The 144,179-nt window shown below is 40.3% G+C and overlaps 1 protein-coding gene and 1 pseudogene across 1 annotated transcript; both read right to left on the reverse strand.

Moving 5' to 3' along the window:
- Positions 1–32,886: 32,886 nt before the first annotated feature.
- Positions 32,887–38,245, reverse strand: LOC138884604 (uncharacterized). The gene is made up of 8 exons (XM_070165632.1): positions 38,084–38,245; positions 37,639–38,033; positions 37,195–37,519; positions 36,593–37,023; positions 35,400–35,588; positions 35,277–35,342; positions 34,224–34,262; positions 32,887–32,977 (listed from the first exon to the last, which is right to left on the reverse strand). The coding sequence occupies exons 1-8, from the start codon at positions 38,243–38,245 to the stop codon at positions 32,887–32,889; spliced, it is 1,698 nt and encodes a 565-aa protein (XP_070021733.1).
- Positions 38,246–53,224: 14,979 nt separating this feature from the next.
- Positions 53,225–106,260, reverse strand: LOC138884605 (uncharacterized; annotated as a pseudogene).
- Between the last annotated feature and the right edge of the window lie 37,919 nt (positions 106,261–144,179).

The following is a 144,179-nucleotide window of genomic DNA, read 5'->3' on the forward strand; positions in this document are numbered from 1 at the left end:
TTAGGACATTCCCGATTTATTGGTGCCGAAATATTGGTGCCTTATGAACGTTATTACTCGCTTAGAGATCCTGCCTATGGGATGTTTTTCTGATTGTTTGTGACTCTGCATGTTCACATTTTTTGGCATACTAGAACACTGTCTATTGGTCTTTTGTTAATTCTACATTAGAAATCCATGTTCATAGGATCTACACATATTTCCAATCTCCATGTGCATTAGTGATCATGTATATCAGATCCTGTTTGCGTGAACTAATAAACCTCTAGCAATTTGCTTAAAATTCTGCCCATATGTGATTAATAGATATCATGCCTATAGGAAATAAAAATCAATTCCAATTTAGATACCATGCCTGTAGGAATAAAAGAAATCAGTTTCAAAACCTATAAATCATTTATCTAGGATTTAAACTAATAGATATCATGTAATTAAGTCAACACCTAGAAATTATGTCTATATGGGATTAAGTCAAGTCAACACATAGAAATCATATCTATAGTGGTTAAATCAATTCTGCATATTAGAAAGCAAGCCTATAAGATCTAAAGCGATACAAATATGGCTGTTAATATCAGTAACTCGCTTAGAAACCATATTATTGGTTTGTAAATAATAAACTCATAGAAACTATGCCTATAAGGTTCTGTTAATCAGTTCTGAGTTCGACCAATTCCAGCTATCACTTAGGTAAAATCTGCAGGGGTTACTAACGATTCTGAGCCTAAAACCTGTGATATCTTACTGCTTGAAAATGCCCAGATTCAAATCTTCATAAAACTAGTAGGCAAACTAATAGGTCCCGATGCTCACCTTAATAAACTACTCCTTTATATTATGTTTTGCTCATCTAGATATCCTGCCTATAGGATCCTAAATTAATAATGTTTGATGATTTAATTGCATGCATTTTTTGTCTACTAGTGGAGGTCAATGTGAGACCCCTTATTCATTCTTAACATGAAGTCCTATATGAATTTTTTTTGTCGCCTAACCGTTTCTCATTTTTAAGCAATATAGGTCAGTCTAGAACCACCTTAAATAGAGGTCCTAACTACTAAATACCTCTAGTATATTTAAGCAATATACGTTTCTCTTCTATTTGTTGTTTTATTACTCTTTATTATAGAATTTGACTTGTCTTTTGTTTTCTTTATTAAACGCCTTATCAATTACTAAATACCGTATTTACCATTTTTTTGACATGCAAATACGTGGCAACGTGCTATTTTTTGTTGCATAAGTCATGCTTAACATCATATTCCACTCGTGCGTAATCAATACCATAGCAACACTTGTTGAGTGTTTGCGCTCTTCCTATATATCACCCTTTGAATTCGGAAAATCTTATTTGCGATAATACTAGTCGATCAGCGGTGCAGTCGACAGTTCTGTGCCTTTCCCCCTCATGTTATCTGTTTGAGGGTACCAGTCTAGACTTCTATCGCAACCTTACTCTAGTTATAACTATACATGCATCATGGTCAAACTTAGCCCGAGTTAATATGTTGTCCACATAATTATATGAAAAGCCTTGTCCAAAGAAATGTCCACCGGGGTTTCCATAATCCCAATGGACGTAGTCACGATTTCTGCATTAATTTGTAGAAATAAATGCCAATATGCTAATACCTAATGTATAAATAGTCGAATATGGAAGGGGAAAGGGACTAACCATATTAGTTTTGCAGAAAATGTGGCACGAAGTCCCTAGGTTCAGCATGGTCAATAACATACCACTATTGTTGCTAGATTGGTGGGGGATCTTCCATCAAGTGACAAAAAGCATGTGAAAAGGGTCTTAGGAATTTTCCTTCTTAATTGGACATCCAACCGAACAATATGTTGATTAAAGCTACCACAATGTTCTGGGATTGAGAAAGATCCGTGTTTCGCTTTGGAAGCATAAAAATGACCCCTCTCTTGGATGAAATAGGGGATTCGCTAGACTTCCTTAGGACATTCCTAGTTTATTGGTGCCGAAAAATTTGCACTCCCAAAGGGTTTTTGAAAATGATGGGATTAAGGAAGAAAGACGACTTGGTGTGTCTAAAAAAGTCATATATACCCTTTGACAAACTCTATGAATGATACGGTCACAACAGATCTTATCGTATCTTTCATGACCAATTCTCCATCAGTTCCTTGGGTTGGATTCACCGCAGGGTTTTGTGTTTATCGTCTGCTTTTTGAGTATGAAATGTTTCTAATCCATGTGGACGGAATCCACACCACACTAGCCATGGTAACCAAAACTTTAATCGAGGGAATCGAGGGGAAAACATATACCACTGTCCCTATGATCATAACAGACATATATTGGGCCTTGGATCGCTATTAGAAGGGGTTCAAACACTTCGATGATTGCAATCTGTCATTACAGGTTTGTTTGTTAGAGCATCTCCAAAGGGGTCAATACCGTCAAAAGCTTCCACGAAGGCCGTAGAATTATCACATAGCTTTCCATCACCCTAAGAGAATGACCCATATCCGAGACAGGTTTGCGCAACCCTAGAATGCTACAGAATGGGTGCAGTTTTTCAACAATTTGACTGGGGATCAGGTTCAATGGATGGTTGAATGGTTCCCTCCTAACGAGTTCATCATTCGATCTAGGGATGTTCTGCACCTGGTTTTGATCGGGTTAAGAGGAATACACCCTTATGTTCCCATCAGGGTTATAAGACAAGTAGGCAGAAAGCAAGTCATACTGCGAGTTTCTAAAATGACTCACTTAAGGCAGATTTTTAGGATGACGACATCACATAAAAATGTGAAGCTCAATACATGTGGCACTTAAAGATCATTGTAGGAACGGTCATCATCAAACTAGACCGGTATCATGCAGGCATGTGCGTTTCTAGCCATCATGGTTAGAAGATAGCATAGCAGAGATAGTTGACCCAGGGATTGGTCGAGGGAACAGAGTCATGGATGAAGATGCTGAAGCACAAGTGAAATGTAACAGACTGTGCAAAAGAGTTCATAAGTCCAAGGCCGAGCACCTGAAGCAACACAAGACTGATGTGGAACTAGTTAATGAATGGATGGAAATGTCTACTAGATCAAATAGAAATGGCTACTCAATTAATCTCATGTACACCACAGTCCGCCAAAAAGGACTTGCTCATCAAGAACATGGCCGAGGAGCTCAAGAAACTAACAAGCCGAGTTCAAGGTGTTGAAGGAGGTAAAGAGATAGAAGGTCTAAATTACAAAGATTTGTGCATACATCTAGATGTGGAACTGTTAGAGGGTTACAAACCTTTTAAGTACAAAATGTTTGATGGAACGGGTGACCCCAAGGTTCATCGGAGGACTTACCGTGACAAGATCTTAGGGGTCGGAAAAGATGAAAGGATTCACATGAAGTTGTTCATGAGAAGCCTTATAGGAGATGCCTTGTCTTGGTACATAAGCCAAAACCCTAAGAAATGGGCTAATTGGGAGAGCATGGTGTTAGATTTCATTAGCAGGTTCAAATTCAACATGGAGAACACACCAGATGTTTTGTATATCCAAAACCTTAAGAAGAAGAAAACTGAGACTTTCCGCGAGTATGCTAGTCGGTGGAGGTCAGAAGCAGCAAAGGTTAGGCCGACATTATATGAGGAACAGATGAACAAGTTCTTTGTCAGAGAACATGATTTGCAATACTACGAAAGGCTAATGGTTATTGATAATAATAAGTTCCCTAATATCATCAAGATCGGAGAAAGAATCGATAAAGGTATTAAAATTGGAATGGTGATGATTCTTGAGCCGCTGCAGGCCACGATTAAAGTATTACAATCAGGTGGTATATCAAAAAGGAAATTACTGGGAATAGTAATGGGTGCCCGAGGTCTAAAAACTCCATTTGTATACCAAACACCTCCACCCACATACCAACCTTCACCCCTAGATATTCCCAACCTGCTACCGCCTACCACACCTATAATACCCAACCATCCTATTATCAGTCACCTCTAACTCATCCAAACTACTAAAAACCCAAGCCTAATTTTGACTGCAAACAACCTAGTCAGTACACCGCCATTGCTATACCCATCGACCAATTGTACGAAAGTTTGAAAGCTACTGGATATATCACCCTTATTCCCACTATGGCAATGGAAAATTCATCTCAATGGGTCAATCCAAACAAGACTTGTGTGTACCATTCTGGTATGAAGGGACACACTATTGATGAGTGTCACACCTTGAAAGACAAGATCCAAACATTTATTGATACTAAGGTTATACAGGCAAGGGAAATTGCACCTAATGTCCACAACAATCCCCTCCCAGATCATAGGTGCGAAGGTGTCAATGTGATAGAAACTGATGAAGAGTAGGATCCCGAAGGATCAATCGGGCTTATTAGAGAAGGTGATAATCCTATCAAACTTGCAGTCACGCCCAATCCCATTGCGGTGCAGGTATAGCCGCCAATTGAAGGTAGCCATATCGGTTGATTTTGAAGTAGAAGTAACACCATCTGTGGCAACACCCGCTCCATTTGAGGTGAAAGTGGCCACATCTTTCACTATAACGGCGGCAGCCACATCATCTTTCTGTTCTAATGTTGTACCTTGGGATTATGTGGTTGAGGCTATAAGAAAGGAAAAAGCGAAGATGTAAGAGTCTGGCATTTCAAAGGGAATGACCAAAACAGGAAAAGTTTATACACCTAAATATTTGGAATAAACCGGTAAACAAACATCCAACAAACCGCCCATTCTTGAGACTGGTCCAGATGACCTCTGGAGAAAGGTACAAGCAAGGGAGTAGTTTATCGTTGATCATCTAAACAAGACTCCCGTCCTATTATGGATCCTATCATTGCTGTAAAATTCTGAGGCACACAAGAATACTTTGATAAAGGTGTTGAACTAAGCATACATGCCAAACAATATCACTAGCGGAGAAATGGCCAACATCGTAGGGAAAGTGGTAGAAAGCGACAAGATCACTTTCCATGAGGACGAGCTGCCACCTAAAGGGTTAAGTCACAACAAGGCATTGCACATCACAGTGCAATGTGAAGATAAATTCATCAATAGAGTTTTGATAAACGGAGGACACAACATCAATATTTTCCCATTAACCTTGAAGAGGCTGGTCAAGGGTTTACATGAGATACGAGCAGGGACTATGAATGTGAAAGCGTTCGATGGGTCTCAAAGGTATACCATTGGAGAAACTAATCTTTGCTTGTGGATGGGTCCCACTTAGTTTGATGTTGAGTTTCATGTGTTAGACATATCCTCCACTTATAATATGCTGCTGGGACGACCTTGGATACATACCACTGGGGCTGTCGCGTCAACTTTGTACCAAGACGTAGCGTTTGAATGCCATCAAGAAGTGATCATCCATGGGGATGGGGGCAACCCTATTTAAACCAGTCAGACTGTACAGGTGGTAGAAAATAGAAGGAAGTTAGGTGGAGAAACCTACCATCGCATTGAGCGTGTTAACATGATCGATAAGGATAAGTGGTGGAGTAGCAAGATAGAAAACATACTAGCATGGTCAGGGGATGGATATGGAAAAGGGCTCGGTAAAAATCTTCAAGGTATCTCCAAGACGATATAGCTGAAATGCCATGGTACAACCTTCGGGCTTAGATATATGTATAAATGATTGGTTGCCACCATGGCATGGACCATATTATCCTCTTAAGCAACCTGTCTCACACTTAAGTCAGACCTTTCATTAGGCCAATATCATATGGGGATCAGAGGAAGAAGAAGCATTGACAGCAATGAGGAATTTGTTATTGGAAGACGATGATATGTACTGTTGTGTGATTTTCGAGGAGAAGGAGGAGGAAGGCCCTGCTCTCCAGACTGTGGAGAGAGGAGCATTCCTTAAGAGCTGGATTGTTAGAGCATCAAGGGCCTGATGAGACCCGGGGTAGCAAGGCTGATAGCATTGTTTACTTTTTGAAAAATTATTTCCTCTTTTATATTTTGTTTTAAATAATATTTTCAATGTTCCAAAAAAGTCATTTTAGTTATTGAAAATCATTTTCTTTGATGCTTTAAATGGCTTGATGTTTTATTATTACTATTTTTCATTCATGCTTTTATCCATACAATATTACTATTTCCTATCTTGATGAACCAACAACTAGGACATGTAACGCGACAACGCGAAAAAAGGATAGTGATTCAGAAGAACAAGATGTAATACCTGAGGAGATTATCAGAGAAGTAGAAGATTTTGGGAACAAGCCCAAGTCCAACCCAGACAAGAATGAGATAGTCAACCTGGAAGATTCTGAAACCATCAAGGAAACCCACAAAAGCATCCATTGTTAGAGAAAGAGGAATACACTCAGTTCTTGAAGGAGTATAAGGATATCTTTGCATGGTCGTATGAAGATATGACTGGATTGAGCACATCCATAGTGGCTTGCAAGTTAACCACAAATCTAATGCGCCCGCCAGTAAAGCAAAAACTTAGGAAATTCCAGCCACACATGAGCTTAAAAATAAAAGAGAAAATTATTAATAAGATCAAAACCAATGTCCTAAGGGTGATGGAATACCCCTACCAGGTTAGCCAACATTGTACCAGTGCCAAAAAAGAATCAGAAAGACAAAGTTTGTGTCGATTCTTGGGATCTCAACAGAGCAAGCCCAAAGGACGGGTTCTTGCTGCCAAATATACACATTCTGATTGAAAATTGTGCCAAGCATGAACTCCGATCCTTTGTGGATAGCTTCATAGGTTATCATCAGATCTGGATGGATGAAGAAGACGCCGAGAAAACAACCTTCATTATACCATAGGGGTGTACTGCTACAAAATGATGTCATTCGGTCTAAAGAATGCTGGGGCCACCTACATGAGGGCCATAACGACCATTTTCCATGACACGATACATAAAAGGATCGAGGTATATATAGATGATGTCATATTTATATCCAAGAAAGCCACAGATCACATCGCAGACTTGAGAAAATTCATTGACCGGTTGCGGAAGTATAACCTGAAGCCAAATCCCGTAAAGTGTGCATTCGGGGTTTCTGCTGGAAAATTGTTGGGATTCATTGCAGTCACCGAGGAATAGAGTTAGACCTGTAAAAGGTCAAAGCCATCCAAGAATTACCACCACCAAAAAGCAAGAAAGATGTGATGAGTTTACTGAGATACCTCAACTATATCAGCCGCTTCATAGAATAATCCAGAGTAATATGAGTTTCAGAGAGTTTTGGGACACTTAGTCCCTAAATAACAGTTCAAGTTTTAGAATTTGGATCGTAGTTGGAAAAATGCAAAGACGGCCTCACAATGGAATTCCGTTTATTTCGCTATCTCCTTGGGGTGATTTCGGGATTAGGGGCGTGTTCGGATTGTGTTTTGGAGGGCTGTAGCTAATTTAGGATTGAAATGAAGAACGTTTAATTTTTGAAGTTTTCGGTTCGATACAATGATTTTGATATCGGGGTCGAAACGGAATTCCAGAAGTTGGAGTAGCTCTGTAGTGTTGAATGTGATATGTGTGCCAAATTTCAGATCATTCATACGAAGTTTGATAGACTTTTTGATCGAAAGCATAAATTGAGAGTTTTTGGCATTCTTTTGCTTGAATTCATGGTCAATTCGATGTTTCAATGTTGTTTTAGGTATTTTAAGGATTGGTATAAGTTGCATAGTGATATATGACTTCTTCGTGCTTTTGGTTGAAGTCCTGGGGGCATCGAGTTGATTTTAGATGGTTAATGGGAAGTTTGCAGTCGAGAGTTTGTAGTTGATGCTACTGAGTCTGCTATCATAATTACACCTGCTGCTTGGGGACCGCAAGTGTGAGCCCGCAAAAGTAGTTGAAGCACCACAGATGCGGTCAAGGCACCACAAAAGCGACACCGCATCTGCGGAAAGGTAGTCGCAGGTGCGGAAAATTCCTGTTAAATGAAATGTCACAGATGCGACCTGGTCTTCATAGAAGCGGGGCCGCAAGTGTAGTCCTAGAGCCGCAGATGCAATTTCACTGGGTAGAAAAGGGGCAGAATGAAGGGTTTAGTTTCAAAACTTGGAAAATTTATTTGGGAGTTCGAGACGGGCAATTTTGAGAGAGATTTTCACATGGGTGTTTCGGGTAAGTAATTCTTACTCGGATTTGATTAATTTCCATGAATCTATGCTTAAATTCATCCTTTAAATTCGAATTTAGAGTGGAAAACTTGAAAAAAGGTGAAAACGTTATTTGGATCACGATTTTGACGTTGGATTGGAGTAATTTCTATATATATGGACTCGTGAGAGTATGAGGATTCTAAATTTGTAAATTTTACCCAATTCCGAGATGTGGGCCCAAGGTGCATTTTGGTCATTTTACCTAATATCGCGTATTAGCTTAGAATTTATTTGTAGAATTAGTTACATGAAGTGTTATTTAAATTATGCAATTGAATTGAATAGATTTGGGCCATTTGGAGTCGAGTACTCGTGGCAAGAACGTGGTTTCAGATTGATTTTTGAGCTGGTTCGAGGTAAGTGGCTTGCCTAACCTTGTGTGGGGGAACTCCCCTTTAGATTTGGTATTGTTGATATTTGAAATGCCTTGTACGTGAGGTGACGAGTGTGTACTTGTGATAATTGATGAAAATCTTGTTTTCATTAAATAACTTTAATTGTGTTTTCCCTTCCTATTTATCTACTTGCAATTTAAGCTTGTTGTTAGCTTTGGGAATCATGTCTAATTGCCTTAATTGTTTTAGTTACTCAAACTGCCTTGTTTGTAATATGTGAAGCATGTTAGGTTAGAAATACCTATTTTACCTTGGTGTGAAATTGGATTTAATTGAGTATTCTTTGTATTGTTGATGCATTTTTATTTTGAGACTACGGGACGGTATCCCAGGAGATCCCCTGCACATATATATCGATTTGGACTGTAGTGCGGGATACCAAGAGATCCCCAACACGTATTGAGGATACTAAGAGATCCTGGGAACATTGAGAGATTCCCAACATATATATTGAGGATACTAAGACCTTGTGATACTAAGAGATCCCCGACACACATATTAAGGATACTAAGAGAGCCTCGGGATACTGAGAGATCCCCAGATTTTATCTCCGTGTTGAGCTGTCCTTCTTTCCATGATTATTTGGTCTCTGTCATAATTGTTGTTATTCTTTCTATTCAATGTTATTTTCTTACTATTGCCCTAAATTTTACTACCTGATTCTATATTTTCATACCTTATATTTCATTTAATCTTAGTAGGGCCCTGGATTTCCTCCTCACTACCCGACCGAGGTTAGTCTTGGCACTTACTGAGTATCGCTGTGGTGCACTCATGCCCTTTCTGCATATGTATTTTCATGTGCAGATCCAGGTACTTCGACTCAGTCCTTATACCCGTGAGGCGAGGCGATTTTTCCCAGAGACTTCGAGGTATATCTGCTGCGTCCGTAGACCGAGGAGTCCTTTTCCATTCTCTCTTTAAGTATTAACCCTTCTGTATTTCTTTTATTAGATATTCTGGAGTTAGATACTTGTATATATTCAAAAACATATGATTTCATGAGATTCCGGGTTTTGGGAAATGTAGTTCTAGTTGAGAGTTGTATAGTATATGTTGAGCGACATCTTAAATGTTTCATTTTGATATCTTTCTACAGTTTTGGCTAGTTTTATTATGTTATTTTCTGTCTTTTTGCAATTTGTTAGGCTTACCTAGTCATAAAGACTAGATGCCATCACGACAGTTCATAGAGGGCAAACCTGGGTTGTGACAAGTCGGTATCAGAGCTCTAGGTTTATAGGAGTCATGAATCACAAGCTGGTTTATTAGAGTATTGCAGATTGGTACGGAGACGTCTGTACTAATCTACAAGAGGCTATATAGGTGTTAGGAATATTCCACTTCATTTGATTTCCTTTTCATACGAGATTTGATAATACAATTCTAAACTTCTGTCTTCTATTATCTCACAAATGGTGAGGATATGTGCTACTAGGGATGATCAGACACCCGCGCCCCCTACTGGAGCCGTCAGAGGTCGGAGCCGAGGTAGAGGCCAAGGACGCGCACGTGGTATAGCTAGAGCACCCGTGCGAGCTGCCACCGAGTTACCACCAGTAGTTCCAGCCGGAGTCCAGGCACTTGATACGCCTACTGCTACTACTACTCCAGCGCTTCAGGAAACTCTTGCATAGTTCATGAGCATGTACACTACTGTGGCTTAGGCAAGGTTGCTTCCCCTTGCTGCAGCCACATCAAAGGTTAGGGGAGGAGCACAGACTCCCACTGCCTGCACTCCTGAGTAGCGAGTGCATGTTGATCAGGTCCCAGACATTATCCCTGTACTGCCTGCAGTCCCTGGTCAGCCCGAGGGCAGGGCAGCTATTTCAGAGGATGAGCAGCGGACACTTGATAGGTTCAAGAAGTATGATCCTCTTATACTCAGTGGGCTAGCATCAGACGATGCCTTGGGATTTCTGGAGGAGTGTCCCTGTATCCTCCACACTATGGGTATATCAGGATCGAGAAGGGTTTCTTTCGTTGCCTTCCAGCTTTGAGGAGCCGCCTATGAGTGGTGATGTACCTATGAGTTAGACAGTCCGGATGAGGCAGCTTCACTGACTTGGACTTGGTTTTAAGATATATTCTTGAGAGATTTTGTTCCTCAGAGCCTTAGGGACACATGGTGTGTAGAGTTTGAGCATTTGTGCTAGGATACTATGACTGTCTTGGAGTATGTTGTCCGTTACACTAGCTTGGCTAGACATACCCCAACCTTGGATTCTACTATTCGCGAGAGGGTAATTCGGTTCATTGAGGGGCTTATTCCCAGCATCAATCTAACTTGGCTCGCGAGTTGGAGATGGATATTACTTATCAGTAGGTGGTGAGCATTGCTAGGAGGATAGAGGGTATGCATGCTAGGGAGAAAGAGGAGAGAGGCCAAGAGGTCTCGAGAGTCGGGCCATTATTCTAGTGACCATGACCCAGCTGCAGGTCATCATGGTAGGGGTTATATCAGTCGTCCCGTTCTAGTCACCCCGTTCGTTCAGCACTTCCAGCAGCCAGTAGTATTCCAACTCCTTCTAGGTCTCAGGAGCCTTATTATGCACCGGTAGTATCAATTGTGCCTCCTGCGCGGGGTGCTTTCAGAGGTCAGTGTAGCAGAGCGGGCCTGAGCCAATCACAACTACCACGTCCTCCCAGAGCTTTTTTTGAGTGTGGTGACACACGCCATGTGGTGAGGGATTGCCCTAGACTTTGGAGGCGTGCACCTCCGCAGGCTTCTCAGCCACAGCGTGCCCCGTAGAGTTTTTAGGCTATGGTTACAGCTCCAGTTGCTACCCCACATGCTCAGCCAGCTAGAGGTGGAGGTCGGAGAGGTAGAGGTCGCCCTAATGGGGGAGGCCAGTCAAGATATTATGCTCTTCCTGCCCTATAGACGTTGTCGCCTCTGATTCTGTCATCACAGGTATTGTCGTTGTTTGTCATAGAGATGCATCGATTTTATGTGATATAGGCTCCACCTATTATTATGTATCTTCTTATTTTGCTTCATATTTGGGTGTATCTTGGGATTCTTTGAGTTCCCCTATTTATGTTTCTACTCCTGTGGGATATTCTCTTATTGTGGACTGCATTTATTAGTCGTGTGTGATTGCTCTTAGTGGTTTTGAGACCAGAGCCAATTTATTATTGCTCAACATGGTAGATTTTGATGTTATCTTGGGCATGGATTGATTGTCGCCCCATTATGCTATTCTTGATTGTCATGCCAAAACCGTGATGTTGGCTATGCCAGGTGTACTGTGAGTAGAGTGGAGGGGTACCTTAGATGAAAATTCCAGTGGGGTTATTTCTTTCCGTAAGGCTTAATGTATGGTTGAGAAGGGGTGTGACGTGTATCAAGCTTATATGAGAGATGTCAATATTAATACCCCTACAGTTGATTCAGTCATAAAAGTACGAGACTTTCCTGATGTGTTTCTAGTTGATCTTTCGGGCATGTTGACCTATAGAGATATTGATTTTGGCATTGATCTGTTGCAGGGCACTCAGCCCATTTCTATTCCTTTGTATCGTATGGCCCCTCCTGAGTTGAAGGAGTTGAAGGATCAGTTACAGGAATTGCTTGATAAAGGTTTCATTCAGCCCAGTGTATCACCTTGGGGTGCTCCTATCTTGTTCGTGAAGAAAAAAGATGGTTCTATGCGCATGCGTATTGATTATCATCAGTTGAACAAAGTTACAGTGAAGAACCATTATCCTATTCCTCGTATTAATGATCTGCTTGACCAACTTCAGGGCGCATAGGTGTTTTCTAAGATTGACATGTGCTCAGGTTACCATCAATTGAAGATTCGGGAGCCAGATATCCCGAAGACTGCCTTCAGGACTTGGTATGGTCATTATGAGTTCCATGTTATGTCATTTGGGCTGACCAATGACCTAGCCGCCTTTATGCAGTTTATGCATAGTGTGTTCCGGCCATATCTTCACCGTTCTTCATTGCTTTTATTGATGATATTCTGTTATACTCCCGGAGTCGGGAAGATCATGAGGAGCACCTAAGGACAGTGCTTCAAACATTGAGGGAAAAGAAGTTATACGCAAAGTACTCAAAATATGAGTTTTAGTTGGATTCTGTGGCTTTCTTGGGTCACGTGGTATCGAGTGAGGGTATACGGGTGGATCCAAAGAAAGTGGAGGTAATGCAGAGTTGGCCCAGACCATCATCAGCTATAGAGATCTGTAGTTTTCTTGGCTTGGCAGGTTATTACCGTCGATTTATTAAGGGGTTTTCATCTATTGCAGTACCTATGACCAGGCTGACCCAGAAGGGTGCTCCGTTCCAGTGGACAGAAGAGTGTGAGGTGATCTTTCAGAAGCTCAAGGCAGCTTTGACTACAACTCTAGTTTTGATATTACCTACAGGTTCGGGGTTTTATACTGTCTTTTGTGATGCCTCGAGGATTAGCCTTAGAGCGGTATTGATGCAGGATGGTAGGGTAATTGCCTATGCGTCCACACATTTGAAGGTACATGAGAAGAATTATCATTTTCATGATCTCAAGTTAGCTGCTATTGTTCAAATCTTGTAGATCTGGCGTCATTATTTGTACGGTGTCCCCTGTGAGATTTATACTTACCACTGGATCTTGCAGCACTTGTTCAAGCAAAAGGATCTCAATTTGCGCTAGAGGAGGTGGTTAGAGCTGCTAAAGGACTATAATATCACTATTTTGTATCAGCCGGGCAAGGCCAATATGGTAGCCGATGACTTGAGTCACCGGGCGGAGAGTTTGGGGAGTTTGGCTTATTTACCACCATTGGAGAGGCACATGGCAATGGATGTTTAGGCCTTAGCCAACTAGTTTGTGAGATTGGAATTTTTGGAGCCTAGTCAGGTTCTAGCTTGCGTGGTTTCTCGGTCTTCCTTATTTGATCGTATCAGGGAGCGTCAGTATGATGACCCTCATTTGCTTGTCCTCAAGGACAAGGTTCTGCATGGTGATGCCAGAGATGTGTCTATTGGTGACGACGGGGTATTGAGGATGCAGGGTCGGGTATGTGTACCTAATGTTGATGGTCTTCGAGTGTTGAATCTAGATGAGACCCATAGTTTACGATATTCCATCCATCCGGGTTCTGCGAAGATATATCATTATTTCAGAGAGCACTATTGGTGTAGGTGGATGAAGAAAGATATAGTTGACTTTATAGCTCGGTGCCTCAATTGTTAGCAGGTGAAGTATGAGCACCAAAGACCTGGTGTGTTATTGTACCGGATAGAGATTCCGGAGTGATAGTGGGAGAGGATCATCTTGGACTTCGTAGTTGGATACCCACAGACTTTGAAGAAGTTCTATGCCATTTGGGTGATTGTGGATCGTCTAACCAAGTCTCTGCACTTCATTCCTATGTGTACCACTTATTCTTCGGAGACCTTGGTAGAGATTTATATTCGGGAGATTGTTAGCCTGTATTGTAATCCAGTTTCCATCATTTCAGACAGAGGTACTCAGTTCACATTGCGATTTTGGAGGACCGTACAACATGAGTTGGGTACTCAGGTGGAGTTGAGTACAATATTTCACCCTTAGATGGACGGACAGTCTGAGCGCACTATTCAGATTCTTGAAGATATGTTTCGTGCGTGTGTGATTGAGTTCGTAGCATCTTGAGATCAGTTTTTTCCATTGGCAGAGTTTTCTTACAACAACAGTTGTTAGTCCATCATTCAGATGGCAGCCTGTGAGGCTTTATATGGTAGGTAGTGTAGATCCCCGGTGGGTTGGTTTGAGTCGGGTGAGGCTAGATTATTGGGCACAGACTTGGTTCAGGACGCTTTGGAAAAGGTTAAGGTGATTCAGGATATACTCCATATAGCCCAGTCTAGACAAAAGAGTTACGTGGACCGGAAAGTTCTTGATGTTTCCTATATGGTTAGAGAGCGGGTTCTGCTTCGAGTTTCGCCTATGAAGGGCGTTATGTTATTTGGGAAGAAAGGGAAGTTGAGTTCGAGGTTTATTGGTCCTTTTGAGATATTGTCGTGTGTTGGGAAGGTTGCTTATGAGCTTGCCTTACCTCCCAGCTTGGCAAGAGTTCATCTGGTATTTCATGTTTCGATGCTCCAGAGTATCATGGTGACCCATCGCATGTTTTGGATTTCAGTTTAGTCCAGTTGGATAAGGATCTATCTTATGTTTAGGAGACAGTGGCGATATTGGAAAGACATGTTCGAAAGTTGAGGTCAAAGAACATTCCATCACTAAAGGTTTAGTGGCGGGGTCAGCCGGTCGATGAGGCGACCTGGGAGATCGAGCAGGATATGCGCAGCCGTTACCCCATTTTTTCACTACTTTAGCTATGTCTCTATGCTCTTTCGAGGACAAACATATATTTAAGTGTGGGAGGATGCAACGACCCGACCGGTCGTTTTAAGAATTATCTCCCTGATCCCCTATTAACTGCTTTCCCCATGTTAGTTTCTGCTATTTTAATTTGTCAAGATATTTGGTATTGAGTTTCGGAGAGTATTGGGACACTTAGTCCCTAAATGAGAGTTCATGTTTTAGAATTTGGACCGTAGTTGGAACAATGTGAATACGGCCTCAGAATGGAATTCTGTTGGTTCTATTAGCTCCATGAGGTGATTTCAGGCTTAGGGGCGTGTTCGGATTATGTTTTGGAGGTCCGTAGCTAATTTAGGATTGAAATGCTGAAAGTTGAATTTTTGAAGTTTCTGGTTCGATAGTGAGATTTTAATATCGGGGTCAGAGCAGAATTACGTAAATTGGAGTGGCTCCATAGTGTTGAATGTCCACAATTTCAAGTCATTCAGATGAGGTTTGATAGACTTTTTGATCGAAAGAATAAAGTGAGAGTTTTTGAAGTTCTTAGGCTTGAATCCGTGGTCAATTCGATGTTTCGCTATTGTTTTAGGTAATTTAAGCATTGGTATAAGTTTGGATAGTGATATATGACTTGTTCGTGCTTTTGGTTGAGGTCCCGGGGACCTCGGGATGATTTTGGATGGTTAACAGGAAGTTTGGAGTTGAGAGTTTGCTGCTGAAGCTGCAAAGTGTGCTGTCATAATCGCACTTGCGGCTTGGGGACCGTAGGTGCGAGTCCGGAGAAGTGGTTGAAGCACCGTAGATGCGATTTGAGGTGAAATGGGGTTCAACTGTAGATGCGGTCAAGGCACCACAGAAGCGGCACTGCATATGCGGAAAGGCAGTTGCAGGTGCGGAAAATCCCTATTTAATGAAATGTCGCAGATGCGACTTGATCTTCGCAGAAGCGGGACCACAGGTGCGGTCCCAGAGCCACAGATGCGGTTTCACTAGGCAGAAAAGGGGTAGAATCAAGGGTTTAGTTTCAAAACACGGAAAATTGATTTGGGAGCTTAGGATTGGCGATTTTGAGAGAGATTTTCACATGGGTGTTTTGGTTAAGTAATTCTTACTCGGTTTTATTAATTTCCATAAATCTATGCTTAAATTCATCCTTTAAATTCGAATTTGGGGTAGAAAAATTGGAGAAAAGTTGGAAAAGTTCCTAGACCTAATATTTGAGTTTGGATCACGATTTTGATGTTGGATTGGAGTAATTTCTATATATATGGAATAGTGAGAGTATGAAGATTCTAAATTTATAAATTTTAACCGATTCCGAGACGTTGGCCTGAGGGGCATTTTGGTCATTTAACCTAATTTTGCGTATGAGCGTAGAATGTATTTGTAGAATCAGTTAGTTGAAGTGTTATTTACATTATGCAATTGAATTGAATAGATTTGGTCCATTTGGAGTCGAGTACTCATGGCAAGAACGTGGTTTCGAGTTGATTTTTTAGCTGGTTAGAGGTAAGTGGCATGCCTAACCTTGTGTGGGGGAACTCCACTTAGGATTTGGTAATGTTGATATATTAAATGTCTTGTACGTTAGGTGACGAGTGCGTACTTGTGCTAATTGATGAAAATCCTATTTCCATTAAATAACTTTAATTGTATTTTCCCTTCCTGTTTATTATACTTGCAATTTAAGCCTGCTGTTAGCTTAGGGAATCATGTCTAATTGCCTTAATTGTTTTAGTTGCTCAAATTGCCTTGTTTGGAATATGTGAAGCATGTTAGGTTAGAAATACCTATTTTACCTTGGTGTGAAATTGGATTTAATTGAGTATTCTTCGTGTTGTTGCTGCGTGTTTACTTTGGGACTACGGGATGGTCTCCCGAGAGATCCCCTGCACATATATATCGATTTGGATTGTAGCGCGGGATACCAAGAGATCTCCAGAACATATTGAGGATACTAAGAGATCTTTGGGATACCGAGAGATCCCGAGCATACATATTGAGGATACTAAGAGATCCTTAGGATACTGAGAGATCCCCGACACACATATTGAGGATACTAAGAGAGCCTCAGTATACTGAGAGATCCCCGAATGTTATCTCCGTGTTGAGCTGTACTCCATTTCAAGATTATTTGGTCTCTTTGTAATGACCCGGCCAGTAGTTTTAAGAATTAACGCCCCGATTCCCTATTAACTACTTTTCCCGTGTTTATTTCTACTATTTTATTTTGTCTGCATGTTCGATTTTGAGTTTTGGGACACTCAGTCCCTAAATGAGAGTTTAAGTGTTAGAAAGTTGATCGTAGTCGGAGCAATGTGAAGACAACCTCAGAATGGAAATCTGATGGTTCCGTTAGCTACGTTGGGTGATTTCGGGCTTAGGGGCGTTATCAGATTGTGTTTTAGAGGTCGGTAGCTAATTTAGGCTTGGAATGCCGAAAGTCCAATTTTGGAGGTTTTCTGTCCTATATTGAGATTTTGATCTTAGGGTCGGGATGAAATTCCAAAAGTTGGAGTAGCTCCGTAGTGTTAAATGTGACGTGCTTGCAAAGTTTCAGGTCATTCAAACGAGGTTTGATAGGCTTTTTGATCGAAAGTATAATTTAAGAGTTGTTGGAGTTATTAGGCTTGAATCCTATGTTAAATTGGTGATTTGATGTTGTTGTGAGCGTTTGAAGTTTTGAACATGTTTGAATGATGTCATGGGATGTGTTGGAACATTTGGTTTGAAGTCCCGGGGGTTCGGGCGAGTTCGGGGATGTTTTAGGCCTAAAATCATAGTTGTTGCAGGTTTAGAGGAGTTGCAAACCTCTGAACTCACCAGTGCGGTCCACACAGGATTTTGTGCTACGGCGGTGGGGGCTTTGTAACCGCACAAAATCCAATGCGGTCCGCGGTGAGGAAAGTTTTACTAGTCTGACTTCGGAAGCTTATATCTTTTGATCTACAAGGAATTGTGAGATAATTCAAATATGTAAGTTGTAGCCCTTCGTGTCTAGTTTCCAGAAAGGTAAATAATTCACAATTTGGATATTTATGGAGAAAGTTATGGCTAAAACACTAAATCATGTCACTGCAGTAAAATCCACCGCTGACAGCACTGGTTTTTGTGCGGTTAGCGGTGCTCCACCACGGTCAGCAGTGGTGGAAATCTGGGAGGTGCACTATAAATATGAGGTTTAGGGTTTTATTTCATATTTTGACCTAGAGAGCTCGGAATTTTGCAATTTTTCGAAGGTTTTTCAAGAAATTCATCGAGGTAAATGATTCTAACTCGGATTTGGCTAGAGTACATGAATCTATTATTGAATTCGTCATTTAATTTTTGATTTGGGATGGAATTTGAGAAGAAAATTGTGAAATCTGTCAAAAATGTAAAATGATGATTTGAAGTGCCAAATGATATCGGAATTGGATAATTTTGGTATGGTTTGACTCGTGAGAGTATGCGGATTCTTAAAATGTAAATTTTACATGATTCTGAGATGTGGGCCCGAGGAGCGTTTTGGTCATTTTACCTAATTTCGCGTATTAGCTTAAAATTTAATTGTAGAATCAGTTACTTGAAGTGTGATTTACATTATGAAATTTAATTGAGTAGATTTGGGCCATTTGGAGTCGAATACTCATGGCAAGAACGTGGTCTTGGGTTAAATGAGCATGTTCGAGGTAAGTGGCTTGCCTAACCTTGTGTGTGGGACTTTCCACTTAGGATTTGGTATCGTGATGATTGAAATGCCTTGTATGTGAGGTAACAAGTGCGTACTTGTACTAATTATTGAAAACCAATTTTCACTAAGTAATTTTAATTGTGTTTCCCTTTCTACTTACACTTTTAAACCTGTTGTTAGTTTAGAGAAGCATGTCTAATTGACTTAATTGTTTTATTTGCTTTAACTGTCTTATTTGAATTACGTGAAGCATGCTAGGTTAGAATTGTTTGTGTAACCTTGTTATGAAGTTGAGTTTATTTGAGTATTGCTTGTAGCATTGTTGTGTGTTTTACTTTGGGACAGCATCCCTGGAGATCCCCTGTAGCATTTAGATTTGAGCTGAAGTGGAGGATACAAAGAGATCCTCGCGATACCAAGAGATCTCTGCCATATATTGAGGGTACTAAGAGATCTTCGGGATACCAAGAGATCCCTAGCATACATTGCGGATACTGAGAGATCCTCGGGATACCAAGAGATTCCTAGCATATATTGAGGATACCAAGAGATCCTCGAGATACCAAGAGATCCCTATTATATATTAAGGATACCAAGAGATCCTTGGGATACAAAGAGATCCCTAGCATATATTGAGGATACCGAGAAATCCTTGGGATACTAAGAGATCCCTATCATACAATGAGGATACCAAGAGATCTTCGGGATACCAAGAGATCCCTGGCATATAGTAAGGGTACAAAGAGATCCTCGGGATACCAAGAGATCCCTGGCATATAGTGAGGGTACAAAGAGATCCTCGGGATACCAAGAGTTTCCTGACATATAGTGAGGGTACTAAGAGATCGCCGGGATATCAAGAGATCTCTCAGTTATCATCCTTGTTATGAGTGGTATTTCCCTGTGATGGACTTTATATCTGTTTCTGTTATTGTATTCCTTATTATCCTGTATTAAATTCTTACTGTAGATTCTCAATTGTACTGCTTATCTTATTCTGTCATCTCTATATTTATTTAATCTCTGTAGGGCCATGACCTTTCTGGTCACTACCTAACCGAGGTTAGACTTGGCTCTTACTGAGTACCACTGTGGTGTACTCATGCCCTTTCTGCACATGTTTTTTATGTGAAGATCCAGGTACTTCGACTCACACTCACCATCCTTGAGGCGAGGCGATCCTTCGGAGACTTCGAGGTATATCTGTTGCTTCTGAAGACCAAGGAGTCTCTCCCCATTCTATTTTGTAGTGATAGCCCTTCTATCTTTACTGTTGATGTAGACATTCCGGAGTTAGAGTATTTTACTATATTTCGTAGCTTATGATTCATGGGTTTTTGGGTTTTGGGAAAACTGTATTAGTTTCGAGAATTTATGTTTTGTATGCCGAGCGTCACTTTTAAACGTTTTTATAATCACTCTATTTCTATTTTAAGTTGTTTTTATTCCGCACTTTAGTTTATTTTCCACAATTTAGCCTTACCTAGTCATAGAGACTAGGTGCCGTCACAATGGTTCACGGAGGGCGAACCGGGGTCGTGACAAGTTGGTATCAGAGCTCTAGGTTCATAAGAGGCATGAATAACAAGCCGATTTATTAGAGTCTCTCTGATCAATAAGGAGACGTCTATACATATCAATGAGAGGCTATGTAACCGTTAGGAAAATTCCACTTCATTTGATTTCCCTGTCGTGCGAGATTATTGAAATCACAATCCTAAACCTTTGTCTTCCATTCTCTCACAAATGGTGAGAACACGTGCTACCAGAGATGATCAGACACTCGCGCCTCCTGCGAGAGCCGTCAGAGGTCGGGGCCGTGGTAGAGGCCAAGGATGCACATGCGGTGCAGTCAAAGCACCCATGCGAGCTGCCACCAAGGAGCCACCAGCAGTTCCAGCCAGAGCCCAAGCACCGGATACGCCGACTACAACTACTATTCCGACACTTTAGGAGACATTAACATAGTTCCTGAGCATGTTTGGTAGATTAATTCAGGCATGTTTATTTAAGTTGTACCTACTACTTTATAGATTGGGGAAGGGACCCATACTTCTACCACCCCCACCCCAAAATAGTGAGCTCTCATTGTTCAGGTTCCAGGTGTCATGGAGGCATAGCCTGTTGTCCTAGTTCAGCGGGTTGTAAGGACCTCTCGCCGAGTAGAGGATAGGTGGGTTCATGAGAGAGAGGAAAGACGAGGTCAGGAGAGAGAGAATAGGGAAGAGAGGAGACCTTGTAGACTGGAGAGACCCACTGGTCCTTATTTTAGAGAAAGAGTGTGGCATGGTAGAGGTTTTGTGGGTCAGCCAGCACAGTTTGCATCTCATGTTTCACACAGTGTTTTAGGAGTTTAGGGGTCTAAGAGTACCCGTACAGCACAATTCCCACTGCCACGTCCTCCCAAAGCTTGTTTTGAGTGTGGTGTCACATGCCATGTTGTAAGGGAATGCCCTAGACTTGGGAGGAGTGAACCTCCATAGACTTCTCAGCCACGACACACTCCATTGAGTTCTCAGGCTATGATCACCGCACCAGTTGCTACCCCACCTGCTCAGCCAGCTAGAGGGAAGGCCAGGCCAGATACTATGCCCTTCCTTCCTATAACGAGTATCTAGCCTCCGATTCTGTTATCACATGTATTGTCATGGTTTGTCATAGAGATGCATCGATTTTATTCGATCCAGGCTCCACTTATTCTCATGTGTCTTCTTATTTTGCCCCGCATTTGGGCGTATCTCGGGATTATTTGAGTTCCCCTGCTTATGTTCCTACTCTTGTGGGAGATTCTCTTGTTGTGGACCACGTTTATCGGTCCTGTTTGGTTGTTCTTAGTGGTTTTGAGACTAGAGCCGACTTACTATTACTCAGCATGGTAGATTTTGATATTATCTTGGGTATGGACTGGCTGTCGCCCCATTATGCTATTCTTGATTGTCACGCCAAAACCATGATGTTGGCTATGCCAGGTGTACCACATGTTGAGCGGAGGGTTGCTTTAGATCACACTCGTAATAGAGTCAATTCTTTTCTTAAAGCTCAGCGTATGGTTGAGAAGGGTGTGACATGTATTTAGCTTATGTGAGAGACGTCAGTATTGATACCCCTTCTATTGATTTAGTCCCTATAGTACGGGAATTTTGTGATGTGTTTCTAGCTAATCTTCCGGGTATGCCACCCGATAGAGATATTGATTTTGGTATTAATTTGTTGCCGGGTACTCAGCCCATTTCTATTCCTCCTTATCGTATGACCCCTCCTGTGTTGAATAAGTTGAAGGAGAAGTTGCAGGAATTGCTTGATAAAGGTTTAATTCGGCCTAGTGTATGACCTTGGGGGTGCTCCTACCTTATTTTTGAAAAAACAGATGGTTCTGTGTGCATGTGTATTGATTATCGTCAGTTGAAAGAAGTTATAGTGAAGAACCGTTATCCTTTGCCTCGTATTGATGATCTGTTTGACCAGCTTCAGGGTGCACAAGTGTTTTCTAAGATTGACTTGCGCTCAAGTTACCATCAGTTGAAGATTTGGGAGCCAGATATCCTGAAGACTGCCTTCAGGACTGGGTATGGTCATTATGAGTTCCATGATATGTCATTTGGGCTGACCAATGCCCCAGTAGCCTTTATGCATTTGATGCACAGTGTGGTCCGGCCATATCTTGACTCGTTCGTTATTGTTTTTATTGATGATATTCTTGTATACTTCCTGAGTCGGGAAGATCATAAGAAGCACCTGAGGACAGTGCTTTAGACTTTAAGGGAAAAGAAGTTATATGCAAAGTTTTCGAAATGTGAGTTTTGGTTGGATTCTGTGGCTTTCTTGGGTCATGTGGTGTCGAGTGAGGGTATACGGGTGGATCCGAAGAAAGTGGAGGCAGTGTAGAGTTGGCCCAGACCATCCTCAGCTACAATGATCCGCAGTTTGCTTGGATTGGCGGGTTATTACAGTTGACTTGTTGAGTGGTTTTGATCTATTGTATCGCCTATGACCAGGCAGACCTAGAAGGGTGCTCCGTTCCAGTGGATGGAAGAGTGTGAGGCGAGCTTTCAGAAGCTCACGACAGCTTTGACTACAGCCCCAGTTCTGATATTGCCTACGGGTTCGGGTACTTATACTATCTATTGTGATGCCTCGAGGATTGACCTTGGCACGGTTTTGAAGCAGGATAGTAGGGTGACTGCCTACGCATCCAGACAGTTGAAGGTACATGAGAAGAATTATCTTGTCCATGATCTTAAGCTAGCTGTTACTGTTCATGCCTTGAAGATCGGGCATCATCATTTGTACGATGTGCCTTGGGAGATTTATATGGATCATTGGTGCTTGCAACACCTGTTCAGGCAAACGGATCTAAATTTGCGCCAGAGGAGATGGCTAGAGTTGCTGAAGGACTATGATATCACTATTTTATATCACTCAGGCAAGGCTAATGTGGTGGCCTGATGCTTTGAGTCGTCGGGCAGAGGTTTTGGGGAGTTTGGATTATTTACCATCATTGGAGAGGCCTATGGCGATGGATGTTCAGGCTTTAGCAAGCCAGTTTGTGAGGTTGGATCTTTCTAAGCCCAGTTGGGTTCTATCTTGCGTGGTTTCTCGGTCTTCCTAATTTGATCGTATCAGGGAGCGTTAGTATGATGGCCTTTATTTGCTTGTCCTCAAGGAGAAGGTTCAGCATGGTGCTGCCATAGATGTGACTATTGGTGATGACGGGGTATTGAGGATGCAGGGTCGGGTGTGTGTACCCAATGTTGATGGGCTTCAGGAGTTGATTTTAGAGGAGGCCCATAGTTCGCGACACTCTATTCATCTGGGTGCCGTGAAGATATATTAGGATTTGAGATAGCACTATTGGTGGAGGTGAATGAAGAAAGACATAGTAGAATTTGTATCACGGTGCCTCAATTGTCAGCAGGTAAAGTGGGAGCACCAGAGACCGGGTGGATTGCTTCAGCAGATAGAGATTCCAGAGTGGATGTGGGAGAGGATCACCATGGACTTCGTAGTTCGACTCCCATGGACTTTGAAGAAGTTCGATGCCATTTGGGTGATTGTGGATTGGCTGACCATGTCCGCGCTCTTCATTCCTATGCGTACTGCTTATGCTTCGGAGCAGTTAGCGGAGATTTATATTTGGGAGATTGTTCGTCTGCATGGTATTCCAGTTTCCATCATTTCGGATAGAGGTACTTAGTTCACATCACGGTTCTAGAGGGCTCTTCAGTATGAGTTGGGTACTCGGGTGGAGTTGAGTACAACATTTCACCCTCAGACGGACGGACAGTCCAAGCGCACTATTCAGATTCTTGAGGATATGCTCTGTGCGTGTGTGATTGAGTTTGGAGGGTCTTGGGATAAGTTCTTGCCATTGGCGGAGTTTGCCTGCAACAATAGTTATCAGTCCAGAATTCAGATGGCACTATATGAGGCTTTATATGGTAGGCGGTGTAGATCCCCGGTTGGTTGGTTTGAGCTGGGTGAGGCTAGATTATTGGGTACAGACTTGGTTTAGGATGATTTGGAAAAGGTTAAGGTGATTCAGGATAGACTCCGTACAACCCAGTCCAGACAGAAAAGCTATGTGTACCGGAAGGTTCGTGATGTTTCCTATATGGTTAGAGAACGGTTTCTGCTTCGATTTTCACTTATGAAGGGCGTTATGAGATTTGGAAAGAAGGGAAAGTTGAGTCCGAGGTTTATTGGCCCTTTTTAGATATTACGGCGCGTTGGGGTGGTTGCTTATGAGCTTTCCCTACCTCCCAGTCTGGCAAGAGTTCATCTAGTATTTCATGTTTCTATGCTCCGGAGGTATCATGGTGATCCATCGAACGTGTTGGATTTCATTTCAGTCTAGTTGGACAAGGATCTATTGTATGTTGAGGAGCCAGTGTCAATATTGGAAAGACAGGTTAGAAAGTTAAGGTCAAAGAACATTGCATCAGTGAAGGTTCAGTGGCGGGGCCAGCCGGTCGAGGAGGCGGCCTGGGAGACCAAGCAGGATATGTGCAGCCGTTACCCTCATATTTTCACAACTTCTGGTATGTCGTTGTGCTCATTAAAGGACGAACGAATGTTTATGTGTGGGAGGATGTAACGACTCGGCCGGTCGTTTTAAGAATTAATGCCCCGATCCCCTATTAACTGCTTTTCCCATATTTATATCTGCTATTTTGTTTTGCCAAGATGTTCTGTTTTGATTTTTGTAGATTTTTGGGACACAGTCCCTAAATGAGAGCTTAAGTATTAGAAAGTTGACCGTAGTCGAAGCAATGTGAAGACGGCCTCGAAATGGAAATCTGATGGTTCTGTTAGCTCAGTTGGGTTATTTCGGGCTTAGGGGTGTGATCAAATTGTGTTTTGAAGGTCTGTAGCTAATTTAGGCTTGGAGTGTCGAAAGTCGAATTTTGGAGGTTTTCCGTCTGATAGTGATATTTTTATCTAAGGGTCGGAATTGAATTCCAAAAGGTGAAGTAGCTCCGTAGTGTTGAATGTGATGTGCTTGCAAACTTTCAGGTCATTCAGACGAGGTTTGATAGACTTTTTGATCGAAAGTATAATTTAAGAGTTATTGGAGTTGTTAGGCTTGAATCCTATGTTAAATTGGTGATTTGATGTTGTTGTGAGCGTTCGAAGTTTTGAACACGTTTGAATGATGTCATGGGATGTGTTGGAACATTTGGTTTGAAGTCCAGGGGGCTTGGGTGAGTTCCGAGATATTTTAGGCCTAAAATCATAGCTGTTGCAGGTCCAGAGGATTTGCAGACCTCTGAACCCACCAGTGCAGTTCGTACAAGATTTTGTGCTGCAACGGTGGGGCCTTGGTGGCCGCACAAAATCCAGTGCGGTCCGCGGCGAGGAAAGTTTCATTGGTCTAACATCATAAGCTTATATCTTTTGATCTACAAGGAATTTTGAGATGATTTAAAAACGAAAGTTGTAGCCCTTCGTTTCTAGTTTTATGGCAAAAATACTAAATCCTGTCACTGCAGTCAAATCCATCATGGATAGCACTAGTTTTTGTGCAGTCAGCGGTGCTCCACCGTGGTCAGCGGTGGTTTTTGTGCGGTCAGCAGTGGTGGAAATCCGGGAGGTGCACTATAAATACAAGGTTTAGGGTTTTATCTTATATTTTGACATAGAGAGCTCGGATTTTGGCAATTGTTTGAAGGTTTTTCAAGAAATTCATTGGGGTAAGTGATTAAAACTCGGATTTGGCTAGAGTACATGAATCTATCATTTAATTCGTGATTTATGATGGAATTTGGGAAGAAGATTGTGAAATCTTTCAAAAATGTAAAATGATTATTTGAAGGACCAAATGGTATCAGAATTGGATAATTTTGGTATGGTTAAACTCGTAAGAGTGAGGATTCTGAAAATGTAAATTTTACCCGATTCTGAGACGTGGGCCCCAGGGGCATTTTGGTCATTTTACCTAATTTTACGTATTAGCTTAGAATTTAAATGTAGAATCAGTTACTTGAAGTGTTATTTACATTATGAAATTGAATTGAATAGATTTGGGCCATTTGGTGTCAAATACTTGTGGCAAGAACGTGGTTTCGGGTTGATTTTGAGTCGGTTCGAGGTAAGTGGCTTGCCTAACCTTGTGTGGGGGACTTTCCCCTTAGGATTTGGTATTGTGATGATTGAAATGCCTAGTATGTGAGGTGACGAGTGCGTACTTGTGCTAATTGTTGAAAATTCGGTTTTTATTAAGTAACTTTAATTGTGTTTCCCTTTCTACTTATTCTACAAACACTTTTAAAATTGTTGTAAGTTTAGAGAAGCATGACTAATTTGGTTAATTGCTTTATTTACTTTAACTGTCTTATTTGTATAACGTGAAGCATGCTAGGTTAGAATTCTCTGTGTTACCTTGTTATGAAGTTGAGTTTATTTGAGTATTCCTTGTACCATTGTTGTGTGTTTTACTTTGGGACTACGGGACAACATCCCGAGAGATGCCCTGTACGCATTTACGATTTGAGCTAAAGTGCAAGATACCAATAGATCCTTAGAATATATTGAGGGTACCAAGAGATCTCTAGCATATAGTGAGGGTACTAAGCGATCCTCGGGATACCACGAGATCCCTAGCATACATTAAGGATACCGAGAGATCCTCGGGATACCAAAAGATCCCTAGCATATATTGAGGATACCGAGAGATTCTCGTGATACCAAGAGATCCCTTTCATACATTGAGGATACCAAGAGTTCCTCGGGATACCAATAGATCCCTAGCATACATGGAGGATACCAAGAGATCCCTGGCATATAGTGAGGGTACTAAGAGATCCTCGGGATACCAAGAGATCCCTGGCATATAGTGAGGGTACCAAGAGATCCCTAGCATATATTGAGGATACCGAGAGATCCTGGGGTTACCAAAAGATCCCTATCATACATTGAGAATACCATGAGATCGTCGTGATACCAAGAGATACCTAGCATACATTAAGGATACCAAGAGATCCTCGGGATACCAAGAGATCCCTGGCATATAGTGAGGGTACTAAGTGATCCTCAGGATATCAAGATATCTCTATCATATAGTGAGGGTACTAAGAGATCCTCGGGATACAAAGAGATCTCTAGCATATAGTGAGGGTGCGAAGAGATCCCTAGCATATGTTGAGGATACCGAGAGATCCTAGGGATACCAAGAGATCCATATCATACATTGAGGATACCAAGAGATCCTCGCGATACCAAGAGATCCCTAGCATACATTGAGGATACCAAGAGATCCTCGGGATACCAAGAGATCCCTGACATATAGTGAGGGTACTAAGAGATCCTCGGGATACCAAGAGATCTCTGGCCTATAGTGAGCGTACTAAGAGATCCTCGGGATACCAAGAGACCCCTGCCATATAGTGAGGGTACTAAGAGATCCTTAGGTTACTGAGAGATCCCTCGGTTATCATCCTTATTATGAGTGGTATTTCCTTGTGATGGACTTTATCGCTGTTTCAGTTATTGTATTCCTTATTATCCTATATTAAATTCTTACTGTAGATTCTCAATTGCATTGCTTATCTTATTCTGTCATCTCTATATTTATTTAATCTCAGTAGGGCCCTGACCTTCCTCGTCACTACCCGACCGAGGATAGGCTTGGCACATACTGAGTCCCGCTGTGGTGTACTCATGCCTTTTCTACGCATGTTATTCATTTGCAGATCTAGGTACTTCGACTCAGACCCACCATCCTTGAGGCGAGGCGATCCTTCGGAGACTTCGAAGTATATTTGCAGCGTCGGTAGACCGAGAAGTCTCTCTCCATTCTATCTTGTAGTGATAAACCTTCTATCTTTATTGTTGATGTAGACATTCCGGAGTTAGAGCATTTTACTATATTTCGTTGCTTGTGATTTGTGGGTTTTCGGGTATTGGGGAAACTATATTTGTTTGGAGAATTTATGTTCTGTATGCCGAGCGACACTTTTAAACACTGTTATATCACTCTATTTCTGTTTTACGTTGATTTTATTCCGTACTTTGGTTTATTTTCCGCAATTTAGGCTTACCTGGTCGCACGGACTAGGTTCCATCACGATGGTTCACGGAGGGCGAACCGGGGTTGTGACACTCTGTCATAGTTGTTGTTGTTCTTTCTATTATATGTTATTTTCTTACTATTTCCCTCAATTTTACTACCTTATTCTATATTGTCATATCTTATATTTTATTTAATCTAAGTAGGGCTTTGGCTTTCCTCGTCACTACGCGGCCGAGTTTAGGCTTGGAACGTACTGAGTACCGTTGTGGTGTACTTATGTCCTTTTTGCTCATGTCTTTTCATGTGCAGATCAAGGTACTTCGACTCAGTCCTTCTACCCTTAAGGCGAGGCAATTTTTCCCAGAGACTCCGAGGTATATCTGTCGCATCCGCAGACCAAGGAGTCCCTTTCCATTTTGTCTTTAAGTATTAGACCTTCTGTATTTTCTTTGGTTAGACATTCCGGAGTTAGATACTTGTAGACATTCAAAAGCTTGTGATTTCATGTGATTCCGGGTTTTGAAAAATGTTGATCCAGTTGAGAGTTGTATTGTATATGCCGAGCAACATCTTAAATATTTCATTTTGATATCTAATACACTGAAATTACACTTTAATTAAATAGTGTAAGGCGGTCGGTGTCAAATATAATAACCCAACAAGGTTTCGAATCCCAAAGGGAATAGGCGTGAAAAGGTTACTCGAGTAGTATGTTACTTGACTTAAGTCGTAATTCTATTCGGTTAATTGTAACCAGAATATGATATAATTGTGATTTGAAGAAATAACTAAATGTAACGTTGAGAATGTAAATAGTTTGATTAAGGAAACCAAGGTTGTATCCCCTTCAATGAAGTGTAATGCTATCGGTGTTAATATGATATATTTCTAATGGAAGGTTCTTTAGATATGCAAATGATTTCTGAATGACTACCCAATATTTTCCAATATGTGGGTAGTATTTCCTCTTTATGATTTTTCCAAATATAGAAGAGTTGCAATTAAGAACAATCAATAGATGCCAAATAAAACCCACTTATTCCTAAGCGATTCTATTAAATAAGGTTTAAAGCCTTGAGTCTTTGATATTTACTTCTACCAAATTCTAACTCACTTTTCCAAGTAAAGAAAGAATTTAATGGCACTTGTTAATGTTTGCAACCACCAACAATAAATGAAGATTGATAAATAAATATATATCAACCAACCATTATACATATATTCAATATTAAACACCCATTAACATAACATTCATTTAGGGTCCACAACCTTAGTATTTAAAGTTATCTACACATGCTAAAATAAAAAAGGATGAGAATATTTAATTCTATAAAGTTTACAAAGTGCAAGATTCTTCCTTCAAAAGCTTCCAAAAGAGAAGAATAATAAAGACTTGGAATGTAGCTCAAAAACAAGACAAGAATCCCCCACAAAACCCCAATAAATCTATTTATAGTGGGTCAAAACATGGGACCAAAATCGGACAAAAATACCGTTCCAGGTCAATTATGCGACCGCATATCTGTCACATAACAGACATGCGGTCCGCATTCTCTTCATGTCCATCGCATCTTCAAGCCTTAGTTTCCAGGCTTTCATCGCATTCAAGTTATACGGTCCGCATTGTAGATATGCGATCGCATTTTTCACAATCAGCAGTTCTCACAACGCGTTTACGGTCCATTATGCGGCCCGCAAACCTGTTATGCGATCACATATTGGACCATATTTCTTGCACTAGACTTTGGCCAACAAACTGTTGGGGTTTGCGATTCATTTGAGTATTATGCGGTCTGCATGTTGGATTTGCGGTCCGCATTTCCACATTCGCGATCGCATTTTTCTCTTTTCTTGTCCTTTTGTGCCTTTTTGATTTCATTTCCATGCTCTTAGGTCCTTAAACCCCATACACTGCAAAAGTACTAAAATTACATAAGCATAAAAATATTATTGCATTTAAAAAGAGCTAAAATCTAAGTAATTTGTATTAAATGTGGCGAAATTCTCCGGCACATCAACACCCCCAACTTAAACTCTTTCTTGTCCTGAAGCAACTAAAACGGCTCTATGCAATTCTATACTCCATCTAAACGATATGAAACAATAGTGACCATGGACGATGTTAGTTGTTAGTACTACAAGCATGCACTTTCGTTTATTTACCCTTCATGAACCATAATTATTTACAAAGAAACTAATCAACTTGTGAAACTTTGAGCCTCGACCAATTTGACAAAATGTTACCCTCAGCTGAGTGCACTTGCATTTGACTTAAAAACTCAACTTTTGTCCAACCACACAATTCATGTTCCCTCACTAGAAAGAAATTCCCAAACTCACAATATTTACAATTACAACAAAAGGGATGAATTCACAAATACACTCACTCTCAAAAAGAGTTTCAAGTGTTACAACATACCATACCATAGGCTTGCCCTTATTTTAATTTGTCGCTTTATTCTAAGAACGTTCGGTTGGAGATCCCACAAGGAATTTTTAAGCTTGTAATATAGGTTTAGGGAAAGGTCAAATATGAATTTAGGTACAAGTCACTACACCATCCTTGAACACTACTTACATTTTTCTTTCTTGTTGCTATTTGCTTCTTTTCAAACCCAAAAACCCTCCTTAGCTCATAATTTCCCACATTGAATCACCTTTTATACCTCTCTAATTTTCTTCAAGACTCCATATTTATATATATACATACATCTCTTTATTGTTTTTCTTCTTTTTCTCTTTTTTTTTTACTTTGCTTTTGGAGCTTGAATAGTTTCCTATCTCGAGGTATACTTTCCCACACTCACAGTACAACCTTGCTAATTTCCGGCTTCAAACCACACCGCCAACTTAGTCTTTTAGCCTCAGTCTCAATGTTCAAGGAGGGACAGGTTCAAAAGAGGGAATTATTTTAAAAAAAGGGAAATGTTTGTAGCGATGTGGCCAAATAAAAGGTTAAAGGCTCAAATGGCGTAACTAGTGATAAAATCTATACAATGGGTAGCTTGAAAGGCTAACTGGTTATCCAAAATCACAAATAATGCCTAAGGTCATTTATCCAACCAAATGTAATTATCATTAGCATCGAAAGACCAACCGATCAAGTTCTACATGGTAGAAGTAAACACCAGAATTATTTATACGAAGACTCACACACATGGCACATGAACTGTTTGGCTCAAAATAGTTTTATCCCTCGAGTCAACACTTCGCAACTCGAAGCTTCCATCATATTTACATGTATAACTCTAGGTAAGCATAGAGTCAAAGAGCGAACCTCAAGTTCACACAATTGATATCATTTTTTATATTAATGGAAGGGTATAGGCTATTTACAGGAATACATGCTTGAAATTAGACAATTACACCAAACCGGTCAAAATGTTTCATTCTACTACCCTGGTTCTACTATTACACCCTTGGAAAAGAACCCGACGAAGAAAAACCAAGGGGAATTCATTGTTAATTACTAAAGATGAACATACAACTATCTACTTGTTTTTGGTTTTGGTTTTTTATATACAAAGATAACCTATGTACTAAAACGATAGAACATAAATATATACAGAATCACAACACAAGTCTATACAGAAGTTTTCTTATATAACATAAAAACATGTACAATAGTTGGATTCAAAAAACTTTATACAAGGATATCCCACCCCAACTAAAAATCATGCATTGTCCCCAATGCATAAGAATGTAAAACAGAGTTTAGGGGCTCCCTGAGGTGGACTAAGCGTGATGGGAGCCGGAAACCGACTAAATGATGATGGGGTCACCCTCTGATGCTGAAGCTGGGACAAATGAGATCTCGGCCTAATGAGTGGCCTCCACTGATGGAGGAGGGATCTCTGGCTGGACCAACACTGGATCTGGGGCCTGTGAGCTACTAGCCTCGTCCGCTGATGGCTGAGTGGTCGGTGGATCTACTGGGGCAACCATGTCTGCTCGCGAATGTGCTATAGCCTTCTAAATTGTTGCTTGTTCTTCATCCCCAACTATAGGGACAACAATCAGCTTACCCTTCTCTTGAGGGACTTCATCCTCCTTGAACCATAAATCTTCCTTAGTTTCTCCATCATATGCCTCCCCATTTTTGGACTCTGCAGAGTGTTCGGAATCCTCCTCAGAAGGAATGTCAACACGTGTAGGGGAAGCTAGAGGCTTGGAAGCCCCAATAGTCTGAGGTGAAGTGTGTGTCATCAGTGTGGAGAATTCAAGATCCAATCCAACCACTACTGTGTCTGCTCCCTTCTCACCATCCTTGGGCAGGAAAGATGATAGATCAAACTCCAGAGTTTGCATTTTGTGGAGTTTAGTCTTCTTGGTGGAAACATCCTCCAGGAGCTTTGGCAAGTCACCAACCTCACCCCGCTCTATCTTCTCAACTCGCACCTCAAGCTGAGTCAGGTGATCCCCATAAGATGTTTGTTGCTATTGTAGGGTCGTCACTGAGGACTGGATAGGCGTCAATGCTTGCTTGATTAGGGCGGGGATGTTTTTCAGAAGCTGGTCTACCTTAGCATTGGCATGTTGATCTAAGAGACCAAGCCTCGAAACCGCTGACAGTGTGGCAGAAGGCTAAGCAATGGTGGATTGAGAGGTGGGCTATGAAGTGGAAGTGGATGCAACTATAGCCTGAAGAGACACAGGGGTCTAGGAATCTATGGGCTCTACATCAACAAGAATCTGAGTCTGAACCTCTGGGGAAGCAAAATCTATTGCATCACTAATGCACGTGATATCAATATCCTTTAGCGACTTCCCTGTCTTGTCAGTGCGTGGAATGGTAGGGACTTTCACAGCCTTATAGAGGGCTATGATCAAGCATGGGAATGGAAGTGACATGGCTATCTATTTTGATCGGATACCTATCGCTCAGAATATAAAACCACCCACATCAATTTTGATTCCCGCCATAATGCATGCAATGAGAAGAGCTTTCTCAATGCTTATGTCAGTCTCATTTCTGGATGGTATCAATTGAAAGGTGACAAAGCTAAGCCAGAATATACCCTCTCATGTAAGATCCTCCTAGAATATATTGTGCAAAGGGTTAATCCAAGCAGGGGTTCCCTTGGCTATCACTAATGCTATCCAACTACGCTCATTATCCTGGTTTGCCCATTTGGCGACATACTCAGCTGTGCCTACGCTCCAGTCAGAGAAGTAGAATTCATTGATGGTCTCACTATTTCAGAACACTTACTTCCCCCGAACCAATATAATGTCATAGAAAACCTTTTTGCACTTGTGGTGAGCACTCCTGGAGGCTCCATACAAGGCATAAAACTCATGGACGAGTGTTTCATTGTAGTCATCCAGTAGCTCAGTGAAGCACTCCTATTTTCTTGCTTTGATGTTCTCCCATATGTGGGGGTACTGCTCCTGTAGCCCATTTAGACTTATTTACTTTTCAGCCAGGATTTTACGTTTTGTTAGCCCTTCTTTGTATAGATCCCTGGACCCTTCAACCCCAAACCTGAGCTGGAAGTCATCTCCTCGTTTCCTTCTTGCCTCAACTTGTAGGTCAACTGAGGGAAAGGTCTCCGCCTCATCAGACTGGGAGGGAAGTGTAACAGTAGGGTATGGTCGTGAACGTTTTGCTTGTTGTGCTTGACGACTGGTGGAGGCCCTTTTTATAGGCAGAATATGTATGTTTCTTGGGAGCTATATCTGTACAGAAATGAAATGTAAGCAACATAGTATGAAACAATAGAAAAAGTACAAAAAGACTTCAGGTATGAGATAGGTTATGTGGTCGCATAACCACTATGCGGACCGCAAACTTGTCGCAAACTCTCTGCCTATTGAAATGATCTACGTATGCGATGTGTTATGCGATTGCATATCCATTATGCGGTTCGCATAACCATCAAATACCTAAATGCTTGGAAAATATAAACACATTATGTGATCGCAAAGTCCACTACAAAGATGGATCTGCCATCGCAAAACTGCCGCAAACAACATGCTTCAAAACAATTGAAACTGTGTCAGTATGTGGTGATGTTCCGGTCCGCATATCAATTATGCGATCGCAAAGTTGCCGCATTTGTTCATCTTCTTCGGACTACTAGGGTTCATTTTTGTGGCAACAATGCGGACCGCAATTCGATTATGCTGTCCGCAAAAGTCTTCATTCTCAACCAACGAATTCAACCCTCAACAATGGCGGAACTAGTTTCACTACCCAACACCCCAAACCTAATTACCTATCAAAGAAACCCCTCACATTATGAATAGATACCCAACTACAAAGAGGAAAAATGAACAAAATTAAAGGAAACAAAAATAGGAATACACAATATAATTTAAACTAAAAATTTACATGGAACAAAATGGGAACGGAAGAATATACCAGTGATGGATGAACGAGCACACTTGGGAGATGGATTCTGAGGTGTTTCTTTTACTTTCTTAGATTCAACTAGCTGTTTTTCCCTTCTCTTTATTTTTTGTTTTGTTTCATTTTCTTTCTGATAAAATTAATTTCTTTTCTTTTGTTTTGAAAGTGGTTTGAATGCTGAAGATATGCGAGGGTACTTACCTGGGAGGTTTGCGATGGGTAAGTCACCGCATAACACATTATGCGACCACATAAGTGTTATGCGGTGGATTCAACTTGAGTTGCTTGAGGGCCAAAATGCGGTTCACTATGCGATCACATAATTGAAATGCGGTCCGCAAAGTACACCACTTCTCCACATTCTCACCACCAAATTTGCCAAACACATTGTCTGGGTCTGCGACCACAATGCGGTCCGCATAGTTAAAATGCGACCGCATATGTGTAGCAAACTTCCCATAGTGACTTTTCTTCCTTTTCACATGTAATTACACAGTGTTATGATCTTTTGAATTGCCTGCACTCTAACACACACTTTAAATTGCTCAATTAAATCTATCTGACAATTTTTTTTTATTTAAAGGACAAAAAGTGTGTATTACACATGTGTTGCCTCCCATGAAGCGCTTGATTTAACGTCGCAGCACGATGAAGTTAGCCTTTCTTCGATTTCACTCATTGGTCGGGCATGGACCATCTTTGAGAGACAATAGTTCCACCAAATGTTTTTCTCCATCTGTGCCCAAGTAGTGCTTGACTAACTGGCCATTTAGTTTGAAGGTCCGGAGCCCATCCTCCGATTCTAATTCCACAGCTCCAAAAGGGGATACATTGACCACTTTGAACGGACCGGACCATTTCGATTTAAGCTAGCCCGGAAACAATTTGTACCTTGAGTTGAAGAGCAAAACCAAGTCACCTGACTTGAACTCTCTTTTCAAGATCTTTTTGTCGTGGACGAACTTCATCCTTTCTTTTTACACAACTGCACTTTCATATGCATGGAAAAGGAAACTACTCCATTTCATTGAGTTGTGTTAACCTCAAATTTGCAGCTTCCGTCCCGTCCAAGTTCAACCTTTTTAAAGCCCACATGGATTTGTGTTCCAGTTCTACGGGCAGATGACAAGCTTTGCTGAAGACTAACCGATAAGGAAAAGGGCCAATAGGGGTTTTGTACACCGTGCGGTATGCCCACAATGTGTCATCTAGCTTCCTTGACCAATCAGTCCTGTTTACATTGACAGTCTTTGCTAGAATGTTCTTTATCTCCTAGTTGGAAACTTCAACTTGGCCACTTGATTGGGGATGATAAGGTGTGGTCACCGTATGCTTGAAGCCATATTTCTCTAGTAGCCCGGTGAAAGCCTTGTTATAGAAATGAGACCCACCATCACTAAGAATGCCTCAAGGAGTGCCAAGCCGTGTGAATATGTTTTTCTTTAAGAATGTGGTCACACTCCTTGCCTCGTTATTTGGTAAGGCAATTGCTTCAACCCATTTGGAAACATAGTCCATAACCACCAAGATATACTTCATACCACAAGAGCTTACAAAGGGACCCATAAAATCAATTCCCCACACATCAAAGATCTCTATCTATATCACAAAGTGCATTGGCATTTCATGCCTCTTGGATATTGATCCTTTCCATTGCCATTAGTCGCAAGCCTTGCCCATTTGATTGGTATCACGATAAATCGACAACCAATAATAACCACATTCAAGAACCTTAACCGCTGTTCGATTTCCCCCATGGTGACCCCCAACCGGTGATTCGTGACATGCCTTTAGAATTGGCATAATATCCTTTTCTGGAACACATCTTCTGATGATGTTATCAGCACGAACACGGAACCTATGCCATGTTTTGAAATTTTATGCCCCAATACAATGCCTTCATCCACCATAAAATGGCATTTCTCCTTGTTGAGCACAAGGTTGGTCTCCTCACATCTCTTAAGCATTTATCTAAGATTGTTGAGCCAATTCTCAAAAGAGTCACCTACCACCAAAAAGTCATCCATGAAAACATCTAGAAAATCCTCCACCATGTCGGAGAAGATGGACATCATGCACCTTTGAAAAGTAGCCAGAGCGTTGCACAAACCAAACAACATCCGGCTAAAGGCAAACGTTCCATAAGGGCAAGTGAGTGTTGTCTTCTCTTGATCCTCCAATGCTATGTTGATTTGGTTCTAACCGGAATATCCATCAAGAAAGCAATAGAATGACCTTCTTGCTAGACGATCAAGCATTTGATCAATAAAAGGCATAGGGAAATGGTCCTTGCATATGTCGCTGTCGAGCTTCCAATAATCTATACACACCCTCCATCCAGTCACCGTTCTTGTTGGGATGAGATCATTTTTATCGTTTTCAATTACGGTCATGCCTCCTTTTTTCGGCACACATTGCACCGGGATCACCCAAGATTTATCGACAATGGGGTAGACTACCTCGGCATCTAACCGCTTGATGATTTCTTTCTTTACCACCTTTTGCATAGATGGGTTCAACCATTGTTGATATTCCACACTTGGTTTCATCTCACTCTCCAATTGGATCTTGTGTTCACAAATTCCGGCAGGAATCCCTCGGATGTTCGTAATTGTCCATCCAATAGCTTGCCTATGCTCCTTCAAGACATCCAACAATTTTTCTACCTGCACATCATTCAACAAGGAAGAAACGATTACCGGTAAAGTATAATTTGAGCCAAGATATTTATACCTCAAGTGTGGTGGAAGTGGTTTGAGCTCTAGTTACGGTGGCTCAATAATAAGAGGTTTTGTGGGAGGAGTGGCTCTATTCTCCAAGTCGTGAGAGAGCTTTGCCGGAGCATAAGTGTAGGACCCAAGCCCCTCCAATGCATTGACCGATTCCATATACCCTTCCATATCTTCACCATCAAAGTTCACCAAAATAGCCGCCAATGCCTCACCGAGGCATTGTTCTTCCATTTTCATTTCAAACGCATCTTCCACTTCATCAACAACATCAATCACCGAGATGTTTTCATATTCGTGTGGTAGTTTCATACCCTTGCTTGCTTGGAATGTGACCTCTTCACCATTCACACGGAATTTGATCTCATTCCATTCTGAATCCATTAGTGCTCTTCCTGTGGCTAGAATTGTCTCCCCAAAATGATAGGGATATCTTTTTCAACCGCACAATTAAGAATTAAAAAGTCAGCGGGTAAATGAAACTTTCCCACTTTAACAAGCACATCATCGACAATTCCCACCGGTCTCTTTATGGAACGATCGGCCATTTACAATCTGATACTTGTGGTCCTTGGCATACCTAACCCTGTTTGCTTGTAAATGGAAAGACGCATTAAGTTGATGCTATCCCCATTATGACAAAGGGATCTTGCAAAATCATGTGCCTCAATAGTACAAGGAATGGTAAAAGCTCCTAGGTCTTCTTTCTTTTGAACGGTGGATGTTGCAATGATGGAACTAACCCGGTGAGTTACATTCACCACTTCATTCTTGGTGGTTCTCTTCTTGGTAATCAAGTCTTTCAAATATTTAGCAAAACCCGGCATCTCTTGAAATGTTTCCACAAATGGAATATTCACCGATAATTTCTTGAGAATATCATAGAACTTTTCGAGTTTGCTATCATCAACCTTCCTAGCAAGTCTTAAGGTAATGGAGGAGGAGGTCTAGGAATAGGTTGTAGAGTTTTTGATGTCTCTTTTACCTTTTCCTTTACCTCTTCCCACTTTTCTTCTTGCACTTTCAACTCTTCCAGGACCTTTTTAACTTCAACAACACTTGGCTCTTCAACCTCAATTTCATGTTCGGACTCTTCCACTTCAACCACTTGTTCGCTCCCTCCTTGTAGTACCTTCCCACTCCGAGTAGTAATTGCCATGTGTCACACCTCCTTTTTGCGCGCCCCGCCCCGAAGGGTTAGATGCGCGGGCGGAGTTTTTCCAATTTAAGTGACAATATTCGAAATGGGATTATTTATTTAATTCAGAGTCGCCACTTGGGAAAGGTTTGGCTTTTGGTGTCCCAAGTCACCGGTTTATCTTGAATCCCAAATCGAGGAAATTTTCGACTTTTCCAAATGAAGTCTGCGAACCAGAAATTCTAAGTAAGGAATTCTGTTGACCCGAGGGAAGGTGTTAGGCACCCTCGAATCCCGTGGTTCTAGCACGGTCGCTTAAATTGTTATAATGGCTAAATATCTGATTTAAATACATGTTGTGACTTACGTGCTTTTATTAAGTTTAAACCGCTTTTATTATTATCATTTATTTTTATAGAATTGCAACGTCATGAAAATGCATCTCGAACCACGTCACAATCAATGCACCCGTAGTTGTTAACACATTTCGACTCCGTTGAGACTTGGATTTGGGTCACATCAATGTGCACCCAATTTTTAAGAATATAATTTACTTAAAGTCGTGCCTAAAGAATCTAAACGCGTTATTATCTTTGGGGAAGGCAGTGAAATTCACTAAACAGTCCGTCCCAAATTCTAAGTATTTATCATGATCAATTACTGAGGGCCCCGCAATTTGCATTTTTTATTTGGCGAGGCTCGTCTCATTATTTTAGAAGGGTACCCTACAGTGGCTACATTTCTATTATTTTGTTTCCAGAGATAGGAGAACGAAAAATATATGCTAATTGAAGTATATGTCTTGGCCTAAATCGGACTCCTATCAATTTCTGATTAATTACTTATAAAGTAAGAAAGCATCATGCCTTACGAAAATACTTTGGTCGAACAAAAGATTACATATGAGATTGATGAAATGCAATACTTAATCCGAACATCACATACGAAAAGATTTCTTGTTGAACTTAACTGAACTTATTTGGGCTAGATTAAAGGATAACTGGCAAAGTAAAATGTTTTAATTTTACAAAGAATCATGTGCTAGTTAATGAAATACAACACTTAATCCGAACACTTCTTGAGTTGAACTTAACTAAACTTACGTGGACTAATCTTGACTAAAAAATAACTGAATGAAACAGGAACAGTATCGTATAAGGTCGAAACATACATGCCCATATCAACAAACAAACTACCGAGCTAAAACAAAATAGGATAAACTTAGTCGAATATCAGTACATGCTTTCGAACTGCTGAATTATAAACTAATCAATTTTCACAGGCCTGTTAATGTACTATGAATATTACAGCAAATGCTTGAACTTCTTCAACCTTTTTCATTTCATGCTTTCAAACTGTTTCAATTACATCAATATGGGACTTGAAATGTGTACCTGAAAATGCTGAAAGTGCAAAGGAGAAGAAGAAGAAGATGGGAATCAGCAGCAGCAAAAAGGCAGAATTAACAGTAGCAGCAGGACAAAAATGCAGCAGCAATAGTGAAGCAAGATAGCAGCAGCAATCAGAACAGCACAACAGAAAGGATTCTGTTGCGAGATGGAACTAGAGTTGAAGGAGAAACAACCAGATGAAACAGCACAAAGTGTGATACTCCAGACAGTCCAATTTCGGAATATACCAAATGCAACAGAACACTAACAATAATCTCGATTGAAATTTAGAAGAAAGAACACTGCCTAACGTATTGACAATAAATGAACTTCAGACAAACAAGACCAAGTTTTTGATTTCTTAATCTGTTTTTATCTCTTTCTTGCTCTCTTTCTATTCCTGCCAACTCTTTCTCTTTCTTTCCTATCCTCACTATTCTGTATCTCCCAATTCTGTCTCTCCCCCTCAATTCTGTCTATCTTTTATCTCCCAAGTCCTCCTCCTTTTATAAGCCTCAACACCATCTCTTTTAACAGCCTGTTTTTTCGAGTATCCCAGTACCCTCCCATGTGCCTTTAACCTTTTTCAGTTCCACTTTAGTTAATTAGGTATTAAACCCCATTCACATTCCCTGGCAGATTCAACTTTTCCATTTTATTAACTAAAAGCAAGTATGGGCAGTAGAATATATCTGACAGCATATGCTGTCAAACCATTTGAAATTGAAAACCCTTTTATGCAGGAAAACAGGCTGTGCACAAGTGCACATGCCACCAACTCAGATTTCAGTTACAGACCAAGCCTTAGGTTTCTGAAATCATATTCACGACTATAAGTAACAGGACTTGGTTCTTAATTGATTCAGGCAAATGTTCAACAGAAGCAAGTTGATTTGTTATTGTTCGGACAGTTGAAACTAATTGACGACACATGTCGACTCGATTATATTAGCATTAACATACACAATCGTAGCCAAAAATCAAACATTTAAACAGTATCGATACATGCTTTGAATTATACTGACTAAGCAAAAATGCACTCGAGGAGTTAACTAGTCAGTCCAAACTCGAAACACAACCAATACATATGCCTTATCAGAATAGGAGGGGGGGATTTAGACAAACACAGAGGTTTAAGTAAAGTGGACAAACAAAAGTTGATAAAATCAAAACAAATATGAATAGACTTTTAAACAATCACACGGACTAAAACAAATAAAGGAAAGAAAGCAGACTTACCTTAAAACTTGAAAAGTTAACAGTTTGAACTCGGATTTGGACAAACTTTTCTTAAGGCTGAATGGACTTTAATCAAAGTGTTTCTCAAATGAGAAACACTTTGATTAAAGTCCATCAGACCTTAACCTCTTCGGTTTAAACCGGTTTGAACCAGTGACGAGGGACCTTGTGGTTTCAAAACTCAGATCTAATATTCGTGCTTCCCTGGTTATATTCGGACCAAACCAAGTATGGTTTGGTCACGAGGGGGGTCTGGGGGGTGTCTGGTATGAGTTTAAGGCAGATCGGTATAGATTAGGTTCCGACTCGAATCTTCAAATGAAGATTCGAGAAGGTGGGATAGGATTCGAAGTGTGTGGTTGGTAGATTTGGGTTCAGGATGGCATGGGAGTTCTATGGTGTTAGGGGCGAGGTCACCGGCGTCCGTGCCGCCGGTTTTCATGGTGAGGGGTACAGGGGCGGCTCTAGGGTTTGGGGATTATGGTGAAGATGATGAAGGCTGGGGTTTGGATAGGGGGGCAGGGTAGTGTTAAGAGTTTATATAGTTAGTGAGCAAATGGATCCTGGCCGTTGGATGAGATGAGATGAAGGGGCAAGGATCCTTTGGCTAAACAGGGACGATGTCGTTTCAAGGATAAAGGTTTTGGGGTCGGTCCGGGTGAGACGGGTCGGGTTTGTTGGTGGGTTACGGGGGATTGATCTTGGCCGTTGATCAATCTGAGATCAACGGCCCAGATCACACTGGGCTAAAACGTCGTCGTTTGGATGTCCTGGGTATCAGGTGGTGTTGGACCGGGCAGGCCTGGGTTTTGGGCTGTTTGTTTGGGCCAATTTTGTTAAAATTGGCCCAAGTCCGGAAGGGAAGGGGTCCTTTCTTTATATTTTTTTTTATTTATTTCCTTTTTATTTTAAAACAAAACAAAACCAAAAATCAAATTAAAATTAAATACACACTCAATACAATTATTTGCACACTAAAATATTTCAAAACAGGTAAAGTTAAACAAAAATAAAATCACGGACGAAGTTGCCTATTCATGATTTTCTATTTAACGACCGGATTACGGTTCGAATTATGCAGGACACATATATTTTTTGAATTTTGTTTTAATAAAGTAAATAAATAAAAATGGGCCGAAGTCACAAATAAATCAACAAGGTGCCGCACAGAAATCCAAAATTTGTACAGCAGGGCCAATTATTATTTTTTATTTCCTTTTGGAGCGATTGTCGTGCGAAACAAAAATCACGTGCTCACAGCTGCCCCTCTTTGTTCGGAAACACGAAGGGTTTTCGTGCAAAGATAAAGTGAGCGTGTATGAGCGATTTTTGCCTATAGACCACTCCGTATGAAGCATGTTTTTTTTTTGAAAGATCTGACCGAATCTTGCTTCAAAGATTTCCTACATATCCTGGGCTAAACAGGAATCAGGTCAATGTAGTTCGGGAAGTTTTGGTAGCTGGGACTACCATGGGATTGCAATGCTTGCTGCTACTGCTGCTGCTGTTGTCACTGCTACGTTACTGACCGCCTTATTACAACCAAATGGAAATTGGAAACTGAGCTAACTACTTATGTGTATGTCAACTGCTAGTTACAAGATTCCTATCTATGATTCTTTTACGACTTGATCTTGGGTCTTAGCTGATTCTGCTTGTAGACTCCGATCTGAATCTTGATGCTTGCGAGTTGTGGTGACCTGTTCAATCTCTGGGATACTGAGTGAGACGCGATTGGTAGGGTTCAGGGCCTTAATTAAATGCTGGAGTCAATCCGCCTTCCATTTACTCCGAATCTTGGGACATCTCTTTTTTCTTCTTTTTCTTTGTTGATTCCGAGCTGGGACTCAACTCGTAGGGTCATTTCGATCCATGTGGGTCGAGGTTAGACCTACGGGAGAAAACAAACGAACGAAATTTTCTGCCCCAGTTTCACTAGGAAAATTTCGTTAATTATTCGCCAGGAAGTTCATAAAATTGATGAAAGAGGATATGCATGCTCAGTTCAGGGTTGGAGCCCTAATACCGACTAGCTGGGGAAAGGTTCAGTTTAGGGTTAAAAACCCTAATGCTGACTAAAAGGAAAATTCAGTTTAGGGTTTAAAACCCTAATGCTGATTGCAGGAAAAAGCTCAGTTTAGAGTTTAAAACTCTAATGCTGGCTGAAAGGAAAATTCAGTTTAGGGTTTAAAACCCTAATGCTGATTGCATGGAAAAGCTCAGTTTAGAGTTTAAAACTCTAATGCTGGCTGGAAGGAAAATTCAGTTTAGGGTTTAAAACCCTAATGCTGATTGCATGAAAAAGCTCAGTTTAGAGTTTAAAACTCTAATGCTGGCTGAAAGGAAAATTCAGTTTAGGGTTTAAAACCCTAATGCTGATTGCATGGAAAAGCTCAGTTTAGAGTTTAAAACTCTAATGCTGGCTGAAAGGAAAATTCAGTTTAGGGTTTAAAACCCTAATGCTGATTGCATGAAAAAGCTCAGTTTAGAGTTTAAAACTCTAATGCTGGCTGAAAGGAAAATTCAGTTTAGGGTTTAAAACCCTAATGCTGATTGCATGGAAAAGCTCAGTTTAGAGTTTAAAACTCTAATGCTGGCTGAAAGGAAAATTCAGTTTAGGGTTTAAAACCCTAATGCTGATTGCATGGAAAAGCTCAGTTTAGAGTTTAAAACTCTAATGCTGGCTGAAAGGAAAATTCAGTTTAGGGTTTAAAACCCTAATGCTGATTGCATGAAAAAGCTCAGTTTAGAGTTTAAAACTCTAATGCTGGCTGAAAGGAAAATTCAGTTTAGGGTTTAAAACCCTAATGCTGATTGCATGGAAGAGCTCAGTTTAGAGGTTAAAACTCTAATGCTGGCTGAAAGGGAAAAGTTCAGTTTAGGGTTTAAAACCCTAATGCTGACTAAAAGGAAAATTCAGTTTAGGGTTTAAAACCCTAATGCTGATTGCATGGAAGAGCTCAGTTTAGAGTTTAAAACTCTAATGCTGGCTGAAAGGGAAAAGTTCAGTTTAGGGTTTAAAACCCTAATGCTGACTAAAAGGAAAATTCAGTTTAGGGTTTAAAACCCTAATGCTGATTGCATGGAAGAGCTCAGTTTAGAGTTTAAAACTCTAATGCTGGCTGAAAGGGAAAAGTTCAGTTTAGGGTTTAAAACCCTAATGCTGACTAAAAGGAAAATTCAGTTTAGGGTTTAAAACCGTAATGCTGATTGCATGGAAGAGCTCAGTTTAGAGTTTAAAACTCTAATGCTGGCTGAAAGGGAAAAGTTCAGTTTAGGGTTTAAAACCCTAATGCTGACTAAAAGGAAAATTCAGTTTAGGGTTTAAAACCCTAATGCTGATTGCATAGAAGAGCTCAGTTTAGAGTTTAAAACTCTAATGCTGGCTGAAAGGGAAAAGTTCAGTTTAGGGTTTAAAACCCTAATGCTGACTAAAAGGAAAATTCAGTTTAGGGTTTAAAACCCTAATGCTGATTGCATGGAAGAGCTCAGTTTAGAGTTTAAAACTCTAATGCTGGCTGAAAGGGAAAAGTTCAGTTTAGGGTTTAAAACCCTAATGCTGACTAAAAGGAAAATTCAGTTTAGGGTTTAAAACCCTAATGCTGATTGCATGGAAGAGCTCAGTTTAGAGTTTAAAACTCTAATGCTGGCTGAAAGGGAAAAGTTCAGTTTAGGGTTTAAAACCCTAATGCTGACTAAAAGGAAAATTCAGTTTAGGGTTTAAAACCCTAATGCTGATTAAAAGGAAAATTCAGTTTAGGGTTTAAAACCCTAATGCTGATTGCATGGAAAAGCTCAGTTTAGAGTTTAAAACTCTAATGCTGGCTGGAAGGAAAATTCAGTTTAGGGTTTAAAACCCTAATGCTGATTGCATGGAAGAGCTCAGTTTAGAGTTTAAAACTCTAATGCTGGCTGAAAGGGAAAAGTTCAGTTTAGGGTTTAAAACCCTAATGCTGACTAAAAGGAAAATTCAGTTTAGGGTTTAAAACCCTAATGCTGATTAAAAGGAAAATTCAGTTTAGGGTTTAAAACCCTAATGCTGATTGCATGGAAAAGCTCAGTTTAGAGTTTAAAACTCTAATGCTGGCTGGAAGGAAAATTCAGTTTAGGGTTTAAAACCCTAATGCTGATTGCATGGAAGAGCTCAGTTTAGAGTTTAAAACTCTAATGCTGGCTGAAAGGGAAAAGTTCAGTTTAGAGTTTAAAACCCTAATGCTGACTAAAGGAAAATTTAGGTTAGGGTTTAAAACCCTAATGCTGATTGCATGGAAGAGCTCAGTTTAGAGTTTAAAACTCTAATGCTGGCTGAAAGGAAAATTCAGTTTAGGGTTTAAAACCCTAATGCTGATTGCATGGAAGAGCTCAGTTTAGAGTTTAAAACTCTAATGCTGGCTGAAAGGGAAAAGTTCAGTTTAGGGTTTAAAACCCTAATGCTGACTAAAAGGAAAATTCAGTTTAGGGTTTAAAACCCTAATGCTGATTGCATGGAAAAGCTCAGTTTAGAGTTTAAAACTCTAATGCTGGCTGAAAGGAAAAAGTTCAGTTTAGGGTTTAAAACCCTAATGCTAACTAAAAGGAAAATTCAGTTTAGGGTTTAAAACCCTAATGCTGATTGGCTGGGGATAAAGCTCGAGAATACTACACGATCTATTTTTGAGTTTTCTTGTTTTAATAGAAGGTAAAAGGGAGTTTTACGGGAACTTACCTTTTCAGTGAATTCCTTATTGCCAACATGTTTCTTGTACCCGTGTACCTTTTTCTTTGGGCGACACCTGCTTCTTGCACGGCTGTCTTGGATTAATACCTGTTTCAACTTCTCAGACAAAGAACAATTGTTAGTTCGGAAATGACGGTCGGTTCGGTGGCCTTGATCGTTCCCAATTGCTTCGTTGCGTCTTTACTTCTGTTGCGAAGCCCCGCCATTAATTGATTCGAATGGCGAAACCTTTAGACTGCACAGGCTTGTATTTCCGGATTCTGTGATGACTTGCTTCATAAGGCTTTTTTTTTTTTTTTTTATTTCTGTGTCCCTTTTTGCTTGGAGGTTCTTAACGGGGATTTTATTGGAAGTATTTTGTGGGAATTTGTACAACAAAAGAAGCTCTGTGGGGAATATTTTCAAAGTGGATTCTTTGTGTGGATTTTTGTACAATGGGGCTGGGGATTTATTTCAAAATGAGTTTCCCAGGGTTTGTTGGGGTAAGCTTGTTGGGAATATTTACAAAAGGATTCGCTGGGGATGTGCTGATGAAATTCCAACGGGGATTTTTTTTTTTTTTACTGGGGAGACTTTGTGGGAGATTGTACAAAAGAGAAACTCTGTGGGGTTTTGTACAGGGGAAGACTCTGTGGGGATTTGTCCGAAGGTGGACTTGCTGGGGAAGATTTCAAGATTTCTCTCTTTTTTCTTTACTCCGGAACACCATCAAACATCATGATTCATCATACTTGGGTAATCATATCAACGAGATGAGGTGCTTTCCTTCATAAGACGGGATTCCGTGCAAACAAACCTGCCACCTGTCCTTTCCGGTGTGTCCTGAACTCGGGGTTAAAATGCGAAAGGGATTCGAAAAGAAACAAAGAAAGGGGAAAATAAAATCAGAAAAGGAACACCCTTTTCGGGACGAGAAAAACTTATCTGAGGAAGATAACGCTGGCTTTAAATGACATGACATGCTCTTTGGACTGGACGTCTGACCTTCTAAGAGCTTGCGTTTTCCTGAACCAGAACGGATCTGTGATTCCAAACTGATGGCATTCTGCCGAAACTTTCTTGGGATGGAGTCATTCTTTTCGGCCAACAGCGCCCTTTTTCGGGTTTTCGCTGGCTGACCTCTCTCATTTCTCTTCCTGTCATCGCTTGATAGAACTCTTTGCGAGTATTTACTAAACAAGCTCTCTCATTTTGGTTTCTCTACTCCCGTCGCCTCGTGGTGCCCGAAGGTTTTCACCGCCGAGACTCTCTCATTTTATCTCTCTCAATTCAGAGTGTGATGGTCTTCGTTTGTGACGCTTATTGATTCCCCACCATATTTGGTAATTGATTTGAAGGCTTGTGCTTGGTAAAGAGAGGTAGTGATACTAACTTCTCAACTGCTCGACGTGCCCCGGTTTTCAATTTCAGGGTGAATGGGATTTTATTGTTGGTGTGACTGAACCTCAGGGAGAGGCTGCCTACGTATCCTTTCGGAATCAAGTCAAACGTAGTTCAGGCCTCAATCAAATTTTGTTTTTGTTTTCTTTCTTTGTTTTTTTTTTCTTTTTGTAGAGAGGATTGGGTAGTGTTTGGGGAGTAGTGGGGAATAAAACCTTCGCCATTTTCAAATGTGTCAGGACCACTGGAGTATGATTTAGACGTAGTACCTCTTGACTGCATCTGCATTTACTGCTGTGTCGGGGTCATTTCCTTCGATATCACCTAAATACAATGCTCCTCGCGGCAGTATCTTCCTTACAATGTATGGGCCTTTCCAATTTGGGGCAAACTTTCCTTTTGCTTCTTCATGATGCGGCAGAATACGCCTCAGTACTAGCTGACCTACTTCGAAATTCCGGGGTCGGACTTTCTTGTTGTAAGCACGGGCCATCCTTCGTTGGTATAACTGTCCGTGACAAACTGCGGCCATTCGCTTTTCATCAATCAACGTCAATTGCTCCAATCGAGCCTTGACCCACTCGCTGTCTTCGATTTCTGCTTCGACAATAATTCGAAGTGAAGGAATCTCTACCTCTTCCGGTATTACAGCCTCGGTCCCATAAACCAAAAGATAAGGAGTCGCTCCCACCGATGTGCGTACCGTAGTGTGGTACCCCAATAATGCAAAAGGTAACTGCTCATGCCACTGTCGGGAACTTTGGATAGTCTTCCTCAAAATCTTCTTGATGTTTTTGTTTGCTGCTTCCACGGCACCATTGGCTTTCGGCCGATAGGGAGTGGAATTCCTGTGTGTTATCTTGAATTGCTCACACACATCTCCCATCAAGTGACTGTTCAAGTTTGCTGCGTTATCTGTAATGATAGTCGCAGGAATACCGAAGCGACAGATAAGATTTGAGTGTACAAAATCCACCACAGCTTTCTTGGTGACCGACTTGAGAGTGACAGCTTCTACCCATTTTGTGAAGTAATCAATGGCTACCAGTATAAACCTGTGTCCGTTTGAGGCCTTTGGTTCAATTGGTCCAATGACGTCCATGCCCCAGGCGACAAATGGCCATGGTGCGGACATGGGATGCAGTTCCGTGGGAGGTGCATGAATCAAATCACCGTGCACCTGACACTGATGACACTTCCGAACGAAACTAAAGCAATCCTTTTCCATGGTCATCCAGTAATAACCTGCTCGAAGGATTTTCTTCGCCAAGACATACCCGTTCATGTGAGGTCCACACACACCTGCGTGTACTTCGTGCATGATCTTTCTTGCCTCCTCGATATCGACGCATCGTAAGAGATTGAGGTCCGGGGTCCTCTTATATAACAATTCACCGCTTAGAAAGAAACCACTTGCATGTCGCCTAATGGTCCTCTTCTGATCTCCAGTAGCATGCTCTGGGTATTCTTGCGTCTTCAGGAACCTCTTGATGTCATGGTACCAAGGCTGCGTATTTGATCCCGCCTCGATTACACTGCAGTAACCGTGTCTTTCCTTGATTTGGATTTCCAAAGGATCGACGTGGGCGTTGCCCGGGTAGGGTAGCATAGAAGCCAGAGTAGCAAGTGCATCTGCCAGTTCATTGTGACACCTCGGAATATACCTGAACTCTATTGAGGTAAAGCGCTTGCTGAGGTCCTCCACATGTTGTCGGTATGGGATAAGTTTGACATCCCGAGTTTCCCACTCGCCTTGAACTTGCCGGATGATCAGGTCAGAATCTCCCATAATCAGTAAGTCTTTGACATCCTGATCGATTGCCATATGTATGCCCATAATGCAGGCTTCATATTCAGCTGTATTATTTGTGCAGAAGAAACGAAGTCTAGCTGTGGCGGGATAATGCTGACCGGCAGGTGAGATCAAAATTGCCCCAATCCCTATACCCTTGGCGTTCACGGCTCCGTCAAAGAACATCTTCCAAACATGAGCTTCCTCCGAGATCACTTCTACGGTGTTTACCTCTTCATCTGGAAAGTAGGTATCCAATGGCTGGTATTCCTCATCGACCGGGTTTTCGGCCAAATGATCTGCTAACGCCTGGGCTTTCATTGCCGTGCGAGTGACATAAACTATGTCGAATTCCGTAAGCAAGATTTGCCATTTAGCCAGTCTCCCAGTAGGCATTGGTTTCTGAAATATATACTTCAAGGGATCCAACCTGCTTATGAGGAATGTAGTGTGGGCTTGGAGATAATGTCTCAGCTTTTGAGCAACCCATGTGAGAGCGCAGCATGTCCTTTCCAGCAGAGTGTATTTGGCCTCGTAGCTGGTGAATTTCTTGCTCAAGTAGTAGATTGCTTGTTCCTTCTTTCCGGTTATGTCGTGTTGCCCGAGGACGCAACCGAAAGAGTTCTCCAAGACTGTCAGATACAAGAAAAGTGGCCTCTCTGGTTCTGGAGGGACCAAGACTGGGGGATTCGAAAGGTATTCTTTGACTTTATCAAAGGCTTCTTGACACTCCGTTGTCCACTTAATCGCCGCATCTTTCCTTAACAGCTTGAATATGGGCTCACACGTGCTTGTCAGCTGGGCAATAAACCGACTGATGTAGTTCAACCTGCCCAAAAGACTCATCACGTCTTTCTTTGTTCTTGGAGGAGGCAAATCTCTGATGGATTTTATCTTAGTTGGATCTAGCTCGATACCTCTCCTGCTTACGATGAAACCCAAAAGTTTGCCCGACGGAACTCCGAAAGCGCATTTGGCTGGATTTAGCTTCAAGTCATACTTCCTTAGCCTCTCGAAGAATTTCCTCAAGTCTTGGATGTGATTATCCTGGCGTCCTGGACTTGACTATTACATCGTCCACGTACACCTCTATTTCCTGATGCATCATGTCATGGAAAATGGCGGTCATGGCCCTCATGTAAGTAGCCCCAGCATTCTTTAGACCAAATGGCATGACCCGATAACAGTAGGTGCCCCAAGGCGTGGTGAAAGCAGTTTTCTCGGCGTCCTCTTCATCCATCAGCACCTGATGATATCCAGCGTAACAATCTACGAAAGACTGTATCTCGTGTTTGGCGCAATTATCAACGAGGATGTGGATGTTAGGCAGCGGGAAATTATCTTTAGGACTTGCTCTGTTCAGATCTCGGTAATCTACACATACCCGAGTTTTCCCGTCCTTTTTCGGTACTGGAACCACATTCGCCAGCCATGTTGTATATTGGACTACCCGGATCACTCCCGTTTTCAGCTGCTTGGTGATCTCCTCTTTAATCTTGTCACTGACCTCAGTTTTGAACTTTCGTTGCTTTTGTTGAACTGGAGGACAATCAGGATGAATCGGCAATTTGTGAACCACTAGATCAACACCTAGTCCCGGCATGTCATCATATGACCAAGCAAACACGTCTTTGAATTCAAAAAGAAGTTGAATTATCGCCTCTCGCGTTTTCTTGTCCGTGTGAATGCTTATTTTGGTCTCCCGGATTTCTTCCGGGGTTCCTAAATTTACCGGTTCAGTGTCATTCAGATTCGGCTTAGGTTTATTCTCGAAATATTCCAACTCTCGGTTTATTTCCCTAAAAGCCTCTTCTGCATCATATTCTGGTTCTGGGTTCATTAATTCGTAGTTAAATAACTCATTGTGATCTGGGCGTGAAGTCAGCAAGCATGTCATATTTAAAGCCGCATTATTAGGACTGAAAAGGAAGATAAGAGGAAAGTAATAAAAATCAGAACAAAAGAAAGAATAGGAAAGCAATGATTGATTTTGTTTTGTATTTTTGTATATTTTCTTTGGAAAGTTGGAAGACAACAATGTTTACAACTAGGAATTCAAAACAACAAACGAAAAGAAGAAAACGTTCAAGTTATGTCCCGGAGATAACTTGTGATACAGGAAAGGTGGCAGGGCAGGTCTACCCGGACTTCCGTCTAGTCGGGAATGGCGTGGCCTCCCAGTTTTGAAGTTGGGTGTTCGGTCCCATGTACAGCATCTCAGCAGTGCTTGTTCCTTCACCTGGTTGAACCATGTGGACCTCGTAGAGCATTTCTCTCATAGCCCCACATATTTCCTCGATTTCCTCAGCTGCGAAGACCTCATCATCTTCTTTTTCAGCGTACCTTGGCCTGACGAAAGTCACATATAAATCCGGCAGTGGTTGAGGCAACTTCCAGCCCTCATTTCTCCTTTTCTTTGCCCATTTTTTGTCTGCTGGAGTAGGTTTGAAACCTAGTCCAAAAGGTTTTTTGATGACTGGTAGAGTAATGGGTTCTGTTATTCCCTGAAGGGTTCGTCCAAGTCCCTTCCCTGGCCTAAATCCGTGCCGGATCATCTCTTTGGCCACCATGACCGAAGCGTTAGACAAGAAAGGCTGGGGGCAAGGTACTCCCTCTTCGTGCTGCTCTGCCAGTACCACCTCGAAAGCTTGATAGACCGTATGTTCGCTCCCTTCTCTTGGTTCAAGATACGGGACGGATGGATCCCGATAAATGGCATGCTCATCTTCCCCGTGGACCACGATCTCTCGGTCTTCGTACTCGAACTTCACCATCTGGTGAAGAGTGGAAGGAACGGCTCCTGCCGCATGGATCCAAGGTCTGCCAAGGAGAAAATTGTAGGATGTGTCCATGTCGATCACCTGGAAGGTTACTCGAAATTCGACTGGTCCTATGACCAACATCAGGTCTATTTCTCCCATGGTATCTCTTTTGATGCCGTCGAAAGCTCTTATGCAGACATTGTTGGGTCGGATTCTTCCGGTCCCAATTTCCATCCTTTGTAGCGTGGAGAGAGGGCAAATGTCAACGCCTGAGCCTCCATCCAACATTACCCGCTTGACATAGTAGTCCTCGCATTTAACTGTTAAATGCAAGGCCTTGTTGTGTGCCGCTCCTTCCGGGGGTAAATCATTCTTGCTGAAAGAGATTTGGTTGACGGCGAAGAATCTTTCTGTCATCCGCTCTAGTTGCTCCACCGAGGTTTCAACCGGTACATATGCTTCATTCAGGGTTTTTAGTAGGATCTTTTGATGCTCGGTTGACCTCATTAATAATGACAGCATGGATACTTGCTCAGGGTGTTTGCGCAGCTGATCTATCACTTCGTAATCCGGCATCTTCATTTGTTGGAAAAACACTTCCGCTTCTTCAACACTTACGGGCTTCTTTGGCGGGAAGCGCCTTTGTGTGGCGTTGTTCAGTTCTTGGGTATTTGAATACCTTCCAATGAAAGTATTTTCTGGAAGTTCTCCCATGACCTCTTTACCTTTGTACATTACCAAAGTCTTTTGATAATTCCACGGCACTGTGGACGGGTTGGTCATTGGCTTTTGTGGCACGCGTCCGATAACCACTGGCTCATTCAGCCGAGGTGGTTGAATCGTCCCCCGGACCACATAGGCCCCTTTTGGCACGTACATAGGTTTTGTCTTTTTGATCCCGAAGTTCTGCGTCTTCTTGGCTTGACCTCGTGGTATGTAAAGAACTCCACCCTTTGCTGGTACCACTATCTTCTCCACCTTCTTTTCAGGCTTGCTTTCTGCAACCTTGGCCTCCTCCCCCTTTTCTGATTTTTGGTCTATTTCAGGCCTCTTCCCCGTGTCGACAATGGCAATTATGGCTTTCAAAGCAGGGTCGAACTCTTTGTCTTCACAAATCATGCCGATCAGCGGCCCATTATTGTGAGCGGGCAATGGATTGTTAGTCACATTTGGGATCTCTTCGTCCCTTAGCACTATTTTCCCCTGCTCTATCAAATTTTCGACCACTCTTTTCAATGACCAGCAGTCGTTTGTATCATGTCCCTCGGCTCCTGAATGATAGGCGCATCTGACTCCGGCTTTGTAAGAAGGCGATGTTGGGTTTTGCCTCGTTTGGGGAATTGGTTGCAAGAAACCCAACTGGACTAGCTTAGGGAACAAAGTAGAGTATTGTTCACCGATGGGCGTGAAAGTCCGCCGTCGGGGTGGCTCCTGGGGGCGGTAATTATTCTGCGGGGGTTGTGGGTTATAGTGGTTGCGGTAAGGAGGCTGATTTCTGGGAGGTGGAGCTGGGCCTCGGTTGGCTTGTTGTGGTGGATGGTTATAAGGTTGGGCATTCATGACCATATAAGGCTGATGAGCATATGCCAAATTTGAGTGGGGGTAATAGTGTTGTGGGGCTCTTTCCGGAAAATGGGGCCTGGGATGACGATACTCCCTTGCTTCAGAGGCTGCCATAGTTGCTTCTTCTTTCTTCTTCCCCCTTGTCGTTCCTCCAGATCCACTTTGGACGGCCTGAGAGGTTGCCCTTATGGCTGCTTGACTCAAAATCCTTCCCGTTTTCAACCCATTTTCCACCATCTCTCCAATCTTGATCGCTTCCGCGAATGGCTTACCCATAGCCGACATCATGTTTTGGAAATAGTCTGACTCTTGAGCCTGGAGAAAGGTAGTGACCATTTCCACTTCATCCATGGGAGGCTTCACTCTCGACGCCTGTTCACGCCACTTAATAGCATACTCTCTAAAGCTTTCTGAAGGCTTCTTCTTCAAATTCGACAGAGAGTTTCGGTCTGGCGCAATGTCGATGTTATACTGGAATTGTTTTACAAAATCTCTGGCGAGATCATCCCATATATGCCATCGGGACATTTCCTGATCCATATACCATTCCGAAGCTATCCCTACTAGACTTTCCCCAAAGTATGCCATTAGCAGTTCTTCTTTTCTGCCGGCTCCCGCAATTGGTTGCAGTATTTCTTAAGGTGTGCAATGGGGTCACCGTGCCCATCGTATTTCTCAAACTTGGGGGTTTTGAAACCCGTTGACAGGTGCACGTGAGGAAACATGTACAGGTCGGCGTAAGAGACGCTCTTTTGGCCGCTCAATCCTTGCATATTCTTCAGACTTTGTTCAAGGCTTCTCATCCTTTTGGCAATCTCATTTTCTTCTGCAAATCTGGAGTTCTGATCCTGCCCGGGTGCAAGCTCGCACTGAGGCGGTAGAGGATTAGTATTGGTAGCGAACCTAGTTGGTTCCATCGAGAACGATGGGGCTTGGAATGTAAAAGATGATGAGTCAAAGCTTGGCTTATATGTGGCAGGTTGGGCCGTAGCTGGGCAAGGCGATGCAGTAAAGATGTTCATGCTTGCATCAGTGGCCGACATTCGGAGATGAGGCTCTGAAGGTGATCCTGCAGAGAAGGCGGAGGTGGCTGGGTACCCAAATGGGGTAGCAGGGTAATTTATGGGGACATTAGAAGTCCCACTTGACCTGGAGAATAATTCAGGGAATCCGGGGACGACACTTGGCGGCTCTTTCCCATTGTTCCAGTCATCCAGCATTTCCAACATGCGGAGCCGTAGGATTCTATTTTCCTCCGCAGTTGCGGATTCAGGTGTGAGGACGGCTGAGATTGAGCTCTCCTCAGAGACGGGGACTGTTTGCAATGGAATTTCCGAAGACATTTCCACACTTCCTTTTGACCTGGTGAAGTAAGTGTGAGTACTGCTTCTGGTCCTAACAACAGGTAGTTGAACACCTCTCCTTGACCTCGTGAAGTATGAGTGCGAGGCCAGACTTTCACCAAACCAACCGTCTTTTCAAAAACCCTGGGAAAAATGCTCAATGACAAACGCACGGTTAATTTGTAGCAAATAACAGATAGTTAATCTCACGTTGGGCATGATGCACCTATACAGTTAAGTGGATTACTATATGTTTGCTACGAGAGCATGCGTCATTCCGGCATCTTTCTCTTATTAGTTTTTCCCTTTTTTCTTTTCTTTTCTTTTCTCTTTTGTTTTCCTTTTATTTTATTTACTATATATATATATATATTTTTTATTTTTGTAGTAAAAGAAATGCGACCGGATCCGATGAGGATTGCCTACGTATCACGATGCCTACGTGAATCAGATCATTACGTAGTTCGAAAAACACAAATGGGCGTAAAAGAAACAACCTCTTTATTGTTGAAACGTTCTATTACAAGCTACATTTTGCAAAAGAAAGAGCAAACTTTGAAAATAAACCTAGACTCAAAATAGACTGAAAATCACCTTGATGAAAAAAAACAGGCAGAAGATACAGATTTGACCTATGAATGCATTATGGTTTTAAAAATTGGTTTCCGCGGGGCATCGTTCGGCCTCGCCGCGGTCCTAGGCGTGAGATCCCTCTCAAGTTGCTCCAGCTCGTGCATAGTCTGCTTGACATAACCCATTACTGCCGAGAGGACGGTAGCGCTGGACATGTTCTCACATCGTAGACATCGTCTGGTGATGGCATGGGCAATGGCCTTGATCCTATCTCTGGTTTGCTTCTTCTCTATGAGTAGGTGCCTTATCTGATCACTGCACGTCTTGAATACCTGTGAGTCCTGTATGTGCTGATCCCTCAGCTGCCGCACTTCTTCCTTCATTTGGGCCAACAAGTCGTAACAGTATCTACTCTCCATTTGGAAATCCCTGGCCTGCTTAACTGCTTTAAACTCAAGTGTAGCCATCTCCCTCTTTATTTTGGAAACAGCCTTCTCGTGGTCACGTTTCAATTGGTTCAAACATCGGCGATGCTTATCTACTCTTGTTTCCCACCGTGCCTTGAACCCTGTCATGACCTTTTCGGATTCTTCTAACCTGTCTCGCCATTCCGTGATCTCTCTTTTCAAACCCTTTATCAACCGCTGGTCTGATTGACTTCTGGGTTGCTCATCAAGAGACAATCTCAATTTTTGGACTTGGGCCTTAAGTTCTTCATTCTCTTGGATCAACCTATTCTTTTCGCTTCGATCCGCCGCGATTTGTACGCTGTTATCGAATTTCAAACTATCTATTTGTAGCTTCAAATCGCCAATCTCTGCTCGATAACCCTTCTCTTTTGCTAACCAGTTCCATTGCCCTTGGGATGATTCTACGAAATCTTTGAGATGCGGCCTCTTAGCCGGTCTTTCGTAAGACAGGCTACCTCTAAACCAAGCGTGATATCCTGGGGCGACTTCCCCTTTTGCCGTATCGATCACACAAGTGTTTGCTGTCAGATGTTGGCATTCACTCCAGATTTGGCGAACTTCTTCTTCAGGGAAATGACCGTTCGGACTGATTTCAATCACTTGGGTACTCAAATCTTCATCTTTCGGTACCACTTGGTACCTCCCAAGTTGCCTCAAAACCCGATACGGTGCATAGGGTTGGATACTTTTCAGTCCCATCAACAGAAAGTGAGGCCGGGTTGCCGGCATGTATATGATTTCCTCGATAGGTGACCATCCGAGCGTCCATTGGATTTGGCTGGCGGTGAGAGTTCGGAGAAATGAGGTCCATGATGTGACTCCCTCAGGTAAATTGAGCCCTTTGATTCTCGTGTAGAATTCTCCAATACAAGTTTTCTCTGGCGAACCATAACCCAAAAGTGAGGAGCGATGGCATAAATGATCGGTCATCCACATTTGCAACAGTAGGTTACATCCTTCGAAGAAGTCACCCCTGGCTCGACAAACAGTGAGAGCCCGGAAAATGTCAGCCATAATCATAGGCGCCAGAGTACTTTTATCTTGGGTAAGCAAAGTACTGACAACCCCAGTCATTCTTAGATCGATGTGGCCGTCCTTCCTTGGGAACACTATAAGACCTAAGAAGGCCGTCATGAAAGCCAACTGCCTGTGTTCGTCCCATTTTTGTCGGTTGCCTTTACTACATAGTTTGAAATCCGGCTTATTGAACCCGCCCTCATGACCGTATCTAGCATACATGAGATGGAGACTGCAGAAACCTTTGGCAAGATCTGGATGGTGAAATGTTCGGGGTATTTTCAGAAAATCCAAAAATCGGTGTACCGTGACGGCCCTAGGTGCAATCAAGTACTTGAACCTTAACGGAGCTTCATCACCCCCAATGTATCCCGCTATTTCCTCCAGCGTCGGGGTGAGTTCGAAGTCTGAAAAATGGAATACATTGTGCGCCGAGTCCCAGTAAGTGACCAATGATCTGATAATATCACCCCGAGGCTGAATGTCTAGTAAATCCGGGAGATTTTTCAGATATTTCCTCACTTTGCCTTGCCCCTCTTTGCCTAAGTCGTTCCACCATAATCGCAACTCAAAAGGGATCTTGGTCATTATTGAAAACGATTCATTTTGTATCGTGCTCATCCTGCACATTTATTTAGGGTGATAACTTTATTAGATTCAAAAATTAAAATTATCTAGATTTTTTGCAAAAACGGGAGGTTGGACCCGCCGAGGGTTGCCTACGTATCTCACTCCGTGCGAGAATCAAACCGGCGTAGTTCGGTCGTATCGTGAATAGAGAAAATCAAATAAACCTAGCAATCAAGAATAAGTATTATTTTTGGAGAAAGATAAATACTAAAAAAATATATATTTTTTTTTTGCAATATTTGGACTATTAGTCCGAATTTATAAAAGGGTACTACAAAAGAAACAACACATTTTTTGAATTATGAGTTTTCCATTTTTTTTTTATTTTATTTTTTTAAAAATAAATACCCTTTTTTCCTTAAAAAGAAAAGAACAATTTTTATATGTTTTTTTAATGAATCAAACTAAAAGACAACTTTTGGTTTTATATTTTTTTAGAAAAATTCCGACGAGGTTTCGACACTACTTGGACATGGGTTTTATTTTTCCAAAATAAGTAATTATCTCCCTACGCTGCTATTTTTCTTTTTCTTTTTTTATTTTTTTTTAGAAACCGATCAGCATGCGGAACCGAAGAAAATAAATGCGCAAAACAAATAGGATGCAGCAAGGTGGTCTTTTCATTTCAGGTTGCTTGTCCTAGACGGACCCAACCCCTGTGTTGAGCCCCCTAAGTCAAATGCAACATGATGCAAATAAGCGTTCCTACTAGGGATCCGGCATGAAGTCGAGTTATACTAGGTTTAAACCTTGGTATTTGTTCTAGACTGTGTACCCGAGCGGACAACTCGAGTCGAGGAGGGGCAACTTACCGGGAACCAAAAGGCCGTCCGGCTTCGTAACTTATCCGTCCTCTTTCTTATTTCGGGCATTGACACTAACAGAATAGGGAGTCTCGACCAGCGAGCTTCTCCCCGGAGGTGAAGAGAGAAGGGTTTCGGCACAGTTTATATACAGTTCAGATAATATCAAAGCGGTAAAAGACAACATTTAGCACGTTATGCAAAAAACATGTAATAAAGATCAGATAATAAAGCCAAATATAACAATTATTCTAAGCTCGAATTCTTGAACCCTGAACCAGAGATTCTGGGTTCGAAATCCCCAGCAGAGTCGCCAGAGCTGTCACACCTCCTTTTTGCGCGCCCCGCCCCGAAGGGTTAGATGCGCGGGCGGAGTTTTTCCAATTTAAGTGACAATATTCGAAATGGGATTATTTATTTAATTCAGAGTCGCCACTTGGGAAAGGTTTGGCTTTTGGTGTCCCAAGTCACCGGTTTATCTTGAATCCCAAATCGAGGAAATTTTCGACTTTTCCAAATGAAGTCTGCGAACCAGAAATTCTAAGTAAGGAATTCTGTTGACCCGAGGGAAGGTGTTAGGCACCCTCGAATCCTGTGGTTCTAGCACGGTCGCTTAAATTGTTATAATGGCTAAATATCTGATTTAAATACATGTTGTGACTTACGTGCTTTTATTAAGTTTAAACCGCTTTTATTATTATCATTTATTTTTATAGAATTGCAACGTCATGAAAATGCATCTCGAACCACGTCACAATCAATGCACCCGTAGTTGTTAACACATTTCGACTCCGTTGAGACTTGGATTTGGGTCACATCAATGTGCACCCAATTTTTAAGAATATAATTTACTTAAAGTCGCGCCTAATGAATCTAAACGCGTTATTATCTTTGGGGAAGGCAGTGAAATTCACTAAACAGTCCGTCCCAAATTCTAAGTATTTATCATGATCAATTACTGAGGGCCCCGCAATTTGCATTTTTTATTTGGCGAGGCTCGTCTCATTATTTTAGAAGGGTACCCTACAGTGGCTACATTTCTATTATTTTGTTTCCAGAGATAGGAGAACGAAAAATATATGCTAATTGAAGTATATGTCTTGGCCTAAATCGGACTCCTATCAATTTCTGATTAATTACTTATAAAGTAAGAAAGCATCATGCCTTACGAAAATACTTTGGTCGAACAAAAGATTACATATGAGATTGATGAAATGCAATACTTAATCCGAACATCACATACGAAAAGATTTCTTGTTGAACTTAACTGAACTTATTTGGGCTAGATTAAAGGATAACTGGCAAAGTAAAATGTTTTAATTTGACAAAGAATCATGTGCTAGTTAATGAAATACAACACTTAATCCGAACACTTCTCGAGTTGAACTTAACTAAACTTACGTGGACTAATCTTGACTAAAAAATAACTGAATGAAACAGGAACAGTATCGTATAAGGTCGAAACATACATGCCCATATCAACAAACAAACTACCGAGCTAAAACAAAACAGGATAAACTTAGTCGAATATCAGTACATGCTTTCGAACTGCTGAATTATAAACTAATCAATTTTCACAGGCCTGTTAATGTACTATGAATATTACAGCAAATGCTTGAACTTCTTCAACCTTTTTCATTTCATGCTTTCAAACTGTTTCAATTACATCAATATGGGACTTGAAATGTGTACCTGAAAATGCTGAAAGTGCAAAGGAGAAGAAGAAGAAGATGGGGGAATCAGCAGCAGCAAAAAGCAGAATTAACAGTAGCAGCAGGACAAAAATGCAGCAGCAATAGTGAGCAAGATAGCAGCAGCAATCAGAACAGCACAACAGAAAGGATTCTGTTGCGAGATGGAACTAGAGTTGAAGGAGAAACAACCCGATGAAACAGCACAAGGTGTGATACTCCAGACAGTCCAATTTTGGAATATACCAAATGCAACAGAACACTAACAATAATCTCGATTGAAATTTAGAAGAAAGAACACTGCCTAACGTATTGACAATAAATGAACTTCAGACAAACAAGACCAAGTTTTTGATTTCTTAATTTGTTTTTATCTCTTTCTTGCTCTCTTTCTATTCCTGCCAACTCTTTCTCTTTCTTTCCTATCCTCACAATTCTGTATCTCCCAATTCTATCTCTCCCCCTCAATTCTGTCTATCTTTTATCTCCCAGGTCCTCCTCCTTTTATAAGCCTCAACACCATCTCTTTTAACAGCCTGTTTTTTCGAGTATCCCAGTACCCTCCCATGTGCCTTTAACCTTTTTCAGTTCCACTTTAGTTAATTAGGTATTAAACCCCATTCACATTCCCTGGCAGATTCAACTTTTCCATTTTATTAACTAAAAGCAAGTATGGACAGTAGAATATATCTGACAGCATATGCTGTCAAACCATTTGAAATTGAAAACCCTTTTATGCAGGAAAACAGGCTGTGCACAATGCACATGCTGTGCACAAGTGCACATGCCACCAACTCAGATTTCAGTTACAGACCAAGCCTTAGGTTTCTGAAATCATATTCACGACTATAAGTAACAGGACTTGGTTCTTAATTGATTCAGGCAAATGTTCAACAGAAGCAAGTTGATTTGTTATTGTTCGGACGGTTGAAACTAATTGACGACACATGTCGACTCGATTATATTAGCATTAACATACACAATCGTAGCCAAAAATCAAACATTTAAACAGTATCGATGCATGGTTTGAATTATACTGACTAAGCAAAAATGCACTCGAGGAGTTAACTAGTCAGTCCAAACTCGAAACACAACCAATACACATGCCTTATCAGAATAGGAGGGGGGATTTAGACAAACACAGAGGTTTAAGTAAAGTGGACAAACAAAAGTTGATAAAATCAAAACAAATATGAACAGACTTTTAAACAATCACACGGACTAAAACAAATAAAGGAAAGAAAGCAGACTTACCTTAAACCTTGAAAAGTTAACAGTTTGAACTCGGATTTGGACAAACATTTCTTAAGGCTGAATGGACTTTAATCGAAGTGTTTCTCAAATGAGAAACACTTTGATTAAAGTCCATCAGACCTTAACCTCTTCGGTTTGAACCGGTTTGAACCAGTGACGAGGGACCTTGTGGTTTCAAAACTCAGATCTAATATTCGTGCTTCCCTGGTTATATTCGGACCAAACCAAGTATGGTTTGGTCACGAGGGGGTCTGGGGGTGTCTGGTATGAGTTTAAGGCAGATCGGTGTAGATTAGGTTCCGACTCGAATCTTCAAATGAAGATTCGAGAAGGTGGGATAGGATTCGAAGTGTGTGGTTGGTAGATTTGGGTTCAGGATGGCATGGGGGTTCTATGGTGTTAGGGGCGAGGTCACCGGCGTCCGTGCCGCCGGTTTTCATGGTGAGGGGTACAGGGGCGGCTCTAGGGTTTGGGGATTATGGTGAAGACGATGAAGGCTGGGGTTTGGATAGGGGGCAGGGTAGTGTTAGGAGTTTATATAGTTAGTGAGCAAATGGATCCTGGCCGTTGGATGAGATGAGATGAAGGGCCAGGATCCTTTGGCTAAACAGGGACGACGTCGTTTCAAGGATAAAGGTTTTGGGGTCGGTCCGGGTGAGACGGGTCGGGTTTGTTGGTGGGTTACGGGGGATTGATCTTGGCCGTTGATCAATCTGAGATCAACGGCCCAGATCACACTGGGCTAAAACGTCGTCGTTTGGATGTCCTGGGTATCAGGTGGTGTTGGACCGGGCAGGCCTGGGTTTTGGGCTGTTTGTTTGGGCCAATTTTGTTAAAATTGGCCCAAGTCCGGAAGGGAAGGGGTCCTTTCTTTATATTTTTTTTATTTTTTATTTATTTCCTTTTTATTTTAAAACAAAACTAAACCAAAAATCAAATTAAAATTAAATACACACTCAATACAATTATTTGCACACTAAAATATTTCAAAACAGGTAAAGTTAAACAAAAATAAAATCACGGACGAAGATGCCTATTCATGATTTTCTATTTAACGACCGGATTACGGTTCGAATTATGTAGGACACATATATTTTTTGAATTTTGTTTTAATAAAGTAAATAAATAAAAATGGGCCGAAGTCACAAATAAATCAACAAGGTGCCGCACAGAAATCCAAAATTTGTACAGCAGGGCCAATTATTATTTTTTATTTCCTTTTGGAGCGATTGTCGTGCGAAACAAAAATCACGTGCTCACACCATGATATGAGAAGTTGGACCACTCCCACTTCTCTTTGGGTTCGCAATTGCATCACTTGGAAGTGTCCCTTTTTACTTCGGATTTTGTTCCCTAGAGAGGTCTCTCATTTGAATATCCAATTTTTGAATTGATGCGGTGTGACAACCAACAAGCTCGATCATATTCCTCATAGAAGTGTTGGACGTCTCTTGATTTTGCAATACCCGTTCAAGCATGATTTTCAACTTAGAATCATTTGAGGAACCTTGATTTGAATATTGACCCTTTGGAGGAACATAAGGCTTTGAACTCTGATATGAGAAGTTGTTATTGTTCCAATTTCCTTGATTTGAGCCGCCTTGGTCATTTTTCCACTGTTGGTTGCCTTGCCCTTGCGGGTAAGGCCTCCATTCATTTTGTTTTCCTTGATTTTGGTATTGTTGAACTCCAACACGTGCGACAGATCACCATGATATCTCTGAAGCATCGAAACATAAAATACCGGATGAACTCCTGCCAAGCTAGGAGGTAAGGGAAGCTCATAAGAAACCTCCCCAACACGTCGCAATACCTCAAAAGGACCAATATAGCTTGGACACAATTTTACCTTTTTCACAAATCTCATAACGCCATTCATAGGCGAGACCTGAAGAAAAACCCGCTATCCAACCATAAATGAAACATCGCAAACCTGCCGGTCCGCAAAACTCTTCTGTCTGGACTAGGCTTTGCGGAGTCTATCCCGAATGACCTTAACCTTCTTCAAAGAATCCGGAACCAAGTCTATGCCTAATAATCTAGCCTCGCCCAGCTTAAACCAACCCACCGGGGATCTACATTGCCTACCATACAAAGCCTCATACGGTGCCATCTGAATGCTGGACTAATAATTATTGTTTTAGGCAAACTCCGCCAGTGGCAAGAACTGATGCCAGGAACCTCCAAACTCCATCACACACGCACAGAGCATATCCTCTAGAATAAGAATAGTGCGCTCAGACTGTCTGTCAGTCTGAGGGTGAAATATTGTGCTCAATTCCACCCGAGTACCCAACTCATGATGTACGAGCCTCCAGAACCGTGATGTGAACTGAGTACCCCTATCTAAAATGATGGAAACTGAAATATCATGTAGACGAACAATCTCTCGGATATAAATCCCAACCAACCGCTCTGAATAGTAGGTAGTACACACAGGAATAAAGTGCGCGAACTTGGTCAGCCGATCCACAATCACCCAAATGGCATCGAACTACCACAAAATCTGTCGGAGTCCAACTACAAAGTCTATGGTGATCATCTCCCACTTCCACTCTGGAATCTCTATCTGCTAAAGCAAGCCACCCGATCTTTGGTGCTCACATTTCATCTGCTGACAATTGAGGCACCAAGCTACAAACCCAACTATATCTTTCTTCATCTTCCTCCACCAATAGTGTTGCCTCAAATCCTGGTACATCTTCATAGCACCCGGATAGATGGAATACCGCGAACCGTGGGCCTCTTCTAGAATCAACTACTGAATCACATCAACATTAGGTACACATATCCGACCCTACATCCTCAATACCCCATGATCACCAATGGTCACATCTCTGGCATCACCATGCAAAACCTTGTCCTTGAGGACAGGAAAATGTAGGTCATCATACTGACACTCTCTAATACGATCAAACAAGGAAGACCGATAAACCACATAAGCTAGGACCCGACTGGGCTCCGAAATATCCAACCTCACAAACTGGCTGGCAAGGGTCCTGAACATCCATCACCATGGGCCTCTCTGCTGCTGGTAGATAAGCCAAACTCCCCAAACTCTCTTCCCAGCGACTCAAAGCATCTGCCACCACATTGGCCTTTGCTGGATGGTACAATATATTAATTTCATAATCCTTAAGCAGCTCTAACTACCTCCTCTGATGAAAATTAAGGTCCTTCTGCTTGAACAGATGCTGCAAACTCTAGTGATCAATGTAGATCTCACAAGGAACACCGTACCAATAATTATGCTAGATCTTCAAGGCATGAACAATAGCAACTAAATCGAGATCATGGACAGGATAATTCTTATCATGCACTTTCAATTGTCGGGATGCATATGCAATCACCCTACCGTCCTACATCAATACAGCCCCAAGGTCAATCCTTGAGGCACCACAATAGACAGTATAAGACCCCAAACCTGTAGTCAATATCAATACTAGGGATGTAGTCAAAGCTGTCTTGAGCTTCTGAAAGTCCTCACACTCTTCTGTCCACCTGAACGGAGCACCCTTTTGGGTCATCCTGGTCATAGGTACTGCAATAGATGAAAATCCCTCAACAAATCGACGGTAGTAACCCGCCAAGCCAAGAAAACTACGGATCTCTGTAGCTAAGGATGGTCTGGGCCAACTCTGCACTGCTTCCACTTTCTTCATATCCCTCTTGATCTCTTCAGTCGATACCACGTGACCCAAGAATGCCACAGAATCCAACTAGAACTCACATTTCGAGAACTTTGCATATAATTTCTTTTCTCTCAAAGTATGAAGCACTATCCTCAGGTGCTGATCATGATCTTCCCGACTCTGGGAGTATACCAGAATGTCATAAATAAAGACAATGATGAATGAGTCAAGATATTGTCGGAATATACTGTGCATCAAATGCATAAATGTTGCTAGGGCATTTATCAGCCCAAATGATAGAACAAAGAACTTGTAATGACCATACCGAGTCTGAAAGCAGTCTTCGGGATATCTAGCTCCCGAATCTTCAACTGATGATAACCGGAATGCAAGTCAATCTTAGAAAACACTCGAGCACCCTGTAATTGGTCAAATAGATCATTAATACGAGGCAAAGGATACCAGTTCTTCACTTTAACTTTGTTCAACTGGCAATGATTGATGCATATACGCACGCATAGAACCATCCTTTTTCTTCACAAACAAAACAAAAGCACTCTAAGGCGATGCAATGGGCCGAATAAAACCCTTGTCAAGCAATACTTGTAATCGATCTTTCAACTCTTTCAACTTAGGAGGAGCCATATGATAAGGAGGAATAGAAATAGGTTGAGTGCCCGACAACAAATCGATGCCGAAATTAATATCTCTATCTGGTGGCATACCTAAAAGATCAGCTGAAAACACACCAGGAAAATCTCTCACTACTAGGACTGAATCAACTGTTGGGGTATCAATACTGACATCTCTCACATAGGCTAGATACGCGTCACACCCCTTCTCAACCATTTGTTGATACTTAAGAAACGAAATAACTCTATTGGTAGTGTGATCTAAAGTACCCCTCCTCTCTACTCGTGGTACACCTGTTATAGCCAGTGTCACGATTTTGGCGTGAAAATCAAGAATAGAATAATGGGGCGACAACCAGTCCATGCCTAAGATAACATCAAAGTATACCATGTTGAGTAGTAATAAATTGTCTCGGGTCTTAAAACCACTAAGAGCAATCAAACACAACCGATAAATGTGATCAATAACAAGGGAATCTCCCGTAGGAGTAGAAACATAAACATGGGAACTTAAGGAATCTCGAGATATGCCCAATTGGGGGGAAAAATAACAAGACACATAAGAATAATCGGAGCCACGATCGAATAGAACTGATGCATCTCTATGACAGACCAGAACAATACATGTGATGATAGAATCAGAGGCAACAACCTTAGTACGGGTAGGAAAGGCATAGTATCTGGCCTGACCTCCCCCTTTAGGACGACCCCTACCATCCCGACCTTCACCTCAGGCTGGCTGAGTAGGTGGGGTGGCAGCTGCCTGAGGACCTGGTGGAGCACGTTGTGGCTAAAAAAGCTGTGGAGGTGCACCCCTCCTAAGTCTAGGGAAATACCTCACCATATGGTGTGTTGCCACACTCAAAACAAGCTCTGGGAGGGCGTGGCAGTTGTGACTGGCTAGGGCCAAGTTTGCTGTACTGACCACTAAAAGCACCCTGTGCAGGAGGCACACTAGATACTAGAGGTGTATAATAAGGCTCCTAAGGTCTAGGAGGTGCTGTAATACTACTAGCTACTGGAAGAGCTAAGTGAATGGGGTGACTCATATAACCCCTACCATGATGAACTGCAGCTAGAGCACGGGCACTAGAATAATGGCTCGACTCTCGAGACTTTTTTGCCTCTCTCTCCTCTCTATCCCGAGCAAGCATGCCATATACTCTCATAGCAATGCTCACCACCATCTAATAGGTAACATCTAACTCCAACTCTCAGGCTATGTTAGACCTGAAGCTGCGAATGAGTCCCTCAGTAGACCGGTGAACTCTCTCCCAAAGTATAGAAACCAATGCCGGTGCATGTGTAGCCAAGTCGGGGAAACAGACATCATACTCCAAAACAGTCATGGTACCTTGGCGCAAATGCTCAAACTCTGTGCGTCATGCGTCTCTAAGGCTCTGATGAACAAACTCCCTCAAGAACATATCTAAAAACTGGGTCTATGTAAGGGAAACTGCCTCAGCCGGGCTGTCCAACTCAAAAGTAAGCCACCACTGATAGGCTGCTCCTCGAAGCTAGAAGGCATTGAAAGAAACCCCACTCGATCCATATATAGCCATAGTGCGGAGGATAAGGTAGCACTCCTCAAGAAATCCCAGAGCATCATCTGATGCTAGACCACTAAATGTATGAATTTTGTACTTCTTAAACCTCTCCACCCTTCGCTGCTCATCCTCTAAAGCTCATGCCCTATCCTTGGGCTATACTGGGGCTACAAGTGGTACCGGTATAACCTCTAGGATCTGATCAACCTGAACTTGCTGCTTTGGAGTGCGAGCGGTGAGAGTCTATGCGCCTCCATCTGCTTGGGATATGGATACAACAAGGGAAATAAACCCTACTTAAGCTAGAATATTGTACATGCTCATGAACCGCAAGGGTCTCCTGGAGAGCTAGAGTAGTAGCAGTAGGCTTATCAGGTGCATGTGCTTTGGCTGGAGTTGACGGTGGCTCATGTGTGGTACCTCGCGCGGGGTGCTAAGGATGTACCACCTGCGTGTCCTCGGCCTCTACCCTGGCCCTGACCTCTAGTAGCTCTAGCAGGGGGCGCGGGTGCCTGGTCATCTCTAGTAGCACGTGTTCACACTATCTGTGAGAGAATAGAAGATAGAGGTTTAGAATTTTGATACCAAAAATATCACACGACAAGGAAATCAAATGAAGTGGCATTTTGTTTCTTAACAGTTACATAGCCTCTCAAAGATAAGTACAGACGTCTCCGTACCAATCCGCGAGACTCTAATAAAATGGCTTGTGATTCATGATTCCTATGAACCTAGAGCTTTAATACCAACTTGTCACGAGCTGAGTTCTCCCTCCGTGAACTATCGTGACGACACCTAGTCTCTATGACTAGGTAAGCCTATCAATTTGCGGAAAAAGGAATTTAAAAGTACAACTAACCATCTAACAAGTAATTATAGATAAAGTGTTTTAAATGTAGCTCAACATACACAATAATAACACTCTCTACCAATAACAACACTCTCAAAACCCGAAATCTCATGAATCACAAACTAGAGAAAAATACATAGTGTTCTAACTCTAGAAGGCTAAACAAATGTAAATACAGAAGGTATATAGCTAAAAGGAAGAATAGAGAGGGACTTCTTGGTCTGCAAACGCGACAGATATACCTTGAAGTCTCTGATATTGCCTTGCCTCATTGATAGTATGGCTGAGCAGAAGAACCTAGATCTGCACATGAAAATTATGTGCAGGAAAGGGCATGAGTACACTACAGCGGTACCTAGTAAGTGCCAAGCCGAACCTCGGTCGAGTAGTGATGAGATCAGGTTAGGTGCCTATTGGTTTTATATATATACAAGTAAATAGTGTGAAATGAGACAATATATTTAAATTCTAATAGTTAATAAAGATGAAATCACAGAAAGCAATAACTCAATACACAGAGATAATAACAGGGGATCCTCCAGTATAGCGTCCCATAGTTCGAAACGTAAATGTGTGGAGGATCTCCCTAGATATCATCTCGTATTCCAAATAGTAAATATGTAGGGGGATCTCCCAGAATACCAATACTTTGTCCCAAAGTAAACATGCAAGGGGATCTCCTAGAGTACTGATCCGTAGTCTGTGCTGATTGATCCAGGTAGTGCAGCCAACATCATCAGATCAAGCTACATAGAGAAATTAAGGTTACAAGACAAAATTGTACAAGCAGTACTTGTATTAAACAAATTTAACATGCGTGTGAGCCTACAAAATGATAGATAACCTTGCCAGTAAACACCACCAAAACAATCCAAGAAATGAAGTTCTATGTAATCGAAGGAGGGTGGTACAATGAGGGTGGTATCCCTAGGCCTAGTGAGGTACAATGCTCTATTTAGATGGACATGGGTCCATAACATGAGGGTGGTACCCTAGACCCTACACAAGGCATTGAAGTTTCCCACATGGGGGGGGGGGGAGTCGAAATAGTTACTAGAGAACAGTCGGCCCCAATGGAGATGTTTGTTGTTGATTAGGTAATCCCGGTGTCTAAGAGTTTCGACATCAAGGAGCATGGAGCCGACCAAAATGGAAGAGATTAAATAGTAACTACTAGTCTAGCCTCGATTGAACCGGAGAAACAGGAAGAACGAGGAGCAAAAAAGGAGGATGATTATGGCGTCCCAATATCATTCATAGCCCATGATGACACCGACGCCACCAAATAAATAGTTGAAGATTTTCAACAAGTCATATTAATTGAGCATCTGCCAAATCAAAATGTATACCTAGGCATTGGATTAACCATAAGCTCATGAAAAAACTTATTCATTTTCCTAAAGCTAACGCTGATTGTTTCGTTTGATCTCATCTTGATTTGACTGGTATCCATCGGAGGTAACCACTCACAAGTTGAGTTTGGACCCGAAGTTCCACCCAATTAAGCAAAAAAGGAGACCGCAGTCTGGTGTCAAACATGCATTCATCAAGGATAAGGTATCCAAACTTCTAAAAATTGGATCTATCTGGCAAGTAAAGTGCTTGTATTTGTTAGTGAATGAAGTTGTAGTACCTAAAAAGGAAACAAACTAATTATTTGTGGGGATTATAAAGACCTAAACAAAGCATGCCCTAAGGATTCTTTCCCTTTTCCTAACATCGATCGAATGATCGATACGACAGTCGGTCACAAGATACTCAATATTCTGGATGCCTACTCTGAGTAAAACCAAATATGGATGGACCCAAGCAGCCAATAAAAGACTTATTTCATAACCAAATTCGGCACCTAGTGCCATAACATAATGTCGTTTAGATTAAAGAATGCCAGTGCCACTTACCAATGCCTAGCAAATCGAATGCTCAAAGAACAAATAGGGAAATCAATGGAAGTTTATATTGATGATATATTTGTTAGTCCCTGTGACTAGAGGACGATTTGTGACTATTACAGGAAACCTTTGACATACTAAAGAAATGCAACATGAAGCTAAACCCCAAGAATAATACATTCAGGGTCAGTTCGAGCAAATTCCTTGTGTCATGGTGTCAAATCGAGGGATAGTTCCAACCCGATGAAATAAACGACATAGAGTACATCACTGTAGTGGACAAATCGAGGTAGTTCAATGATTCACAGTGTGAATAGCTACATTGGGCTGGTGTATCTCGTGGTCTTCGAACAAGATACATCAGTTCTTCTCACTATGGAAGAAGAAAAATAACTTTTCCTGGTCTTTAGAATGCCATCATGCTTTGGAAGAACTCAAACGATACTTGTTGAGCCCCCTCTACTGCACACTCTGAAGGTAGACAAATAGTTATACCTCTACTGGACGGTTTTCGAGGTGGCAGTAAGTGATGTCTTAGTGCTGGAAAATGGTACGTAGCTTCCTCTTTACTATATCAGTACAACTCTAGGTGATGCCCAATCGAGGTGTCCTCACCTAGAAAAGTTAGAACTCGCTTTGCTAAGTGCATCCAAGAAGCTAAAGCAATACTTTCAATCCCACCCCATTTGTGTCGTAACCTCTTACCCCCTGAGAAATATAATGCATATGCCTGAACCCTTGGGCCGGTTGGCCAAATGGGTCATAGAGATTAGAGGATACGATATCGAGTACCGACCCCGAACTGCCATAAAATCTCGGATTGTGGAAGACTTTGTTATCGACTTTACGAGGGCCATATTACCCAAAGTCGAAAAGGAATTACTACTTGCCTCGGGGCTAATTCGGGAATCTGGACACTATTCTCGGATGGTGCCTCCAATGCAAAAGGGTCCGGGCTTGGCATTGTTTTAAAACACCTGTGAAACTGTGATCAGGTAGTTTATTAAAACTGTAAAATTGAATTACAATGAAGCTGAATATGTGGCCATTATTGTAGGTCTAGAACTAGCTAAGAGTCTTGGGACCGAAGTGACCTAAGCCATATGCGACTCCCTCCTCGTCGCAAACCAAGTCAACGGCACGTTAAAATTACAAGAAGAACAGATCTACATGTACTTAGACAAATTGTTGGTGACCCCACACCAATTCAAGGTATGGACTCTGCATCATGTACCCCGAGATGAAAATAATGAGGCCGGTGCACTGGCTAACTTAGGGTCGTCTGTCATCTCCGATGAATTTAGCTTAGGGACATTTGTACAACTGATGAACTCAATGGTAGAAGAAGGTCACGTTGAAGTAAACTCGACAACTTTGACTAGGAATTGGAAAAACAAACACATAGACTACCTGAAGCTAGGAAAATTTCATTCAGATCCCATGGAATTAAGATCCCTGCACACCAAGGCTACCAAAGTTTGCTTAGTCAAAGGGGCATTATTTAGGAGATCATTTTTCAGTCCACTCGCCAGATTCTTAGGGCCGAGAGAGACCGAATATTGCATGAGAGAAGTTCACGAGGGCAATTGTATGAACCATTCGAGGGCAAAATCCTTAGTTTGAAAGCTAATAAGAGTCGACTACTACTTGAATGAAATTGAGAAGGTCAGGAAAGAATTCAGACAAAAATGTGAGGAGTGCCAAAGACACGCCCTGATGATCCATCAACCGGGAGAGATGCCCCATTCGGTCTTGTCTTTGTGACCATTTATGAAGTGGAGAATGGATATCGTTGGTCCCCTTCTGTGGGCATCTAGTAAGGTTCAATTCATACTATTCATGACCGATTATTTTTCCAAATGTGTCTAGGCTCAAACGTTTGAGAAGGTCTGGGAAAACGAAACTGAGATCTGTTGCAACAATGGTAAACAATTTGTCGGCAGCAAGGGGAGTAAGTTTTCGAAGATCACAAGTTCAAGAAGATACTATCAGCGCCTTATCATTTTAGTGGTAACGTACAGACAAAATCAATGAACAAACTCTACTCCAAAACCAGAAAGAGAGGTTGACCAGTTCGAAAGGAAAATGGAAGGACATTTTGCCCGAAGTCCTGTGGGCATACAGAACGTCTTTGAAATTGAGTACCTGGCCCACCCTGTCTTCTTTAGTCTATGGAGCTGTAGACTTAATACTAATCGAGGTAGAGGAATCGAGCTTCAGGTTGTAGTATGCTACCAAAGGGTCAAATGGCGAAGCCATGGTCACTAGCCTAGACCTATTGGACGAAAGATGGGAGGCCGTCCAGAAGCAGCGAGTAGGAAGGTACTACAACCGAAAAGCCAACCTCTGATATTTTCAAGTCAGGGACTTTGTATTGAAAAAGGTAACACTACTCACCATAAACATAAATGAAGTGAAACTGGGCTAAAATTGGGATGGACCATATCGAGCGCATATAAATTCGATGCGGGAAACGTGTGCAACTAGTAAACAACTAGAATGTGGCACATTCAAAGTAGTACAACAGCTAATGTGTGAAATTAATTCCTTTTTAATCTTGTTACATTATGGACTAACGTATGTAGGTACTCGACCATGTGTAGATGTGGCTATTAGGTCTAAAAGCGCTTGTTGCACTTTTTTTTCCTTGAACCAGTTTTGTCCCGAAGTATTTTTTGGATAGATTTTTAACGAGGCGATAGTAAAACGTGTTATCTTACTGTTGAAGACCGGCTTTAAACCAGTATTGACTAAGATATTAAGCAAGGGCAAAGAAACCTTTATGTGTCAAAGGCTAAGGGTTGTTGGTTAGGATTCATTGGGTCAAACGGTCATGCGAACCATGCTCACATAGTTCACTCTAGCCTTGGCACATGGTTTATGCACCTCTGGTCATGTATCTTCCATATTAAGCAATAAAAGAAGTTTCTACTTTCCTTACACTTTATGACTGTGTTTTGATCTTGGATCCTAAAGCCCACGGGCTACCCTGACCGTTAAAAATTTGAACGACCCGGGTAATCAAATCCTCGAGGTACCAAGCCTATTAGGCAGTGCCCGAATATGAATGGCTTTGACCAGCCTAAAAATGGGTCGGACACGTCCGAAGTCCGTACTCAGAAAGTAAGGTCCTTACGTAAGATCGAAACCTATTAACTCGGAGTTGCCATCAAAATTGAGCCACATTCCGACCTCCGAAAATGGATGCTCTATACTATATTTGATTTTATGCTAAGGCATTAAAAGAGATACGCAAATGAAAAATTACAAGTACATGCTGGAAAGTAACGATATTGTATTGGCAAAAAAGAAACAAAATTATATAGTTCAAAAAACATTTACAAAGTACTACCTATACTTTACTGTCGAAAAAGTGAATCTAGTTATAGTGTAAAAATAATAATCGGGTAATATGGAATTCGGGTAGACGAATACTCTAGGAAAAACAAAAGATGAAATTGCTAGAGACCCAACTTGACACACCACGTTATTACATTAATCGGCAAAACACATGGAATTTTCATTCATCAGGCCAAACATCTCATGTTTTAGTGTATATCTTCCAAACATTAAAGGAATCCAGCTGAGTCTATTTTTTATCATTCACGGGTGTTATTATTTCCTCTCTCCTTTTAAAAAATAATGGTTGAATTCTTGTCAGTTGGAATGTTACTTATGAGATGCTTTATTTCTTAACTCGGTATTATTAACATTGATGTTCTACTTATGGCAATCTTCTCTACATAATTATGGTACTGCCTCTATTTACTATTAACTTGTACTCGTTTTACATAGTTTATTTAAGCAATGCAGTTAAATTTAATAATTCATCTTCTGTAAAATCATAATTTTACATTATAGATAGAAAGTAAATATGAAGCAAATTCTCTTTCTATAAACAGTAGATAATATAAGAAGATATGTCTTGAATGTTTAAATCCTCCCAAACTGTTTAAACCAATAGGAGTGCTCAATCGTAAGCACAATATATGTCCAGATAGCAGTTATGACTTATGACAATAAACTTTTGCAAGGTAAATAAATGGGTGCAAGAGACACCAATGTTTTACGTGGAAAAAATCTCTTCCATGTGAAGAATATAAAAAGTGATGGGACCAAAGCTCTATTAAATAAATAAGATGATACAATTCCAAAATGAAAAATACAGTTTTATACTAAACAAGGAGAAACAACATGAACAATACAGACAATAAATCAATTGAAGAAACTAGAGAAATCACCCATCAGATCCAGCTACGGTATAGGGTAAAATATGCTATGTTAAGTAATTGCATAAAAGGGTGACACGCGGCACCGAAGGCAGAGGATAGCTAAGACCGAAGACAACTATTCTATTTGCTATCGGAGAGACAGATGCTCATAAAGATACAATAAATCTGCCATCCGATAGAAATTCATGGAGAATATTGTACAATAATTAGTGCACTGCCGTTACAGAGAATTTGGCATTTACACCTTCTTCAATGACACTCATAATTGACATTAAAGATGGGCATGATCCTAGGACCTTTATTTCATTACTGATTTGCTTGAAAGCCTTGCTTCCAGAATTATTGTTTCTACTATTTATCTTCATTTCAAGGCTAAGTATTGCGCATTTCTTTAAATATTTTATTATTGCAGGATCAAATCAATTAACATGTCTATATACTACGTACAAATTCAACAGTACCGTTTTACGGATAAATAGATAGTATTCACTGTTGAAATCTGAAGCTACATGTCCCTAAAGGTAGTCTTCGTTGTCCCAATCAATGACTAAGATATTAAGTGCATTGGGCGGAAACGGATATGATACGTGAATTATTGATATGCTGAACAATGGAATTTAAATTAAATAAGTAAAGAAGAGTGATGAGGCGTGGTTAAAATACCCACGGGATTAGTTAAAAAAGATATTGTATCTGACAATTAGAAAACAAGAGATATGCACGAAATGCATGAAGACTAAAAGGGAGGAAGATTCACGGGCAATTACGGATATGGAATGAGAATAAGTAGAATCCATGATTGAGCGCGATTTTTACCATAACTGTTACGAATAATTTGAGTAACGGGCACTTAATGTAGTTAATATTAGTAAAAGATAGGAATTAAGTCAAGGAAAACTGTTACACAGTGTATCCTTACATAAGGGCTCCTTACCTTACTTTGTACGATCATCAAGGAATTCACAAATATATGCATCAGTCTTTACTTTTACTTCTCTGCTTGACTGAATTTTCTTACACGCAATTCTAAAAAGGAATCAACAATCATCAATAAGGTTTCCTTTCCTTTATCTATTGTATATTTTTTTTACTTTTGTATATTTGGAAAAGCGAAGAAAATTTAGTTATTAAAAAACCGATTTATTCTAATATTTACTTTGATCACAAAAATTAGTTTTTAGTTAAACAAATTGGTTTCCTTACAGAGAATCTAGTAATTTGTTCGCATTCCATGTTTTTATATTTAGTAACAAAGTATGTCTACTACTAACAAAATTATTTAGGTGGGTGAGGGAGATCAATGAAGGAAACAAGGTGGAACTCTGCCATACTATACACCCACAATGACTCCATAATGCTCAAGATAAAATTGACCTAATAACCTGCTAACTGTAATTGCGGACATCAAGTTGATGAGCAAATAAATAACAAGACAATTTGAGGCAGTTTATTTCGCAACAAGTTAGTGAAACTTTGCATGCTTTTGTAAGTGAATTGTCCAATGTAGTGCAGGCTACACCATCAGTAAATATTACTCTGAAAAACCCTCGTTCTGGGCTTGAAAACTCTGGAAGTGAAGAAATGCAAAATGATTCTGGAGTCGAAGGTTCAGGTACATAAAATAATTTTAATTTGCAAAATTATGTACTAACCTGTAGAAATAGCTCAAGGAACAAATTAAGCGGTTAGAATAAATACCGGGAGTATCACTCGTGATCAACGGAGTGGATATTGACAAATTCACAACAACCCTGGAAGCCGAGTGCAGTACCATTGCAAATTCAAAAAGGTTTAATATGCCCTATATTCATAAGTATGATTGGACTACTAACCCGCAATGCCACGTTACCATATTTACCATATGTGTTAAGAGAAATGACTTAACCAAGCAGGAAATTGAATTATTTTTGATTAAAATTATCGTCGAAACCCTCACAAAAGAAGCATTAATGTGGTATTCACTCTTACCTGAAAATTCTATTGACTCATTTGTTGATCTTGCAGGTTATTTATTGAAGCGCATTTGGGAGATCAAAAAGTAAAAAAGAGAATGGAAGATATCTTTAAAGTGTAATATGAAAGCATGGAATTACTCAGGGAATCTATAGATAGATTCTAGTGAAAGAGGATGATGTTACCGCGTGTATCTGATAAATGGTCAGCTACGACATTTGCAAGAAATTTGAATGAGAAAAGTGAAGAAGTCATGAGATGTTTAAAGGAAAGCATGCGAGAGTTTCCTGCAACCACTTGGAATGGCGTATATAACAGGCATATCACAAAGTTACGAATAGAAGAAGACATAGTGTCTCAGCCAAAGGTAGAGGAAAGGTTCGTGTCTAGACGCTCAAAAACGTGAAGAAGGTCTGAAAAATCAGGTACGAGCATTACATTGTCGCGATTTTTTCAAATATCAAAGCAGGAGAAGACAAGTTCCTCTTCTTCATTCAATAAGGAGAAAGAAACAATAAGAAACAACGATCAAAATTACATATCACAAATAGTGGATTAAAACTTCAACGTCAGCACATCTGAGTTGCTAGCCAACTTAAGAGGCTTAGGTGATAAAGTACGTTAGCACAAAGAGATGAGGACAATCCCAACAAAAGGAGCCTGAAATTGTGGTTTGAATTACATAATGACCTTGGCCAAAGAATAGCAGATTGCAGGATGTTGCACTGTTAAATTGAGTATTTATTAAAAAAAGGTTACCTCACTTATTTTTTTATTGAAAAAGGAAAACAATGTTAAATGAAAAATAGGCAAGAAACACCAAAACCTCCATCACCAAAGGGGACAGTAAATTTTATAACTGGGGGAGAGGAGGTCAATGGAGTAACATATCCAACAATGAAAAAGACATGAAAGGTCTCAATTACTCATGGAAAGCGAGCTCGTCAAGTCCTAGAAGGAGACAACATAATATTTGATGATGAAGATGCAGATGGCTGTTTCATTCCTTATAATGATGCACTGGAAATATCTTTACTTTTTTATGATACTAATTTTTAGCGAGTTTTGATTTATCCATGTAGCTTTGTAAATATCATACTTCTATGAGTGATGAATGAAATGCAAGGGACTGATCATATCGTATCAAAGGCTTGGTCATTTTCTACGTTCGATAAATCAAGTGTTGTACTGAAAAGGAGAAATAACGTTGGCAACATTCACAGAGGATGTTGTGAAAGATACCAAATTTAAAGTGGTGGGTGCGAATACAGTTTATAATATAATTCTAGGAATGCCACAAACCCATGAATGGATGTAGCGCCCTCAACATCAGGTAATCAAATTTCCATCGTAATGGCGAATTCATCAAATTCCAGGAGATCAGCAGGCAAAGCTCAGTTTGATATTCAAGATACGATTTGATCAAAAAGCCGGAGGAGAATGATAATATCAAAACATCCATGGAAGATAATTAAGCTGTTTTATTATTTTATCACTAGCCTGATAAAAAAGTTTCAATAAAAAAAACAGATTTTTGAGATGAAAGGTAATTAATTAAGTTCATACGTACTAATATCGATTGTTTTGCTTGGTCGCATTCATACATGAGAGCTATACCACCGGAGGTAACAACTCATAAGCTGAATGAAGAACCATTACAGTCTCACCCCGATCTTGTAGAGGCCGGCCAACACTCAACCGTGATATCCCAGCCAAACAAGACTACTTGATTCCTTATACCCAACCTTACCCATAAATAATGTGAAGATAAATGTTAAGAGTTAGATAAATGAGGGAATAACATGTAAAAACCAATTTCATTACTTTTAGAAACTTCATTTTTGATTTCCAAAATGTTACAAATTAATAGTTAAAAGTGGAAACGTGTTTGATACTTACAACATTTTTAGGTCCGAAGCCTCTAAATCAATCCGAAGAACAGTATGAAAGTGACGGCGATAATGCCCAAGCTATGCCTCAAAACAAAATGTGCAATATCAAGTGACATAAAGCCCCGAAGTACAATAGGTCTCACAAAAATCCACCGAGTAGATGTGTCATGCCCGGAACCTGGGGGCCGAGACCGGCAACCAGTTCCATACTCGGCTCGAGCGTACCACTCTATAAATGTAATCTCTAGAGGGGTAACCCTTAAATTAGGCCGATGAGGCTATATTCTGGACAGTTTGAAAATAACGTCTCTCTCATCTATGGGGTAAACATGCCCAAAAGTTAATATATATAAAACTGTACAGGCCGACGAAACCACCATAAACATCTACTAATATACAAAATAAACATGACTTGACTATAAGTCTTTAGAGATAATTAAACTGTACCTTGGTTGGGACAATGCCTCGACCTACCCATCAAACCTGCAGATATAAAACGGACTCCAAGGTCAAGGTCTGGTAACTCCAATAAAGTGGAGCTTTCCAACCAAGCTTATATTCAGTATAACTATCAATGAGGATCTGCAGGCATGAAATGCAATGTCCCTGGAAAAAGGGAAATTACTACCAAATAATGTACCGAGTATGTAAGGCAACAGAATAACTGAAAGCTGAAACTGAACTGATAACATAATAACTAAAAGTAATTGGGAGTAAAAGATATTCTGAAGAAATGCTTACCTGATAATACTGACTCAACTCTCTCAATATAGTATGTGTAACTTCTCTGCCATAGTAGGCTCGCTCATAGGCGCTCGACCATACTAGGCTCTATATCTCAACCATTCTTGTCTCTCTCATAGGCGCTCAACTATAGTAGACTCGGTATATAACTCACCATCTGATCAAAGGTTGCCCAATAGGGGCCTGCCCATTAATTATAGCTCGATGGTTGTGAAAATACTGTATTACTATATATGTATATATAGACTCTCTACTCTATTGGCTAAAATAAAACAAAAGTAAACTGAATATGAAATCCCGATAAGGGATAATATTGAAATGAGACTAATATAATGTATATACATTCAGGAATACAAACTTCTCTTTATGCCTCATTATCAAACTCATGTAGTTACAAGATTAAGCCAAAATGAAGAAAAATTTTGTCGTAACATGCCTTACCTATGTTGAGTCTTAAATACCTTCCAAGAAATTCTTCATACAACTCAACTTAATATACCACAGTGATAAGTTGGTATTTTACCAACTTATCTTGTCTTTCAACCTATACTTTTGCTATATTTGAGTGATAAAATCGTGTATTTTATGTCATTTACTTTGCTTTTACAGGTTGTATGTGATTTAGAGGTAATAGTGAAGAAACCAAGAAAAAACAAGTCAAAACAGAGCTAAAATGGACAATGAGAAACTACCCAGTGGTTTACTCTTTGTGAATGCGAAGGTACTACGCGAACACGAAGAAGCAGGCAGCTAGACCTTCGAGAATGCAAAGTACACAATGTGAACGCGATGTAGCAGAACATGAACCTTCACGAACGCGAATATGTGAACGCGAATGCGATGACTGAGGAAAGTAAGCCTTTGCGAACGCGAAGGCTTGACCGCGAAAGCGATGAAGAAATTGGGCGTGAAAACTGAGCAATTTTGGAATTTTACATTTTTGACCCCAAACCCTTTAATAACCAAATTACCTCATTTGTAACATATATTTGGAAATATCTGAACATTTTTAGCATATTTTTGAGTTCTTAGACTTAGAAAGAACAAGGTGGAAGCTAGGGTTTTGCACACACACTTGGGTCTTGAAGATTTGAAGCTTGTGGTTAAGGATTTCTTACCCATTTATGTTGATTTCTTCATTTCCTTATTTTGTATTGTATATCTAAGTGTGTAGTATTTTATCCAACACTTCAATCTTGTTTATGAAAATATTCATGTTTAGAGTATGGATTAAATACCTTGTTGTGCTTATGTATTGAATGATTTTTATCCTTTTATGAAGTGAGTTATTGTTTCTTTAATTATTCTTGTTCTTTAATATTTCCAAAGGGATTAGTTAACCCTAGGACTCGCCCATTAACTCCGAATTAATTTTGGAAAAGATAATTTGGGGTTGGGAAAGATTAATTAACAAGAACTCGAGGTTTAAACCCTCATTTTATATATTCTAACCAGGGATAGGATTGAACTACTTGTGCCATTGAGGGTGTGCTTAATATCCTAATTGTTTTAGGTATAATTCAATTAGGAAATCTTGTTAGTCTTTGGAAGAAGCTAATTAAGAAATACTATCTGTGGCTAGTTAACATAAACTCGCTCATATTTGTGAAATCGTGAAATACATTGGATCGTTACTTGAGTGTAATTCCTGATGCATTTATCCTTGTAGCCATTGATCATTTTACTTGCTTTCTAGGTTAGTTTACATTTCCGCATTTAGTTATAAACACTTTTTAAACCAAACTCTTTGTGTTTGGCATTGCGCAATAAGTGATAATTCTCTTATATTCCTAATCGCCTACATATCGTTCTCTGTAGGATTCGACCCCGACTCATAGTTGGGTAAATTATATTGCATGCAACTGTGTCCATTTACTTTATAGTAGTGGATTTGGACATCATCACACATCATAAGGAGATTCAAAATCAGTGCTAAATAATAGCTAAGTTTGCAACTTAAACTAGTAGCTCGTTTATGTAAATTTGGGCAGCATCTCCCTTGTAACAAGGACCTCCTCCAATACCATACACCAATATCACCAAGAACAAAAAAATAAAAATATGTATGCATCATTTTCCAACCTTATCTCCATCACAATATATCAAAAAACATCTCACACACCCTAATCATTTCATACAAAAAACGACAACAAAAGTAGTGTCAACAACCTAAAAATGTAATAACGAATGACCATCCCACCATTCCGTAATTATGTGGTGTTTCTCCACACCTTTTATCATCCAAAACTTTATAAAATATCAGCCACTACAAATCGAATAATACAAACTCATGGCTTCCGATCACTGTCTCGTGAGTTCTAACTATTAGGAATGAAATTTATCAATCTTACTTGACATTTAATGCTTAAATAAAGAAAATATATGTATTATTAACTATGAAGTACCTTCCAAAACTCAAACTACAAAGAAAAGGAGAGGCAGTATAGCGATACTTACATCGTATGAGTTGTTCTAGTGTTATTGCTTCTTGATTTTATACCCCGGATGTTAATATTCTTTAAGACCCTTGTGGATAGATTGAGGATGAACTTAGGGGTCTTATTCTGGTCGTGGTATGTGGAGAATTGAAGAAGGAGATGCTATATATATATATATATATATATATATATATATATATATATATATATATATATATATATATATCCATTTTTTATAAGTCAAAGAAGTGCTAGCTTGGCACCCTATTATTGGCTCTTCTTCAGACGCTTATATCTTTTTATCCAGATGTCATATGAAAGAACGGCTAAGAGCGTTAGAAACTAAATTCCAAGAACTTCAATTTGGTATATAATATGTCCCAAAAATAACTCATATAGCACACGAAATGTATTTCTCAAAAAGCTTTAGTGACACACCTACTTGTCACCTATCCAGTTTGCGCAGTCTCGCAAAACCGCAAATATATCTCTACTTCTATGTCGTATCGATGAACGATTAAATGTGTTATAAGATAGACTTATAGTTATTCAATTTGGTATGTATATCATCCCTTAATTCCAAGTATATTGGGAGAAAATCTCAGCTACATTTGACCTAACTTTCAACATATTTATAAATATAAATAGTGATGATCTTTGCCAACTTTTGTTCCACAACTCGCATGATTATAGAACATAACACACAACTATCATGAGACAAAAATAATTCTGTTAAGACCCCAGTTCGCCATCCGTGAACTGTCGTGATGGCACCTAGTCTCTACGACTAGGTAAGCCTAACAAATTGTGGAAAAAGAACAAAATGCGGAAACACTAATAAAACTGAAGATAATCAAATATAGAAGCATTTAAGATGCCGCTAGGCATAAACAATACAACTCCCAAACAGAAACTACATTTTCCAAAACTCGGAATCTCATGAAATCACAAGCTATTGAATAAATACAAGTGTATAACTCCAGAATGTCTAAACAAAAGTAAATACAAAAGGACTGATATTATAAGGGAGAATGGAAAGGGTCTCCTCGGTCTGCGGATATGGAAGATATACCTCGAAGTCTCTAGAGAATCACCTCGCCTCAAGGGTAGTAGGACTGAATCGAAGTACATAGATATGCACATGAAAAACATGCACATAAAGGGCATGAGTACACCACAGCGGTACTCAGTAAGTGTCAAGCCTAACCTCGGTTGGGTAATGATGAGGAAAGTAATGGCCCTACTGAAAAACAAGGTATAAGTGTATAAAGTATGACGATATAATTAAGTGTTAACGGTATGAAGTATCAAAGGATAATAAGAAAAACAACAAGTACAACGGAAAGAGAAGGAAAAATACAGAGAAAATGTAACTCCACATAGCAATAGCAACCGAGGATCTCTAAGGATACATTCCTGTAGACCTCAAATGTAAATATCTAGTTGCCCTCCCACGTGTCATCCCATATTCCAACTCATAGTGCGCGGGGATCTACCGTTATCCCGATCCGTAGTCTCAAATATAAATATCAAGTACAAGGGGAGTCTACCAGATACAGTCCCGTAGTTCCAATATAAATGTGTAGGGAGGATCTACCGAAATACAAATCTGTAGTCCCAAAGTAAACATGCAGGGGGATCTCCTGGGATACCATCTCGTAGTCCCAAAATAAACACACACCAACATACGAAGAATATTCAATTCAATACAAATTTCATACCAAGGTTAAACAGTTATTTCTAACCTAGAATACTGCACATAATTTAATTAAAGCAATTTAAGCAAGTAAGGCAATTAAGTCAATTAGACATGCTTCCCTAAGCTAACAGTAGACTTAAATTGAAAGTAACATAAATAGGGAAAGAGAACACAGTATAGTTACTTAATGAAAATAGGATTTTCAACAATTAGCACAAGTACACACTCGTCACCTCACATACAAGGCAGTTCAAATATCAACAATACCAAATCTTAAGGGGAGTTTCCCCGATATAAAGTTAGACAAGTCACTTACCTTGAACGGGCTCAAAACTCAACCTGAAACCACGCTCTTGCCACGAGTACTCGACTCCAAATGGCCCAAATCTATTCAAATCAATTTCATAATGTAAATATAACTTGAAGTAACCGATTATACTAATAAATTCAAGTTAATATGCGAAATTAAGAAAAATGACAAAAATGCCCCTCGGCCCACATCTCGGAATCGGGTAAAATTTATATTTTTAGAATCCTCATACTCTCATGAGTTCAGTCATACCAAAAGTACCAAAATCGGACATCAAATGGTCCCTTAAATCACCACTTAAAACTCTCCAATTAACCAAGCCCTAACCCTCAATTTACCACTGATTTTCCTTCAAATTTCATGCTTACAATGAAACAATCACCACAATAACAAGCTTAAGGACCAAATTCCTTACCTAAATGAATCCTTCTGAAAATATCCCTTGAAAATTCTACCCAAAGCTTCTTCCCGTTGAAAATTTATGAAAAATAACTTAAATTCGTGAAAGAAATCTTTTTATACTTTCTGACCCAGGTTTTTCGCACCTGCGGTGTAAGGCCCCGTGAAATTTTACTCAAAAATCCAAAATCTCGTAGTACCAAGTTGGGGATATATATGTTAGAAATTTTGTTCGAACCTTTTTGGATTGATCTATACATTAAAAAGGTAAGGAATTATGTTTTTCAAAAAAGCGCATTTTGTAGTCCATTATGCGGTTGCATAATAGCTATGCGAACCGCATAGCCGCCGTAGAGTAAGGCAGTGTGCTGGTCAATTTTGAGGTCAATTATGCTGTCAATTATTGATACGCTCAAATTACACTTTAATTAAATAGTGTAAGGTGGTCGATGTCAAACATAATAACCTAACAAGGTTGGGGTCGAATCCCACAGGGAATATGTGTGAAAAGGTTACTCAAATATTGTGTTACTTGACTAAAGTCGTAATTCTATTCGGTTAATGGTAATAAGAGTATGAAATGATTTTGGTTTGAAGTAATAGCTAATTGTAATGTTGAGAATATAAATAATTTAATTAAAGAAACAAATGTTGTGTCCCCTTCAATGAAGTGTAATGCTATCGGTATTAATATGATATATCTCTAATGGAAGGTTCTTTTGATATGTAAATAATTTCTAAATGACTACCCAATATTTTTCAATAGTTGGGTAGTATTTCCTCTTTATGATTTTTTTCAAATATAAAAGGTTTGCAATTAAGAACAATCAATATATGCCAAATAAAACCCACTTATTCCTAAGTGATTCTATTAAACAAGGTTTAAAGCCTTGAGTCTTTGATATTTACTTCTACCAAATTCTAACCACTTTCCCAAGCAACGTAAGAATTTAATGGCACTTGTTAATATTTGCAACCACCAACAATAAATGAAGAATGAGAAGTAAAAAAATATCAACCAACCATTATACATATATTCAATGTTAAACACCCATTAACATAACACCCATTTAGGGTCCACAACCTTAGTATTTAAAGTTTTCTACACATGCTAAAATACAAAAAGATGATATTATTTAATGCCATAAAGCTTACAAAGTGCAAGATTCTTCACCCAAAAGCTTCTAAAAGAGAGGAGTAATAAAGTATTGGAATATAGCTCCAAAATAAGACAAGATGAGCCCACAAAACCCCAAATAAATCTATTTATAGAGGGTCAAAACTAGGGGCAAAATCGGACAAAAATACCCTTTTAGGTTAATTATTCGACCGCATATCTGTCGCATAACAGATATGCGGTACACATTCTTGACATGGCCATGGAATCTTCAAACCCTAGTTCCAGACCTTCACCACATTCAAGTTTTGAGGTGTGCACTGTAGATATATGATTGCATTTTGCGTCGCATTTTCCACCTTCAGCAACTTTGATAACAAGTTTGCGATCAATTATGCAGCCCGCAAACCTGTTATGCGATCATGGACTGGACCACATTTCTTGCACTGGACTTTGGCCAACAATATGTTGTGGTTTGCAATTTTTCTGTGCATTATGCGGCCCGCATGTTGGATTTGCGGTCTGCATTTCCACATCTGCGATGCATTTTGCTCTTTTCCTGTCTTTTTGTGGCTTTTTTTCATTTCATTTCCATGTTGTTAAGTCCTTGAACCTCATACACTGCAAAAACACTAAAATTACATAAGTATAAAAGATAATTGCATTTAAAACAAGCTAAAATCTAAGCAATTTATATTAAATGTGCCGAAATTCTCCGGCACATCAATTATGCGATCGCATAATCAGTATGCGGGCCACATAGTCATCGCATAATCTCCTTGGAATTTTTTCGAGGGGCAGTTATGTGGTGCATTATGTGACCACAAAACTGGTATGCGTACCGCATTCTTGTAGCATACCCGGGCAGTTTGTTTAGGTTTTGGGGGCCATTTTGCGGTCCATTTTGCGGGTCGCATGTCCATTATGTGTTCGCATATGCGATCGCAGATTGTGTCGGGGCTCCTATTTTCTAACTTTAAAACCCGGCCCCATCCCATTAAAAACAACCCATTTGTCACGACCCTGGTTCGCCCTCCATGAACCATCATGACGACACCTAGTCTCTACGACTAGGTAAGCCTAATTTGCGGAAGAAAACTAAAACTTGCGGAAGTTAACAATTTAAAACAGAAATAAAGCAGTAACAGTGTATGAATGTGCCGCTCGACATACACCATGTTTAACTCTCAATACTAAACATATATCCAAGACCCAAAAACCCATGAATTACAAGCTAAGAAAGAAATACTACATAGCTCTAACTCCGGAATTTCTAATAAAGAACATAGAAGTACAAAAGGGCTAAATACTAAAGGCATGAATAGAAAGGGACTCCTTGGTCTGCGGACGCGACATATATACCTTGGAGTCTCTACCCAGTCGCATCCCTCAATGATAGTAGGTCTGATTAGCGGTACCTGGATCTACACATGAAAAACATGGGCAGAAGAGGCATGAGTACACCACAACGGTACTCAGTAAGTGCCAAGCCTAACTTTGGTTGGGTAGTGACGAGGAAGGTCCGGGCCCTACTCTCGGGATATCATCCCGTAGTCCAACTTATAGTGTGCCGGGATATACCGGAATTCCGTTCGGAGTCTATCCTGAATCATCTTAACCTTCTCCTAAGCATCCTGGACCAAATCTGTGCCCAAAAGTTTGGCCTCACCAGGCTCAAACAAACCTACTGGAGATCTACACCGCCTACCATATAAAGCCTTATATGGTGCCATCTGAATGCTGGACTAATAGCTGTTGAGTAAGCATACTCTGCTATTGGCAAGAACTGATCCCAAGACCATCTAAACTCAATCACACACGCATGGAGCATATCCTCAAGAATCTGAATGGTGCGCTTGGACTGTCTGTCTGTCTGAGGGTGAAATGTTGTACTCAACTCTACCTGAGTGCCAACTCGCACTGAACGGCCCTCCAAAACCGCGATGTAAATTGTGTACCTCTATCCGAAATAATTGAAAATGGAATGCCATGCAGACGAACAATCTCCCAAATATAATGTCTACCAACCACTCCAAAGAATAAGTAGTACACACAGGAATAAAATGAGCAGACTTGGTCAGCCGATCCACAATCACCCAAATAGCATCAAACTTCTTCAAAGTCTGTGGGAGTCCAACTACAAAGTCCATCGTTATCCGCTCCCACTTCCATTCTGGAATCTCTATCTGCTGAAGCAACCCACCCGGTCTCTAGTGCTCATACTTCACCTGCCGACAGATGAGACACTGAGCTACGAATCCAACTATGTCTTTCTTCATCCGCCTCCACCAATAGTGCTGCCACAAGTCCTGATACATCTTCGCGGCACTCGGATGGATAGAATACCGCGAGCTATGGGCATCCTCTAGAATCAACTCTCATAGCCCATTAACATTGGGTACACAAATCCGACCCTGCATCCTCGATACCCCATTATCTCTAATAGTCACTTCTCTGCCATCACCGTGCTGAACCTTGTCCTTGAAGACAAGAAAATGGGGGTTATCGTACTATTGCTCCCTGATATGATCAAATAAGGAAGATCGAGAAACTGCATAAGCTAGAACCCGACTGGGCTCCGAAAGATCCAATCTCACAAACTGTCTGGCTAAGGCTTGAACGTCCATTTCCATAGGCCTCTCTGATGTTTGTAAATAAGCCAAACTCCCTAAACTCTCTGCCCAGTGACTCAAAGCATCTGCCACCACATTAGCCTTGCTTGGGTGATATAAAATAGTGATATCATAGTCCTTTAGCAACTCCAACCACCTCTTCTGGAGCAAATTTAGGTCATTTTGCTTGAACAAATGCTGCAATCCCGATGGTCAGTATAAATCTCACAAATCACACCATATATGTAATGGCGCCAAATCTTCAAGGCGTGAACAGTGGTAGCTAACTCAAGGTCGTGAGCATGGTAGTTCTTCTCATGTATCTTCAACTGTCTGGATGTGTGGGCAATCACCCTACCGTCCTACATCAACACTGCTCCAAGGCCAACCCTCGAGGCGTCACAATAGATTATATAAGACCCCGAACCAGTAGGCAATATCAAAACTAGGGCTGTAGTCAAAGCTGTCTTGAGCTTCTGAAAGCTCACCTCACACTCCTTTATCTACTGAAATGGAGCACCCTTCTGGGTCAATCTAGTCATAGGGACTGCAATTAATGAAAGCCCCTCCATAAAATGACGGTAGTAGCCAGCCAAACTAAGGAAACTACGGATCTCGGTAGCTGAGGATGGTCTGGGCCAACTCTGCGCCTCTATATTCTTCGGATCCACCTGAATACCCTCGCTTGATACCACGTGGCCTAAGAATGCCACTGAATCCAACCAAAACTCACATTTCGAGAATTTCGCATATAACTTCTTCTCTCTCAGAGACTGAAGCACGGTCCTAAAGTACTTTTCATGATATTCTCGACTCTGGTAATACACCAGAATATAATCAATAAAAACACTGATGAACGAGTCAAGATACAGCCGGAATACACTATGCATCAAATGCATAAAGGCTGCTGGGGCATTGGTCAGCCCAAATGACATAACAAGGAACTCGTAATGGCCATACCGAGTCTTGAAAGCAGTCTTTAGGATATTTAGCTCTCGAATCTTAAATTAATGCTAACCTTAGCGCAAATCAATCTTAGAGAACACCCGTGCGCCCTGAAGCTAGTCAAACAGATTATCAATACGAGGCAAAGGATAATGGTTCTTCACTGTAATCTTGTTCAACTGGTGATAATCAATACACATACGTATAAAACCATCCTTCTTCTACACAAACAAGACAGAAACACCCCAAGGTGATACACTGGGCCAAATAAAACCCTTATCAAGCAATTCCTGTAACTGACCTTCAACTCCTTCAACTCAGGAGGATCCATACGATACAGAGGAATAGAAATGGGTTGAGTTCCAGGCAATAGATCAATGCCAAAAACAATATCTCTATCAGGCGGCATGCCTGGAAGATCAGCGGGACACACATCGGGAAAATCCCATACTACAGGGACTGAATCAACAGAAGGGGTATCAATACTGACATCTCTCACATAAGCTAGATACGCATCACACCCCTTCTCAACCATACGTTGAGCTTTAAGGAAAGAAATAACTCTACTGGGAGTGTGATCTAAAGTACCCCTCCACTTAACACGCGGTACACCTGGCATAACCAGCGTCATAGTTTTGGCGTGTCAATCAAGAATAGCATAATGGGGCGACAACCAGTCCATGCCCAAGATAATATCAAAATCAACCATGCTAAGTAGCAATATATCGACTCTGGTCTCAAAACCACTAAGAGCAACCAAACACGACCGATAAATGCGGTCCACAATAAGAGAATCTCCCACAAGAGTAGAAACATAAACAGGGGAACTCAAAGAATCCCGAGGTACACCCAAATGTGGAGAAAAATAAAAAGAGACATAAGAATAAGTAGAGCTTGGATTGAATAGAACAGATGCATCTCTATGGCAAACAAGTATAATACCTGTGATGACAGAATCAGAGGCAACAACCTCGGTACTGGTAGGAAGGGCATAGTATCTGGCTTGGCCTCCCTCTCTAGGGCGACCTCTAACTCCCCGACCTCCACCTCTAGCTGGCTAAGCAGGTGGGGGTATCAACTAGAGCTATAACCATAGCTTGAGAACTCTGCGGGGTACGCTATGGCTGTGAAGTCTGCGGATGTGCACCCCTACCAAGTCTGAGGCAATCCCTTACCATATGGCGTGTGTCACCATACTCAAAACAAGCTCTGGGAGGACGTGGTGGCTGTGACTGGCTCAGGCCAGGTCTGCTGGACTGACCTCTGAAAGCACCCCACACAAGAGGCGTGCTAGAAACCGGAGGTGCATAATACTGCTCCTGAGGCCTAGGAGGATTTGGAGCATTGTTGGTTGCTGGAAGAGCTGAATGAATGGGGCAACTCACATAACCCCTACCATGACGCCTTGAAGCTGGGGCACGGGCACTATAGAAATGGCCTGACCTTCGAGACCTCTTGGCCTCCATCTCCTCCTTCTCCCTAGCATGCATACCCTCAATCCTCCTAGCAATGCTCACTAACTGCTGATAGATCCATCTCCAACTCACGAGCCTTGCTAGATCTGATGGGGGGAATAAGCCCCTTAATAAACCGGCGAACCCTCTCGTGAACAGTAGCAACCAAGGTTGGTGTATGCCTAGATAAACTGGTGTAACAGACAACATACTCTGAAACAGTCATAGCACCCCGACACAAATGCTCAAACTCTGCACGCCATGCATCCCTAACGCACTGAGGAACATACTCTCTCAGGAACAGATGCAAAAACTGAGCCCAAGTCAAGGAAGCAACCTCATTTGGACTGTCTAACTCATAGGTGCGCCACCAATCATAGGCGGCTCCTCGAAGCTGGAATGTAGTGAAAAAAACCCCGCTCGATCCTGAAATACCCATGGTATGGAGAATTCGATAACACTCATCAAGAAATCCTAGATCATCCTCCGATGCTAGACCACTGAATATAGGAGGCTTGTACTTCTTGAACCTCTCAAGCCTCAGCTGCTCATCCTCGGAAGCAGCTGCCCTGTCCTCGCGTTGAACCGGCACTATAGGCGGTGTAGGAATAATCTCAAGGACCTGCTCAACTTGCACTCACTGCTCAAGAGTACGGGTGGCGGGAGTCTGTGCTCCTCCCCTGGCCTGGGATGTAGCGGCAGCAAGAGGAAGCAACCCTGCCTGAGCCAGATTGGTGTATATGCTCATAAACTGTGCCAGACTCTACTGAGTGCTGGCATGGTGGTAGTAGTAGGTATGTCAGGTGCCTGGACTCCGGTTGGATACGCTGGTGGTACCTCGAGAGTAGCTCGTACAGGTGCTCTGGCTACACCACGTGTGTGTCCTCGGCCTCTACCTCGGCCTTGGCCCCGGCCTTTGACGGCTGCAGTAGGGGGTGCGGGTGCTTGACCATCTCGGGTAGCACGTGTCCTCACCATTTGTGAGAGAATAGAAGACAAAAGTTTAGAATGGTGATGTCAAAATATCGCACGACAAGAAAATCAATGAAATGGAATTTTCCTAATAGTTACATAGCCTTTCGTAGATAAGTACAGACGTCTCCGCACCGATCAGCGAGACTCTAATAAATCGGCTTGTGATCCATGACTCCTATAAACCTAGAGCTCTGATACCAACTTGTCATGACCCTGGTTCGCCCTCCATGAACCAACGTGATGGCACCTAGTCTCTACGACTAGGTAAGCCTAATTTGCAATCGAAAACTAAAACTTGCGGAAGTAAACAACTTAAAACATAAATAAAGCAGTAACAGTGTATGAATGTGATGCTCGGCATACACCATATTTAACTCTCAATACTAATATATCCAAGACCTAGAAACCCATGAATCACAAGCTAAGAAAGAAATACTACATTTCTCTAACTCCAGAATTTCTAATAAAGAATAGAAAAGTACAGAAGGGCTAAATACTAAAGGAAGGAATCGAAAGGGACTCCTTGGTCTGCGGACGTGGCAGATGTATCTCGGAGTCGCTACGCAGTCGTCTCCCTCAATGATAGTAGGCCTGATCAGCGGTACCTGGATCTGCATGTGAAAAACATGCGCAGAAGAGGCATGAGTACACCACAGCGGTACTCAGTAAGTGCCAAGCCTAACCTCAGTTGGGTATTGACGAGGAAGGTTAGGTCCCTACTGAAATTAAATAAAATATAAAGGTTAACAATATAGAACGGAACAGTATAAATAAGTACAACAGCAAAATAACACAGGATGAACAAAACAACAACAACCATACAAAACAAGGTAAACATGGAAAGGAAATACAACTCAGCACCGATAGTAACAATCGGGGATCTCCCAGGATACTGTCATGTAGTCCCATCCTTACATGTATGGTGGATCTCCCGGGATACCGTCTCGTATTCCATCATATATATATATATGTCCGAAGGATCTCTCGGAATACCGTCCTGTAGCCCAACTCATAGTGTGCTGGGATCTACCAGAATCCTGATCCGTAGTCCCAAATGTAAATACCGAGTACTAGGGGAATCTACCTGGTGCATTCCCGTAGTTCCATATAACTATGCAGGGGGATCTACCGGGAATCTAACCCGTAGTCCCAAAGTAAATATGCAGAGGGATCTGCTGGAAATCTAACCCGTAGTCCCAAAGTAAACAGACAAGGGGGGGGGGCTACCGAAATCCCACATTCATAGTCTCATTGTAAAAATGCAGCAACAGCAAGAAGATATTCAGAAATGAAACTTCATATCAAGGAAATAAGTAATTCTAGCCTAACACAATTCACGTAGTGCAATCAAGGCAATTTAAGCAAATATGCAATTTAAGTCAACTAAACATGCTTTTCTAACTACCAACATGCCAAATTTTACAAGTATAATAAAGCAGGAAAGGAAACATTCTAATAAATACTTTAAGAAAATTGGATTTCCAAAAATTTGCACAAGTACGCACTTGTCACCTCACGCACAGGGCAATTCAGTTACCAAACATACCTATCCTAAGGGGAATGTCCCCCACACAAGGTTAGAGAAGCCACTTACCTCGAACCGACTCAAAATAAACTAGAAACCACGTTCTTGCCACGAGTATCCGACTCCAAATGGCCCAAATCTATTCAATTCCAATTCATAATGTAAATAATACTTCAAAAAGCTTATTCTACAATTAAATTCTAAGCTAATACGCGATATCATGTAAAATGATCAAAATGCCCCTAGGGCCCACATCTCGGAATTGGGTAAAATTTATAATTTCAGAATTCTCACACTCACACGAGTCTAACCATATAATAATCTCTCAAATCGGATGTCAAAAACCTAATCAAACTCAATCTCTAGGCCTAGGAACTTTTCCCCCAATTTCTACCAAAATTCAAAAATCAAAAGATCAATTTAAGTGAAGATTCATGGAAATTAGTCTAAACCGAGTAAGAATCACCTACCTAAGTCGCCTAGGTGAAAATCCCTTCAAAAATCATGATCTCCCGAGCTCTCAAGTCCAAAATATGAAAATAAGCTTAAACCATCGAATTGGGATTTTAATGTTTCTACCCAGATGTTGTTCATTGTGATCGCAAGAAATGGGATGTGATCGTGATGAGTAAAAGTTAAAGGCTCCAGAAATGGCATACGTGATCGCGACATGAAGCATGCGATCGCAGAAGAGGAAAAATGAAGGGCTCCTGGGTTGGCCTATGCGAACCCAACCGGTGGTATGCGATCGCAGAAGAGGGGGAAAACAGCTTATGCGTTCGCGGTTAAGGCCACGCGAACGCGAAGAGTAAATGGCAATGAACCACCAGCTCCCAGTTCTACTATGCGAACGCAGAAGAGCAATTGCGAATGCGATGGAGGAAGAGGATGACTTCCGCGATGTCGAGTCAAGTAACGCGATCTCAAAGAAGAACTTAGGCACCCTTTAGAAATTACACTATGTGATCGCGGAGGGAAGGCTGCGATTGCAAAGAAGGAAACCAGATACCAGTAGTTCAGCAATTCAACAAGTTCCAAAAATGATCCGTTGAGACTCCGAAACACACCTGATGCCCCCAGGACCTCAACCAAACCTACGAAAATATCCCATAACATTATTCAAACTTGTTCCAACCTTCGGAACACTGAAAACAACATCAAAACACCTATGTTTCATCGGATTCAACCTTAAGAATTTCAAAAACTCTAAAAACAGATTTTCGATCAAAACGTCTATCAAACCTCATCCGAATAACTTGAAATGTTGCATACACGTCACATTAAACACTACAAAGCTACTCCAACTTCCAAAATTCCATTCCAACCCTCGGATCAAAATCTCACTATCTGACCGAAAACTTCAAAAATTCAACTTTCGGCATTTCAAGCCTAAATTAGCTATGGACCTCCAAAACACATTTCGATCACGCTCCTAACACCAAAATCACCTAACAGAGCTAACAGAAACATCATATTTTTGTTCTGAGGCCATCTTCACATTGTTCCGACTACGAACAACTTTTCAACACTTAAAATTAGTAACTCGTAGAGATCATGCCTATAGGCACTTGAAATCAAAATTGTTTCACTCGTCTAAAATAGTACTGACCCTTTTTGCTAAAATAAGCGACTTTCTCAACCATTAAAACGTTTCTTGCAACCAAATCAGTGCATCTTTTCTTTATTGATAAATATTCTCAAAACAGTGCATATTTTCTGAAAAATTATCGCTTTCCTGCTAATTTGACGAGCATTTTTTCTAATCAATCTGAATTCACTTCTTTATACTTATCTGATAAACCCTTTGAAACAGTCTGCAATTCAGGTCTTTCATTAAAATTCGGCAACTCTTTTTCTTAAACAAGTATGTTTTCTGAAACTCGCTTTAAACCATTTTCTTTGTATTAAGTCTGCAATCCTTTCTGAAACTTATCTCATTCTGCAACTCCTTTACAATTAGTAGTTTTGTCCCACACTTAAGGTAAAGTTGACTAATTAAAGTGGCTCAGTATTTGACAATTACATCAGAGTGAGCCTAATGCGAACTTCATATCTTAAGGTATGTGTTGAATCAGTCCACTTATCTCTTTAATTTTAAAGACCTAACTAGTACATGCAAGACATACTAAACTCTATGGCTTATCTAATTTAAGGAGGTTTACTTGAGTCTTACTTGCTTATCTGCCCCCACTTCTACTTGTATTATGTGTTTTGATTGACGCCTTAGTATTTTGTCCTTTGAAACTCTGAAAAGGCTCCAAATCCCTTTCCCTTTAGGATTAGTAGTCCTAAATGCCTCTGAGACTGATAGGATTGGGACAGGTACTAGCATGCAATAAGTAACAAAACTTTCCGCGCTTTAATACCTTAACGGGGTGGGAAGGGTAAAATATGGATATGATGACCGGTACGCTAATATCACGTGCGACCCCTCTTCTGAGGAGTGATTGTTGGATATTGCATTGATGTGATCCATATTAATCACAAACCTATGACCTCTTTTCTCTATTTGCTTCCTTTAGAATTGTTTAAACTTTTCAAATCATTGCTCTCTTTCTACTTATTTTCATAAGTTTCAACCTAATTGCAATGTTATATGCGAGTCCTTATTTGAGCCTTGATTGTTTACTTGTAAAGTCACAATTGTAACATGGCCGAGACCACACTAGTAGATCTTGAGGGGTGCCTAACACCTTCCCCTCGAGATAATTTCTAGCCCTTACCCGAACTATGGTTTTCCAACTCAAACCTTCTTAAAGTGTCCTAATGCACTATAATCATTAGGTGGCAACTCTTCAACTTCTAAACCCAATTCTCGAAAGGGAATAGAGTTGTCCTCCCAATGTCGTGTACCCGATTTCGACCCAATAGAAAAAGGGGGCGTCGACAGGAGGCCCGTTCCGTCCAGAAGGAGAAAGAGTCAGGCAAACTCCAGGCTACTTTGTAGGGAGCACTCTGAGAAAAAGCTACCCTTGTCGAGCATGTATTTTGTTATGTACGAGTCTCTCCTTTGTTCCCATAATTTGATACTAGCGGGGTTACTAATCTTTTTGTAGTTAGAGCAAAATGACTCAAGAATTGACCGACTGAATGTGCAGGTCCTCGGGATGAGGAAATGAAATAAGGCAGTGATTTTAGAGTTGGCATCGACCCGTGATCTTCTTAAGGACGCTCGAAAGGAGACAGCTGAGCTGGTTGCGGCCAAGTCTGAGATCGAGAGAAACGTAGCCACTTACCTGAAGGACGCAAACACAACACATTAAATAGCATGCGATGTATCTATAAAGGCTGAGCAGAAGCTGACTCGGGAAATCGAACATACTGGGTCGAAGTCGAGGAGAAAAACATTGGAGGAGATCTAGGCCGGAGGCATCGATTTGTTAGTTGAAATTGAGGAGGCCCGGGAGCTGGAGAGAAAGTTGGTGCTTTTGATCGTCCCAAACGAGGATCCCGGAGATGGTTTGGAGGATAGTGGTGATGAAGAGTAGGCCTTGTGTCGTTATTGCCCCCAATTTTCTGTGCATGTACCCCCGGGGGAGTGAGTCCTATAAAGACGTCTCTTGTAAATATATTTTTGGTAATGAAAAGAAAGGGTTTTTATTCTCTCCGACTTTTCGTTCTTTTTACCTCGCTGCTTGAGCAGAATTAACCTTCGACTTTTGGCGTTAATTCTTTGAAAACTGTATTCGGAGCGACTGGGACCCTTAAATTGGGTCCTGTTCCGAAGTTAGATTAGTAGATTCTTTAGGGCTGGTGGTAGTGACAGTGAGGAGCCCTCGAGGCCTCATTGCTTCTCGGATTTCGCTGGATAGTAAAGGGGCCCCGGGGTGGTCCTATCAGTACATTTCCCTAGGAAAAGAGTGATGTCAACGCGACCAGAATTAATTGGCCCTCTGGGTAGGCGAGCAGTCGCTGCCTTGCCAATATATATTCAGTCATTTGCCTCTCAAGTGGAGATTCCGCTACTTTGAGTAACCACAGGACCTAGTGCTCTATGCAGGTTCTCCCGTTATTCCAACTCAAAATATTTGCTCAAGTTCATACTTCCCCCTTATCATTTTATCATAGCCATGAATGATACGTCGACATCCGTCCACAAAAGAGAAGAGGGTTCTGCCTACTTTCGCGCTGCCTTTTTCTCGCGAAATCGGATTTATGACATTTGTGAGGAAAACTCGTTCCCTTTCGGGAATTGGGTTTGAAGAGTCGCCACCTAATAATTTGAGTGCATTAGGACACTAAGGAAGGTTTGATTTGAACAACCAGAGATTGGGTAAGGGTTCGAAATTATCTCAAGGGGAAGGTGTTAGGCACCCCTCAAGATCCACTAGTGTGGTTCCCCGCCAAGCTATTATGGTGACTTTTGTGCAAATAACACATAGGCAAATAAATGCTTCAAATAAGAAGGATTTTCACGTAATGGTTACAAATAAACAAAAGTAAGAAAAAGGAACTAACAGAGTTGATTTTATTAAAAGAAATGGTTTAAAAAGATTTAAAAGAAACAAAGAAAACAAAGGAAAGGGGGGTCCTAAGTTTATTAATAATATGGATAAACCCACACAGCATCACAACATCAAGTAATCACTCCTCAGTAAGAGGCTACACGTGATGTTATTGTGTGGTCATCATATCCATATCTACCCTTTCCCACCCTATTAAGGTATTAAAGCGCGGAATGGTCTCGTTTACTTATTGCTTGTTATTACCCGCCCCAATCTTATCAGCCTCAGAAGCACTTGGGACTACTAATCTTAGAGGGACGAGTTATTGGGCTTATTTGTGGCTTCAAAAGGTAAAATACTAAGGCGACAAACAAAACACATGTAGAAAGTATGGGGAAAGCATATAAACAAATAAAAGGGCTCAAACAGACCTCCTTTAAACCAAAGAAAGCACATAATGTAGCATGACTTACATGTAGCGTTTAAGGCCTGATTAAAACTTAAAGGGTTGTGGTAGACTGATTTATTACATAGTTCAGATAAGAAGCTCGAATCAGGCCTGCCTGCTGGTTGTAGCATATAAAATCTGATTCAGTTTATAAATCTTCACCCTATGGCTTGCCTAAGTGTTAGACGAAAACCCTATAGGCATGATATCTACTGATTCCAGAAACAATGAAGTAAACATAAATACATACTCATTTAAAAAATCGTCTATTATTAAAGAAAGGCGAGTTTTAGCAAAAGAGCACAAGTCATTGTGACTGGTTTTAGACTTATAAGCAAATGAAGCGTCTCAAATTTGATTAAAGCTCCTATAGGCATGCTTTTTATGTGTTGTCGATTTTGGACACTTTTACTGACATAACAAGAATGCAGAAATCCTATCGGCATGGCATCTAAATGTTGTACTTTGTTTAAGCCTATGAACATGATATCTAGATGCAGTTAGTTATTTAAGCCCTATAAATAGGTTTGCCTAGTGACAAATGCATATGCAGGATTCAGATTTCCATTTAACTATGAGCATGGTATCTATATGAGAGATGTAGAAATTTAACTATAGGCAGGATATCCATATGAATGCAGAATTTCAGAAAACTATAGGCAAGATATCTATATGGGTGCAGAATTCCTTATAGGCATAGTATCTACATACGAAAATGCAGAATTTCGATAGGCATGATATTTATGTGATATGCAGAGATCACAAATTCCCTATGAGCAGGATATATACCCCTTTTACATACATAGTTATTCCCTCCTTTTTTCACTAGCCATCCCTAATAGTATATTACAAAGTTATTACAGTCCAGAAAAATTAAAGTAAAGAAACTACAACCAAGGAGAGCCTGATTCAGACTTCCTGTCTGAAGTATGAAGTAAACCAAATCCAAAGATCATGCTTCAAAGCCTTTCTACCACTTGGGTGTGTTAGAGTTCCCTGAGAGTTTCATAAGAACTCTAGGCAGTGCTTACATCTAGATGTATCGTCATATTAAGCCAAAGTGCAGTGTGGAAGGGCCAGCCCTCAAGTGTCCAAGTTCATAGGGAACTCAAGGTCCCAAGGCAAGGCTCGCAAGAGGGGGGCAGAACTTAGAGACTAGGAGAGAGTGCAAGTGCAGAATTCTAAAAGGGGAAAAAGGAAGGGCAACAATACACATAGGGATATAGGGAATGGGGGGTTGCGAGAGCACAAGAAGAGCAGACTGATGGGCATACCCAACAATGGGATATGCTGGCACACACTCCAGCCTGTTTAGAGGTTAAGACCCCATTGGTTCAAAGATCAGTTCATGGACAACAACTCATATTGCCATGCCCTAAGCCACCATTTACAAACATATCGGGGTAATGGGATAGGAAGCAAAGATTCACAACAGAAATAGGCAGTAGAATAGAGGCATACTAAGCTAAATGTCGAACACTACAGAAAACAATAAAGTAGACATGGATACAAAGACTCTAAGTAAACACATTGGGGTGATGCTGAAACATAAATCAGGACATACTAGTTTCGAGGAAATAAGTAGGAAAAGCAGTAGTCTTCTAAAAGCCAAAGTGCAAACAGGAAGACAGAATACTATAAGTGTGAGTTTATAAGAGATTGTGAAATTGTGAAGTCTGAAGTGTGTGTTTTGTGAAAAGGGTCGTGCCTTTTATAGTGTAGAAGGCAGACAGAAATAAGGTAAAAAATAGTTTGAAAACTGATTGTCAATCAGTTACATAAGGCTTCCCTTAATTAAGGGATTCTGATTCAAAACGAGTAAAACCATTTAAGGAAAGGAATTGAATAAACACTTTATGTAAAGCGTATATTTGAGGGCAAATACATAAAGGTTATTTAAGGACAGAGTTTTGACAGTACACAGTTTGTGCAAATAAGGTAAGGGAGTAAATTGACAGCCAGTAAATCACAAGGTCTGAGATTTGGTATGAATGAACCAAGTCAAAAAAGATAAAGAAGGGTCATACATAAGTCGAGTAAGTAAAAGATGGAAAGAAATCAATCAAGCTATATTTGGAAGGAAGTTTGCACTAATTGCCAATTTGAAAACCATTTTAGAGGGAAATTCATCATATATAAGGAGCATGCGAACATGTTAGGCATGAAAAAGACTGTGGTGTCATTGCAAAATCAATAGAAAGATCTAGTGAAGAAATAGTTTTAGAAGAATTTTGCCAAAGGTCAGAATCATATGCAAACACGGATGTCCAAACTCGGTTCAAATACTCAAAGTCGGTCTGAAAGAGTTAAGGGTTCTAAAATAAAACTCAATTTCAATCAAACATCGGGAGAACCGCCAAATTCTAGGGTTTCCACCTTGAATCAAGTACAGAGATGAGGAGGCAAGTAGTCGAATCGAAACATGTTTAGAGGTTTCAGAAAAGAACTGAAACTTCTAACATACTTCTTCCAGCAACAGAACTCATGAATAACATGTAAATACAATAGAGGGGTTCAAGGCAAACTGAGTAAAGAAACAAATTCAAAACATGATGAGAAAAGACTGATAAGAATAGTAGAAGAAAGCATGCTTAAGAAGATCCTTTTAAAAGAAACTTACACAAAGTTCAATAGAAGAAAAACTAGTAAGAACACTTAAGAACACGGTAGAAGAATACAGTAGGCGAAACATACAATAACATAGTAGAAGAAAATAGCAGGACATAGTAGAAAAGCATATAAGAACATAGTATAGAAAGCACAGTAGAAGAACATACAAGAACGGAATATAGAAAGCATAGTAGAAGAACATACATGGTAGAAGGAAAACATAGAACACAGTAGAGGCAAATACTCACAAAAGAAAAGGAAAATAAAGTCAGAGAAACACTTAAGCATTTTTAGAAAATCCTAAATCGTAAAAGAAAGACTTTGAAAAGTAATTTTTGAAAGAAAAGTTAGGGAGATCATTTGAAAACTCAAAGAGAGCACAGATACACAACAGATCTAAAGAGATCGGAGAAAACCTTGAAGGGTTAGGGTTTCAGAAGAACCCTAGAAATTAGAAAGTCTTTGAAAAGGTCACCAATCTGAATCAGAGAGGTCAGAACGAGGCTTAAAACACCATGGTATGCTGGAGCAAGGCCGGCGATGACTCTAGAACCTTGAATCAGCAGAGTTCTCGGTGCAAACCTTCGAGGCCTAACCTTGAATCTACAGGTATCAGGTGTGTAAGAGCGAGCGGAGGTGAGTATAGGTCCCTCACAACTTGGGAAGCCATGGTTTCCGGTGGGTTTCGAGGTGGAAGATGATGAGAGGCGGCTAGGGTTGGGGAAGGTTCTAGAGAGTTTGAGAGAGGAGAGGGGTTTCAGAGGCGGCGAGTGAATGACAATGATTTTAGGGTTGGGGTGTTTGTGAATTAAAAAAGGAAAGGTAGAATCGTGGTTGTTGATCATTTTGATCAACGACCTTGATAAAAATGGGATCCGGGCGGGTTGGATAAACGGGTCAGGGGTCGGGTAATTTAAAATTGCAATTGTGTTTAATTAGGGGTTTAAATAAGGCTAAAATTGAAATAAACGGGGCTAACATTTAAATAGCCATTTTCCCTTATTTATTTTATAAAAAATAGTAAAATAATTTCTAAAAATAAATTAAAGGTACTAAAATGATTAATAATATTTAATTCTCAAATTAAAAATACTGGAGTCAGTTTTATAATTATGAAAACAATTAAATCTTAAAATAGGCTAATATGGCAATTATACGCAATTTAGCTTTAAAAATACTAAATAAATTTATAAAAATATGAAATAATTATGGCAGCTATATTTTAATATAAATATAAGAATCAAATAAGTGAATCACCTAAAATGATAATTTTGGGGATAATTATTGAGTGTTTCTTGATAAAATAGGGCAAAAAATAGATTTAAAAATCTATAACAATTAAGAGAAAAATAGTAAAACCTTGGGACACACTTATATATGCATATACTTTCTATTTTGAAAGTATTTTGCATATATAAAAATATAAAGGGAAAAATTGGGTATCAACAACTGCCCCTCTTTACTTGGAAGGATGAAAGAGTTATAGGGTAAAGATATGATGGCCAATTTTGACCGAACGAAATTGTTTGAAGAATTTAACCGAGCTCTGGCTCCTGCGCTGCCTACATATCCATGGTCTTATAGGAATCAGGCCATATGTAGTTCAGGATTCGTCAGCGGAATATGCCAATGGAGATTTTCCAAGACGGACGCACTATTTGGGTTGGGATGGATGGTTAAAGTCTAATAGGGCTGTGGGAACTAGAGAAGGATTGCTCCTGCTGAGACGGCCATTGCTCGCTGATTTACCTGCAAATAAGCAATACAAGTATATATTGTGCGAAAATTTAAATGTGATGCAAGTTCCCGTCGGATCATGAATGTTGTCTTTGGACGGTTAGGTTGACATCCTCAGAACATGACGTCTTGGGCCATGAAGCGTATAATAAGGATTCGCATGCCATGAAATGATGCTCTCGGGCTATGAGAATGATGCCTTCGAACTATGATGCCTTTGAATAATGGTATGCAAAAGATAAAAGGGGTCATCAGGCCATGGCATGGCGTTCTCGGGCTATGCGAATGGTGCCTCCGAACAATGACGCCTTTGGACAATTCGGCGATCTTTCAGCACATGAGATGCAGAAGGTGGCAATCTTTCAGCCCATGCAAGATGTAAATGAAGTGGCGATCTTTCAGCCGATGCAAGGTATAAATGTAGTGGTGATCTTTTAGCCATTCAAGATGTAAATGAAGTGGCGATCTCTTAGCCATGCAAGATGTAAATGAAGTGGCGATCTTTCAGCCATGCAAGGTGTAAATGAAGTGGCGATCTTTCAGCCATGCAAGATGCAAATAAAGTGGCGATCTTTCAGCCGATGCAGGATGTATATAAAGTGGCGATCTTTCAGTCATGCATGATATAAATAAAGTGCCGATCTTTCAACCATGAAAGGTGTAAATGAAGTGGCGATCTTTAAGCCGATGCAGGATGTAAATGAAGTGGCGATCTTTCAGTCGATGGAAAACATAAATAAAGGTGGCGATATTTTAACCATGCAGATAGAGGTAGAGCTTAACCTAGGAAGGAAGAATGTTAGCCTTATGTAATGCAGAGAAATGCAGATAGAGGTAGAGCTTAATCTTGGAAAATAGAATGGTAGCCTTATGCAATACATAGAAATGCAGATAGAGGCAGAGCTTAACCTCAGAAGGCAGAATGGTAGTGTTATGCAATGCAGAGAATGCAGATGGAGACAGCTTAGTCTCGAAGGCAGAATGGTAGCCCTATGTAATGCAGAGAATGCAGATGGAGGTAGAGCTTAACCTTGGAAGGAATAATGGTATCCCTATGCAATTCAGAGAATGTAGATGGAGACAGACCTTAGTCTCGGAAGGTAAAATGGTAGCCTTATGCAATGCAAAGAATGCAGATGGAGGTAGAGCTTAACCTCGGAAGGCAGAATGGTAGCCTTATGGAATGAAGATAAATGCAGATGGAGACATAGCTTATTCTCGGAAGGCGGAATGGTAACCTTATGCAATGCAGAGAATGCAGATGGAGGTAAAGCATAACCTCGAAAGGTAGAATGGTAGCCTTATGCAAGAAATAAAAGGCAGGCGGTAGTAGAGTTTTCTTAGTTGATATTTGATATTGATATTGTGGTTGTTGGGGATATTGTGTACACATAGCAATTGAGAATAGGTGACAGTTTTGACAGTTGTATTCCTGATCAGTATGAGTGTATAGTATATTCAATGATTTTTCACCTCAAGTGCTTGCATCCAAAGAAAAATCGTGAGTTTTGTAAAGGGGGAAGGTTAGTTCGTATCCCCGCTGGCTTTGCTTGACCTGCTCGGCTCTATTTCAGTGATACTGTCCGTATCATTGGGGTAGCATTGCTAAACAATGCAATTTTGGCAATAAACATGCATGATTTAGTAAAAATATAACACAAATACATAATCGAGAATAGTTTTCGTTAGATGAACCAATGTCTGCGACGTGGTTCAAGACATTGCAACTTCTCTTGCTCTAGCCAAGTTTGCTGGGTTGTTGCTCCTAACAGCTATTAATGATAAATGGCTGGAATCGACTTCAGAATTTTGAGGGTCCTCTTCAAAATTCTGCCCGAGTTTCCAATAGTGGGGGAAATGGGAATTTTTATTGAATTGTGACCGAACCCATAAGGCTGCCTATGTATCCCCTCCTAAATGGGAATCAGGTCAGGCGTATTTCAAATTACATCATACAAGGAAAGCATAAAGGTTACATATAGTATCGCTTGACTGTGTCTGAATTGATCGGCTTTGGCCAAACTTCTCTGTCCATTTCTGCAAGTATGAGGGATCCTCCTGTCAGAACCCGGTGAACTATGTACGGACCCTGCCAGTTGAGAGAGAATTTCCCTTTGGCTTTATCTTGATGTGGAAAATGTTTCTTTAACACTAGCTGCCCTGGTGTGAATTATCTCGGCTTGACTCTTTTGTTAAAAGCTCTGGACATTCTGTTCTGATAGAGCTGACCGTGGCAAACTCTTTTCGTTTATAAGAGTTAGCTACTCGTAACGACTTTTCACCCATTCTGCGTCGTCGAGCTCTGCTTCATGTATGATCATTAAGGAAGGAATTTTAACCTCGGTGGAAATGACTGCCTCTGTACCGTAAACCAATATATAGGGGGTTGCCCTAGTTGATGTGCAGACTGTGGTGCGGTACCCCAATAAAGTAAATGATTACTTCTCGTGCCACTGTTTATGCTTCTCTATCATTTTCCTTAATATCTTCTTGATATTCTTATTGGTGGCTTCTACGGTTCTGTTAATCTAAGTCCTGTAAGCTGTGGAATTCGTGTGTTTGATCTTGAAGGTTTCACACATGGATTTCATCAAATCAATATTGAGGTTGGAGCCATTATCAGTAATAATTGACTCTGGAATTCCGAACCGACACATGATACGATTGCGGACGAAATCCTCCATGACTTTTTTAGTCACTGCCCTGTAATATGTTGTTTCAACCTATTTGGTGAAATAATCAATTGCTACTAGGATAAACCTGTGCTCGTTTGATGCGGCGGGTTCGATTGGTCCAATAACATCCATTCCCCAGCCGGCGAACGGCCACGGCGAGCTTGTTGCATTAAGTTCATTTGGGGGCACCTTTATCATATCTGCATATATCTGGCAACGTTGGCACTTACGGACACACTGGATGCAGTCTGTTAACATAGTCATCCAAAAGTAACCAGCTTGGAGTATTTTCTTTGCTAAAACAAAGCCATTCATATGTGGACCGCAGGTCCTTGCATGAATTTCCTCTAATAGCCTGGATGCTTCCTTTGCGTCGACACACCTTAATAATGCCAAACCAAGAGTCCTCCTATACAGGATTCCTCCGCTATGAAAGAAATTGTTGGATAACCTCCATGATCTGCGCTTCTGAATAGCATTTGCGAGCTCTGGGTATTCTCTTTTTGCCAAGTATTCCTTGATATCATGAAACCAAGGCTTTCCGTCTGCTTCTTCTTCAATATGAGCACATTAAGCGGGCAGAACATGGATCTTTACCGGAATGGGATCAATGAAATTCTTGTCTGGATGTTGTATCATGGATGATAGGGTAGCCAATGCATCGGCAAACTCATTTCAGACTCTGGGAACATGCTGGAACTCTGTCTTTGTGAACCTCTTTCTCAACTCTTGTACATGATGCAAATAAGGGAGTATCTTGGAGGTCTTGGTCGCCCATTCTTCTCGGACCTGATGTATAAGCAAGTCTGAATCCCCAATTACTAGCAACTCTTGAATGTTCATGTCAATGGCCAACTTGAGCCCTAAGAGTAAGTCTTTGTACTCGAACATGTTGTTGATGCAAAGAAACCTGAGTTTGGCAGACACCGGATAATGCTGGCCGGTTTTTGATACTGGGACTGCTCCTATGCCGACTCCTTTGAAATTTGCTGCTCCTTCGAAAACAATTCTCCAACCTTCATAGGATTCTGCAATATCTTCTCCTATGAATGATACCTCTTCGTCAGGAAAATACATTTTTAGGGGTTCGTATTCTCCAGTCCACGGGATTCTCGGTAAGGTGATCTGCTAGTGCCTATCCTTTGATCGCTTTCTGAGTTAGGTAGACAATGTCAAATTCACTCAACAGGATTTCCACTTGGCTAGCTTGCTGGTAGGCATGGGCTTCTGAAAGATGTACTTCAAAGGATCCATCCTTGATATGAGATATATAGTGTAGGCACAGAAGTAGTGTCTCAACTTCTGAGCTACCCAAGTTAAAGCACAATAGGTACGCTCTAACAGAGAATATCGGGCCTCGTACGGGGTGAACTTCTTACTGAGGTAATAGATGGCCTACTCCTTCCTCCCTGTTTCATCATGCTGCCCTAGAACACAACCAAATGCTCCATCCAATGCTGCAAGGTATAGTAATAAAAGTCTACCTGGATCCGGCGGAACTAAGACTGGTGGTGTTGATAGGTATTCTTTGATTCTGTCGAACGCTTTTTGGCAATAATCAGTCTATTTGGTAGCAGGTCCTTCTTCAACATCTTAAAGATCGACTCACAGATGACCGTAGATTGTGCTATGAATCGGCTGATGTAGTTAAGTCTCCCTAGGAAGCTCATTATGTCCTTCTTGTTCTTTGGCGGTGGCAGTTCTAGAATAGCTTTGACCTTATATGGATCCAGTTCTATCCCTGGGTGACTCCCAAGTAGTTTTCCGATAGGAACCCCAAATGCACATTTCGCGAGATTCAGTTTTAGGTTGTATCTTCTCAGTTTGTTGAAGAACTTCCTCAAATCTTCCATGTGGTCAGTGGCTTTCTTGGACTTTATGATGACATCATCTACATATACCTCAATATCCTTTTGTATCATATCATGGATAATAGTAATCATGGCCCTCATGTAGGTGGCCTCTACATTCTTCAACCCGAATGGCATCATCTTGTAGCAGTACATCCCCCATGGTGTAATGAAAGCCATTTTCTCAGCATCTTCTTCATCCATCCAGATCTGATGATAACCAGCAAAACAATCTACAAATGATTGCAACTCGTGTTTGGCGCAATTTTTAATAAGGATGTGTATGTTCGGCAAGGGAAAGTCATCTTTTGGACTGGCCCGGTTAAGATCCCGGTAGTCGACACAAACTTTGACCTTCCCATCCTTCTTCGGCACCGACACAATATTGGCTAACCATGTAGGATATTCTACTACCCTGAGAACCTTAGTTTTGACCTGCTTAGTGACTTCTTCTTTGATCTTCAGACTCATATCAAGCTTGAACTTTCTGAGCTTATACTTTACATGTGTACATGTCAGATCAGTTGGCAGTTTGTGGGCCACAATAGATGTACTCAGACCAGTCATGTCATTATATGACCAGGTGAATATGTCCTCGTATTCTCATAGAAATTTTATGTACCCTTCTTTTTCTAACGGTGATAAGCGAACGTTGATTCGTATTTCCTTGACATTTTCTGCATCTCCCAGGTTAACAGTCTCAGTCTCGTCCAGGTTGGACTTCGGCATATTCTCAAAGTTCTCGACTTCTTTAACAATCTCTTCGGGTATATCATCTTCCTCTGAATCCATGTACATTTTTATGTTGTCTCGTTGCATGTCACAGCCATTGGTTCATCAAGATAGGTAATACTAATGATGTATAAATAAAGTAATGAGAGAAAATAATAAGAGTAAGATTTGTACCAAAATGCTTTGATAAATTTCATAACTGCTTTGAACATTGGAAGATCTTATTGTGAAATTTTAAAATGCGAAAGGAAAGTCAACTAGTAAAAATAAAAGATAGTGCGTGATGCTTGTTCAGCCTTGCTACCCCGAGGCTCTCTGGGCTCTGGTGGTTCTGATGGTCCAGTTATTGAGGCACGCTCCTCTTCTTACGGCCTGTATGAAAGTGCCTTTTTCCCCCTCCTCCTCGAAGATGATAGAACAATCCATGTCATCATCTTCTAAGAACAAATTCCTCACTGCTGCCATTGCTTCCTCTTCTTCTGACCCATAGATAACATCGGCTGGTTAGAAAGTCTACTCCAAATGTGGTATTGGCTGCTCCAGCGGGTAGTATGGATTGCGCCATGATGGTGACCAGTTGTTGAATTCTTCCCAAGTGTACTCATATCCCACGTAGATAGGAGTGTTATGGTACATGGTGTGTAGAAATGGTCATTTGTGGAGTTCAAAGGTTCATGGATGAGTAGTGGAGTCTTGTTAGATGTGTGGAAAGTATTGCAGTGGTGGTGGAAGCAGGATGGTTTTGTGGTTTTGGGATATTTTGTGGAGCCGTGGGGTTGATATCTGGGGTAGTGAGGGAAAATGACAGATTTGCCAGATTCTGAACCTGATCAAGTTCCTCCTGAAATTTCAATAGTTTCTGCTCGAGTTGGGACGCACTTTCTTTGGAGACCTGAGCACCATGAGTGACCTCTACCCATTCAATTGAGTTTTCCTTTTTGGTGTTGTTCAAATATTCCATCTTTCCTTTATTCCTGCTTCTGATAGGACTAGGAGGAGGAGTGGGTGGAGGGTCATTTGATCTTGTGGAATATGATGACGATGCCAGAGTGCATGAACTAACCTTTAGGGAGGGGAATAAAAATGAAAAATAAAACAAAAGGTAACAAGTTAGTGAGGATTATAAGAAAAAGATGTTGTGATATTTAAACACATAGTGCAAGAATGTAAATCGTGTCCTAATTCATGAGCCTCGTTGTGCCTGAGGTAGGCCTAGCGACAAATTGATTTAGAGAACTTAGAATGCTAAATGCCTCATTTTATTGATAAAAGTAGACGAATCCCAAAACGACACTAAATATCAGGAAATAAAATGTCACTAGTGGCCATGGGCCTTATTACATTTCTTAAAGCAAAAGAACAAGCTCCTATCTATTTGGTCCCAGCAGGACCTTTCTCAAGTTGAATGCTCTCGTTAATCAAATCCTTCAGCTCGCATAGGTTCACCAGTAGAAATGCCTTAGCCACGTGTTCTCCCTCGTTTCCTTCAGCATTCTGGCAGTCAGTGACTCTCTTCCTCACTTTCCCTTCCAATTCTAGCAAACTGTATTCGAGATATTCCAACTTTTCACTAGCTTTGGCAGCCCTCTCTTTCCACTCGTTGATTTGGTCATTTGATGGAAGACTCCTCCACCAGTCTACCAAGAGTGGGTGTGTGCTAATGATACCAAAACTGGGGACCTCGTGCCTCATATTTCTGCAAGACAAAAGGGTTAGGACCTTAACCCCACCAGACTCGACTATTTAATACCCACAATTAGCATAAAGCAATTACTTCTTCAAATAAATGCACAGAACGTGGTGATGTTCGTTTGGGTTTTGGGAAAACCTAGTGGACTTTGGACAAGGCTATCTTAAAGAGTCATTATGCGGACCACAAAACTGACTCGGCCAGGTTTGACCATGATGCATGCACAATTAAATAGAGTACGGTTTCTATGGGGTTTTAGACTGGTACCCTTGAGCGGACAACTCAATGAGGAAAGGCATGGAACCATCAACTACACCATTCATCGACTGGTTTTATTGCAAATACGCCTTTTCCGGATTTAGGGGTGATAATATCGGAAGAGCGCAACCACTCATTATAAGCATTGCTATGGTATTTTATTTGGCACGAGGGGAATATGATGTTGAAAACATGCAGTTGCAATAATTAAAACAAGTTGTCATGTATTTGCATGTTCATAAAGTAATAATTACAATAATTTAAAAAACAGTAATAAAGGAGTGGAGTAAAGGAAAGCAGTAAAGAAATAAGGAAAGAAACAAGAGACAAGTTAGTTTTTGCAGTAGAAGAGGGAATTAAATGCTTAAAGGTATTAAAATAAAGGCACATAAGAAATGTAAAGTCACAGTAATAGCTTGAAATGGTAAAAGCCTAAGAATCCCTAGTAGAGTCACCACACTGTCGCGCCCTATTTTTTCTCACGAAATCGAGTTTATGACATTTGGGAGGACAACTCATTCCCTTTCGGGAATTGTGTTGGAAGAGTCGCCACCTAATGATTTGAGTGCATTAAGACACTAAGGAAGGTTTGATTTGAACAACTAGAGATTGGGTAAGGGCTCGAAATTATCTCGAGGGGAAGGTGGTAGGCACCCCTCAAGATCCACTAGTGTGGTTCCCGACCTAGCTATTATGGTGATTTTAGTGCAAATAACACATAGGCAAATAAAGGCATCAAATAAGAGGGGATTTTCACATAATTATTACAAATAAACAAAAGTAAGAAAAAGGAACTAAAAGAGTTGATTTTCTTAAAAGAAATGGTTTAAAAAGATTTAAAAGAAACAAAGAAAACAATGGAAAGGGGGGTTCTAGGTTTATTAATAATATGGATCACCCCACACAACATCCGGTAATCACTCCTCAGTGAGGGGCTACACGTGATGTTATTGCGTGGTCATCAAATCCATATCTACCTTTTCCCACCCTATTAAGGTATTAAAGCACGGAATGGTCTCATTTACATATTGCATGCTATTACCCGCCCCAATACTATCAGCCCCGGAGGCACTTGGGACTACTAATCTTAGAGGGAGGAGGTATTGGACTTATTTGTGGTTTCAAAAGGTAAAATACTAAGGCGACAAACAAAACACATATAACAAGTTTTGGGAAAGCATATAAACAAATAGAAGGGCTCAAACAGACCTTCTTTAAACCAAAGAAAGCACATAATGTACCATGATTTGCATGTACTGTTTAAGGTCTGATTAAAACTTAAAGGGTAGAGGTAGACTGATTTATTACATAGTTTAGATAAGAAGCTTGAATCAGGCATACCTGCTAGTTGTAGCATATAAAATCTGATTCAGTTTATAAACCTTCACCCTATGGCTTGCCTAAGTGTTAGACGAAGACCCTATAGGCATGATATTTACTGATTCCAGAAACAATGAAGTAAACATGAATACATACTGGTTTAAAAAAAATCATCTATTATTAAAGAAAGGCGAGTTTTAGCAAAAGAGCAGAAGTCATTGTGACAGGTTTTAGAATTATAAGCAAATAAAGCGGTTTAGATTCGGTTAAAGCTCTTATAGCCATGCTTTTTTTGTGTTGTAGATTTTGGACACTTTTACAGACATAACAAGATTGTAGAAATCATATAGGCATGACATCTAAATGTTGTACTTTGTTTAGGCCTATGAACATGATATCTAGATGCAGTTAGTTATTTAAGCCATATAAACTGGTTTGCCTAGTGACAGTTGTATATGCAGGATTCGGATTTCCAGTTAACTATGAGCATGTTATCTATATGAGAGATATAGACATTTATCTATAGGCAGGATATCCATATGAATGCAGCATTTCAGAAAACTATACGCAAATATTTATATGGGTGCAGAATTCCTTATAGGCATAGTATCTACAAACGATAGTGCAGAATTCCTATAGGCAGGATATCTATGTGATATGCAGAGATCAGAAATTCCCTATAAGCAGGATATCTACCCCTTTTACATACATAGTTATTCCCCCTTTTTTTCACTAGCCATCCCCAATAGTTTATTACAAAGTTATTACAGTCCAGAAAAAATAAAGTAAAGAAAATACATCAGAAGTTGAAAATTATAACCACGGAGCCTGATTCAGACTTCATGTCTGAAGTATGAAGTAAACCAAATCCAAATATCATGTTTCAAAGACTTCATACCACTTGGGTGTGTCAGAGTTCCCTAAGAGATTCATAAGAACTCCGGGCAGTGCTTATATCCAAATTATCGCCATATTAAGCCAAAGTTCAGTATGGAAGGGCCAGCCCTCAGGTGTCCAAGTTTAGAGGGAACTCAAGGTCCCAAGGCAAGGCTCACAAGAGGGGGAAGAACTTAGAGACTAGGAGAGAGTGCAAGTGCAGAATTCTAAAAAGGGAAAAAGGGAAGGGAAACAGTACACATAGGGATATAGGGAATGGGGGGTTGCGAGAGCACAAAAAGAGCAGGCTGATGGGCATACCCAGCAATAAGGTATGCTGGCACACCCTCCAGCCTGTTTAGAGGTTAAGACCCCATTGTTTCAAAGCTCAGTTCATGGACAACAACTCATATTGCCATGCCCTAAGCCACCATTTACAAACACATAGGGGTAATGGGATAGGGAGCAAACATTCACAACAGAAACAGGAAGTAGAACGTAGGCATACTAAGCTAAATGTCGAACTCTTCAGAAAATGATAAAGTAGACGTGGATACAAAGACTGTAAGTAAACACATTGGGGTGATGCTGAAACTTAAATTAGGACATACCAGCTTCGAAGAAATAAGTAGAAAAAACAGTAGTCTTGTAAAAGCCAAAGTGCAAACAGGAAGACAGAATACTATAAGTGTGAGTTCAGAAAAGATTGTGAAATTGTGAAGTCTGAAGTGTGTGTTTTGTGAAAAAGGTCGTGCCTTTTATAGTGTTGAAGGCAGGAAGAAATAAGGTAAGAAAATAGTTTGAAAATTGATTGTCAATCAATTACACAAGGCTTCTCTTAATTAAGGGATTCATATTCAAAACCAGTAAAACCATTTAAGGAAAGGAATTGAATAAACACTTTGTGTAAATCAAACAATTGAGGGCAAATATGTAAAGGTTATTTAAGGATAGGGTTTTGACAGTACACGGTTTGTACAAATAAGGTAAAGGAGTCAATTAACAGCTAGTAAATCACAAGGTCTGAGATTTGGTATGAATGAACCAAGTCAGAAAAGATGAAGAAGGGTTTTACTTAAGTCGAGTAAGTAAAAGATGGAAAGATATCAATCAAGCTATATACAGAAGGAAGTTTGCACTAATTGCCAATTTGAAAACCATTTTAGAGGGAAATTCATCATATATAAGGAGCATGCGAACATGTTAGGCATGAAAAGAAGTGTGGTGTCATTGCAAAATCAATAGAAAGATCCAGTGAAGAAAGAGTTTTAGAAGAGTTTAGCCAAAGGTCAGAATTATATGCAAATACGGATGCCCAAACTCGGTTCAAAGACTCAAAGTCAGTCTGAAAGAGTTAAGGGTTCTAAAATAAAACCGTAGTTCAATCAAACCTCGGCAGAACCCCCAAATTCTAACGTTTCCACCTTGAATCAAGTACAGATATGAGGAGGCAAGTAGTCGAATCGAAACATGTTTAGAGCTTTCAAAAAAGAACTAAAACTTCTAACATGCTTCTTCCAGCAACAGAACTCATGAATAGCATGTAAATACAGTAGAGGGGTTCAAGTCAAACAGAGTAAAGAAACAAATTCGAAACATGATGAGAAAAGACTGATAAGAACAGTAGAAGAAAGCATGCTTAAAAAGATCCTTTTAAAAGAAACTTAAACAAAGTTCAATAGAAGAAAAATAGTAAGGACACTTAAGAACACTTAAGAACACAGTAGAAGAATACAGTAGGCGAAACATACCAGAACATAGTAGAAGAAAATAGCAGGACATAGTAGAAAAACATACAATAACATAGTATAGAAAGCACAGTAGAATAACATACATGGTAGAAGGAAAACATAGAACACAGTAGAGGCAAATACAAAAAACAAGAAAAGGAAAAGAAAGTCAGAGAGAGATCGTTTGAAAACTCAAAGAGAGCACAGATACACAACGAATCTAAAGAGATCAGAGAAAACTTCGAAGGGTTAGGGTTTCAGAAGAACCCAAGAAATGAGAAAGGCTTTGAAAAGGTCACCGATCTGAGTCGGAGAGGTCAGAACCACGCTCAAAACACCATGGTACACCAGAACAAGGACGACGATGACTCTGGAACCTTGAATCGGCAGAGGTCTGGGTGCAAACCTTCGAGGTCTGGCTTCGAATCTTTAGGTATTAGGTGTGTAAGAGCAAGGGGAGGTGAGTATAGGGCCCTCACAGCTTGGGAAGCCATAGTTTCCGGTGGGTTTCTAGGTGTAAAATGATGAGAGGTGGCTAGGGTTAGGGAAGGTTCAAGAGAATTTGAGAGAGGAGAGGGGTTTCAGAGGCGGCGGGTGAATGAAAATGATTTTAGGGTTGGGGTGTTTGTGAATTATAAAAGGAAAGGAAGAATCATGGATAAAAAAGGGAGTCAGGGGTCGGGTAATTTAAAATTGCAATTGGGTTTAATTAGGGTTCAAATAAGGCTAAAATTGAAATAAACGGGGCTAACATTTAAATAGCCATTTTCCCCTTATTATTTTATAACAATAGTAAAATAATTTTTTAAAATAAATAAAAGGTACTAAAATGATTAATAATATGTAATTATCAAATTTAAAATACTGGAGTCAGTTTTATAATTATGAAAAGAATTAAATCTTAAAATAGGATAATATCGCAATTATACGCAATTTAGCTTTATAAATACTAAATAAAATTGTCAAAATATGAAGACATTATGCTAGATATATTTTAATATAAATATGAGAATCCAATAAGTGAATCACCCAAAATGATAATTTTGGGGATAATTATTGGATTTTTCTTGATAAAATAGGGCAATAAATAGATTTAAAAATCTATAAAAATTAAGAGAAAACTAATAAAACCTTGGTACATACTTATATATGCATATACATGCTATTTTGAAAGTATTTTGCATATATAAAAATATACATGGAAAAATTGGGTATCAACACCTACGTCCCGCGTTCGGTCGGTTGTACAACGCTGTGCCCAGTGAGCGGACCTAGAGATATCTTGCCTCGAGGAGGTACATTACGTTGGGGAGACCTCCAAATGTTCTAGGACATCGGGGGCATGCATTGAGTTTCATCTCATCAATAGGAGAAAAAGACCTCGAGATGATCAGAAAAGATTGGCGATGGGGAGAAGGTGTGGTGTTACAAGTACATTCCTCCGAGGAGAGCATCATGACCTATGTCGAGGGGTTTTTGAGCATGTAGATGCATATTTTTGCATCGGCTCCCCCAGACCGGCTCGTGCTTGAGTTCTGTCAGAGATATCGAGTTACCTTGGCACAGGCTCACCCATTCCTTAGGAAGATAGTTCAGACGATAAGATATTTCGCCGATAAGGCTGGGATTGAGTTTACCCTCAGTCATCTCGTGTAGTTATATTGGCCACTATGCTATCATAGTTTGATTGTTCTACAGCATCAATCCACCCGAGCTCCTGTCGTTAACAGCGTAGAGGACGAGGGCCATGGATGGATAAACCTGTTTGTTCGAGATTGAACGATCGATATCATTCCTGGAGAGTTCCTGCCCTTTACTGGGGAATGGAACTTCACACGTAAGTGTCGCACTTGGTTTTTCATCGTTTTGACTAGAGGCGGGCTCCGTAATGACATTTTTCTATTTCGTTTCTGTAGCGACTCCCTGGTTGCGAAACGAGGTCCCTGATTTGGCTGAGTGGTCTCGCAAGTTGGCAGCCTACTCGACATATGATAGGCGCAGATGGTGAGATCTGTCCAATGGGAGGTGGGAGGCAAAGAATCATGGTAAGCGCCTGGTGGCTTGTTTCCCCAAAATGGTGTTTTTTCTTTTCAACGTACTAACTTAGCCACTATAGGTGCTGGAGATTTTTCTAAAATGAGACTGTGATCTCTAGGAGAGGATGAAAGGCTGCCGACCTCGGAGTCGAGGGTCGATGATAAACAAAAATAATCTCTAGGTTGTGAGGAGGCTCGCAACGGGGCGAGTCCTTCTCAGCGAATCAAGAGAGGCGATCTAACCGATCATTCAGTTTTAGGGACTTGCATTCTCGAAAGAACATTACCCATTTCTACTGGTGGCGCTTCGAATGATACTAAACCATTGAAAATTGGCTATGCTTTTGGTGAGGCTCAGTGGCTCGGCTTTTGTGTAAGCATGGTAGCTAGTATAGGACTATTCCGGCTTCACACTTTTCCTATCTTATTTAATTTCCTTTTGCAGGCCTTCGACATGCTCAAATATGAGCTACTTCGTTATGAGGCTCGGTTGTAGAGAAATTTTGATAGGGAGAAATCCCTTAAGTTTCTTTGTGTGAAAAAACAAAGCGAGCTGGTACCCCTGCGGTGCGAGGCAGATCGAAGCCGGAAGCGCGAGAGCTTTCTCAAGAGATAGGTATCTTGTATTTCATGTTGATGTATGCCCTTTCTTTCATTTTCGGAGGTTAATATTTAGATATTTCAGTTGGAGAGTAGAACAGAAGAGCTGGAGTGACATTAGGGTGAAGTTGGCAGGGTCAAACGTGAGCTAGACGAGCTGCAAGCCCATGTACATACCCAAGTTGCGGTCAAGGAGTATTTTTTATAAAGTTTCCACCCTAGAGATGTAAATCTGGAATACTCGTATGAGTGATTATGCGTGGGCGAACATGATCACAAGGCTCGAGTCTGAGCTTTAGAGGACGAAGGCCGAGGTGGTGAATGCCCGGGCCGATGCTATAATGAGTAGCACTAGGGCTGACCAAAGAGCGACCACATATTTGAAGAGTGCTTCCACTGCTAGTGCTACGCCAAGGAGAACTCTTTGTCTAGCGAGGAGCAGTAAAGAGTATGCAAAGTGCAAATCTCGGAGGGAAACTCTCGAGGAAGTTTACGCCAGGGGTTTCAATCTCTCGGAAGAGATCAAGCAAGCCAAGGCGGGGAAGTATGATGCCAAGTTCCTTCTGTTCGATGCTGAAGATGGCGAGGACGAGGTCGTTAGGCCATATTCCCCAAGGGGGACATTTGCTTTCTTCTTGTTCTTATGTATATAGCTTTCATAGTATGTTGTAAATGGAGCTTGTATTCTATTACCTGTATGTATAAGAGGGGAACCCCGCGGTTTTGTATCTTCTGGGTTTCTGTTTGCTAGGATTTTAGCCAGATCAATCCCATCTCTTGATTTAGTAGAAGTCTTTAGATTCAATGATACGGCCCTGGGGCTCATTAGGCTGGCGTTTGAGCTCTTATGCTTTTGTTCAATCGTTTTGGGTTTCGACTCGAGCTCATTTGACCCTCAGGCTATTACGTTTGCACGGGCTGGCGACAATGGAACTTACGCCTTGGGCCGAAGTGGCAGTTTAATGTAAACTGGAGACAATGGCTCTTATGCTTTGTCCTTAGGCATATATAGTTAACTATTTTAGGTTCAGTCTCCGAGTCGGGTTTCGACTCGAGCTCAATTAATACTCAAGTTTTCCAAATTGCATGTGCTGGCAAAAATGACTCTTATGCCTTGGGCCGAAGTGGCCTTGTAATGTAAGCTGGCTATAATGGCTCTTACGTTTTGCCCTTAGGCATATATATTTAACAGTTTTGGATTCAGTCTCCGAATCTGGTTACGATTCGAGCTCGTTTTGACCCTCAAATTTTCAGATTTTAGGCTGGTGATAGTGGCTCTTATGCTTTTGGTCGATGCAACCTTTTGTGTATGTGGCCTTGAGGCTCATTAGGCTGGCGACAATGTCCCTTCCGCGCTTGGTCGATGCGACCATTTATGTAGGCTTTAATTTCCTCTAGTTAAGGACTTTTGAAGTAATTTTTTCCTGACACGTCGTCGGTCCGGGAGGAACCTCGTTGGAGGTCGAAAGCGACCAAGGTCAAGCTATCTGTGGACAAAGAACAGGTCAACAAATTCTTCGTTAGAGCACAGGACACACAATATTATGAAAGGTTGATGGTTATCTAAAATCAAAGATTCTCTAACATCATCAAACTTGGAGAAAGAATTGAAGAAGGAATCAAGAGTGGGATGGTAACAAATTTTGAGCCACTACAAGCCACAAATAAGGCATTACAGCCAGGTAGCATATCAAAGAAGAAAGATGTTGGAACAGTAATGGTGGCCCAGGGTCCAAAATCTCCACTTGTCTATCAAACACCTCTACCTACATATCAAATACCTCCACCCATATATCAAACACCTCCGCCCATACACCAAGCATCACTGACTACATATCAACTTTCATCTCCCAGATACTCTCAAACAACCACTGTCCATCACACCTATAACTCCCAACCATCCCATTTTCAATCACCTCCAACTCGCCAAAACATTCCAAGACCAAGACCCAACATCGACCGCAAGCCACCTAGACAATACACCGCCATTGCTAAGCACATCGACCAATTGTATGAAAGGTTGAAAGTCGTGAGTTACATCACTTATGTTCCCGATGTTGTTGCCCCCCCTTTTTTCCTCAATCGGAAGTCGGGTTTATGACATTTTGCTATGGGATAACTCTTTCCTTTTAGGAAAGGGGTTTTGCAATTTTGAAGAATCGCCACCTAACAATTTTAAGGTGCGTTAGGGCACCTATAGGGTTCATTTCTAACTATGTTTGGTAATCAGAGATAGGGTAAGGGATTGAAATTATCCCAAGGGGAAGGTGTTAGGCACCCCACAAGATCCACTAGTGTGGTTCCCGGCCAGACAATTTTGTGAATTTGTACAATTAACAGATAGACAAGTAAGGCTCAAATAATAGGGGATTTACGTTTAAGAGCACAGATGTTTGAAAAGCAATTAATGAAAATAATTACAATCTAAGCATAAAAGGGAGGGGGTCCTAGGTTTGTTTATACTATGGATAACATCAATGCAATACTCGGTATGACACTCCTCAAAGAGGGGCTACACGTGGTATTAGCGCACCAGTCATCATATCCATATCTTCCATTTCCCGCCATGTAAAGGTAACTAAAGCGAAGGTTGGTCTCGATCCCTATCGCATGCTATTACCTGTACCTTCCTATCAGTCCCGGAGAGATTTAGGACTCCTATCCTATAATAAGGAGGTTCTAGGAAGACCCTCAGGTTTAAATGCAAAATACTAAGCTACAAAAAAGAACATATAAGACTACATTTAGGGGGAAAACATAGAAGCAAGTAGAAGGCTCAGGTATACCTCCACAAATAATGCATATAGATAGCATGACTCATGCACAACTAAAGTCTGAATTCAAAATCCTAAAGTAGGGTGTCTAAGTGATAACATCAGAACCAAATTTATTACATGACTTAGAAAAGAAGTCTGAATCAGGTCTGCCTACTGATTTTAACAGTTGATAATTAAACAAAAGCGGTTCTAGTTTTTATTTAAGCAATTACCTAAGGCTTGCCTACTCGTAAAGCAGTATGTAGTAGTTCTCAGAATTATTAAGATAGTTTGGAAATTATCTTTTACCTTAGCAACATGCTGTTCTAGTCGAATACACAAATTATTACCAGCTTTTATTCAGGATAATCAAGTGTGAAGCTGTTTTACCTCTTTTATAATCAGCAGTTTACACTAAGTGTGAAAGCAAGTACGAACAAGATCCTGAAACATGGTATCTAAGATGCATGTATAAAACTCATGATGTAGAATTCCTAAGAGAAGGATTTCTAAATGCACGTGGCAGTGTAGAACATAATAGTAAAGTGCTAATTACTAGCAGATTTTAACATATGATTTTGTAAGGGTGCACATGCTAAAAAAATAAACATGCGACCTAAGGGCATAATTTCTAATGCATTTATGAACCCTAAGCATGGTTTCTATTGCGCAATTAGGAACATAAACCTAATAACATGTTTTATACCCTTAACAACTATAGCATGCATATTTACCCCATCCATTTTCACTAGCCAACCCCAATGCTTGTTTATAACAAGTTATTACAGACCAACATTGAAACGAATTACATAAGTAGTAATGAAAATAAGAAGTTACACTATAGGAAGCCTGATTAGGACTTCCTCTATAAGTTATATAATCAATCACCTCAAGTTCCAATATTGTTCTATAGCCTTTCTCATATCTAGGTGTGTCAGAGTTCCCTAACGGCCTCAAGGGATCCCGGGCAGTGCTCACACCTAGATTTCATAGCCAAGACAGAGCAAGTGCAGTGTGGAAAGGCCAGCTTTTATGCGTCCAAGTTCAAAGGGAGCTCAAGGGTCCCAAGGCAAGGCTCACACAAAAGGGGCAGAACCTAGTAGTCTAAGAGTATATGTGAGAGTGCTTGACATAGATTTAAAAGAGTTGAGTTGGAAAATAGTTTTGAAACAACATGTTTGAAATATGTTTCCAAAACAGCAGAAGATGTTTGCCTAAGTGAAAATAGTTTTGAAAGGGGAAGGGGATAGGAACAACAACATCACATAGAGAACAAGTTCAAAGAGTAGTACAGCTTCAGAAGTTACAAATAGGGAAGCTGGGGTTTGGGACATAGAGGACCCAAATCAGAAACACGTAAACATGGCTGAGAAGAGATGCATATAGACCAGTAAGAGCAAGGAGCATGTAGGGACTTATTGGCCTTCAGAACATAAAAAACTACATCAAAGAGTTAACAAAGGAATCATGCTTGAAATTATAATAGTAATAAGACATGGGACAGGGTATAGGAGTATTCATGCAGGGGTCTATTACACATAATTAGTCATGACTTAGCATTAATAAAGTACATTGGGGGACATACTAGTTGAGGGACCTAAATAGGAACTTAAATAGACATGCTGATTAAATCTGAATAAGAGAGGGCAAAACTTAAGCACGTTGAATAAAGCAGTAAACAAGAAGGACAATCAATTAACATTAGCCCCTTAAGTCAGTGCAGAAGGATATAGGGATTGACAAACAATGGAGCACATAGAGTTGAGTTTCAGAATTGAACTAGGAACATACTAGTTAAGGAAGCAAAGTACAGAAAAAGCAAAGTAATTAGAGTCCCACAGTCTAGCCTTGGCTTTCAGCCGGCTAGACAAAGTAGTAGCACAAGTAGTAGAGAAAGAAGAGAGAATTTGAGTGTGTATGTGTGTGTTCTGAACTATTGTTCGTATCTTGAATTGAAAGTAGAGGAGAGTATATATAGTAGTTTAGGAGTGGGGAAGAATAAGATAAAGAAATCATAATTCAGCAATCAAGGAAATTACATATGAAATTAGTATAGTATTGCTTCAATTAAGGACAAATTCCCAACGGTTAGAGGGCATGAGTCACTTAAGGAAAGAAAATCCAATCAGACCAAGTAAAGATGTAAGCAAACAGAAGTTTAATTAAGGAAGTAATCGTGAAGAATCAGTGACATTACGGACAATAAGGTAATGAGAATAATCAGAGTTATATACAAGGGAATGAATCTATAATAAGCACATAATTTTAAACGAGCAAATCAGTCAATCAAGATTCAAAATAATATTGATTTGAAGAGAGGGAAAATATCTGTTTTCCATAAATAGAGAAATAGGTAAAAAATAGAATTTCATAAACATGCATAAAATTGCCAAGGGATCGACTCAGAAACCCTAGTGGAGATGAACTAGGGTAAAAGTCACAAGATACTAAATTAGGCTAAAGGGTAAAATCATGAAAGTCAAAGCACAACACCAACACTGTAACAAGTAGCTCGGAAACACTCAGAATCGAAGCAAAAACATAAGAAAACTAGAGCTTTAACATAAACTAGTTAGGGTCAAGACAATTCTAGCAGAAATCAGTCAATAACACCTAAGAACATATGATTAACACTCGAAAATCATGAAAGCTTTGAGAAGATGAGTTTCAGTAAACCCTAGTTTAGAAAAGAGCAACTAAAATCGAAATAATTACTCAAAACAGGAAATTTTTAAAGGAAAATGTTTAATAACACTTGAATCGTCTCAGATCTATAAAGATCCGAGAAGAATCAAACAGTAGTGAGTCTAGGTTTCGAAAAATAGTAAAGATGAAGAAAAATCGGTTAAAAATTCATGGATACACTTAGATCTAAGACAGATCTAAAGAAAAGGAGAAAATCTTAGGAGCTAGGGTTTCAGAGAACCCAGAGAAGATGAGAAAACATTAGATCATTACCGATTTCAGCCGGAAAAGCAATGGATCTTACTCGAACGGCCATGGATGGCTGGAAAGTAATATAAAAGACCATGGATAGAAGTTGAGCAAGGTCTGGACAAGATCTATTCGAGATTGTTGATACCCAATTTGTTCCTGCATATTTTTAATATGCTAAATACTTTCAAAATAGCATGAATATGAATGTCCCAAGGTTTTAATATTTTTTCTCTTAATTTTAAGGATTGTTAATCAATTTATTGCCTTATTTTAGCAAGCAAAATCCAATAATTGTTCCCAAAATTATCATTTTTGTGATTCATCTATTGGATTATCATATTTGCATTAAATATAGCTAACATAGTTTTTGCATATTTTTTATATATTTATTTAGTATTTTTAAAGCTAAATTGCACGTAATTACGATATTAGCCTTTTTAAGATTTCATGGTGTTTATATGTATAAAATTAACTTAAATATTTTTAATTGGATAATTATGTATAATTAATCATTTTAGTGCTTTTAATTTATTTCTGGAAATTATTTTACTATTTTTTATAAAATAAATAAAGGAAAAATGGTTATTTAAATGATAGACCATTTGTATTTCAATTTTAGCCAAATTTGAACCCCTAATTAAACCCAATCTCAAACCCAATTACCCAGCCCAAATCCTAAATCTACCCAACCCACAACCCGTTTGAATAACCCGCCCGGATCACCACCATTCACCCTTCCTAAATTAAACCAAACGACCCCCCTCCCCAAACCCCGCTCATTTCCCTCACTCAACCGACTCTCTCTCTATCTCTCTATCTCTGGTTCTCTCTAGAACCTTCTCCTTCCCCCTCCTCTTCTATGAGTCTCATCCATCTTCTCCGGCCATCTCCTGGCCAGAATTTATGGTGGTCTCACCACCTACCAACCTTCCATGGTGCATACACGCTCGTTTGCTGAGGTTTTATGGCCTGACCACGAAGAAGCTTCGTCCATGCCTTGTTGATTCAAGTTTAATGGCCATCTCCGGCCTTGCTCCGGCAAGCTATGTCTGTTTCAAGCCTAGCTTCAATTCCTCCTTCTTTGATCCAGGCCTTTCTCACCGTTTGGGTTCCTTTGAAACCCTAGCTTTTAAGGTTTTTATGATCTCTTTAGATCTTTTCCAGATCCATGTTTTCCCTAAGTTTTTAAACGATTTCTTGATATTTCTTTCAATGATAAGTTTTCAAAACCCTTTATAAAATTCCGACCTAGGGTTTCTGAGTTATTTAGAGGCTTCTTTGATTTTCTTTTTCTTTTATGTGTTTTTTACTACGTTTCTTCTACTGTGTTCTCTGTGAGTTTTTTATTAAGTTTTTTCCACTTTGTTCTTAATTAGTTTCTTCTACCATGTTTCTTTATATGTTTCTCCTACTGTGTTCTGATTAGTCTTCTTCTACTATGTTTCTTATTAGCTTCTTCTACTATGTTTCTTTGAGTTATTCTACTATGATTCGCGTGTTACTCTTTTACTATGTTTCTCATGAGTTTCTGTTACTGAAAAAGCATGTCAAAGGCCCCAGTTCATTTCTGAGATCTTTGAACTTGTTTTCGACTAGTATCTTCTTCTTGATTACTTGTTTCTCATCTCGGCACTCGATTGATGGTAAAACCCTAGAATTTGGGGTTTATCCGAGTATGAGAACATTGGCTATATATATGTTTGTTCTTCATCTTTAAAACCGTATGATTTTAGAAACCCTAACTATTTCGAGTTTCTGAACTTGTTTCTCAACTGAGTCTCGAAATCTTTGTTTCAACCTCTGTCTCTTTAAGCAATTCTTATTTTCCACTAAACTATTCTAAGTTCTTTTACACTGGACGTTTTGTATGATATTTGATGCTACTTCTCTTCTACATTGCTAACCTATGTGACTACCATTCTCCTGTAGTCTATTATCTACTGATTTTGCAATAATACGTCATTTTCTTTCAACTTAGCATGTTTGTATGCTCTTTATATGTGCTGAACTTCCCTCTAAAATGGCTTTCAAATTTGTGATTAGTTCAGACTTCCTTCTATATAGGTTTGATTGATTTCTTTCCTTGTTTGTTGATTTCCCTATGACTCGACTTAAGTTAAAAAAATTCTCAGCTTTTTTGACTTGGTTCATTCTTGGACTAGTGATTACAAAATCTCTTATCCTTGATTTACTGGCTACTAATTGATTTTTCTTACCTTATTTATGTAACCGTGTATTTCAAAATTCTGCCCTTAAGTAACTTCTTATGTATTTATCCCTAATTGTATGCTTTGCACAAGATGTTTATTTGATTTCTTCCCTTAAATAGTTTTCCCGTTTGAATCTGAGTTCCTTAATTAAGGGAAATCTTGTATTGATTGATTTTTTAATTGATACCCCAGTCCCTTAATTGTTTTCTTACCTTATTTCTGCCTATTTTTCATACTATAAATACACTACTCTTTCATTAGCACAATGATCCATCCCTTACTCATAGTTTTCTTCTGAAACTATACTTACACACAATAGTATTCTCTCTTATTTGCTTGCATCGTGGCCTGTTTACAAGACCTATTACTTTTCTCTATTTGTTTCTTTGAAACTGGTATGTTTTGATTTAAGCTTTAGCACCACGACAATATGTTTATTTACTGCTTTTGTATCCATGCCTACTTACTGTTTATGTATAGTTTAACACTTAAATTAGCATGCTAATTTCTTTCTGCCTGTTTCTATTATGAATCCCAAACCCCTGCCCTTTATATGTTTGAGCTATGGATTAAGGCATGGAAATATGCAAATTATTATCCATGAATTAAGATTGATCCCTTGGGATCCTAGCCACTAATAGTGTGTTCTAACAGGCTTATGGATGTGCTAGCATTCACCATTGCTGGATATGCCCACAACCTGCCCTTATCTCTTTACAACCTCCTCGTTCCTCTGTACGGCTATGTGTACTTATTTGTAGTTGTTTCCCTTCCCCCTTTCCTCTCTCAGAATTCTTTTCTGCACTTGCACTCCCTCTTAGTCTTTAAGTTCTACCCCCCCCCTCTTGTGAGCCTTGCCTTGGGACCTTGAGTTCCCTCTGAACTTGGACACTTGAGGGATGGCCCTTCCACATTGCATTTGTCCAAATCTGATAATACATTTGAGTGTGAGCATTGCCCGGAGTCCTTTTGAGGCTATTAGGGAACTTTTACACACTCGAATGGGAGAAAGGCTTTGGATCTTGATCTAATGGAGTTGGTTTACCTCATATTTCAGACATGAGGTCTAAATCATGCTCTCCTTTGGTTGTAATTTTATTTTTTTCTGATGTATTTTACTTTATTCTGGGTTGTAATAATTTTGTAATAAACATTTGCGGTTGGTTAGTGAAATGGTAGGTAACTATGTATGCAAAGGGTAGATGCCATGCCTATAGGTATTTCTGAATTCTCCACTCTCACATAGATGCCATGCCTATAGGGATTTTTGAATTCTGCATAGATACCACGTTTATAGGTTTTCGAATTCTGCACATTCAAATGCAAATAAAAAGCACGTCTATAGGGAATTCTTAATGTCCATTTTTCATATAGAAATCATGATCATAGGTCTGCTACTCTTGTCTAGAAATCATGCCTATAAGTCAATCTGAATTCTGCATATGCATATAGAAAATATGCCTATAGGTCTTTCTGAATCCTGTATATCCATTTTCTCATATAGAAATCATGTTCATTGGTCTTAAACAAATTTCTACACCTATATACCATTCTCATAGGACTTAAACATTCAATTGCACTTGGGCATCATGTCTTAAACAGAATTCAGCATCTAGATATCATGTTCATAGGTTTAAAATGAGTCTTCTGCATTTTTATACTACGTATTCAAGGATTTAAAATCAGTAACGCCTAGAAAGCATGTCTATAGGAGTTTCTAATTGAATATGATTCGCCTCACTTATTGTTAGATATAAAATCAGTAATAACGAGTATCATCAGTTTCAGAGCCTATAACTTTCGTTAAAGTGCGCTTTCTCTAACTTCCCCTTTTTACCAGCATGTGCTTAATTTATTTTTTATACCTTATTATTTCATGGATTTCCTGAATTCAATAGATACCATGCCTATAGGATCCTTGTCTGACACTTAGGCAAGCCTTAGGTTAAAAGTTATAAACTGAATTTGGGTTATTAACTACAACCAGCAGGCAGGCCTGACTCGGGCTTCTTATCTGAATTATGTAATAAATCAGTCTGCCTCAACATTTAAGTTCTTTCTCAGACCATAAACAGTATGTGAAAGTCATGCTAATTATGTGCTTTCTTTGTTCGAGGGGGTATATCTGAGCCTTTTACTTGCTATGTGCTTTCCCCAACTTGCTATACATGTTTTTATATGTCGCCTTAGAATTTTATATTTGAAACTACAAATAAACTTAATATCCCTCCCTTTTAGTATTAGTACTCCTAAATGCCTCCGGACTGATAGGATTGGGATGGGTAATAGCATGCAATAAGTAATCAAGACCATTTCATGCTTTAATACCTCAACAGGGTGTGAAAGGATAGATATGGATATGATGACCACGCGATAAAGTCTCGTGTAGCCCCTCACTGAGGAGTGATTACCGGATGTTGTGTGGGGTGATCCATATTATTAATAAACCTAGGACCCCCTTTCCCCTTTTGTTTCTTTGTTTCTTCTAAAGATTTCAAACTATTTCTTTTAAGAAAATTAGCTTCCTTTTAATTCTTTCCAATTTTGTTTGTAACCATTATGTGAAAATCCCCTCTTATTTGAAGTTTTATTTGCCTACATGTTATTTGCACCTAAATTCACAAAAATAGTGTGGTCGGGAACCACACTAGTGGATTCTAAGGGGTGCCTAACACCTTCCCCTTGACTCTGGTTACTCAAATCAAACCTTCTTGGTGTCCTAATGCACCTTTATCATTAGGTGGCGACTCTACAAATGCAAACCCAAATTCCCAAAAGGGAATGAGTTGTCCTCCCAAATGTCATAAACCCAATTTCGCTAGAAAAAGGGGGCGTGATAGAGATCTTTCCACGAAATCACAAAAACGGGAAACCAGGAGACGTAGTAGGCAAGTACACGTCTGAAACAACCATGGGAATCCATGGATTGAGTGAGGATCTAAGGGGATTAGGGTTGGTTTGGGTGGCGGCAGCTATTGTTAGATTTAGGTCTTAGAGAGAATTTGAGAGGAAAGGGGATTCTAGGGCGGCGGTATGGTGGAAAATGAATTGGCTTAGGGGGTCGTTCAGGTTAAAAAGGGTAAGAGGGAATAGGGGTCGTTGATCTTAGAGATCAACGACCACGATAAGAAGGGTAGGTGCGGATCCAGGTTTGGCATGGGTAAAAAGGGTGTTGGTTGGATTTTAATTGAAATTGGGCTGGGAAATTGGGGTCCAATTTTGGGCCACAATTGAAAGCCAATTTGGCTAAAAGTTAAATAGCCAGTTTTATTTTTTTAATTTATAAAAAATAGTAGATAATTTATGAAAAATAATTTAGAGTTCTAAAATGATTTGCAGTACATAATTAGCAATTTAAAAATACATGATCCAATTTTATGCATATAAAACATAATTAAATCTTAAAAGGGCTAATATTGCAATTATGTGCAATTTAGCTTTAAAATAGTAAATATAACTATAAAAATATATAAAATTACCTTAGACATATTTTGGCATAAATATAGAAATTCAATAGGTGAATTATCAAAATAATAATTTTAGAAATAATTATTGGGGATTTTATTTATAAAAAGGGAGAAAATAAATCAATTTAAACCTTTAAAATTATGAGAAAAATAATAAAACCTTGGACATGCTTACATATGCATATATATGGTACTTTTAAGGTATTTTGCGTGTTGAAAACATATATGGAAAATTGGGAATCAATAGCTGCCCCTCTTTACCCGGGAAGGATGAAAGAGTTGTCGGGTAAAGATATGATGGCCAATTTTGACCGAGCAAAACGGTTTGAAGAAGATTTAGACCGCACTCTAGCTTCTGAGTTGCCGACATATTCCTAGTTTTACAAGAATCAGTCCGTATGTAGTTCAAGATCCATCGGCGAAGTATACCGATGAAGCAGTTTCAAGAATGGACGTAATATCTAGTGCTGAGTGAGTGATAGGTTTACGGGAATGGTTAGGTTTGATAAGGCGGCGGAAATTAGAGGGGGATCACTCTTGCCGGGATGGCCGTTGCTCACCGGTTTACCTGCAATTAGAAACAATACAAACGTATATTGTCCATAAATTTAAACATGATGCAAATTCCTGTCGGACCATTGTTGTCTTTGGACGGTTAGGAATGGCGTCCTCAGACCATGATGTCCTGGTCAATGAAGCGTATGATAAAGGATTCCCAAGCCATGAAATGATGCTCTCGGGCTATGTGGATGGTGCCTCCGAACCATGATGCCTTTGAATAATGATATGAAAAAGAATGAAAGAGATCCTCATGCAATGACATGGTGTTCTCGGGCTATGAAGATGGTGCCTCCGAAAGATGACGCCTTTGGATGAGTTGGCGATATTTCAGCCCATAAAGGATGCAGTACTATGATACGGACAAGACAAAGCTTAGTCTTGCGAATTGCAGGGAACAGCTTAGCCCGTAAGAAAAGCAAGATAAATAGAGCTTGGGATAGCGCTTAGTTTCGAAGAAAATTGGAGGCAGAGCTTAGCCTCGTAAGGCAGAATGATAGTCTTATGCAAAGATGCGAATGTAGATAGAGGTAGAGCTTAACCTCGGAAGACAGAATGGTAGCCTTATGCAAAATTGGAAGGCAGAATAGTAGCCTTATGCAATGCAGATACAGATGGAAACAATGTTTAGTCTCGAAAGGCAGAATGGTAGCCTTATGCAATGTACATGCAGATGGAGACATCGTTTAGTTTCGGAAGGAAGAATGGTAGCCTTATGCAATGTAGATGGAGAAAACATTTAGTCTCAAATGGTAGAATGGTAGCCTTATGCAAGAAATAAAATAACAAATGACAGTAGAGTTTTCTTAGCTGATACCAGATTGTGGCATTGTGATTACTAAGAGCATTGTGACGTACGGAACATCACTTGTTACATCTTGCATTTTCGTACGTTAAAAGTTTCGTCTTTGGTTAACTGACGTAGAATCAGGGATGAGATCATCTTGACATTAACGTATTAACAAGTGATAAGTAAGTGTTATGAGGGATAAAGGGGTACACAGATTAATGAAAATGAGTTTCATTGAAAGTGGACAATTTGGAATAAAATATGGGTCGAGCGATAATACTCGATAATTATGAACTAGTACCATGCAAGGTACCCTGTGACCACGGTAGTATAATATATAAAGTATATATGAAGTATTTCTAAAAATAAATAGAATTTTAAGTAATTTGTGATAATTTTTAAATTTTGCGGGTAATTAATTAATTACCGAATAACGGGACATTATCCGGTTAACTAATAAGTAGATAAAAGTTATTAAAATCCCACCCCCACCCCACGTGGCAAAAAGCCACAACCTTGGGAGATGACTAAGTAAGTCATTAACGCCAAATGGCTAAATTTGGAATGTGACTAATTTATTGGCTACATGATTAGTCTTAGCAAAATAAGACTTTTGGAATCAATCTTGAAACTTAGAAGCAATTCAAAAGATACAATCTGCAAAGTAGACTTCATTTTCAAAAACATTAGAACAGAAGCATATTAAAAGCTTCACCAAAACAATTTCATCAATGTTCCACACAACTCCAACAAAAAAGTTGGAACTGAGTCAAGAGCTTCTTCCGATTACATATTATTCTGTCAAGAATTCATTCCATTTTCAAATCCAAATATATGTTCCATTCAAGAATTTCGCAGGAACAGATATGTTAAGGCCCTCCCTTCTTTCTTTTGGCATGGTCCAAATTATACTGAAGAAACGAACAAATACACAGTTTCTATAAATTACTCTATTCATAGAAATAGTATGGGTGTCTATATTTTTGATTCCCCATGAGAATTATTACTATTCTTTGTTCGGGGGTCTCAGAATAATACGTAGTTGGAAAAGTTTATCCGGAAGGAATATCGAGATTATTATGTATTTTTCATGCATTTCACTCATTTATACATGTGTACTGACCCATGACCAGATAGTGTTATATACGCGTATGTATATATGTATGTATATGGGATATGGGAAATGGTTACGGCGTTATATATGCACCACCACCCGATCAACTGGTATATGATGATGATATTGCCCACAGTAGCTAAAATATGATTCAAACGGCATTATATACGCGTATATATGTATGTATTCAAACAGCGTTATATACACGTATATATGTATGTATTCAAACAACTTTATATACGCGTATATATATATATATATATATATATATATATATATATATATATATATATATATATATATATATGTATATAGGATATGGGAAAGGTTATGACATTATATACGCACCACTACCTGATCAGCTGGTATATGTTGATGATATTGCCTACAATGGCCAAGATGATATGATGGGATGCCCTCAGTGGCTTGATGATATTATGTACATCCATACCTATGCATGGCATTATATTTACACACACGTGCATGACGTTATAAACGCTTCAAAATTTACGAAATTATTTAGATTTAAAGACGTGTTTCAGTATTCCATGTTTTATCCATGTCTTTTACGTACTAATTTCCATGCCTTACATACTCAGTCCATTTTTCATAATGACACCCTATTCCATGGGGCCTGTATTTCATGCCCGTGGGTGCAGGTAGGCAAGCTGACGGTCCTCCTTCTTAGGATCCGTGATCAGTGAGAGTTGGTGTGCTACAATTGATCCGGAGCTGCTTTTGATATTGGTACAATACGTTTGTACATATATATGTATATGAGTATGACGTGGGTCAGTCCTGTCTTTGTACAGTTATGTTTCTGTTACAGGTCTGTAGACAGTATGTCTAGTTGGGTTGTACGTGGCCTTGTCGGCTTTCAGTTTTTGATGTACAGTTGTCTATAGCAGCCTTGCCGGCTCGCCCACTGTATTCTACCTGTATACGTACACATGCCTTTATGGCAGGCTTCTTTCACGTATGTTAATTTTGTAATGCAGCATATGTTATTCAGGTTAACATTTTAGACGCATGCTTAGGGGTGTTTGACAGGTAGGACTCAGGTGCCCGTCGTGGCCCATCGGTTTGGGTCGTGACATCACTGGTGTATGCTGATAGAAAATGTTGACAAGGGCAACGGTTGTGAGAATCGTATTCTTAAACATGATTTGTCCCAGGGGCGTACAGTATGTTGAACAATTTCACTATCCTAGTGTCTGCATCCAAAGAAAAATCGTGAGTTTTGTAAGGGGTAAGGTTAGTTCGTATCCCCGCTAGCTTTGCTTGACTCGTTCGGCTTCGACCTGGTGATACTGTCTGTATAATTGGGGTAGCGTTGCTAAAAAAAGCAGTTTAAATAATAAATATGCATGATTTTGTAAAAGTATGACATAAATGTATAATTAAAAATAACTTTTAGATAAACCGAAAACATTGAAGTAGCTAGGGACAATGCGACCTCTCCCGCTATAGAATTTTGAGGCTCATTCTCAAAATTCTACCCTGGTTTGATGGGTTGACGCTTCTGACTGTTTCTCATACGGCGATCAGCTGAAATTACTTCGGAATTTTGAGGGTCCTCCTCAAAATTCTTCCCCAGTTTCCAATTGCGGGGGAAATGAAATTTTTATTGAATTGTGACCAAACCCATAGGGCTGCCTACGTATCCCCTCTTAAATCAGAATCAGGTCAGGTGTAGTTCAATTTACATCATATAAGGAAAGCATAAAGATTACACATAGTAATGCTTGTCTGCATCCGAATTTATTGGCTTTAGCCAGACTTCTCCATCCATTTCTGTAAGTATGAGGGCTCCTCCTGTCGAAACCAGGTGAACCATGTATGGACCCTGCCAATTCGGAGAGAGATTCCCTTTGGATTCATCTTGATGCAGAAAAAAATTCTTTAACACCAGCTACCCCGGTGTGAACGGTTTTGGCTTGACTCCCTTGTTGAAAGCTCTAGAAATTCTGTTCTGATAGAGTTGACCTTGGCAGACTGCATTCATTCTCTTTCTAGCTACAAGGGCTAGTTGCTCATAATGACTTTTTACCCACTCTGCGTTGTCTAGTTCAACTTCTTGTATGATACTTAGGGAAGGAATTTCCACTTCAGCAGGAATGATATCCTCTATACCCTAAACCAGCATATAGGGGGTTTCCCCAGTTGATGTGCGGACTGTGGTGCGATACCCAGAAGAGAAAATGATAACTTCTCGTGCCACTGTTTATGCTTCTCTATCATTTTCCTCAATATTTCCTTGATATTCTTGTAGTCGATTGCTACTAGGATAAACCTATGCTCGTTGGAGGCGGCAGGCTTGATTGGTCCATTAACGTCCATTCCCCAGGCGGCGAACGGTCACGGTGAACTTTTTGTGTGAAACTCGCTTGGAGGTACCTTTATCATGTCTACATGTATCTAACAGCGGTGGTATTTTCGAACATACTGGATGCAGTCCATTTCCATATTCATCCAAAAGTAATCAGCCTGGAGTATCTTCTTTGCTAAGACAAAACTGTTCATATGTGGACCGCAGGTCCCAGTATGAATTTCCTCTAGTTGCCTGGATGCTTCCTTTGCATCGACACATCTTAATAGTCCCAATACTCCGTTGTGAAAGAAGTTGTTGGACAATCTCCAAAGTGTGTGTTTCTGAATAGGATAAGCAAGCTCCAGGTACTCTCCTTTTACCAAATATTCCTTGATATCATGAAACCAAGGCTTTCCGTCGGCTTCCTCTTCGACATGGGCACAGTAAGCTGGCTGATTATGGATTTTCACCAGAATGGGATTAATGAAATTCTTGTCTGGATGTTTTATCATAGATGACAGGGTAGCCAATGCATCGGTGAACTCATTCTAGATTCTGAGAACATGCTGGAATTCTGTCTTTGTGAACCTCCCTCTTTCTCAATTCTTGTACGTTATGCAGATACGAGATTATCTTGGAGTTCTTGGTTGCCCATTCTCCTCGTACCTGATGTATAAGTAAGTCTGAATCTCCAATCACTAGCTGCTCTTGAATGTTCATGTCAATGGCTATGTTGAGCCCTAAGATGCAGGCTTCATACTCATCCATATTGTTGGTGCAGGGGAACCTGAGTTTGGTAGACACCGGATAATGCTGATTAGTTTCTGATATTAGAACTGCTTCTATGCCAATTCCTTTGAAGTTTGCTGCTCCTTGAAAAAACATTTTCCAACCTTCATAGGATTCCGCAATGTATTATCCTATGAATGATACCTCTTTATCAGGAAAATATGTTTTAAGGGTTCGTATCCTCCATCCACGGGATTTTCAGCAAGGTGGTCTGCCAGTGCCTGTCCCTTGACCGCTTTCTGAGTTACGTAAACAATGTTGAACTCACTCAACGGGATTTGCCACTTGGCTAGCTTGTGGGTGGGCATGGGCTTCTGAAAGATGTATTTCAAGGGATCCATTCTCGATATGAGATATGTAGTATAGGCGCAGAAGTAATGTCTCAACTTCTGAGCTACCCAAGTCAAAACACAACATGTGCGTTCCAATAGAGAATATTGAGCCTCGTACGGGGTGAACTTCTTACTGAGATAAAAGATGGCTCGTTACTTCCTCTCCATTTCATCATGTTGCCCCAGAATGTAGTTGAAAGCTCCATCCAACACTATAAGGTAGAGTAATAAGGGTCTACCTAGCTTGGGCGGGACTAAGACTAGTGGTGTTGACAGATACTCTTTGATTTTGTTGAAGGCCTTCTGGTAGTCATCGGTCCACTTGGTGGTGGCGTCCTTCTTTAACATCTTAAAGATTGGCTCACAGATAACTATACACTATGCTATGAATCGGCTGATGTAGTTAAGCCTTCCCAAGAAACTCATCACATCCTTCTTGTTCTTTGGCGGTGGTAGTTCCTGAATGGCTTTGACTTTCGATGGATCCAATTTTATTCCTTGGTGGCTCACAGTAAACCCAAACAATTTCCCAGCAGGAACCCCAAATGCGCACTTTGCGAGGTTTAGTTTCAGGTTGTATCTCCGTAGTCTATTGAAGAATTTTCTCAGATCTTCCATGTGGTCAGTGGCCTTCTTGGATTTGATGATAACATGGAAAATGGTAGTCATGGCCCTCATGTAGGTGGCCCTTGCATTCTTCAGGGCGAATGGCATCATCTTGTAAGAGTAAACTCCTTACGACGTGATGAAAATCGCTTTCTCAACATCTTCTTCATCCATCCAGATCTGATGATAACCAGCGAAGCAATCTACTAATGATTGTAGCTCATGCTTGGCGCAATTGTCAATTAGGATATGTATATTTGGAAAAGGGAAGTCGTCCTTCGGATTGGCCCGGTTGAGATCCTCGTAGTCGACACTGACTCTGACCTTCCCATCCTTCTTTGGCGTTGACACGATTTTGGCTAACCATGTCAGGTATTCTACTACCCTGAGGACCTTAGCTTTAATCTGCTTGTTAACTTTTTCCTTGATTTTCAAACTCATATCAGGCTTGAACTTTCTGAGCTTTTGCTTTACCGGGGGACACATTGTATCAGTTGGCAGTTTGTGAGCCACAATAGACGTATGAGACCAGTCATGTCATCATACGACCAGGCAAATATGTCCTCATACTCCTTTAGAAATTCTGTATATTTTTTCTTCTCTGATGGCGACAAGTGAATGCTGATTCATGTTTCCTTGATGTTTTTTTGCATCTCCAGGTTGACAATCTCGATCTCGTCCAGGTTGGACTTAGGTATGATCTCAAAGGTCTTAACTTCTTTGACAATCTCATCTTTCTCTGAATCAATGTCTGTTTGTTGCGTTGTCTCATTGCATATCACAGTCATTGGTTCATCAAGACAAGTAATAGTAATGATGTATAGGTAAAGCATGGATAGAAAATGATAGCAATAAATATTAATTCATAAGAAAAGTCAAAATGCTTTTGATAAATTGAATAACTATTTTGAACATTGAAGATTTTATTGCGGAAATTGAAAAATGCAAAAAGGAAATCTTTTAGTAAATAAAACAATGAATAATGATTATTTTAGCCTTGCTAACCCGAGGCTCATCGGGCTCTGGTTGTCTTGATAGTCCTATTCCTACGATGTGCCCCTCTGCTCTCAGCCTGTATGGAAGGGCCTTCGTCCCCTCCTCATCGAGAATAACACAACAGTCCATATCACTATCCTCTAGAAACAAGTTCTTTATTGCTTCAAGTGCTTCTTCTTCATCTGACCCATAAATAATGTCGGCCTGTTGGAAGGTCTGCTCCAGATGTGGTATTGGCTGCTCTAGTGGGTAGTAAGGACTGCGCCATGGTGGCGACCAGTTATTGAATTCTTCTCAGGTGTATTCATATCCCAAACCAAAGGTAGTGCCATGTTTCTTGAGTTTTATGGGTTTAGAGGTTCTTGCTGAGTCCTTTGCCAGGTTCGTACCCACTCCAACTCAGTATACTCTCGATTTTGCGATCTCACCATTTCTCTTTGTCAATAACATTGACCCGCTCAATGTGGTGGTAAGTTTCTCTTCCCAGCTTCCTTCTTCCCTTGATCACTGGAATGGTTTGGAGATTGTATATAGGATTGCTACCGTCGCCATAAATGATCACTTCCTGGTAATTACATTCGAACTTTACTTTCAGATGCAGCGTTGATGCTACGACCCCAGCGGCATGAATCCATGGTCATCCCAATAGCAAGTTGTAAGATGCGGGTACATCTATTACTTGGAAATCAACCTCGAACCAGGTTGGTCCCATCTGCAGGCATAGACTAATCTCACCAATGGTGGACCTTTGAGAACCATTGAAGTCTTTCATGTTGATTGCTCCATCCTTTATCTCATACAGCCCTTTACCCAACCTCTTGAGTGTTACGAACGGACAAATGTTAAGACTGGAACCTCCATCGATCAAGATTCTGGTGATGAAATAATCTTGGTATTGCACAGTGATGTGCAGTGCCTTGTTGTGCCCCAGCCCTTCAAGTGGCAGCTCGTCCTCATGAAAGGTGATCTTGTGGCTTTACAAAACTTGTCCTACCATATTATCCATTTCCCCGGTAGTGATGTTACTTGGTCTGTACGCTTCATTTAGCACCCTCAACAAAGCATTCTTGTGTGTCTCAGAATTTTGCAGCAAAGAGAGAATGGATATTTGTGATAGCATCTTGTTTAACTGGTCGATAACCGAATATTAATTAGCCTATTTCTTCCTCCAAAGGTCGTCCGGACCTGTCTCAATGAAGGGTGGCTGATTAGAGGCCTGCTTGCTTGATTCAGCTAGATTTTTAGGGGTATAGACTCTACCAGTTCTTTTCATACACTGTGCTGCGACAGTTTCTTCAACCCTAACCTTGCCCTTCCTTCTCGCGTCGGTTGTATAGTCCAAGGTTACAACATTTGTTTAGAATGGTGACATGGTTGACACTGCCACTGGGATCGGCACGGCTATCCTCACTTTGAATGGAACATGCGCCTTGGGTGGCAAGACTGCAACCTCAAATGGTGTGAGTGCATTTGCTGGAGACACGAATTCAACCTCAATTGGTGCACGTGCCTTTGGGGATGTCGCTGCTTCAAACTTAAGAGGTATAGACATATTTACCTCAGCGTTCTCATATGGTTGGATCTAGACTATGATTTGGTTGAGAGTAATTGTTGGTTTCTTTGGGTCATCACCTTCTACGATCAACCCGATTGATCCCTCAGGATCCCAGTCTTCTTCTATTTCAATCATGTGGATACCTCTACCCTTATGGTCTGGCAGAGGGTTGTTGTGGACGTTTGGAGCGGGTTCCTTTGCCACAATGATCTTGTTATCAATCAAAGACTGTATCTTTTATTTCAATGAGCAACATTCATCGATGGTGTGCCCTTTCATGCCGGAGTGGTATGCACAGGACTTGTTTGGGTTAACCCACTGAGAAGGGTTCTCAGAGGTTGCAGCAGGGATGGGGTGACATAACTAGCATCTTTGAGCTTCTCATATAGCTAGTCAATGGGTTTAGCGATGGCGGTATTGTTTTGGAGGTCGGCGATCGAAATTAGGTCGAGGTCTAAAGAAGTTTTGGCATGCAGGGGTGATTGGTAATGGGATGGTTGAGCATTATAAGTTTGGTAGACATGAGCGGGTTAGGAGTATCTGGGTGAAGTAGGTTGGTATGTAGGAGGTGGAGGTGACTAATAAGTTGGTGGCGGAGCTTGGTAATTTGGAGTTGGCTGGTATGTGAGCGGAGGTGTCGGGTAAGTTTTGTATTTGATGGGAGAATTGGTCCTTTGTGCAACCATCATATCCCATAAGTCCCTTTTTTTGGACATACCACCGGACTATAAAGGCTTATTTGTAGCTTGCAGGGCTTCGAAATTTGTAACCATACCACTTTTAATACCTTCTTCAATTCTTTCACCCAACTTGATAATGTCGGAGAACTTGTGGTTCTCAATCATCATCAGCTGCTCATAGTACTATGGGTCTTAAGCCCAGACAAATAACTTGTTCATCTTCTCCTATTCTAAGGTGGGTCTGACCTTAGTAGCTTCGAACCTCTAGCGAGTGGCATACTCATGAAACATCTCAATGGGTTGCTTCTTCAAATTTTGAATAACAAATAGGTCTGGTGCATTCTCTGTACCGGTGCATAAAGTCAGATGCCATGCCTACCCAGCTTGACCACTTCTTGGGATCTTGGCTGATGTACCAAGATAATGCATCTCCCTTCAAACTCGTCATGAGCATTTCATGCGGATCCTTTCATCCTTCCATACTCCAACCAGCTTGTCATAACATGTCGTCAGATGGACCCTTGGATCACCTGTACCATTAAGCATTTCGAACTTAGGTGGTTTGTACCCCTCAAGCAGTTCGACATCAGGCTATATTCAAAGATCCTCATAGTTCAGCCCTTCAATTCCTTTACTTCCCTCAATGCCCTAGATCTGGCTAGTCAGTTTCTTAAGCTCCTCGACTAGGTTCCTGATAAGTAGATCCTTTTCGTCAGACTTAGGTCTGTATGAGATAGGTTGGGTGGAGTGTGGCATGGGCTCCACTTAGATGGGATTGTTATGGTGGCCTGGTGTATGGGTGATTATATTGTCGTTTGTAGAGTTTTGAGGTTCTAGGATGAGTAGTGAAGTGTTTTTTGGGGTATGGCAGGTGTTGCATTGGTACTTTGGTGGAGCTGCATGATGGTGAGACGCGGGATGATTATGTTGTTTTGGGATATTTTGAGGAGGTGTAGGGTTTTGAGCGTTAGGGAAGTTGATGTCTGGGGTGCTGATGGAAAATGACAGGTTTTCCAGATTTCAAACCTGATCGAGCTCTTCTTGGAATTTCATCTGTTTTTGTTCAAGTTGTGACACATTCTCGTTAGGAACCCGAATACCCTGGCCATCGGTGGCCTCTACCCGTTCAACTGTGTTCTCCTTCCTGATGTGTTCAAATCTTCCATTTTTCCTTTGTTCTTGCCTTTAATGAGACTGAGAGAAGGGGTGGGTGGAGGGCCCCTGGATCTTGTGAAGTAAGATGATGATACCAGAGTGCAGGAATTAACCTTTGGGGAGGGGGAACAATAAAAACAAAAATAAAACAAAAGGTAATCAAGTCGGCGAGGATTATAAAAAGTATTGCAGTATTTAAACACATAGTGCGGGAATGTAAAGCGTGTCCTAATTTGGGAACCTCTTTGTACCCGAGGTAGGCCTAGAGACAAATAGATTTGGAGAACTTAGAATGCTAAATGCCTCATTTTATTGATAAAAATAGACAAATCCCAAAACGATACTACATAAGCAAGAAATAAAAGTCACTAATGGCCATTAGCCTTATTACATTCATAAAGCAAAAAAGTAAATTCCTATATATTTGGTCCTAGAAGGACCTTCCCTAGACTCGGCATCTCTGGCATCTTCAAACGGCTTTCCCAATTCACGAAGTCCCAACAACAGGTATGCTCTGGCTAGATGTCCACCTTCGGTCCCTTTAGCCTTTCGAAAATCTTCAACCCTTTTAAGAAATTTCTCCTCTAGCTCTACTATGCCTCGCTCCAAGTATCCTAGCCTTTTGTTGGCACTGCTAGCCATGTCTTTCCACTCCTCAATTAGCTTCTTGTTGGACTCTTGTATCTCGTGGTGTTCTCTCTCATATTTACGGATCCTTTTGCGCAACTGGTTGTACTTGACTTATGCCTAGGACTTTTCATCTATAATTATGTGACCTCGAACGAACCATGGCTGGCCCAGACCATCTTGATTGTCTTCCAACCAACCTAAATAGAAAGGAGTACAACAAACATGATTTCTGTCTAGCTCGATGGTGTCTTTCCCCATTATGATCTTGCAGTGCCACATATGTTGGGCTTAGAACTTGTAGGGACTATCATTATTTTGGAAGTCAGCTCTGAAATGGCTCATCTTGTCGACCCTGGGTATAACTTGCTTCCTACTAGCTTGCCTCATCACTCTAAGAGGGAGGTAATGGTATGTTCCTCTTAGACCAATCAGTATCAGGAAAGGTGCATCTCTAGATCGGCTGATGAACTCTTCCGTTGGAAACCACTCGAACATCCACTGAACCTGTTCTACAGTCAGATTATCAAAGAGCTCAACCCACTCTTTGGCATTCTAAGGCTGAGTGAACATGTCGATGATATAATTCATTCGCTTTGGATGGTGGAAAGCGATATGGTCATCCCAGTCCCTCCGCTGAATTTCATGTCGGTATTCGCCGTTTTGGAGATGTTCCATGAGCCAAAGCTGAAGTAGTAGATTGCAGCCTTCGAAGTGTCTCGTTCCTCGTTGACACATATCTAAGGCTCGGTATATGTTTGCGATGATCATGGGTATAATGCTGAATGTTTGCCCACCAACCCCCTCCATTAGGGTCTTGGTTACCATAGTCAGCCTAGTATGGATTCTTTCTTTCTTTACTGGAAACACAATCAGACCCAGGAAGCAAAACATGAAGACGAACACCCTACGATGAATATGTCCTAAGGACGTGATGGCAAACTCATCAGGGTAGGTACAATATGATTTGCTGTGACCATACCTTTCATAAAGGTAGTCAAAATGGATGTATGATTCCTTCAGGCATACCAATTATACATTCTTCTTCAAACCCATCATTTTAAGAAAACCCTTACCTTTGCGGTTCTCAAGCATTAGCAAACCCAAAGTTTCCCACACTAGACCGGCCAATCCTCCTATCTCCTATAGCAAAGGTGTCATTTCTATGTCCCCAAAGCGGAACACGGCTCTCGCACAATCCCAAAATAAGGTAGTAGCTTTTATTATCATGATGTTAGGCTGGACCTCCAGGAGGGATGGTAGATTGTCCAAATATTTTCTGACGAGGGTTTTGTCAGTAGAATGTAAATCCCTCTACCAACTTAGCAATGTTGGGTGGATGTTGGTGACCATGCCAAATATGGGGACTTCGTGCTTCATATTTATGTAAGACAAACAAGGTTAGGCCCTTACCTCTACGAGACTCGACTATTTAACATCAACAATTAGCATGAAATATTTAGTTTCCCAAATAAATGCACAGAACGTGATGATGTCCATTTGGGTTTAGGAAAACCCAATGGACATTTGGACAAGGCTATCTTAAAGGATCATTAGTTGGACAACATAACTGACCCAGCTAGGTTTGACCATGATGCATGCACAATTTAAATAGAGTAAGGTTTCTATAGGGTTTTAGACTGGTACCCTTGAGCGGACAACTCAAGGGAGAAGGCACAGAACTGTCGAACTGCACCGTCAATCGACTAGTTTTACCGCAAATATGCCTTTTCGAATTTAGGGGGTAATGATATAGGAAAGGCACAACCACTCATCAAATATTGCTATAGTATATGTTTGGCACGAGTGGAGTATGATGTTGAGCATGATTATGCAATAATTAAAGTATGTTAACATGTATTTGCACGTTAAGAAAGCGATAAATATAACAATTTTATAATTTAAAGCGGCAATAAAGGAAGGAAAACAAGAAAGATATGTCAGCTTTGCTTTTGAAGAAGAAATTAAACAAATAATTGCACATAGGGAGGGTACAAATTCACAAAAATGGTATGAAATGGTAAAAGCCTGAATATCCCCAGCAGAGTTGCCATGTTGTCGCGACCCTTTTTTTCCTCAATCGGAAGTCAGGTTTATGACATTTCGCTATGGGACAACTCTTTCATTTTGGGAAATGGGTATTTCAATTTTGAAGAGTTGCCACCTAACAATTTTAAGGTGCGCTAGGGCACCTATAGGGTTCATTTCTAATTATGTTTAGTAACCAGAGATAGGGTAATGGCTTGAAATTATCCCAAGGGGAAGGTGTTAGGCACCCCTCAGGATCCACTAGTGTGGTTATCGGTTAGACAATTTTGTGAATTTGTACAATTAGCAGATAGACAAGTAGGGCTCAAATAATAGAGGATTTAATTTTAAGAACACAGATGTTTGAAAAACAATTAATGAAAAGAGTTACAATCTAAGCATAAAAGGGAGGGGGTCCGAGGTTTGTTTATAATATGGATCACATCAATGCAATACCCGGTATAACACTCCTCAAGAAGGGGCAACACGTGTTACTAGCGCATCGGTCATCATATCCATATCTACCCTTTCCCGCCCCATGAAGGTAATTAAAGCAAAGGTTGGTCTTGACCCTTATTCTATGCTGTTTCTCGTCCCTTCCTATCAGTCCCGGAGGGATTTAGGACTCCTATCCTATAATAAAGAGGTTCTATGAAGACCCTCAGGTTTAAAAGCGAAATACTAAGCGACAAACAAGAACATAAAAGACTGCATTTAGGGGGGAAACATAGAATCAAGTAGAAGGCTTAGGTATACCTCTACAAATAATGCACTTAGATAGCATGACTCATGCACAACTAAAGTCTGAATTCAGAATCCTAAAGAAGCGTGTCTAAGTGATAACATCAGAACCAGATTTATTACATGACTCAAAAAAGAAGTCTGAATCAGGCCTGCCTACTGATTTTAACGGTTAATAATTAAACAAAAGTGGTTCTGGTTTTTATTTAAGCAATTAACTAAGGCTTGCCTAGGCGTAAAGCAGTATGCAACAGTTACTCAGAATTATTAAGACAGTTTGGAAATTATTTTTTACCATAGAAGCATGTTGTTTTAGTCGAATGTAGATATTATTACAAATTTTTTTTCAGGATAATCAAGTGTGAAGTTGTTTTACCTTTTTTATAATCATCAGTTTACACTAAGTGTGAATGCAAGTACGAACAAGATCCTGAAACATTGTATCTATGATGCATGTATAAAACTCATGATGCAGAAATCCAAATAGCAAGATTTCTCTATGCACGTGGCAGCGTAGAACATAATAGTAAAGTGCTAATTACTAACAGAATTTAACACATGATTATGTAAGGGTGCACATGATGAAACAATAAACATAAGACCTAAGGGCATGATTAATATTCATGTATGAACCCTAAGCATGGTTTCCATTGTGCAATTAGGAACATAAACTTAATAACATATTTTCTACCCTTAACAACTATAGCATGCATATTTACCCCATCTCTTTTCACTAGCCAACCACAATACTTGTTTACAACAAGTTATTACAGACCAACATTAAAATGAATTACATTATAGTAATGAAAATAAGAAGTTACATAATAGGAAGTCTGATTAGGAATTCCTCTCTGAGTTATATAATCAATCACCTCAAGTGCCAATATTGTTCCATAGCCTTTCTCATATCTAGGTGTGTTAGAGTTCCCTAAGGGCCTCAAGGCATCCCAGGCAGTGCTCACACCTAGATTTCATATCCAAGACAGAGCAAGTGTAGTGTGGAAAGGCTAGCTTTTATGTGTCCAAGTTCATAGGGAGCTCAAGGGTCCCAAGGCAAGGCTCACATAAAAGGGGCAGAACCTAGTAGTCTAAGAGTATATGTGAGAGTGCTTGACATAGATTTAAAAGAGTTGAGTTCGAAAATAGTTTTGAAACAGAATGTTTGAAATAAGTATGCAAAATAGCAGAAGATGTTTGCCTTAGTAAAATTAGTTTTGAAAGGGAAAGGGGATAGGAGCAACAACATCACAAACAGAACAAGTTCAAAGAGTAGTACAACTTCAGAAGTTAAAACATGGAAGCTGGGTTTGGGGACATAGAGGGCCCAAATCAGAAACACATAAATATGGTTGAGAAGAGATGTATATAGACCAGTAAGTGCAAAGAGCAAGTAGGGAGTGACTGGTCTTTAGAATACAAACAACTACTTCAGAGAGTTAACAAGGGAATCATGCTTAAAATTATAATAGTAATAAGGCATGAGACAGGGTATAGGAGTAGTCAAGCAGGGGTTTATTACACATAATTAGTCTGAGTTAGCATTAATCAAGTACATTGGGGACATACTAGTTGAGGGACCTAAATAGGAATTCAAATAGACATGCTGATTACATCTTAATAAGAGAGGGAAGAACTTAAGCACGCTGAATAAAGCAGTAAACAATAAGGGCAATTAATTAACATGAGCCCTTAAGTTAGTGCAGAAGGAGACAGGGATTGACAAACAATGGAGCATATAGAGTTGAGTTTCAGAACTGAACTAGGAACATACCAGTTAAGGAAGCAAAAGTGCAAAAAAGCAAAGCAATTAGAGTCCCACAGTCTAGCCTTGGCTTTCAGCCGGCTAGACAAAGCAGTAGCACAAGTAGTAGAGAAAGAAGAGAGACTTTGAGTGTGCATGTTTGTGTTCTGAACTATTGTTCGTGTCTTGAATTGAGAGTAGATGAGAGTATATATAGTACTTTAGGAGTGTGGCAGAATAAAGTACAGAAATCATAATTCAATAATCAAGGAAATTACATATAAAATTAGTATAGTCTTCCTTTAATTAAGGACAAATTCCTAATGGTTAGAGGGTATGAGTCACTTAAGGAAAGAAAATCAAATCAAACCCAAGTAAAGAGGTAAGCAAATAGAAGTTTAATTAAGGAAGAAATCGTAAAGAATCAGTGACATTACGGACAATAAGGTAATAAGAATAATCAAAGTTATAAATAAGGGAATGAATCAATAATCAACACATAATTTTAAACAAGCAAATCAGTCAATCGAGATTCAAAATAATACTGATTTGAAGAGAGGGAAAATATCAGTTTTTCATAAATAGACAAATAGGCAAAAAATAGAATTTAATAAACAGCGATAAAATTGCCAAGGGATCGACTCAAAAACCCTAGTGGAGTTGAACTAGGGTAAAAGTCACAAGATACTGAACTAGGCTAAAGGGGAAAATCATGAAAGTCAAACCACAACACCGACAATGTAACAAGTAGCTCGGAAAGACTCAGAATAGAAGCAAAAACATAAGAAAACTAGAGCTTTAACACAAACTAGTTAGGGTCCAGACAATTCAAGCAGAAATCAGTCAATAACACCTAAGAACATATGATTAACAATCGAAAATCAGGAAAACTTTGAGAAAACGAGTTTCAGTAAACCCTAGTTTAGAAAAAAGCAACTAAGATCGAAATAGTTACTCAAAATAAGAGATTTTGAAAGGAAAACAATTAATAAAACTTGAATCGTCTCAGATCGATAAAGATTTGAGAAGAATCGAACAGTAGTGAGTCTAGGGTTTCGAAAAATAGTAAAGATGAAGAAAAATCGGTTAAAAATTCATGGATACACTTAGATCTAAGACAGATCTAAAGAAGTAGTGGAAAATCTCAAGAGCTAGGGTTTCAGAGAGCCCAGAGAGGATGAGAAAAACATTAGATCGTTACTGATTTCAGCCGGAAAAGCCATGGATCTTACTCGAACGGCGATGGATGGTCGGAAAGTAGCATAAAAGACCATGTATATAAGTTGCGCAAGGTCTAGACTAGATATCTTCAAGATCTTTCCACGAAATCACAAAAACGGGCAACCAGGAGATGTAGGAGACAAGTACACGTCTCAAACAGCTATGGGAATCCATGGATTGAGTGAGGATCGAAGGGGATTAGAGCTAGTTTGGGTGGCACTGACTAGGGTTAGATTTAGGTCTTAGAGAGAATTGGAGAGTAAAGGGGATTCTAGGCCGGCGGTTTGGTGTGAAATGAATTGGGTTAGGGGGTCGTTGAGTTAAAAAAGGTAAGAGGGAATAGGAGTCGTTGATCTGAGAGATCAACGGCTAGGATGAGAAGAGTAGGTGGGGATCCGGGTTTGGGGACGGGTAAAAAGGGTGTAGGTTGGGTTTTAATTGAAATTGGGCTGGGAAATTGGGGTCCAATTTTGGGCTACAATTGAAAGCCAATTTGCCTAAAAGTTAAATAACTAGTTTTTTCCCTTTTTAATTTATAAAAAATAGTAGATAATTTCTAAAAAATAATTTAAAGTTCTAAAATGATTTACAGTATATAATTAGAAATTTAAAAATACAGGATCCAATTTTACACATATAAAACATAATTAAATCTTAAAAGGGATAATATTCCAATTATGTGCAACTTAGCTTTAAAAATACTAAATGTAATTATAAAAATATATAAAAATTAATTTAGGCATATTTTGGCATAAATATAGAAATATAATAGGTGAATTATTAAAATAATAATTTTGGAAATAGTTATTGGGGATTTTATGGATCAAAAGGGAGAAAATAAATCAATTTAAACCTTTAAAA

Source organism: Nicotiana sylvestris, unplaced genomic scaffold (assembly GCF_000393655.2).
Source record: "Nicotiana sylvestris unplaced genomic scaffold, ASM39365v2 Un00001, whole genome shotgun sequence".
In the NCBI taxonomy this organism is placed as follows: Eukaryota; Viridiplantae; Streptophyta; class Magnoliopsida; order Solanales; family Solanaceae; genus Nicotiana; species Nicotiana sylvestris.

Excerpts from the sequence above, each read along its gene's own strand:
- LOC138884604 (XM_070165632.1), bottom strand. The coding sequence starts at position 38,245 with ATGGCAATTACTACTCGGAGTGGGAAGGTACTACAAGGAGGGAGCGAA. Across the intron at positions 37,520-37,638 it reads AGGACCACAAGTATCAGATT|ATATCCCTATCATTTTGGGG; the intron begins GTAAATGGCCGA and ends CGGTTGAAAAAG. Across the intron at positions 37,024-37,194 it reads GGTCCTACACTTATGCTCCG|GTAGAAAAATTGTTGGATGT; the intron begins GCAAAGCTCTCT and ends AATGATGTGCAG.